Source organism: Pantherophis guttatus, chromosome 12 (assembly GCF_059756535.1).
Source record: "Pantherophis guttatus breed Tessera chromosome 12, ASM5975653v1, whole genome shotgun sequence".
NCBI lineage: Eukaryota > Metazoa > Chordata > Lepidosauria > Squamata > Colubridae > Pantherophis > Pantherophis guttatus.
In genome coordinates, this window is record NC_142074.1 from 21,195,008 (window position 1) to 21,317,032 (window position 122,025).

The 122,025-nt window shown below is 44.1% G+C and overlaps 6 protein-coding genes across 10 annotated transcripts; 4 read left to right on the forward strand and 2 right to left on the reverse strand.

Annotated features, from left to right (window-relative positions):
- The first annotated feature begins 4,571 nt into the window (after positions 1-4,571).
- Positions 4,572-10,281, forward strand: C1GALT1C1 (C1GALT1 specific chaperone 1). The gene is made up of 2 exons (XM_034425901.2): positions 4,572-4,670; positions 8,972-10,281. The coding sequence occupies exon 2, from the start codon at positions 8,977-8,979 to the stop codon at positions 9,925-9,927; it is 951 nt and encodes a 316-aa protein (XP_034281792.2). The 5' UTR covers positions 4,572-4,670; positions 8,972-8,976; the 3' UTR covers positions 9,928-10,281.
- Positions 10,282-10,460: 179 nt separating this feature from the next.
- Positions 10,461-18,507, reverse strand: MCTS1 (MCTS1 re-initiation and release factor). The gene is made up of 6 exons (XM_034425902.3): positions 18,154-18,507; positions 15,272-15,424; positions 14,773-14,870; positions 14,088-14,221; positions 12,959-13,026; positions 10,461-10,674 (listed from the first exon to the last, which is right to left on the reverse strand). Exons 1-6 carry the CDS (start codon positions 18,162-18,164, stop codon positions 10,593-10,595), a joined length of 546 nt encoding a protein of 181 aa, XP_034281793.1. The 5' UTR covers positions 18,165-18,507; the 3' UTR covers positions 10,461-10,592.
- Positions 18,508-22,718: 4,211 nt separating this feature from the next.
- Positions 22,719-48,007, forward strand: CUL4B (cullin 4B). Its single transcript, XM_060681649.2, has 21 exons — positions 22,719-23,053; positions 23,985-24,566; positions 26,890-27,005; positions 31,161-31,263; positions 31,615-31,685; positions 32,511-32,584; positions 34,102-34,264; positions 34,367-34,456; positions 35,396-35,478; positions 37,010-37,077; positions 37,931-38,049; positions 38,657-38,849; positions 40,205-40,309; positions 41,026-41,136; positions 42,544-42,629; positions 43,103-43,210; positions 43,955-44,068; positions 45,049-45,154; positions 45,273-45,445; positions 46,379-46,531; positions 47,801-48,007. Exons 1-21 carry the CDS (start codon positions 22,993-22,995, stop codon positions 47,894-47,896), a joined length of 2,775 nt encoding a protein of 924 aa, XP_060537632.2. The 5' UTR covers positions 22,719-22,992; the 3' UTR covers positions 47,897-48,007.
- Positions 48,008-53,394: 5,387 nt separating this feature from the next.
- Positions 53,395-77,220, forward strand: LAMP2 (lysosome associated membrane protein 2). Of its 3 annotated transcripts, none has more exons than XM_060681651.2 (9): positions 53,395-53,642; positions 58,810-58,925; positions 60,086-60,296; positions 61,865-62,026; positions 63,559-63,770; positions 65,963-66,082; positions 67,622-67,691; positions 68,734-68,901; positions 76,927-77,220. In XM_060681651.2, the coding sequence occupies exons 1-9, from the start codon at positions 53,468-53,470 to the stop codon at positions 77,064-77,066; spliced, it is 1,374 nt and encodes a 457-aa protein (XP_060537634.1). In that variant the 5' UTR covers positions 53,395-53,467; the 3' UTR covers positions 77,067-77,220. The 3 variants fall into 3 exon arrangements, with proteins under 3 accessions (XP_060537634.1, XP_060537635.1, XP_060537633.1); XM_060681652.2 differs by lacking the exon at positions 76,927-77,220 and adding an exon at positions 74,910-75,576; XM_060681650.2 differs by lacking the exon at positions 76,927-77,220 and adding an exon at positions 71,005-72,711.
- A 2,020-nt stretch (positions 77,221-79,240) lies between these two features.
- Positions 79,241-94,829, reverse strand: ATP1B4 (ATPase Na+/K+ transporting family member beta 4). Of its 3 annotated transcripts, XM_034425908.3 has the most exons (9): positions 94,424-94,550; positions 94,217-94,281; positions 90,901-91,063; positions 87,061-87,189; positions 85,721-85,828; positions 83,902-84,098; positions 83,362-83,418; positions 82,274-82,366; positions 79,241-80,706 (listed from the first exon to the last, which is right to left on the reverse strand). In XM_034425908.3, exons 2-9 carry the CDS (start codon positions 94,277-94,279, stop codon positions 80,545-80,547), a joined length of 972 nt encoding a protein of 323 aa, XP_034281799.1. In that variant the 5' UTR covers positions 94,280-94,281; positions 94,424-94,550; the 3' UTR covers positions 79,241-80,544. The 3 variants fall into 3 exon arrangements, with proteins under 3 accessions (XP_034281799.1, XP_087733808.1, XP_087733809.1); XM_087877682.1 differs by having other exon boundaries at positions 94,217-94,829; XM_087877683.1 differs by lacking the exon at positions 94,217-94,281 and having other exon boundaries at positions 94,424-94,804.
- A 3,730-nt stretch (positions 94,830-98,559) lies between these two features.
- Positions 98,560-116,250, forward strand: TMEM255A (transmembrane protein 255A). Its single transcript, XM_034425911.3, has 9 exons — positions 98,560-98,915; positions 102,588-102,730; positions 104,455-104,517; positions 109,460-109,549; positions 110,672-110,734; positions 111,684-111,772; positions 113,066-113,225; positions 113,722-113,862; positions 114,642-116,250. Exons 1-9 carry the CDS (start codon positions 98,858-98,860, stop codon positions 114,801-114,803), a joined length of 969 nt encoding a protein of 322 aa, XP_034281802.1. The 5' UTR covers positions 98,560-98,857; the 3' UTR covers positions 114,804-116,250.
- The last annotated feature ends 5,775 nt before the right edge of the window (positions 116,251-122,025 follow it).

The following is a 122,025-nucleotide window of genomic DNA, read 5'->3' on the forward strand; positions in this document are numbered from 1 at the left end:
AGGAGGAGGAGGAAAGCGCACAAGCACAAAGCCGAAGACACCAGCCTGAAGATGATGAGTGGGACTTTGTCGAAACATCGCCAAGATACTCTCAATCTTACACGGGAAAAAACCCGAATACACCAAAACTTGCATATATACATACATACATACATACATACATACATACATACATACATACATAGATATAGATATAGATATAGATATAGATATAGATATAGATATAGATATAGATATAGATATAGATATAGATATAGATATAGATATAGATATAGATATAGATATAGATATAAACATACATACATATAGGTAGATATAGATCTAGATAGATATATACATATTCTGGAGGAGGGAGGAGGTGGAAGAGGAGGAGGAAGAGGAAGAAGAGGAAGAGGAAGAAGAAGAGGAGGAGGAGGAAGAAGAAGTAGAAGAAGAGGAGGAGGAGGAGAAAGGAGGAGGAGGAGGAGGAAAGCGCACAAGCACGAAGCCGAAGACACCAGCCTGAAGATGACAAGTGGGACCTTGTCGAAACATTGCCAAGATACTCTCAATCTTACACGGGAAAAGACCCAAATACACCAAAACTTGCATGCATACATACATACATATATACATACATACATAGATATAGATATAGATATAGAGATAGAGATAGAGATAGAGATAGAGATAGAGATAGAGATAGAGATAGAGATAGAGATAGAGATAGAGATAGAGATAGAGATAGAGATAGAGATAGATAGAGATAGAGATAGAGATAGAGATAGAGATAGAGATAGAGATAGAGATAGAGATAGAGATAGAGATAGAGATAGGTAGATATAGATCTAGATAGATATATACATATTCTGGAGGAGGGAGGAGGTGGAAGAGGAGGAGGAAGAGGAGGAAGAGGAAGAAGAGGAGGAGGAGGAAGAAGAAGTAGAAGAAGAGGAGGAGGAGGAGGAAGGAGGAGGAGGAGGAGGAGGAAAGCGCACAAGCACAAAGCCGAAGACACCAGCCTGAAGAAGACAAGTGGGACCTTGTCGAAAGATCGCCAAGATATTCTCAATCTTACACGGGAAAAGACCCGAATACACAAAAACTTGCATGCATGCATGCATACATATATACATACATACATACATACATACATATATATATATATATATATATACACACACATACATATATATAGGTAGATATAGATCTAGATAGATATATACATATTCTGTATTTGTTTGGAAGAAAAAAAACAGGTTGAACAATAGACTCGGTTCTGAGTCAGCCAGGGTAGGATTTGCAAAAGTTCCTCTGTGATGTTTTTTTCAGAGAGGGTGTGTGTGGGGAGAGAGAGAGAGAGAGAGAATCTATTGGACTGACACGGAGAATCTGTTGCTGAATTTATCATTCTGTCAAGGGCACGGAGGCTGGTTTTGAGCACCGGCAGGAAAAACAATTTGCTGAAGCAGTAAGTTGCAATTCATCGGAAGCCCCGTTCCCAGCGTCCTGTTCCACACTCAACAGCTGCTGATGTGGAACTTGAAATATGGGATGTGGTGAGGCAGAGCGGGGGAAATGGATATAATGCACCCTTTCGGAGCTGACCCTGGTGCTAGCAGGATCGCATCCCTGCCCAATACTGGCAGCTCTTGGCAGCCATTTGTGGTATTTCGTGGGGGAAATGGTGTGCAGCCGGATGGGGCCACCCCTGCCCAAATGCATTGCAAAATAGCCAGCAGGCCCCCTCGCGTGCAAAGAAGCAGGAGCGTGAAGAGAAGTGGGCGCAGGAGTGCCGTTTCTCTTTTTTACAACTGAGGAGGGAGCCCAAGCAAAAAAAGCCTTCTGCTGCATGAAGCAGAAGTGAATTCAGACACACCACAGTGTTATGGAATGATGAGACCAAACAACATTCCTGGTCAGCCGGAGACAGTTTATTGCGCGGTTTCAGAATCAGATTTGTATCTGCAATTCTGAACCCAGAAGAGCTCTGATACAACTGCTTTTATACATATCCAAGACAAAGGATTTTGTGAGCACAGCAGTTTTCCATATATGGTTAACATACGTTTGTTACATGACAATTGATACTTTCTAAATTACTAAATTCCTACATTATTTTCTAGTTCATAAGATTATCTTAGCTAAACAACCTTCCTCAGTTCTGTGATTGCTGATGCGTAGATTCATGGTGCTTTGGAGAATAAGTAAATTTTATTTCATATGGATGTCCTTGCATTTTTGACAACTAGGCCCCTCAGAAGATATATATATTACCAAGAATGGAATTCAGCTGACTTAGTGTAATCCCTAAACAAGCACATTTCTTTCTTATAATAACGTGAATAAAGAGGGTCCTTCAGTGTTCATATAGCTGACCCTGTACTATTCCTACATCATTCACATTAACAGAACACCACAGTTGCTCAAGCTCTTCTTTGCAGTGAGGAAAATCCTGCAAGGTCTTTTCTCTCGCCCACCCGCCCTCCTCATTTAGTCCAAAGGCAATAAGGAAGGCCTGTTTTGGGGTTAGTCTGGAAAAAAAAAAAAACCCAGGGGAGGTGCAGCTGGTTTCGTTGCATTTTACTGATTTTCTTTGGTGTTTTATTTACCTTCCGAGTTTTGTTTTTTTTTTAATCTGTGTTTATCTTCCTTTTTAGTCTGCAAACTTAGAAGAAAGGTTTATTACATTTGTTGCAATGACCATATGATGGCTTTTGGGATGGGGATGGGGAGGAGGAGAGGGAGAAGAAGAAGAGGGGGAGGAGGAGGAGAGGAGGAAAAGAAGGAGAAGAAGAGGAGGAGGAGGAAGAGAGGAGGAAGGGGAGGAGGAGGAGAAGAAGGAGAGGAGGAAGAGGAGGAGGAGAAGGAGAGGAGAAAGAGGAGAAGAAGAAGGAGAGGACGAGGAAGAGGACGAGAAGAAGAAGAGGAGGAAGAGAGGAGGAGGAGGAGGGAGAGGAGGAGGAGAGGAGGGAGAGGAGAAGAAGGAGAGGAGGAGGAAGAGGAGGAGGAGAGGAGGAAGAGGAGAAGAAGGAGAGGAGGAGGAGAAGGAGGAGAGGAGGGGGAGAAACCATCCTTGCTTGAAATAACAGATTCAACACCAAAAAAATAATTAAATACATAAAACAGTAATCTTCCATTTCTTTTTCTTTTTTTGCCACAAGGTGGCAGCCTGTCATTTCTTCTTTCATCCATTCTTTTTTCTCTTCTGTTAAAAACTCAGTACACAACCTTCTTCAAATCTCCAGGTGTGCCAGACTACAACTCCCATCATCCCCACACAGCAAAAAAACCCAAAACGATTGCCGCCAGATGTCGACCTTAGTATCCTTAGAGAATACCAAACCAGGCAACATTTTCCTTGGAAACTTTGGAAAGAAACCGTTTTTACCGCCCTCCTGACTTATGACCGCAATGAGAAAGGCTCCATTACGGTCATATGATGAGGACTACCTGTATAAAACCTATTCTGCCCAAGATGTGTTTATAAAATCTTTTTTTAATCGGCCGCTGGGAAGGAAGGGGTGACAGAAAAGTCATGCTATGAGCAATTGGAAAGAATGGGGGGGGGGGGAACCTGGAACTTCAATTGCACCATCCTGTCTGCCATTCTCCTGCTTGGTGAGAACTTTAGACATGCTCAGAGATGCCCAACTTCATGCAAATTTAAATTTGGTTGGAAAGACTTCTGTACATGCTCAGAGATCCCCAGAAAGAGGTGAAGTTCTACTTAGGCAAAGATTATTCTGCGCTAAGTGAATGGTTTTTTAAAAAATCCATTGTTGAGGGTTTTTTAAGGCAATAGGAGAGAGAGAGACGGCGGGAGAGAGGGAGGGGGTGAGAGAGGGAGAGAGAGGGGGGTGGGGGAGAGAGAGAGGAAGAGGGAGGGAGAGGGAGGGAGAGGGAGGTGAGAGAGAGAGGGAGGAAGAGAGGGAGGGGGAGAGGGAGGGAGAGAGGGAGAGGGAGAGAGAGGGAGGGGAGAGAGGGAGAGGGAGGGGTGAGAGGGGGAGAGAGAAGGGGGTGGGGGAGAGAGAGGAAGAGGGAGGGAGAGAGAGAGGGAGGTGAAAGAGAGGGAGGGGAGAGGGAGGGAGGGGGAGAGAGAGGGAGGTGAAAGAGAGAGGGAGGGGGAGAGGGAGAGGGAGGGAGAGAGAGAGGGAGGGAGGGAGGGAGGGAGGGAGAGATGGACTGCATTACTCCTAAGAGGAAGCAAATCTAAATAATTGTCTATAGACACTTCCGATGATCAATGGAGTGCCATGGATGCAAGTGGAGAGGGAGGGGGAGGGAGGGGGAGAGGGAGAGGGAGGGGTGAGAGAGAGAGAGAGAGAGAGAGAGAGAGAGAGAGAGAGAGAGAGAGAGAGAGAGAGAGAGAGGTACTGCTGCGGTCGAGTGAGTGCCGGAGGTGTTAACTCCAGCTCCCTTGATTTTCCTCTTTGATTCCTAGAAGCTTCATCCTCTCCCTGCCCCGCCCTCAGGATGGAGGAGGCGTGGCCGGAGGAGACGCGGCGTTTCTGCCTCTTCTGCCCCGCCCGCCAGCGGGAGGCGTGGCCAAAAGCGACGCTTACGCTTCTGTCTCTCCCCTGCCCCGCCTTCCGGGAGGAGGCGTGTCCAAGAGGAGAGGGAGGTTCCGCCATAGAGAGCAAGGGGAGAGAGAGCGGAAGTAGATCCGGATTTCTCTTGCTGGCAGGCAGGTGAGTTGGTGGTGTTGTGGTTCGACTCCGGATTTGGGGGAGGTGGGAGTGAGGGGGGGCTGCTGCATCTCTTTGCCTCGACCTTTCCCCAGCTCTGCTGGTCTTAAGCAGCCCCGTCTCCCCTGAGCTTCCCCCCCCACACATCCTCGCCACCTCTGGGGTTCAGATAGACTGCCCTGGCAGCTGGAGGCTCTACTTCGATTTACACTGTAAAAAAGCTTTTTTTGAGGCCTTATGTGGGGGATTCCCTTCTGTGGTTCTCCATACCCGGGAGGAAAAGCTAGAGGTGGGATACCCTAAAAGAATACTCTGGGCTCATCCTTTCCAGTGCTGAATCACCTTTTGCAGTAACATAGTTGGGAAGGGACCTTGGAGGTCATCTAGTCCAACCCCCTGCTCGCGCAGGACACCTGTATTCGGGATTCGAACCGCCGAACTGCCAAATCTTTCTGATTGACGAGCTCAGTGTCTTAGCCATTGAGCCACCTAGCAGCTTGGGGAAGTAATTTTATTCAATTTGGTTCATTCAATAAATAACCAATCATTTGGTTTTGAAAACTGTCACAGGTAGCCCTCGACTTACAACAGTTCCACTTAGTGGCCGTTCAAAGTGACAGCGTGGGGGAGAAAGTGACTTACGGCCGTTTTTCAGACATACGACCGTTGCAGTGTCCGCGTGATCATGTGATCAATATTCAGACGCTGGGCAACTGGTTTATACTTACGACGGTTGTAGTGCCCCAGGGTCACGTAATCTCCTTTTGTGACCTCCCGACAAACAGAGTTGACAGGGAAGCCAGATTCACTTAACAACCAAGTTACTGACTTAACAACTGCAGGGGTTCACTTAACAACGGTGGCAAGAAAGGTCGTAAAATGGGGCGAAGCTCACTTAAGAAGTGTCTCACTTAATAGAAATTTGGGACTCAATTGTCGTAAGCCGAGCATTACTTGTATTTCTTAAATTAAGGACATAATGGGAGATAATAGATTCCCCAAAAAATATTCAAATTTCCCTGTTTTTAAAATTTCCCAGGCCTTTAAATCAGAGGCTGTTTTTATATAGAGAAGCTCTTTATAAAAGAGCTTTATAAAAGAGCTTTTAAAAGGCCTCATTTCCTGCTACGAATGCAAAAAAAGAAACACAATGTTTTTTCAACTTTAGCAACCTTTAAGATGTGTCAATTTCAATTCCCAGAATTCTCCATCCTGCATTGCTGGCTAGGGAATTCTGGGAGTTGAAGTTCACACTTCTTGAACTTACCTACTTTGACAAATAGTGGTCTATTAGTTGATAGCAGTTTAAATTGCCTTCTGGCTGATCGGTGGCAGGTGTACTTTCTGAAACAAGCCTAATTTTCAGGGCTTTGGTCAAATAAGCCACTCTAAAACCATGATTTATTTATTTTTTTGCAAAAGGGCTGCTTGTTTAAAACTTAGCTAACCACCGTTTGCTCTTTTTAGATTATATTAACAAGCTTGGCTTACTGGAAACAGAAATGATTTCATATTTCTTGTAGGTGTATTAGAGATGGGGGATAAAAAGCATGTCTAAGGAGTAGTGGTCTCCTAAGCTCCCTTTAAAAATTATTTTTCTCCCCCAGAGTTCTGCATTGAAAATGACATATTTTCTCCTGGACCCCTCATTCTATACTCCGTTGTTTAGTTCACATAATGTGTTAGATTTATATTTGCTTTTGGCCCAGTTTGTTTTGCGATTACAGTCATAGTGTGTTTTACACACCCAGTGCATTTCAGTTTAATCAAGGAAATATTTACTTTGTCCAGTTTTTTTACTTAGTTTTGCCTGGGAGTAATGCAAATCCTTCCCTTGATGTCTCTGCCATATACTGTAATATATTGCAAGAAGGACCTAAAGACCTGGGAATGGACATTAACAACTGGGAAACCTTGACCTCCGATCATTCAGCTTGGAGGCTAAAGACGCAGCATGGCCTTCTCCAATTCGAAGAGACACTTGTTTGGCAGGCTGAGGCAAAGAGGCAGTCCCAGAACCGAGAAGCGAAATCTGGGAGATGTATCTGCCCTCAGTGTGGAAGGGATTGCCACTCTCTAGTCACACTAGATACTAGAGCACGATACCATAGTCTCTTGAGACTGAAGGATGCCAATACTGTAATCCATAACTAAGAAATCCACAATGGCTGTTATTTGCAGAGTCCACTTTACCCACCACGGTGTTAACTGAACCATGATTTATGAAATTAATTCAACATTTTAGGCCTGGGTTTACAAAATTGTAGCTTTAGCATGTGAACCCAGATCATTGCTTACGGCCTTCAGAAATTATGCAGGTAGTTCTCCTCTTAAAAACAGTTTGTTTAGTAACCGAAGTCATAATTTTAGGCCTGGGTTTTACAAAATTATAGCTTAGTGTGCTGTGTAAATCAGAGGTGGGTTTCAGCAGGTTCTGACCGGTTCTGGAGAACCGGTAGCGGAAATTTTGAGTAGTTCGGAGAACCGGTAGTAAAAATTCTGACTGGCCTCGCCCCCATCTATTCTCTGTCTCCTAAGTCCCAGCTGATTGGGAAGAAATGGGGATTTTGCAGTGTCCTTCCCCTGGAGTGGGGTGGGAATGGAGATTTTACAGTATCCTTCCCCTGGAGTGAGGTGGGAATGGAGATTTTACAGTATCCTTCCCCTGGAGTGAGGTGGGAATGGAGATTTTGCAGTATCCTTCCCCTGGAGTGGGGTGGGAATGGAGATTTTACAGTATCCTTCTCCTGGAGTGGGGTGGGAATGGAGATTTTACAGTATCCTTCCCCTGGAGTGGGGTGGGAATGGAGATTTTACAGTATCCTTCTCCTGGAATTGGGTGGGAATGGAGATTTTACAGTATCCTTCCTCTGCCATGCCCACCAAGCCACGCCCACAGAACCAGTAGTACAAAAAATTTGAAACCCACCACTGGTGTAAACCCACACGACTGCTTGTGGCGTTGAGAAATTATACAGGCCATCCTTGACTTACAGTAGTTTGTTTAGCGACCGTTCGAAGGCTGCGTTGAAAAACGTGACTTATGATTATTCTACAGTTACGACTGTGGCAGCATCCCCCATCAAAATTCAGACACTTGGCAACTGACTCATATTTATGACAGTTGCAATGCCCCAGGGGTCATGCCATCACCATTTGTGACCACCTGACAAACGAAGTCAAGATCCACTTTAAACGACCGTGTTGGTAACTTAGTTGCCGTGATTCACTTAGCGATGGTGGCAAGAAAGGTCGTAAAATGGAGCAAAATGAATTTGTCTCGCTTGTCGACAAAAAAATTGAGCTCAGTTGTAGTCCTAAATTGATTTTTTAAATGTTATCTAATTCTGGGTTTTATTTAATTGACCAAACTAAGTAACAATTTTAATTAGCAATTTTATGATGTTTGTGTGTCTATATTTTTCTTGACTGTACACCGCCTTGAGTCCTACGGGAGAAAGGCGGTATAGAAATATAATAAATAATAAATAAATAAATAAATAAATAAATAAATAAATAAATAAATAAATAAATAAATAAATAAATAAATAATAAATTGAGGACGACTTGCAGTTTTTAGATTCTCAGTTCATCCAGGTCCTGTTTGTCCCAAAGATGTTTTTTTTCCAAGAGGAAACTCGACTTTCTGGGTTTTTTTCTTTGAAGGCGTTTCGCTTCTCATCTAAGAAGCTTCTTCAGCTCTGACTGGATGGTGGGGGAACGGAAGGATTTATACTCCTTGCAGGCAGCTGGTATTCCTCTGCATCAGGGATGAAATCCAGCAGGTTCTGACAGGTTCTGGAGGACCAGTAGCGGTAATTTTGAGCAGTTCAGAGAACCGGCAAATGCCACCTCTGGCTGGCCCCAGAAGTGGGGTGGGAATGGAGATTTTGCAGTATCCTTCCCCTGCCACGCCCACAAAGCCACACCCACAGAACCGGTAGTAAAAAAAAATGGGATTTCACCCCTGATTTGCATCCTTTGAGAGTCATTGAGGCCCCTTGGAGGTTTATCTGTGTCACCCGAGTACTGCAGATGGGTATGGGGTGGGCTCAACAACTCTCTAAAAGGATGCGAATGACCAAGCTGTCTACAAGGAGTATAAATCCCTTCCATTCCCCACCAGTCAGAGCTGAAGAAGCTTCTTGGATGAGAAGGGAAACGTCTTCAAAGAAAAACCCAAGAAACTCCAGTTGTCTCTTGAAAAAAAACAAACCTTTGAGATGCCCTCGGATGCGCAACCTGTTGAACCTTCATTCAATAATCCTGTATTTTTTTCCCCCCCTGCTCCGTATAATATCTAGAAATCATGTTTCCCGAAAGCGCCTCCTTCGTCAAGGGCATGTTGCTTGGAGGAATTTGCTGCGTCTTGGTGACCCTTCTGGGACACATTAAAACGGGCCACACTACGAAATCTCATGAGCACCGACACCTCCAAGCGCCCAGGAAAGAGGACATTCTCAACCTCTCCGAAGAGAAGCGCCTGGAGCTGGCCCAGAGCCTCCGTGTCTACTGCATCATCCTGGTCAAACCGAAAGATCTGGGACACTGGGCGGCGGTGAAGGAAACCTGGAGCAAACACTGCGACAAAGCCGAATTCTACAGCTCCGAGAACGTCAAAGTCTTCGACTCAGTCGTGCTGAACACGGACGACATGTGGACGATGATGCGCCAAGCGTACAAATACGCCTACGAGAATTACAGCGACGGGTACAACTGGTACTTCCTCGCCTACCCCACCACTTTCGCCATCGTGGAAAACCTCAAGTACTTCTTGTTGAAGCAAGACCCCACCCAGCCGTTCTACACAGGCCAGACCCAATCCTCGGGAGATCTACAGTACGTGAACGGCGCGGGCGGGATCGTCTTGAGCGTGGAATCCTTACGGCGACTCTACCGGGTTTTCCAAGATCCGGATAAGTGTCCCGAACACGGAGGCGTGATTTGGAAACTTTCCGAAGATAAACAGTTGGCCTTGTGCTTGAAGTACGGCGGGGTGCACGCCGAAAACGCCGAAGATTCGGAGAAAAAGGACATTTTCAACACCAAGTCGGTGGGCGCCCTCATTAAGGAGGCCATGGCCAATCACCCGCAGGAGGTGGTGGAAGGGTGCTGCTCAGATATGGCCATCACGTTCAGCGGCCTGTCGCCGAACCACATGCACGTCATGATGTATGGGGTCTACAGGCTCCGAGCCTACGGGCACGCTTTTGACGATGCCTTAACTTTCCTCCCTCCGCCAGACTCCGATAACGACTGAAAAGTGACCCACCACACATGTCGTCTTTTAACATGTGTGTGTGTGTCCCTCGGCAAGCAGCATGTATTGAGGGCAGCTCCAAATTTGAATTTGATTAGCAATTGGTGTTAGCTCTCTCTCTCTCTCTCTCTTTTTTTTTTTTTTTTGGCACAATCTGGTTTTGTAATCTTTGCAAAAGGGGAGGGGGAGGTCCCGTTTTTTAAACCGACAAGCCCTTTTTATACACCTGTGAATGTCACCTGGAGAGAAAGGGGAGGGGGAGAAAAGACACTTCCGAAGATTTCTTTTGTTGACAATTGCGTAGCGGGTATGTAAATATTTAAAATCTACTGTAAATTAAATCTATTTTTGCAACGGGGGGCGTCCTGCGCCTTTCTTTAGCGCGACGCTGGACACCGATGGCCATCACACCAGAGGGGAAAAAAAAGAGAAGAGACAAGCTTCCCTTCTCGGCTTTACAATCGCTAAAGCCGCCTTTCGCATTCTTAAAATCGGCCGCAATGTATATTTTATTTGACAAAGCGAACGGGGACTTCAGCATTCACTTGATTTATTTCGCATTAGCCACAGAACAAAATAAATTTGTACATTCAGGTGCACATTTAAAAACAGAATTACAGAGTAGTCCACGCTGGCAAGCAAGTCGCGTACTTCCAGCCGATTTTTCACTTGTAGGTCTTCATATGCCAAAGGCCGTCATTTAAATAGTGAATATTTTCAATGCCAATCCCTTTGTTGACTTTCTCTCTGGGGAAGGGAAGAGGTGGAAAAGACAAGGAAAGATCAGTTTTCCCGCTCTGGATAAAATGCAAAACGGGCAAATGCTACTCCCTCATAAGTAGTCCTGGGCTTCAATCCGTTTAGTGACCGAAGTCACAACGGCACTGAAAAAAAGGGACTTATCACCGTTTTTCACACTTACGACCGTTGTAGCAGCTCCACAAATCACGTGATTTACATTCGGATGCTTGTCAACTGACTCACAGTTATGACGGGGACAATGTCCCAGGGTCATGCGACCTTCTGACAAGCAAAGTCAAGAGGGAAGCCAGATTCACTTAACAAACCGGGTTACTAACCTAACAACTGCTGTGGTTCACTTCATGTGGCAAGAACAGTTGCATAATGGGGCAGAGCTCACTTCACAACTGCCTCGCCTTTCTCACTTAACAACGTAAATTTGGGGCTCGATTGTGGCCATACGTTGAGGACTACTAGTCTTTATAACCAAGCAGCTGAATGACTTTTGTGTCTTTTTTCAGTACATTTAATCAGCCTACTGATCTTGAAGTTACAAAAATCCTGGGCTTGTTTTCAGCCTTTTAAAAAATATATGCAAATACTGAAGAGAAGGAAAAAAAGGAAGAGGGAAGGTTTAATAGTGGCCTCCGGTCACATCTTATCTCTTGCCCTTTTAAAAGCTCACGTGGGCAGGAGAAAGGATCCAAAGGCTTCAAGACTACATATCTGTCACCAAGTTCAGAAAATTATTGGGAAAATGTCCCAAAGGTGCTTTTTTCAAGAGGCAACTGGACTTTCTGGGTTTTTTTCTTTGAAGACATTTCGCTTCTCATCCAAGAAGCTGCTTCAGTTTCCGATAGAGCTGGAGAAGCTTCTTGGATGAGAAGCGAAACGTCTTCAAAGAAAAAAACCAGAAAGTCCTGTTGCCTTTTGAAAAAGTACCTTTGGGACAATCATGCCCTAGATAGGGGGTCTCCAAACTTGGCAACTTTTAAGACTTGAGGACTTCAACTCCCAGAATTCTTTGCTGGCTGAGGAATTCTGGGAGTTGAAGTCCACAAGTCTTAAAAAGTTGCCAAGTTTGGAGACCCCTGTCCTAGATGATGGAGAATTTCCATAGACATTTAGTGACTGACTCATTTGTTCAGTCCATTGAATGCAGCAGGGTTAAATCCTGAATATACACAGGTGACATATAATGTAGTCGGTCCAGGGAGCAATTCTTTATAAATTATAGAGGAATTACTTTCTGAGCTTGGGTAGGTTTATGCCATTAAGGCTTTTTTAAAAAAAATAAATTATTAAACAAACATTAAAAGCATTGGACATAGTGTGACCATCCCGGTCTTATCATATCTATACATATTTTTAACATAACAAATATAATTACTATTTAACATACAGTACTCTTTTGCTCTTATATACATATCCCTTGTCCTCATTTACACATTTGCCTAAATATTATCCAGTATCCATTTTACAAACCCTAATTCTTTTTTGTTCCAACTCCTTTTCTCCTTTCCAACCATTGGTACACTTTGTTCCAAATTTTATAGTATCCTGTCTTGTCCTTGTTTTTGAGTTCTAGTGTCAGCTGGTCCATTAAGGCATTAATGGAATGAATTTTGCCGTGACCCTACACAGGTTTACGCTAAAGGAAGGTGTTTGAACAGAAATATCCCCATATGGGCTTTTAAGTCTTAAATTAATTCATCAGTTGACATTTAGTTCAACGTTCTCTCAGTTAACATGGTCCTAGGAGTCCCAAATGTGCTTTTTTTCAAGAGGCAACTGGATTTTCTGGTTTTTTCTTTGAAGACGTTTCACTTCTCATCCAAGAAGCTTCTTCAGCTTCTCTCAAGCTGCTTCTGCTCTCAGAGCTGAAGAAGCTTCTCAAGGGAGAAGCGAAATGTCTTCAAAAAAACAAACAAAGTTCAGTTGCCTCTTGAAAAAAGCACCTTTGGGACAACCATGACCTGGATGGCTGAGAATCTTCATAGACATATTGGGAGGATAAAATGAGTTGAAAGAAAACAGCTGTTTCCATACGTTCTTAAGAAGGAAGTTGGAATAAAAATAGAGCCATTCCTTATAGCAATAGACTCTTTTTTTTTTTACTGCAGGCCAACCTCGACGGATAGATCCTTCCTTATTACCTATTCGAACCGTTTGGAAAACATGCAGTCTGCAAAAACTGGCAGGCTCCATTTAGAAACCTTGCAGAGCTAACAGCCTAGGAGCACCCAGTTTAAGAAAGATAACGGTTTTCCTTTTAAAATGTAAGACTCACATATCGTCTGCTGCCATCTTCATGACCCCAACACATAGTGCATGTTGCTTTCCTTCCGCCATTATTGCCTGTTAAAAGTCTGCTAAGGAAAATGTCTTCTGGGTAGTCATTTAAAATCATTATCACGTCAGTAAGTAAAACTACCGAAGGAGCAGCCTTAAAAATGAAAATTGCTAGCGGGCTAAGCAAACCACGCTTGTATTTTATAAGAGCCGTGGTGGAGCAATGGTTAGAATCGGTAAAGAATGAAGGCTAACTCTGCTCAACGCTGCCAGCAGTTCGATTCCCTGGATCCTGACCAGCTCAAGGTTGATTCAGCCTTCCATCCTTCCGAGGTCATGAATGGAGGACCCAGATTGTTGGCCGCAATAGGCTGACTCTGTAAACCACTTAGAACAGGGGTGTCAAACTCAAGGCCCACAGACCAGATCTGGCCCGCGATGTGGTCGGATCTGGCCCATGAGGCCGTCCTGGTCTACCCAGTGTGAATAATAATAATAATAATTTTATTTCTATACTGCCCTTCTCCCGAAGGACTCAGGGCGGTGTACAGCCAATTTAAAAACACAAGACACAACAATGATTAAAAATTAAAATAATTAAATAGATTTGGCCGATTTAAAACCCCAAAAATTTAAAATACCCCAATTTAAAATTATTATGTTGATAGCCCGGCCTGGCGGAACAGGGAATAGGGTCTTCAATGCGCAGCGAAACACCCGGAGGTCGGAGATCTTACGTATTTCCGTGAAGAGGAAAGATCAGGCCAACATAGCTTCAGCCTGGTCTACCTAATGCAAAGAGCTTGGCCAGCAGCTTGGGGACTGGCGTCAAGCTGCCCATGCCCATCCAGTTGGCCACACCCACCTAATGGCCACACCCACCCAGCCCGCCGAGGTCAACCACAGCTCTGATGGGGCCCTCAATGAAATTGAGTTTGACACCTCTGGCCTTCCAATCACAGCGCCACCACAGCTCTAGGTGTTAAGTCTTGGTGGTGAGGTCTTGAATTAAGTCAAAGGTATTTAAAGGGGGAGAGGTCCGTGGTGAAGAAAAGGTTGGGAACCACCGTTCTATCACATTCTGAGAAAGCAATTGCGACCCCCAGACAGCGCTTACTCAAGGATACCACAATCGTATCAGCAGCAGCAGGATAAAGTTTGGCTCCTGGAGACGTCAGGCCAGGGCACATGATATTTGCTCCACTAAGTACAAATTTAATGGCTCCTTTGTCGACTTGTTGATGCGGTAGAATGAAGGGATCTGCGGAGTGGAAAAAAGGTTAACGGGGGAGATAAAACATCCGCGGGGTTGAATCGAGTATCAAGACATCTAAAACACTGTTCGCTTAGCCGAGACCAGCGGGAAAAGCCTTTCCAGAGATATGAGGTGGAAAAGAAAAATTATATCCCCCGACATGCTTTTCTCTCCAATTTTTCTCACAGGCTTTCAAAACACAAACTTACAAAACTTCCTTCTTGAATGGTGCTCTGATTAGGGTTAGATCAGGGGTCGGCAACCTTAAACACTCAAAAAGCCACAAAGGTCCTAACCGGAAGCCCCCCGTTCAATTCTGGAGCCGACCGGAAGTCCGGTTCCCCCACCATAGAGTCTCCTCCTAGCGCGGCGTCCCTTTTCCTCTACCTGTCCTAATTGAAAGCCCTATCAATTGTGGAGCCGACCAGCAACAGGGAGCCGCAGCATAGGAATGAAAGAGCCACATGCGGCTCCAGAGCCACAGGTTGCTGACCCCTAGGCTGGCTGGCTGGCTGGCTGGATAGATAACATAAGCCTTTTTCCTCCAAAATACTTACATTTATGTAGTAACCTCAGTGTGGGATAAAAGGGCCCTTCCCTTTGTCTGAAGAACAGCAGTTCACCATTTACGGTAAGTATTTCTATATGTTCATGACTGAAACATACAAAATTAACACGTGGGTTTTTGTTTTTTTTTTAAGAAACGGAAGTATTTCTAATAACCATTTAGAAATAATCACGAAAGATAAAAGTTTACATTTTTCAAATGGGGCACTGGATAATCTGTAAGCCGCCCCACCTCCCAGAGTTGCCTTATAGGGGAAATGGGCATAATAAAAATTTAATAAATAAAATAACTCTCCAAAATTAATGTTTCCCACTAAACACAAATATCCTGGTAGCCTCCAATTCAGAAAACATCGTGTAAATATTTGCACAGCATTTGTTTTCACTTTGACCGGTGCAATTTCAATCTAGCAATCTATTTCTCACACCTAAAAATTAACAATACAGAACAGAGCAACTTGTGGAAGGAGAAGAAAAGAACGAACTTACCATCGTACTATCTTAACGGGGTCTTTCTTTGGCATAATTTGGTTTAGCCATGGTTCAATACCCGGGAATTGATCTATCAGTTGGTTCTTAATGCCTTTAATCACTGAGGTTTTCAACTGGATGCAGTTTGATACGTTCTCTTTTTCATCAAATCTGACCAACGAATAAAATAATGTTAGAAACAACCTTTGGTCCTTACGTCTTCATCCACTGACATTGCGGTTATGCATATATTTCTTTGCCAACAAAACTGCAGTGGCTAATCCAGATAAAGAAGCAACACAGATTTGAAAGCATTAAAAAAAAAAACCAAAAAACATATGCAGAAGTTCTATTTTTCTCACATTTTACTTCAGATCATCGGTTCAGGATTCCTTCTCAAAGACCGTGTTTATGAATACTAACGTGTATTATTAATATTGATAATAGCAGTCCATTTTAAATGTTTTATCTTGTTTTTAATTGATTCTAATCGCCTAGAATCCCCTCTTGACAAGATGGGAGGCATATCACTTTTACAGATAAATATATTAAAGTAAGGTATGCTGGATCTCGCCAAGTTTAGTATTTTTAATTGATTGTAATCTCCTAGAATCCCCTCTAGACTGGAGGCATATCACTTTTACAGATAAATATATTAAAGTAAGGTATGCTGTATCTCGCCCAGTTTAGTACCACTATAATGCCCAACATCTCCAAAATATTCATTTGAACCCAACCTATCTGGGAAGACAAACTGAAGAGGTGGTAGCTTGTATTCAGAGTGGATAAAAATCTATGATTTTTTTTAAAAAAAAATCAAAAAAATCTGATTTTTTTTTTTTTTATCAAATTTATTTTAATGAAATGCTTTTGGAGTAAAAATCTACCCATAGATCGTTTTCTATTTAAGATACATTAATAATTTAGTTTATTCAGCATGAAACGGAGCTTAGCTATGTAGCATGAGGCTATATATTCTGCAATATTGGGACTGTCGATGAGTCAACAGCGGGTTGGAGGAGGAGCCGCTGCAGGACAGAGATGACAGTTGCTTGTTAAAAATTGTTTTTACTAGTGATTTAAATTGTGTAAAATTAGCCTTTTTACTAGTTTCCTTACGTTGGATTACAAATCCACCCTGCCTGTATTACAGTGAACGCCCTAGAAAGGGGGACGGTCAGAAGTTCTGCCAATGAAACGGATAGTTTATGTTCTGTATGGATGTGGGATTTCCCCCCCACCCTTTAACCAGCCAGGTAATCAGGTGTTATGTAAATATTTAATATATTAATATATCAATACTTGAAGGGCTGTCGCAGCTTGCCTCCTGAAGTTGTAGGTGCTCTAACACTGGAGGTTTTTTAAGAAGAGATCGGACAACCATTTGTCCGGGATGGTATAAGGTCTCCTGCCTTGGGCAAAGCGGTTGGATTAGATTCTAGAAGACCTCCAAGGTCCCTCCCAGCCTTGTGATCCTACTTCTATTCCGAATGCACTGATACTGCATCTCGGTATGGATCTGGGAGCTGGGATGACATTTAGTGGTAGCGGATGGTGTTTTGGGGCAGGGGGCTGGACTAGATGACCTCCAAGGTCCCTTCCATCCCTCTGATTTTACTTCTATACTAACTGCACCCATATTGTCTCTCAGTATGAATCTGAAAGTTAGGGTGAAATTTAGTGGGGGTGACGGTGGGGGGGGGGGTCCCTTGGGCAGGAGGAGGGCTGGACTAGAGGACCTCCCAGGTCCCTCCCAGCCTCGTGATCCTATTCCGATTTGCACTGATATTGAATCTCACTTATGAATCTGAGAGTGGGTGTGCCATTTGATGATAGTGGGGGGTGGGGGTGGGGGTAATTTGGGGGAAGGGGGCTGGACTAGATGGCCTCCAAGTTCCCTCCCAGCCTTGCGATCCCTATTCCGATTTGCATTGATATTGAATCTCACTTATGAATCTGGGAGTCAGGGTGCCAGTTGATGAGTGGGGGGTGGGGGGGGTAATTTGGCGGCAGGGGGCTGGACTAGATGGCCTCCAAGTTCCCTCCCAGCCTCGTGATCCCTATTCCGATTTGCACTGATATTGAATCTCACTTATGAATCTGAGAGTGGGTGTGCCATTTGATGAGAGTGGGGGGTGGGGGTGGGGGTAATTTGGGGGAAGGGGGCTGGACTAGATGGCCTCCAAGTTCCCTCCCAGCCTTGTGATCCCTATTCCGATTTGCATTGATATTGAATCTCACTTATGAATCTGAGAGTCAGAATGCCAGTTGATGAGAGGGGTGGGTGGGGGTGGGGGTAATTTGGGGGCAGGAGGAGGGCTGGACTAGATGGCCTCCAAGTTCCCTCCCAGCCTCGTGATCCCTATTCCGATTTGCATTGATATTGAATCTCGCTTATGAATCTGAGAGCTGAGATGACATTTAATGGTAGCGGAGGCTGTTTTGGGGGCAGGGGGCTGGACTAGATGACCTCAAAGGTCCCTTCCACCCTTCTGATCTTACTTCTAATACTAACTGCACCCATATTGTCTCTCAGTATGAATCGGAGAGTTAGGGTGAAATTTAGTGGGGGTGACGGTGTGGGGGGGGGTTTCCCTTGGGCAGGAGGAGGGGCTGGACTAGAGGACCTCCAAGGGCCCCTTCCCACCCAGAGATTGCCTTTGTTCTCGCAATCAGGCAGAGGATTTCGGCTGGATTTGGCATTTCTGAACCCCCCCCACCCCACCCCCCACCCCCCCAACCCCCCCCCTTATCGCAGTGTTGTTTCACGAAGCCACTTAAGGGGGGGTGGGGGGGATTGGGCCTACTCCTCTCCTCCCAGCCAGGCGGGCAGGCCCCGGATGATGGGAGTTGTAGTCCCTCCCGTCTTCCCCCCCCCCACCCACCCTTGCCCCACTCACTTCTTGAACATCCTGGGGCGACGGGGCGCCGCTCCTCGCGAGGCCGGGCGGAGCGAGGGCTGGGGCGGGGGGAGGACTGGCAACCCCCGGGGGCTCCCGCGTCGTCCCTCCTCGCACGCTCACGCAAGGCCTCTCCGGCCCTCGCTGCTCGTCTGCCCTCCTCGCCGGAAAGGAAACCGCGCGGGCGGGCGGGGGAGGACGACGCGCTTTACGGCCGCCGTCGCAAAACCGCTGGCGCCGAGCGGAGGAAAAAGGCAGCGCCCCGGCCTCCCGAAAGACACGAGAGAGAGTGAGGGAGATCCCCGGGGTTGGCCTCGAAACTACCGTTCCCGGCAGGCTGCGCGCGCCGCGGAGGGGAGGGGGGGGCCGAGCAGGCGCCTTGAGCCCGAGCGGCCGTTACTATGGAGACGCATCCGAGTCGGGCCTAGGCGGCCCGGCTCTAGTTTTTAAAGGGGCCGAGAGAGGTAGTTAGGTAGATAGGTAGGTAGGTATATATATATAGAGAGAGATCTATAGATATATTTAGATTAGGAGATACAGAGAGAGATACAGAGAGAGAGAGGATGGATAGATGATATAATGGATGGATAGATAACAGTAGATTAGGAGAGAGAGAGAGATACAGAGATAGAGACAGGATGGATAGATAGTGGATGGAGAGATAGATGATACAGTAGATTAGGATAAAGAGAGAGAGAGAGAGATAGATACAGAGAGAGAGAGGATAGATGATAGTGGATGGATAGATACAGTAGATTAGATAGATAAATATAGATAGATGATAGATAGATAGATAGATAGATAGATAGATAGATAGATAGATAGATGATAGTGGATGGATAGATAAATGATACAGTAGATTAGGAGAGAGAGAGATACAGAGATACAGAGATGGATAGAGAGAGAGGATGGATAGATGATAGATAGTGGATGGATAGATAGATGATACAGTAGATTAGGGGAGAGAGAGAGATACAGAGATGGAGAGAGAGAGGATGGATAGATGATAGATAGTGGATGGATAGATAGATGATACAGTAGATTAGGGGAGAGAGAGAGATACAGAGATGGAGAGAGAGGATGGATAGATGATAGATAGTGGATGGATAGATAGATGATACAGTAGATTAGATAGATAGATAAATACAGAGATAGATACAGAGATAGGTAGAGAGAGAGAGAGAGATCTATAGAGATATACTTAATAGAGAGAGATACAGAGGTAGGTAGGTAGAGATAAAAGACAGAGAGATAGATATATTTAGATTAGATATATAGAGAGAGGGAGGGAGGGAGAGAGAGGGAGGGAGAGAGAGAGAGAGAATAGATGGGGCTTGGGGCTTTAAATATCACCGGCATGATTTCATGACCTATGGATCTATACTACCCTTTCACTGGGTCCCATTGTTCCTTTTAACAGGGGCGTCCGATGTAAAGTTCATCCAGTGGAATCTAAGCCCAATAGCAGCTTTTATTATTGGTGTTTCTCGACCTTAGCATCTCCTTGAAATTTATTTATGTATTCTGTCAAGGATCTTAGCAACTGCAAGATTTGTGGACTTCCAAGTCTCAGAATTTCCCACTCAGCATGTTTATTCGGGGATCTTTCGTTAAAACCATGGCTTAATGCACTGCGATATTAGTTGGCATCGATGGTACTAGGTAGCAATAGCAATAGCGCTTATATCTACCGCTTCATAGTGCTTTACAGCCCTCTCCTAAGCGGTTTAGAGTCAGCCTCTTTGCCCCCAAAAATCTGGGTCCTCATTTTACCCACCTCGGAAGGATGAATGGTCAAGAGTCAACCTTGAGCCTGGTGAGATTCTAGTTGCCATTTGCTTCCAATCACAAACATTTTCATGTCTAAATAGGTTGGGGCCTAGGGACAGGAAGCAGTGACATTAGCTCTGGAATCAGCCAGAAAGATCTTTATTTCTCATCCCACTAAGTTAATAGAGAATGCAAAGTTGGTTAACCTTAGAAGCTGATTTTATATCCCACTTTTCTTACTTCGATAAACAATTCAAGATGGTGGACATATTAAGACTCTTTCCCTTTATTTTACCCACAATAAACTTATGAGGTGGATTGGACTGTGAGACAGGGACTGTCCCAAAGTCATCAGCCAGCTTTCATGCCTAAGGCAGGACTAGAACTCACTATCTCCTGGTTCTAGCCTGCTGCCTTAAACAGAATTGTCTTTAAGCATGTTATTACATTATTAAAATGCAATATAATTCCTTTTTAAACGGGAAATGTGTTAAGTGGTAACAAAAATCTAGTCTGAAGTTAAGATTATCACTGTTGCATGAGATCATTGGGTTTTTTTCTATCTTAAGAAAAAGGTATTGCCAATGGATAAGTCAATATTTATGAATTAAAAATATTCAAAGTTGAATCTGCAGTTTTTATTTTTAAAGTAATGCATTGGATACACGGGTTCCAGAAACTTCAAAACCAACACAATGAAAATATATTAGCTACCTTTAAGAAAATAAAATTAGAAAGAAATAAGGAAAACCGAAATCAAAATAAATATTTTAATATATGAAGAACATCAAATACAGAGATTACATGACAAAGGCATTCATTCCAAGCCATTGGACCAAGGGGTTAATATAATTAATAGACATGACAGTCCAAAGACAAAATGTAGTTTTTGATAGTACATATTCACTCTTTTCCAAGCTACTTTCATAGTAAAATTGGATAAATCAGAATATAAACAACAAAACTTCAGTACACAGAAGAACTTGAAAAGTGGACATTTTTTTTAATTTATATCCCCATTTCTGTTCTAGTGAACACACAGAACACCAAGAAAAACCCAGGTTAAACATTCACTTTATTAAAAAGATGAAAGAACAAAAAGTCTCCTACAATATCTTGAAATTGATGTCTGTGTGAAAACTGAAACCATATTTTTTTACCTAAAACCAGATCAAGGAGTAGTCAAAAAGGCCACCCTTCAAGAACCCTAAAAATTAATCATTAGTCATTAATATTAAACTGCCCTTTAAAAAAAACAGGAAGTACCCATGGGTGCATTTTAGATGTGAATTTAAAACAAATCAGGAATTATTCTCCTCCATCTCGGTTAATTCCTGGCATCAAGAAGCACCATCTTTATTATAATAATATTATTATATTATTATTATTTTTTATTCATTAAACATGAAACTCAGTCAACTGAACATTTAAAAATGTGTCACAAATACCATTGATTGATGATACGGGTTGCTGCCAGCGTCTTAGGTATCAACCAAGTACCTTCTTAAAATATATGATGTTCCAAGTAGCGGAGTTTTTTGCAGTTCTGCTGGAGTTATTGCAGGAAGCAATAACTGCAACTGAGTTTCATGTTTAATGAATAAAGTATATAATAACCATGTCCAAGAATTTTGCATACCGTGCCCAAGAAGTTTGCAAAATACATCAAGAAGTTGCAGCTTCTTGCTGTAGCACCAGTGGAGGTGCAAAAGGCTGCGCTACTTGGAACAACATACATTTTTAAGAAGATACTTGGTTGATGCCTAGGATGCTGGCAGCAACCCGTATCAGCCATTAGCACCAGTCAATGGTATTTGTGATGCATTTTTGAATGTTCAGTTGACTGAGTTTCATGTTTAATGAATAAATAATAATAATAATAATAATACTTGGTTGATACCTAGGATGCTGGCAGCAACCTGTATCAACCATCAGAGCCAGTCAATATTTGTGATACATTTTTAAATATATTATTATTATTATTATTATTATTACTATTATTATTATTATTATTCATTAAACATGAAACTCAGTCAACTGAACATTCAAAAATGCATCACAAATACCATTGACTGGTGCTAATGGTTGATACGGGTTGCTGCCAGCGTCCTAGGGATCAACCAAGTACCTTCTTAAGATGTACGATGTTCCTGAATAGCGCAGTTTTTTGCAGTTCCGCTGGTGTTATTGCAGGAAGCTGCAATTTGTTGATGTATCTTATAAAATTCTTAGACATGGTACCAAGTGCCCCGATGACAATGGGTATCACTGTGACATGTTTCATCCATAGCCCGTGTAGATGAAACCTGTAACAGTGATACCCATTGTCATTATTATTATTATTATTATTATTATTATTATTATTATTATTATTATTATTATTAATTTCCTGTTCTTCCAAATGGAGTTTGCTCGAGCAGTTATGACTTTCCACCAGGTATAACTGGGGAAGCAATGCATCCAGTTGCGGCAGCCCCTCGAAGCCCGGCTACCGATTTCACCGCCAGCCCACGGAGGCTTCCGAAAGGCAGTTAACATGGGCCAAGGCAAAGGCGTCCGGCGTCCCCTGGAAGGAAGGGAAGAAAAAGAAAAGCGCGGGCGACCCCGACGGGCAAAACCCAGGAGAGCCTGGAGGCGGAGACCAAAGCCTTCCCCACCCCGTTTCCTCAGTCCCTTCCCGGCTGGGGAAGAAAAGGGCGGCGGACCCGCCTCTCTCCATCCTCGCCGCAAGGAGGGAAGGAAGGGGTAGCCGCTTTCCCACTCCGCTTCCGCTCTTCGTCACGTGAGAGGCCCCCAGCTACGGAAGCCGACGAGGCTCAAACCCGAAGGGGTTCGATTTCGCCCCCCTTCCTCCCTCCCGGCATCTAGATTACGCCGAGGGAAAAGAAGGCGAGAAAGCGCAGCTACGGGTGCCGGCGAGGCCCTCGGGGTCTCTCTCTCTCTCTCTTTCTTCCTCCCCCCCCACCTTCTCCCGCCGAGCGAGAACGCGGCCGCCCCGCCTCCTCTCGGCATCCAAGAGGCAACCCGGCCGCCCCCCCTCCCCCCCTCGCGAGCGCGGCTCGGCGCGCCATGGCCGGCCGCTCGAGGGACCCGCCGCTTCAGCAGCCGCCCGGCGACACAATCACTTCCGGTAGGGCAGAGGGCAGAGGGGAAGTGGGTGCCAGGGAGCGGGGTGAGGCGAGTGGGGGGGGGGAGGAAACCCCGGGCGGGCCGGAGGGGGAGGGGCGGGGGAAAAAAAAGGGAAGGCGCGGCAAACCGGTTCCTCGTCGGCTTCTCTTTCCCCCCCCTCCCTTCCCCCTCTTCCCGAGTGCGTCGCGAGCGTTGGCGGCGTCGCCGTCTTTCCCCTGCCTGCCGGTGGCGGCGGCGGCGCTTCCGGTCGGGCCGCCTCCCGGCATGCCGCGCGGCCGGAAGTGCCGCCATCTTTAGGCCCCTTGCCTTTATTTTTACCTTTTTTTTTTCCCTCCCTTGCTTCCTTTCCCCTTCTCCCAGTACTGACAATAACAAGCGGAGCTCCTCGCCCGGCGGCCCTCCTTCCCCCTCTGCGGGCCGCGAAAGAGGCGGGGAAGGGGGAAGCGGAGCCTACGACCTCCCTGCTCCCGGAGGCCGGGCGTGAGAGACAGAGAGAGAAGGGGGGCGGCCCCCGGGCGGGAGAGACCGAGAGGACCCTCTCTCCCCCCCCGCTCCCCCCTCTGCCCGTTTGAGGAAAAGGGGGGCAGAGTTAGCGGGGTAGGGAAAAGAAGGCGACTAGGCCCGTCGACACAAGCCAGCGCCAGAGGGGAAACTTCCCCCCCTCCCCGAAAGGCGAAGGGGAGAGACGGCCGGTGGGCTTCTCTCCCAGAAGAGGAGGAGATAAAAAAGGGGGGGCGAGGAAGAGGAGGAGGAGAAGGCCTCGCCCGTCGTCGTCCCTTTGGGCTTCATCCCCCCCTCCCCCCCACCTCCAGCCAGCGGCGACCTTCCGTGACACCAAGCTCTGCTCCCGCCCCTCTCTGCGTGCCTGTCACACCAGGAGGATTTGATGCCCTTCAGCCTGCTCACCTCTGTGGTGTTCATGTTTCCCACAGGTTTCTCTTCCCCCAACCCCCCAGCAGCAGCAGCAGCAGCGGCGGCGGCGGCTCAGGAGGTCAGATCTGCCACGGATGGTAGCAGCAGCAGCAGCTCTTCCTCCTCCACCACCACCAAGAAGAGAAAGCTGAACAGCAATAGCAACAGCGGCGAAAGAGAAGACGTCGTCGACTCCATCTCCTCCTGTGCCTCCCTCCTGTCGCGCAACAGCGGCTCCTCCTTGCCCGCTCTCATTATCACCGCCTCCACGGCCTCCTGTTCTTCCTCCTCCTCCTCTTCCTCAGGGCTCGCTTCTTCTTCCAACCACCACCTGCAGAAGAAGCTGCGTTTCGAGGACTCCTTGGATTTTATCGGACTGGATGTAAAGATGGCCGAGGAGTCGTCCTCTTCGTCGTCGTCCTCGTCGCCGGCTGCGTCTTCGCAGCAGCACCAGCAGCTCAAAAACAAAAGCCTCTTAATCTCCTCAGTAGCGGTGGGACACCATGCCAACGGCCTGACCAAAGCTGCCTCCTCCACTGTCTCCAGTTTTGCAAACAGTAAACCTGGGTCAGCCAAGAAGTTAGTGATCAAGAACTTTAAAGGTAAAACCGGCTGCTGTCACACATAATCTCTTTAACGTCTAATATCTGGAGGGGAAACCGCAGCTTAAGGCACATTTTTCACCGTAGCTCCTGCCACAGGATTTATTCCTCTACTACAGCTTTATTATTCCCAAGGGTAGCTGGTTTTCTGCCTACATGCAAAAACCCAACTAGCTTTCTTTTAAAAGAAAGGAAGACATCTTCAGAGGTTATACTTAATCATTGTTTGAGGAAAGGTGCTTTCTTACCTGTATTGTAGCCTTTTTTGTTGAACCCTCATGACTTTGTTTGAGACCATGCGAACCATAGGAAGGAACTATAGCCTCCCTTCATTTGTACACCCTTGGATAGGAATTCTATCTTTTTTTTTCTGCAGTTGGAAAGTATGGCAAAATATTGAGGTTTTTTTTACAGGAGACAGATGGGTATATGTATTTTAAATATAAATAGATATTAATGGCAACTTGAAGAAAGTGCTTACTTAGGTGGACACAAATGTTTCTATAGGCAAATGGAAACTGTCCTGCATGCTTTGCCGAATCTGTGCAGTAGAGTTTTAGTTTGTATTAGAGCAGAATGGTACAAAATGAGATGCTACTTAACTGGGTTTTCCCTTTCTACAATAAGTTTGGGTCTCTTATAGGAGTTAATCAGGCAGATGTTCAAACTGGATGTGGCATTTTTGTCTACCTGTCAAGCCCTTCCTAAGGACCTGGGATAAGCAGGTGTGGTTTAATAATACTAAAGGTATCCTGATAGGATGTAAGCTGTGTTCTGAATAAAGCTGCCTTTTGCAATTGACTGGTGGTGATTTTGTCAATGCTGCGGTTCAAGTGGTGCTCCAGTTGTTTTGCGATTAGTTTAGTTTAGTTCAGTTTAGTTTAGGATGATTTGCCATTGCTTACTTCCTAGGGCTGAGAAGTGAGTGACTGGCCCAGGGTCATCCAGTTGGTTTTGTGCCTAAGCAGTCATCCAAACCAGTGGAAGGGGGTGGGGGGAAGCAGGGGATTCTTTAAATGTCCTTCCGCAACAATTTGCCCCAACCAAACAGAAAAATCTTCTGGAATTGATAGGGAGTGGAGAGGATTTGATGTTCCTTTTAAGTCTAGTTGAAACTAGATTATCCTGGCATAATTTTGAAATAATGGATAAAATAACACGTGGATATTCTGGTCCTCTAAGGTTGAAACAAATAAACACCTTTAAATTCTTTGATAATTTTGGGGGGCTGTGAAACTTGAAGAGAAAAGAGTTAGGGTACTTAACTATGCATAATCTAGGAGAAACTCATCCATTTCTAAGAGATTTAAACATGCTTTTCTTAATCAAAAAACACTATATTGTACATTATGTATAATAAACTGACATTTTAAATGTTTCTCGTACATTGTATTACTTCCTGCTTATATAGTTTTTGGTTCTTAAGAATTAAAGCTGTGTTTGTTTTGTAATTCTGTTTCAGGGTATAAATGCATCATATACTATACTGGCTGTCTCTGTTAAATAGCATTTGTATATTAACAAATTACTCAGACATGCCTTAGTTTTAGCCAAAGAAATACAATGAACTTTTTTTATCTGAAAACTTCAACATTAAGTTGTATAGATCAATTTCTGCCTTTGTAGACAATTTGTAAATTTCCTTGTTTTCACTTGATAAGGATAATTTTAATTTCATTTCATATACTAACTAGATCAATATTATGTTGACTGTTCGCTTGTTTCTTTTTTGGCTTATGTAATCTAAATTAAAATTATACATCATGTACAGTGTGTCATTCAAAGCCAAGGTGATCAGCTGTCCCTAGTTGATTTTCTTTATTTTAAGCTGGTACAAAATAACAGTCAAGAAAAACTTGTGATTTTAAAGCTGAACAGATTAGGTACATAAGAAGGCATTCTGAAATGGATCTGACAGATTGTGACAAGACATAAGGAAGAAATATCCAAATAGATAAGCATTCCTCTTCAGTTTGCATTAAAAAAAAAAAAACTTGAATCAAAATCAGTATTTTGTACTAATATACTGATGCATCCTAAGAAACCTTACTGACTTGTTCATTGGTTTGAAACATTTGAGCTTTTACCAAGGGCCAAATCACCAAAATTACCACTTCTCCTTACAGAGCAAAAATTGGTATTCTCTTTTTTTTTTTTTTTTTTTGATCTCTATAAAAATTATTTCTTTCTGGATTATGAGGTTGTCCTCTTAAAAAAAAAAAATTGAAGTTACTGTTGGGAAGCACAAGCGTTATACCAAATCAGTTTTCTGTGATTTTAAATGGCAATAACATTTGCTGTAAAGAATTCTGTCTTCTTCCAGATAAACCTAAACTGCCTGAAAACTATACAGATGAAACCTGGCAAAAACTGAAAGAAGCTGTAGAAGCGATTCAGAACAGTACTTCAATTAAGTACAACTTAGAAGAGCTTTACCAGGTAAGCCTTCATGGATCCACGAGTAGACTTTGCAACAATTCCAAAGATTTTTCTCCACTTTCTAAGGTGTGGTTGAGATCCCATAGTCACGTTCTAGCTGAGATGCCATCTCAGTTTAGACAGATGAGAAAATTAACAAGAACATCTTCAGCATTCATGATGAGCTGATCTTCATGCTTTCCCACTGTAGAAAGTGTCCAATATCAATTTGTTCTTGTGAAGTGTCTCCTTTGATTGTCCGCACGCCAGCCACATTTTTGGGATGGAGTGCTGACCTGGGCCACAATTGCCTTGATAGACACAGAACACAATTCTCTATTTGGGGGATGATTGAAGCCCCCTTTGGTTTAGTTATTTTCCAGTTTGTGCCATTTTTTTTTTGTTCTTTGTTTTTTATCATGATATTCTTTCGTTCGGTGTGTGTTTATCTGTGAAGCATCCAGACCTTTGGGGAATTGGGTGGTGTGACATTTTTTTTATTTTAATAAATAAAATCCACCAGTAAAAGTTCCACTATCAACTAGTTCCAAACCGAATAGTATCCAAATCGAATACGTGCATTCGTTTTATTGAAAAAGGCAAAGAAAGAAAGGACACTAGGCTCTCCAAAGGGAAGCTTTCCTAGGAAAATTCAGCCTCTTTGACTATCTATTTGAAAAATCAGAGAACAACATTACAATATTTCAGGCTCTGCCCTTAGTGTACACATCTGGTATCTTATTAGCTTTGTTAAGTACAAGAACCAAAACAAATTGATTTTATTATAAAAGGTACTGGTTTATTATATAAATATTTTAAATACAGTTAAAATATTAAGACATGGATATGTAGCTTCCTATCATAACATTTAAGTTTACAGTAATATTTTACTGCCTGAAAAATTATGGCAATCCTCTATTTTAAAAACTGTTTAAGTATTAAATTATACATACATTTCATGGATATTTAATAGGTTCATTCTCTGTTCTTCATGGTTTAATTATCACTTCTTTTTTTTCCCATGTGTTGATTTTACTGATTGTCATTGTCATTAAAGTTCTGTACTAGTATTATGAAAAAAAACAATGGTAGATAATTTTAGTTTAGATCTACTAGTTACACTGAGAATTAAATACAGCATTTAACTGAAGACTTGGTAAATCAGTGGGATTTAGTAGGTGTATGGCAAGCCTTATTGGTATATCCCGAAGAATCTCTTTGCAGTCGGTTTAACATACTTAGAAAACCCACTAAGACTTTGCTTAAGTCTTCATAATATGATTATGCATGCTTCTATAAATTGCCCTCAATCTTGTTCTGTTTATATCTTCCCTTTTAGTTTTACCTTCCAAGAATATCAGGTGCAGATTTTTGGTGTTAAAAGGTTTATTTGACAGGACGTTAACAGTGCGTTCCCAACCCACCAGGATCATTGTGTAACTGTGTGGGATTTTAGACCTTGAAAACTACTGTTTACTTCAAACAGATGCATTATTTCCTTGGGCCAGAAAACTCTTGATTTTTATTTTTATTTTTTATATGAAGCACTATTTTTTTAAAAAAAGGATTGCATTGGAGGATTTTTTTACGTTGAATATGTTAGAATTTTTTTTAAAAGGGATTGAAATTTTATAAGAACATCAAATGGTATGAATCTTGTGTTCACTGTTGTGTGATCTAAATGCAAGAAAGTATAGCTTGTTAATATCCACCTTGTGAACCTCACAGCAATCCCCAGAGCGTGTTGAACCAAATTTGGACCAGTTTGTGGTTTATGGATTAAAATGTGGACTTTGCAGATAGGGAAGGCATCTTTTTCGTAGCTGAGTCTTGTTACAGAAAGCCAGTTTACATACCAGTTTTGAAAGTGCCAGCTTTGACAAGCCATATGATGCTGGGATAGTCTTTGAGACACTAGTCCTATTAAGGGAGGCATTCAGTTTATCAGGAAAAGCATCTTAACTCTTAAAACAGTCTTTTAGCATTTTATCTAACTGAGGTGACCTAATGTGTTTGAAGGAAGTGTGGTAAATTATATTTGCTCTGTCTCTGTTTTGTTCAGGTTCTCTCCGTGTGTGTGTTAGTGTGCACCATTACACACACACACACAGAGACAAAATTCTGTCAAGGCCTTAGCAGACCCCTCTGATTTAGTATGTATTCAGAGTTAAATTTTGGAAGGCAAAGCAGCTGCATTTTCTGTCCATTTGTCTAGGTCTATTTTTAATGCCTTGAGTTAAAAATAGTCATTTGGTTGCTGGTAACTAACAACTAAAATAAAACCATTCACCCTAAGACCAGCAGAACTGGTAAATGGATCTGCCTCTAGCTATGCTTTTTTTAAATACCATTATCTAAATCATGGCAGGGTTTAGGTCCCTCCCTCCCTCTCTCCCTCTCTCCCTCCCTCCCTCTCTCTCTCATATCAAAGAATTGAGACATACTTCAATTCTTGACACATTGCTTCCTCTGCTGGCAAAATAAATAAATAAATGTAAAATTAAGATCTTTGCAGCCAATCCTGCTATGGGGATTATACGTAAAGTGGTAGAACTTTGGTCTGAAATAATTATTATTATTATAATTATATAATATAATTATTATATATATTATAATTATATAATAATAATAGGTGGCTCAGTGGCCAAAACGCTGAGCTTGTCGATCAAAAGGTCGGCAGTTCAGCGGTTCGAATCCCTAGCGCCGCGTAACGGGGTGAGCTCCTGATACTTATCCCCGCTTCTGCCAACCTAGCATTTCGAAAGCACATACAAAATGCAAGTAGAAAAACAGGGACCATCTTTGGTGGGAAGGTAACAGCATTCCGTGCGCCTTTGGCATTAAGTCATGCCGGCCACATGACCACGGAGACGTCTTCGGACAGCGCTGGCTCTTTGGCTTTGAAACGGAGTTGAGCACCGCCCCCTAGAGTCAGGAACGACTAGCACATATGTGCAAGGGGAACCTTTACCTTTACGTCTAGTGTGCTGATCCCTCTTTCCTTTCCATTTCTTTGTTCTTGAAGTTAGTGCTCTGTGTCTTAAGACAGTAGAACAATCATTTTATGGACTGTCTCCTAAATCTTGGTATTTGAGAATTTAAAGCTTTTGTTTGTTTGTTTATTCAATTTCTATAGCCGCCCATCTCAGTCAATGACTCTGGGTAGCTTTCAATTAAAAAAACAAAAAATTACAAGTATATTACAAACTTTTGCTGATTCCGTCAAGCAGTTTTCAAGTGATTGGAACCAGACCTGTTGCTAAAGAGCAACCCGGACACTTTCTGAGGATCACATTTGTAAAAACATTTGCAGGTAGCCGTTGACTTAACAACCATAATTGAGCCTGGCATGGTCATAAGTCGTGGTAGTTGTTAAGCAGGTCACCAGATGACTTCATCCGATTTTATGACCTCTTTTGCAGTGGTCATTAATCAGCCACCACGGTGGTTAAGTAAATCCATTTTATCAATGAAACTGGCAACAAAAAAAAAACCATTGGAAAATCACAGTCACATGAGTCATGCCTCAGGCAGCCTTAAATGCCAGCCAATTGCCAAGGGCCCAAAATTCAGTCACTTGGGGGATGGGGTGCTGCCAGTGGGATTTTGAAATCAGGTTTGTAAGTATCCTTGGGGAGAGTTCACTGTAATTTCGAACAGTCACTAAATGACTGGTCTACCTGGATGGTCGTGGTGAGAGCTATGATGGCGCCAGGGGTTAGAATGCAGTATTGGAGGCTAATTCTGCTGACTGCCAGCAGTTCGATCCTGACCGGCTCAAGGTCGACTCAGCCTTCCATCCTTCCGAGGTGGGTAAAATGAGGACCCAGATTGTTGGGGGCAAGAGGCTGACTCTGTAAACCACTTAGAGAGGGCTATAAAGCACTGTAAAGCGGTATATAAGTCTAAGTGCTATTGCTATGATAACAACGGAATATATTGGAAAACAGCCTCATTGCTCTCGATGTGTCTGTTGGCAACACAGACTCCCTTGTAACATGCTGTTTTTTTAGGAAGCCTGCATTCATTAGATTTGTGTTTATTTTGGCTTTTACACCACTCGTATACAGGACATAACAAACAGAAATTACATTTTCCGTTGCTAATGTCTTAGGCAAAAGAAGGAGGAGAGTGATGTATGTAATTCTTGTGTTTTCTTTCTTTCTTTCTTTTTAGGCTGTTGAAAACCTTTGCTCCTACAAAATTTCTGCAAATTTGTACAAGCAATTAAGGCAGATTTGTGAAGATCATATCAAAGCACAGATCCATCAGTTCAGAGAATATCCTTTTATAATAAATATTTCACATAAACGGAAAGCATGTCGGGGCCTTGTTAACCGTTTTAGCAATTCTCGTGGATTAAGAAATGTGGCACTTGTAGATTCTTTTGGCAGCTACAAAATACCTTAAAAATATTTCAGCCGAAGAGAAATGTATGTTACCTGCCAACTAATCGGTTTAATCATTAAACTGAATATAAGCACATTCTTACTGGAACTTGCCATTTGTACGTGGGTACTCACATTTAAACATTTGGGAGCGAAATATTAAACTACTAAGTAAACTTCCACTAAAGCGGTATCGATGATGCGTCAACCGTTTTTAAAAAATATTCTTAACTGCTTCCTCAAGGATTCGTTGGACAGTGTTCTTTTTCTTAAGAAAATAGACAAATGTTGGCAAGACCATTGCAGACAGATGGTAAGTCTCTTTTGTTTTCTAAATGTTTCTAAAAGCTTGGAACTAAAGATGGGTATCTTCTATGCCATTTGAAAACTTTTTTCCTGGAAGAAACTGAGACTGCACTGAAGGGATAGATTAGGGTGTCTTACCTTGGCAACTTTAAAAGTTGTGGACTTCAACTCCCAGAATGACTTGACTAGGGAATTCTGAGAGTTGAAAGTCCACAACTCTTAAAAGTTGCCAAGGTTGGACACCCCTGGATTAGATGGTTCCTCAGGAGAAGAGAACTGTACATTCCTAGACAGTTTAACTAATCTTTTTGTATTGTTAACTATCTAGGAAAAAAAGATTCCAGTAATTTGTATTTAGGAACAATTTGGTGGGGGTCATATTGAGGGAAATTTAAGAATTAGATTCAGGTTTATCTCCACCGTATCAGTTCTTTCTGTTGAAAGTTAGCCAAAAGCAGGAAGCTTTTAGAAGTTTTGTTTTTTTTTCCAGGGACAGGAAATGGGAGAATACCTGTGAAGAATACCTTTCACTCTCCTGAAATATTTATCTATGGGCCATTAAAAAAATCTGTGCCACCCACCATAAAGAATGATAAGAAATGAGAGCAGTTTCTAAATGCTTTGTGAAGTGTTTGACTTTTCACAGTGGCAGTCAGTAAGCATGGATATCTGGAAGTAAATTCCCTTAAATTAAGTGGCTCTCCCTTCCAAATTAATATACCTAGATGAAGGCAGTTGAATGATCTTACGTTCTATTCATCTGATAAATATTATCCTTCAAATCGGTCAACATGTGACGCTTTGTTTTTCTTTCTCTCGTTCTTTCTTTCAGATAATGATTAGAAGTATCTTTTTGTTCCTGGATCGAACTTACGTTCTCCAAAATTCAATGCTGCCATCAATTTGGTGAGGGCGGAAAAATAGGAGTATTGATTTCTCGCTTCCGAACGCTTTGTCGAGCTATTGATTTGTCATTTTTCTCCCCTTCTATCCTGATGGAGCGATGGCCCGTCCACAGTCGATAGAGAACCTTGAACAAAACCAAGAAAATGTGTACTCTTTCCTTCGTATCTGTTTCCTCCTGCTCAGATCTGTATTAAAATGCATGAGGTTTGGGTTGTATTCAAAAGCCAGTTCAAATAAATAGCAAACTCTTTGAAAATATGTCATGATGAATGTGAGAACGATATGATGGCTAGAATGTTACTTGGGTCTAACCCAGGGGTCAGCAACCTGTGGCTCTGGAGCCGCATTTGGCCCTCTGCTGCGGCTTCCTGTCACTCAAAATACGCAGCGCAACCATCAATGTGCGACACCCGTCAGCACACGATTTATTGAGCCTTTTCAACCCCCTGTTGGCCAACCATGGATAAATCCAAGAAAAGAAAAGTTTCAGAAGAAAACAAAATGTTTAATTCAATTACATATGCTAGTTTTGTGGCCGCTCAAGAAATAGTCAGGCACGGGAAGGGTTTTGTGGCTCCCGGTGTTTTCTTTTCTGTGGGAAACGGGTTCAAATGGCTCTTTGAGTGTTTAAGGTTGCAGACCCCTAGTCTAACCTGTAATGTCTGAGTTGGCTTACTGGCTTCCCTAAGTTACAAACCTTTGTGGTTTACAAGCCACATTTTATAAATCAGAACATTCTGCCAACCCAGCTAATTCTTCATTAGAGATAGTCCTCAACTTACGACCACAATTGAGCCCCAAACCTCTTTCACTAAGCGAGATTATTTGTTAAGTGGGTTTTGCCCCATTTTATGACTTTTCTTGCCATAGCGGTTAAGTGAATTACTGCTATTGTTGAGTTAGGATCATGGTTGTTAAGTGAATCTGGCTTACCCACTGATTTTGCTTGCCAGAAGGGGGAATCACATGACCCCAGGACACTTTAACCGTCATAAATACGAATCGGTTGCCAAGCATCTAAAAATTTCGATCATGTGAAACGGGGAGATGCTGCAGCGGTCATGAGCGTGAAAAAATGGTTCTGAGTCGCTTTTTTTCAGGACCGTTGTGATTTCAAACGGTCACTAAACAAAAGGTCGTAATTTGAGGACTACCTGTAATTGATTAAGTCATGTCTATGGAGATTCTCAGTCTTCTAGGTCACGGTTGTCCGAAAGGTGCTTTTTTTTCAAGAGGCAACTGGACTTTCTGGTTTTTTTTTTTCTTTGAAGACATTTCGCTTCTCATCTAAGAAGCTTCTTCAGTTCTGAAGAAGTTGAAGAAGCTTCTGAGAGAAGCTGAAGAAGCTTCTCGGATGAGAAGCGAAACCTCTTCAAAAAAAAATAACCCAGAAAGCCCAGTTGCCTCTTGAAAAAAAGCACCTTTGGGATTAAATCTTGATTTACTGAAACCAGCAAACGCAACAACCGATTCTTATGTTCTTCCTTTTCTTCTTTTTTTCCCTTCCACCCTTTCAGGGATATGGGGCTGGAATTGTTTAGGACTCATATAATTAGCGATCAGAAAGTCCAGAACAAAACCATTGATGGCATTCTTCTCTTGATCGAAAGGGAAAGAAACGGAGAGGCTATTGACCGGAGTCTGCTCCGCAGCCTCCTAAGCATGCTTTCGGATTTGCAAGTAAGAGCCGTCCATCGTGGTAAAATCTGCCTTTAAAAAATGAATTGAGACTTGAGCTGTCAGAGCATTCTGAAAGTAATGATCTATTTCTCTTCCCTTCAGATTTATCAGGATTCTTTCGAGCACAGATTCTTGGAAGAAACAAACCGTCTCTATGCTGCAGAAGGGCAGCGCCTTATGCAAGAAAGAGAGGTATTTTCTTGAGAACTCCGAAGCACCAGTTCTCTTTAATTCCTTCTTTTTTTTTGTGAGCAGATCGATGTCTTTCCCTGTTATCCACCTTTCCAAAGAAACCTCTGTTATTTATGTATTATTTCATCAAGCATGTATTAGATAACAGATATAAGTATAGACACAATTATGAATACATGAGATGAATACAAATAAATGGGGACAGTAGGACAGGGACGGTAGGCGCGTTGATGCACTTATGCACTCCCCTTACAGACCTCTTAGGATTGGGGTGAGGACAACAGTAGACAGTCTAAGGTTAAAGTTTTTGGGGTTTGGGGAAGAAACCACAGAGTCAGGTAGTGCATTCCAGGCATTGACCACTCTGTTGCTGAAGTCGTATTTTCTGCAGTCGAGTTTGGAGCGGTTCACTTTAAGTTTGTATCTATTGTGTGCTCGTGTATTGTTGTGGTTGAAGCTGAAGTAGTCATTGACAGGTAGAACGTTGTAGCAGATAATTTTATGTACTACGCTTAGGTCAGACCGAAGGCAGCGTAGTTCTAAATTGTCTAAGCTCAAAATTTCAAGCCTGGTGGCATAAGGTATTTTGTTGCGAGCAGAGGAGTGGAGGACTCTTCTTGTGAAATATCTCTGGACTCACTCGATTGTATTAATGTCTGATATGCAGTGCGGGTTCCAGACAGATGAGCTGTATTCAAGAATTGGTGTAGCAAATGTTTTGTATGCCCTAGTTAGTAGTACAATATTACCAGAGAAGAAGCTACTACACAAGATTAGGTTAACAACTCTTAATGCCTTTTTGGCAATGCTGTTTCAGTGGGCTCTGGTGCTTAGTTCATTTGAGATGAGTACTCTGAGGTCCTTGACAGAGTGAGAGCCGTCTACGAGGTCGTATCCATTACCTTTATGATTTTTTCCATAACTTACTCAATCTTCCAGGTCCCAGAATATCTTCACCATGTCAATAAACGCTTGGAAGAAGAGGCAGACAGGATTATAACATACCTGGATCAAAGCACTCAGTAAGTTTTCGGCCTCTCTTGACCTGCTGCCTAAAAGCCTGGCAAGTGTGAGTTTCTCCGTGAGTCGTTGCTTTTGGCTAGCGTGAAATTATTAGGTTGGGGGGTTTTTTTGTCTTTACATGTCTTCCCTTATGGAATCTCTTTTAAATTCCAGGAGGCAAAACCCTATGTCAATTTTTTTCCCCTCATCTTACCTGAGTCTTTACGCCGCCCGGTTTCGGGTTGACATTTGGGGTTCATGACCCCGGACAGCACCCCGGTATTTGGGGAGCTGCTTGGATTTTAAAGCAGATTCAGGTTAATGTCAGGGTTCCAAGTAACAGCCGCAATGAAAGAAAACTCCGAGGCAAGAAGTTCCTCAAAGTTACATTTTATTAGAGATGTCATATTGGCACATCTGGGAAAACCCAAATCTGAAAGCTTCCAGCTTTTCCCCACCCAAAGGAAAGTCCAAGTCCCTGCCCAACACCCACAAGTCCATCACATGGTCTAGTCAAAGCACCATCCCAACTGGAGATGCCTCCCAGTTCCAGCCATCCAGGTGCAGGGCAAGATGACCTTGACTTTCTGAGAAAGGAATGTTGTTATGACTACATATCACCCTGGCTCCATACAATCCCCCCTCCCAGTTTCCCACAGTAGTAATTGTGGCAGGTCTGAAGGCCCAACGAAAAATATGGCTTCCAGGCCTGACCCCCTATTTATTTTTGCTTTTCTTCCCAACCCTACAGCACCCTGTACAGATAGTCCTCGACTTAACAACAGTTTGTTTAGTGACCGTTCAAAGTTACAGTGACCCTTAAAAAAAGTGATTTATGATCGTTTTTCACACTTACGACCGTTGCAGTACCTCCCCCCCCATGGTCACGTGATCAGAATTCAGACGCTTGGCAACTTGTCTCGTACTTACGACGGTTCCAGTGACCCAGGGGTCACGTGATCATGTTTTGTGACATTTCTGACAAGCAAAGTCAAGGGGGAAATCGGGTTCGCTTACCAACCCCATTGCTAACTTAACAACTGCATGGATTTGCTTAACAATTGTGGCACCAAAGTTCGTAAAACGGGACTAAACTACTTAAGTAACAAATGTTACACTTGACAAGAGAAACTTTGGACTCCATTGTGGTCGTAAGTCGAAGGACAACCTGTATATCAGTGGTATTAATAATCAGGGATACCTTTGCATACCTGGAAAATCGTGTTTGAAATTGACTTCTTCTTATTAATTCAGTTTATAAGAAATTATATCCATCCGCTTGCAAAGAAAGCGAATAACGGTATATCCATTCAGTGGCTTTTTGCTTCAGGTCATTTTCTGCCTACTTAAAAGAAGGCGAGGAAGATTTTAAAAAAGAACCTAAAATAGCTTTTTTTAAAAGAAAAATAAAATAGGCGAGACCACAGTAATGTTGTTGGAGAATGCTGATGCTTAAACTGTGACAATTCTTGGTGTTCTGCTTAGATGAATAATTTGAACGGTTAAAGAGTGAGCCAAAAGGATTGTAATTCTAAACGCTTTCTCCTGTAGGAAACCACTAATCGCCACTGTAGAAAAACAATTGCTAGGAGAACATTTAACATCCATCCTACAGAAAGGTAAACCCATCTATCTCTATAGAAATCTTTTGTTTACTGCTTCTTTGGGGCTTTTTGGTTCCCTGGGCTGGGTGGAAATGACCCAATCGGGTGCTGATTCTGACACACACACACACCCTTGTCTCTGTACACCATAACATTATATTCCAGAGGGGCCTGGAGGTCACATTCTCCTTCTGGGAGGAAAGGAACCACAGGAATGCCATCGGTTTCATTTTGCAATACCAACTTGTGCTAAGAATAGCCATGGGGAGAAAGAATAGAATAGAATAGAATAGAATAGAATAGAATAGAATAGAATAGAATAGAATAGAATAGAATAGAATAGAATAGAATAGAATAGAATAGAATAGAATAGAATAGAATAGAATAGAATAGAATAGAATAGAATAATAGAATTCTTTATTGGCCAAGTGTGTTTGGGCACATAAGGAATTTGTCTTGGTGCATACGCTCTTGGTGTACATAAAAGATACATCCGTCGAGAATCATAAGGTACAACACTTATCATTTAGTCATAGGGTACAAATAAATATTTAAATATTTATTTACTTTAAATATTCTTCCTCCAAGAAAGTCCAAGAAGCATAGTTATTTCCCTCTCAGAGTATTATTTTCTCCATTTTATTCTATTTTATTAGAATTGCAATCACCTTTTTAAAAAAAAAAAAAAAACATGTCTTGGGCTTTTTGTAAAGCAAAATAAATTGTTTTAGTTGACAAATGCTCTGATTCCAAAACGGCTTTGGGGGAAAAATTGTTTTCTTGTTCTCGCGTTTCAAACTTAATTTCGAAATGTTTTGTCTCCATCAGCCTGCTTTTAACTTAGCATCGTGATGCCTTCATTTTGCAGGTTTAAATCATCTCCTGGATGAAAATCGAATTCAAGATTTGTCACTACTCTATCAGTTGTTTAGTCGGGTCAAAAATGGAGTGCAGGCTCTTTTGCAACAGTGGATTGAATACATAAAGGTAATTGTGCCCGGCTAATTTTCTTAAATTAAGTTTCAGGAATAAATTTAAAATCTGTTAAAAGCGAAGAAAAATACTTGCATAGTAATAATTGTAGATGTTAAAGAAAATTGCATATATATATTTTTTTATCTTGCATAGCATGGAACATGCATAAACCATGGAATTTTGAAGTTTACAGTTTAACAAAGTTGGAAGGGACCTTGTAGAGCATCTAATCCAAACCCCTCCCCCCCCCAAAAGCAGGAGACTCTACACCATTTCTGACAGATGCCAGTGCCGTCTCTTCTATAATCTAGCTTGTATTGATTCCTCCAAGAAATTTTGAAACCTTTGAATGGGAAGCTTTGATCTTTGTTAAATCATTTGGATTTTGCTCCCAAGTGGAACATTTTTGTTGCTTGTGTTTTTCAGAAAATCTTGTTGCGTTTGGGAAGCATTTCTACCCAAGTGCAAAGGGCTTTTCTAAACAGCATGAGGATGCTAGGCTGTATAAACAGGAGTCGTTACTTGATTTTCTAATTTTCCTTGCTGGGTTTTTATTAAACTTGCCATCGATTATATTAAGGAACGAATACCCTGTGATGTGTTTCGTGCTCCTTTTTAGGCATTTGGTAGCACCATTGTCATTAACCCCGAAAAGGACAAAACCATGGTACAGGAGCTGCTAGATTTCAAGGATAAAGTGGATCACATCATCGACATCTGCTTCTTGAAAAACGAGAAGTTTGTCAACGCCATGAAAGAAGCTTTTGAAACGTTCATCAACAAAAGACCCAATAAACCAGCTGAACTCATAGGTACAGCATCATTCCTTCAGGAGCTGCCAAAATAGGACTTTAAAATGGATTTATAAGTCAAAATCCCTGAGGGTGTTTTTCAGGGGTAGAGAATTTCCCAGCTTCGGCATTCTTCATGCCCTTTTCTTCAAAAAAAGAGATGTAAAAAAATATGAGCCTAAATACAGGTTGCCTTCGATTTACAGCCACAATTGAACCCCAGATTTCTGTTGCTAAGGGAGACATTGTTAGGTGAATTTTGGCCCGTTTTAGCATCTTTCGTGCCGCAGTTTTTAAGTGAATCCCTGCAGTTCTTAAGTTAGTAACACAGGTTGTTAAGTGAATCTGGTGTCCCCGTTGACGTTGCTTGTCAGAAGGTCGCAAAAAGGGAATCACTTCAACCGTCATAAATATGAGTCAGTTGCCAAGCATCTGAATTTTGACCCCACCTGACCATGGGGATGCTGTAACAGTCGTAAGTCATAGCGGTCCTAATTCCCTTTTTTTTTCCCCATGCCGTTGTAATTTTGAACTGTCATAAGTCGAGGACTTCCTGTAAGGAATTTCACTTAACCTTTGGGGAGGAGGGCAAAGGCTTTTGTGAACACTGAAGTGATATGATATGAGTAGGGGTGTCTCTGGTGCAAAACTGAAGGCCAGTTTTCTCTGGTTTGGGAGAGAAAAAGACACTGGAGGTGACGTTTAGTCAATTAAAACTTTTCGAGCACTGCCGTTGTTATAATAATGTCAGGAAACTGATGGTGTTCAGCAGTTATAGTTGGAGAGAACTTTAGGAGCAGAAAAGAAAGATATTGCAGGCTGCAGGCTGCACTCCCTGCTTCACCCACCCACCCACCCATCCCTGGCCTAAGCTTAAAAGAATTGGGCTTAAGTAGGTCAAATGATTGGGACGTGGTGGCTCAGTAGCTAAGACGCTGAACTTGTCGATCAGAAGGTCGGCAGTTCAGTGGTTCGAATCCCCAGTGCCGCGTAACGGAGTGAGCTCCCGTTACTTGTCCCAGCTTCAGCCAACCTAGCAGTTTGAAAGCAGGTAAAAAATGCAAGTAGAAAAATAGGGGCCATCTTTGGTGGGAAGGTAACAGCGTTCCATGCCGGCCACATGACCACGGAGACGTCTTCAGACAGCGCTGGCTCTTCAGCTTTGAAATGGAGATGAGCTCCGCCCCCTAGAGTCGGGAACGACTAGCACGCATGTGCGGGGGAACCTTTACCTAGGGTAAATGATTGTCGGTTAGATGGACGAGAGACTGTTCCTTGGCTAAGATTAGTTCCCTATCTCTGATCTTGAATAAATATTTGGATCCATTATTCAAATCTGTACTATTATTGTTTTTTTCCCTCTTCTTCCTCCTCAGCTAAATACGTGGATTCAAAACTTCGTGCGGGGAACAAAGAGGCAACTGATGAAGAGCTTGAAAAAATGCTGGATAAAATAATGATCATATTTAGATTCATCTATGGTAAGAGCTGGGCTTTGTTTTTACCAGATTGTAGGTATTGCATACAAAATTATACATACTAATGTCTTACCTGTAAATGACTTTTTTTTTTTAGTTTTAACCATAACGTAACGCCTGCAGACAACCGCTTTAATCTTAACATAAACCGCTTTAAACTTGATTGTAAAAACTTTGACTTTTGTAACAAAGTTGTCAAAGTCTGGAATATCCTGCCTGATTCTGTTGTCTCAGCTATTAACTTTCACCGCTTTAATTCCAACTCAACTTCTGTGGACCTCAACCCATTAAATTAAAGAGGCTGCTAAGGGGACGTGCGTAAGTGCGCTAACATGCCTATTGTCCTCGGCACGTTTTAATTTTTCTCATTTTGTGATTTTCGTTTGACAAATTGAAAAAAAATGAAAACTGTTAAGCCCACCCTTACCCATTTCTCAAAGCAAATTGGGTTGGGGTGAAGGCAAATTGGCTTTCCATGGTGATGTCCAGAAAAAAAATCCAAAACCAACAAGTTGCTGATGCCTAGAGGTCTATAAGAGGATTGCTTTAGAACAGGGATGCCCAGCATTGGTGACTTTTAAGACCTGTGGACTTCAATCCCCAGAATTCCCAAGCCAGCACGGCTGAATTCTGGGAGTTGAAGTCCAGAAATCTTAAAGAGTTGGCTAAAATTGGACATCTCTGCTTTATGTGTCAAAACCAACTTTCCGTTTCTACAGGAAAAGATGTATTTGAGGCCTTTTACAAAAAAGATCTCGCCAAGCGACTCTTGGTAGGCAAAAGTGCATCTGTAGATGCTGAAAAATCCATGCTGTCAAAACTCAAACATGGTAAGGTATTATTCTTTTTTTATGCACCTTCCACAAATGTTGCTCGTATCACTTGTAACCTGACAATTTACCCATTTTAATACTGTGTCTTTTCCGACATAAAGTTAAACCTGTGTAAAAAAAAAAACAACAACAACAATCCAGAATTGAAGAAGCATTTCTGCTTGCAAAATGGGTGCAGGTATTCATAAATTCTGTTTCTTTTCTGAGGGATTCATGCCTGATCCCAGTCAAGGCATTCTGATTGTCACATTCTGCCTCCTAAAAATCTAAGATTGAATCTTCTGAAGCTATTTTGTAACCTTCCATCCGATTCCTGTGCAATTAGTTTTCCTAGCTTCTAACCAAAGCACAGAATGAGTGAAATGCTTAGAAATATATTGCATTTTGTTTCATAAAACTATTTACAGCCTTTGCCCACCGTACCTCGTAACATAATAAATATGTCAGTCTTGTAAAACAAAGGTAGGAATTCGTTTCCCCCTTGGGAGTTTGAGAGAATTGTTTATAATGGTAATTGAGCGGTTAACGCTTCAGGTTTTTATAATGCTTTCTGCCTCAGAATAGAGGGAACTTTGCCACAAATTTTCAGCCATCATGTCAAAGGATGCCCGGCACATCTGATGCCACAGGTGGACAGTCTCTCTTTCCCCATCTCTCTTTTAGGATGCTTACAAGATGCTATCCTATACTTTTTTTTAAAATTTGATTTATATGCCGCCCTTCTCCGGAGACTTAGGGAGGCTTACAATGTGCTAAGCAATAGCCTTCATCCTTTTGTTTATTTATACAAAGTCAGCTTATTGCCCCCACAACTGGGTCCTCAATTTACCTACCTTAGAAAGGATGGAAGGCTGAGTCAACCTTGAGCCTGGCGAGATTCGAACCTGCAGTAATTGCAGGCAGCTGGTCTTAATAACAGGGTGCTTTAGACCACTGTATTACCAAGGCAGTTTGGTCTACTACAGCTAGTCCTCAATGTATGACCACAATTGAGCCCAAAATGTATACTGCTCCAGAAGGCTCTGGAGCCTGGAGAGAGAAAAAAACAGGCCTACTGGGCCCATCGAGCCATCGCATGCCAGGAGCGGGGGGTCGCGCGTGGTTGTGGGGCGCATAGAATTATGGGTGTGGGCACACATGTGTGCGACCCCCCGCCCCACTCCTGGCACATGATGGCAAAAAGCACTGTTAGCGTCATTCTGATGGCGATTATATTATATAGGTTAGTGATGGCTAACCTTTTTGTCCTCGTGGCCATAGTCTTCAGCTGTTCCAAAGCAGAATACTTCTAAAAAAGCATCCGCTTGCAGGAGGATTTTTAAAGCATGGCATTAAGCAGGTGACAAATAATGGAAGACGAAATGCTTTTTAATAGTGCTTTTAATCTAAACTGCTCTCTTGCAGAATGTGGTGCTGCTTTCACCAGCAAACTTGAAGGAATGTTTAAAGACATGGAGCTCTCTAAAGATATTATGATACAGTTTAAGCAAGTAAGGAAGCAAAGTCTGCCATCGTAGTTTGTTTTTTTTCCCTTTGGCAAGCCTCTCCTCTGTAGACCTCTTCTTTCTGTTTTTCCTACTATCTTCATTTTTTTTTTTTTTTTTGTAATGCCCTTCCTATATTACTATAGAATTACTATGGGGAAGTCATGCCTAAAAGAACTGAGTCACTGATTCATTACGTAATTCTCTAGTGACCTTGCCAGTTTCCCGGCACCCTTAAAAATGCTGCAAGAATAAAATAGGAAAAAACTAAAGAATTCCTTTCTAAATCATCCTCCTTCTCTTTTAATAACCCAATAATCCCTTGCAGGGTGGAGTCTGGGCAACTGAATCAAGGGAGTGTTTACTGGCCAGGTGCCCTTCCTTTTGCCAATTCCTTTCTAAGTAGTTTGGAGAAAACAATGCAAATGTTTTCTTGTAGTTCTGAACAGTCATCCTTTGTGTCTTTGATTCTGTCGTAGTATATGCAAAATCAGAATGTACCTGGTAACATTGAACTCACCGTGAATATCTTGACCATGGGCTACTGGCCTACATACGTGCCTATGGAGGTCCATTTACCATCAGAGGTAAGAAAATTGTATAGTAGCTTTGAAACGGAAGAAATCTGTAGCTGTCCTTCAAAGATCAGATAAGGAGAGTAATGCCATGGTTAATAATTAAAATATATCAGGAAGGTTATAATGAAGGGACGCAGTGGCTCAGTGGCTAAGACGCTGAGCTTGTCGATAGAAAAGTCGGCAGTTCAGCAGTTCGAATCCCTACCGCCATGTAATGGGGTGAATTCCCATTACTTATCCCAGCTTCTGCCAACCTAGCAGTTCGAAAGCACGTAAAAAATGCAAGTAGAAAAATAGGGACCACCTTTGGTGGGAAGGTAACAGCGTTCCGTGCGCCTTTGGCGTTTAGTCATGCCGGCCACATGACCACGGAGACGTCTTCGGACAGCGCTGGCTCTTCAGCTTTGAAATGGAAATGAGCACCGCTCCCTAGAGTCGGAAATGACTAGCACATATGTGCAAGGGGAACCTTTCCCTTTCCCTCTAACGTGGGTGCCTTAATATTTAATTCATCGATCAAGAGTAAATATGCCCTGGTGAAACTAATAATCCCGAACTGAAGGTGACCACGTAAATCTCATCTGTTTTTGTTATATAAAATGCCGGCATGAAAGTCATTTTAGCTAAGTCAGCACTTGATTTAAAAAGTGCAATTATAGGTTCATCTTGAGTCAGGAGTCAAGAAAGAAAGAAGAGAAGGGGAAAAAAATAGGTTTATTTTATCTTTAAAATCTGTGTTTCTATTCTGTTCAGATGGTGAAGCTGCAGGAAATATTTAAGACTTTTTATCTGGGAAAACACAGTGGCAGGAAACTTCAGTGGCAATCAACATTGGGACACTGTGTACTGAAAGCTGAATTTAAAGAGGTAAGGTTTGCTTTGGAGTATTTTTTTCCCCCCCATAGTTGGAAATCGTTTTGCAGATTTGAAGATGTCCCAGAATCTTTGAAGCAACTCTTGTATCCCTAAACTTGTGTTCAGCTGTCCTGAGCTTTAAATGCTTTACAGGTAGTCCTCCACTTATGACCTGTAATTATAATCCCGTAATTGGGATTAGAATTTGTATTGCTAAGCAAGGCAGCTGCAGTGGTCATAAGTGCGAGGACCGGATGTAAGTCACTTTTTCAGCACCAATGTAACTGTCATGGTCGGCTGGAGAATTCTAGGAGTTGAAGTCCACACATCTTCAAGCTACCAAGGTTGAGAAATGCCGATGTAGATCATAAGACCGTTGTTGTTGTTAGTTGCAAGTCGTGTCCGACCCAACGCAACCCCATGGACAACGTTCCTCCAGGCTTTCTTGTCCTCCACCATCCTCTGGAGTCCATTTAAGCTCATGCCGACTGCTTCAATGACTCCATCCAACCACTTCATTCTCTGCCGTCCCCTTCTCCTTTTGCCCTCCATCGTTCCCAGAATTAGGCTCTTCTCCAATGACTCCTTCCTTCTCACTAGGTGGCCAAAGTATTTGAGTTTCCTCTTCAGGATCTGGCCTTCTAAAGAACAGTCAGGGTTGATCTCCTCTAGGACTGACCGGTTGGATCGCCTTGCAGTCCAAGGGACTCGCAGGAGTCTTCTCCAGCACCAGAGTTCAAAGGCCTCCATTCTTTGGCGCTCAGCCTTCCTTATGGTCCAACTTTCACAGCCATCCATTGCAACTTGCCTTGACTATACGCACTTTTGTTGGCAAGGTGATGTCATAAGACCTTTAGTGTCGTGATAACAGTGATAATTACAGATGTTATTTCTTCAAATGCTCTACGACGGATAACCTTAAAGTAAGCATTTCACCATGATGTTTTCACCCATTCGGCTTTGTTCAATTCGTTTTTTTTCTTTTCCGGCAGGGCAAGAAAGAGCTCCAGGTGTCTTTGTTCCAGACTTTAGTGCTACTTATGTTTAACGAAGGCGAAGAATTCAGTTTAGAAGAAATAAAACAAGCCACCGGAATAGGTTAGTATTTGAGGGCTGCTCGTAACGTCCGAGCGTGCACAGTTCAGATGCTGAAGCGTGCATTTCTCTCCCTCCCTCTTTGTGTGTTTGTCTTCTCTCTTTCTCTTCTCTGCCACAGAGGATGGAGAGCTAAGGAGAACCCTCCAGTCGTTAGCCTGCGGCAAGGCCCGAGTGCTGGCCAAAAGTCCCAAAGGCAAAGATGTAGAAGATGGAGACAAATTCACTTGCAATGACGACTTCAGGCATAAACTCTTCCGGATAAAGATCAACCAGATCCAGATGAAAGAAACGGTAATTTTTTTCGCTTTCAGACTTTCTTCAGAAATACCCTGGACATCGGTCTAAAACGAGGGGTCTCCAACCCTAGCACTTGTGGACTTTATGACTTGTGGACTACAACTCCCAGAATTCCTCACCTCAGCCATGCTGGCTGAGGAATTCTGGGAGTTGAAGTCCACAGGTCATAAAATTGCCAAGATTGGAGAGCCCTGGTTTAAAAGAAATAGGTAACCTTAAAACCCAAACACTGATACTTTTGAACATCCCAAACGTAGCAATAGCAATACCACTTACTTATATACTGCTTTACAGCCCTCTCTAAGCGGTTTAGAGAGTCAGCCTCTTGCCCCCAACAATCTGGATCCTCATTTTACCCACCTCGGAAGGATGGAAGGCTGAGTCAACCTTGAGCCTGGTGAGATTCGAACTCCTGGCAGAGGGCAAAATTAGCCTGCAATCCTGCCTTTTAACCACTGCGCCACCATGGCTCCTAATTCAACATCCAATCAGCTATAGCAATAGTAATAGCACTTAGATTTATATACCACTTTACACTGCTTTTCCAGTCCTCTCTAAGCGGTTTACAGAGTCAGCCTCTTGCCCCCAACAATCTGGATCCTCATTTTACCCACCTCGGAAGGATGGAAGGCTGAGTCAACCATGAGCCTGGCGAGGTTCGAACTGCCAAATTGCAGGCAGTCAGCAGAAGCAGCCTGCAGTACTGCACTCCAACCCCTGCGCCACCGTGGCTCATAAACGAACCATAAGTTAAATTAATTTATAAATGAATTATAATTTAAATTAATCCTGACACCTTGTAGGATTTTTTTAATTACACCTCTTGGTGCCCGGCTGGGAAAGCCTGAATTAATGGATTAATCTCCTGTTCGCTTTTCAGAGGCCAAACTTTTTTTTTTGTTTGTTTGTTTTGTTTTACTTCCACAGGTAGAAGAACAAGCGAGCACTACAGAGAGAGTCTTTCAGGATCGTCAGTACCAAATTGACGCGGCAATTGTGAGAATCATGAAAATGCGCAAGACACTTACCCACAATCTGCTTGTCTCTGAAGTATACAACCAGCTGAAATTCCCAGTAAAGGTCGGTCCCAGGGTTACTTCTGAAGTAGAGTGTATGTTTAAGATAGAACTCTTCATAATTTTGGCTTGTTGTTCCCAGTGTTTGTTTTTATCCCGACTTCGTTATTTTTATAAATGGCTCAAGGCAGTGGAAGATGTCTAATATTCCTTCCTCTTCCCATTTATCTACAACAACAACCTCTGACTATGAGATGGAACTGGCCCAAAATCACCCAGCCGGCTTTCATGGCTAAAGTAGGACTAGAACTCTCCATCTCCTGGTGATTGCCCCAAAGTCACCCAGCTGGCTTTCATGCCTAAGGCAGGACTAGAACTCTCCATCTCCTGGTGATTGCCCCAAAGTCACCCAGCTGGCTTTCATGGCTAAAGCAGGACTAGAACTCTCCATCTCCTGGTGATTGCCCCAAAGTCACCCAGCTGGCTTTCATGGCTAAAGCAGGACTAGAACTCTCCATCTCCTGGTGATTGGCCCTAAGTGACCCAGCTGTCTTTTATGCATAAGGCAGGACTAGAACTCACCGTCTCCCACTTTCTCACCTGGTTCTATTATACCCATTAGCTTCTCTTTATAAGCGATGAAACAAAAATGACCCTGTCTTTCATTCAAGCAAGGAACTTTTGAGTTGTTGTTCTCAAGGCAGACATTTTTGGCCTCCGTGCATCCCGTTTTCGGCCCGTTCCAGGTGGTGGCGGCAATACCCACAGCCTGGAACAGCTGATAGGTGGTATTCCGGGAGGCAGCTCCACCCGCCAATCAGTTGCTCGTGCTAAATCAGGCTGTGCTGAAACGGACCAGGCTGTTCGCTCTTTGCTGCAAGGAGGCAAATTGGCTGGGAGGCAGAGCCAGATTTTTTTTTTTCTTGTTTTCCTCCCCAAAAGCTAAGTGCGTCTTTTGCTTTTTTTTTTTTTTTTAATTTGATTTATATGCCGCCCTTCTCCGGAGACTCAGGGCGGCTTACAATGCGTTAAGCAATAGCCTTCATACTTTTGTATATTTATACAAAGTCAGCTTATTGCCCCCACAATCCGGGTCCTCATTTTACCTACCTTAGAAAGGATGGAAGGCTGAGTCAACCTTGAGCCTGGTGAGATTTGAACTTGCAGTAATTGCAGGCAGCAGATGTTAATAACAGTGCTTTAGTCCACTGTGCTACCAAGGCTCTTATAGTTCGGAGCGTCTTACAGTCCGAAAAACGGTACTTCATTGGTTCTTTCTTTTTTTTTTCTCCTTACGCAGACAATGTTTCTGATTTCTCCTATTGCTTTTCAGCCCGCTGACCTTAAGAAGAGAATAGAATCGTTAATTGACAGAGACTACATGGAAAGAGACAAGGAGAATCCCAATCAGTACAACTACATTGCATAAACACAAAATGAGCCTTTTTTTTTTTTTTTTCCTTTTCTGCACACTGATGTTCTTGGTTACTGGTGGATAAACGAGCCTGTTGATCCCATTAAATTAACCTTTTTTCTACTACCAATGACTGAATGAAAGCAACCTCTAATGGGATTGTGGGCAGGGGGGGGAAAGAAATATAGTCGAGTGGTCTTTTTTTTTTCAGTGGCTTTACATGCCCATTTAAAAGAGTAGTATTTACATTTTTACGAAGAATGCTGTTGAACTCTTTGCATGATATTTGGTATGAACTGCGGAAGATTGCAAGGAAGTATCCAGTCTCTGTAATTCTACCTTTTTCCTTAAGGGCTAGAGGGACAATCTCTCTCTAGCAACTTTGCTGTCATCCCATTTTGGGGAAAAAACAAAACTTAAACTGTGTGGCGTTTTTTATTAAGAAAACAAAAACCCCGAGTTACAACCTTTTTTTTTTTTTAATTAAAAAAAAAAGACGCTTAAACTGCATGCAAATTTCTAACTGCTATAATGAAATTATTGGGTTTGTTTATTGGACAACAAAGCCTGTGTGGATTGGCAGTCTTCAGAATGGAAAAGCCGCTCTCGTTTTCCTAAACATAACAAAATTCTTCTGTAGGTGTTAGAAAGAAAAGCACGCCACTGGATTTTTCCCCCAAGGTTGAGGAAAAAAAGGACCTGCCATAAAATGCTTGGATTTGTGGTGCAAATATTACTGTGAAAAAGCTTAAGGGAATTAGGCTGCTGCTTACTTCCTTCGTCCTCAAGTGTAAGTACTTTTTTTAAAAAAAAATAAAACAATTCATGATAACAAGAGTTAATTGTGAAGAGGGGGGGGAAATTTAGAGGCTCATTAATTCAGAGACTCTGAATTAATGAACGTCAGGATGTAATGTGATAGCTGCACTGGGTGTTTATTTTTCCCCCTCCCCTCCCATGCAAAGTTAGAGGTTTTATACTTCTTCTGAATTGCACATGTTTTATTATTAGACCAAGAATTTATAAAACAGGTATTTATGAAACGGCGCCTTCCATCCCCGTCCAGCCTCAGCCAAGAGGAGAGTTGTAGCTTCAATCAGTGTTTCTCAAACTTGTCAGCTTTAAGATGTGTAGACTTTGCTGGCTTTGGGAGTTCTGGAAGTCGAAATCCACACGTCTTAAAAGTTGCCAAGTTTAAAAAAAAAAAAAAACACTAGCCTAAATAATACCTCTGCTTTCTCTTCATTGAGTCATGCTGGATTCGGGGTGGGGAACGGGGGACCATTTCTGGACAGGCTGAATTTGCTGAACATGGTTCCCATCGTAATGGTACCCTTTCCTCACCTGGTCCTGTTAGTATGGGGGCTATAAATCCCAGACTTCCCCAGTCAGCTAGCATGGAAAGCCTTAAGAGAGCTGCTTATCAGCTCTTCCAGTGTCTATAGTGCTCTTCAGGAGGTACAATTCTAAGAGAGCATCAGGATGGTATTAAAAGACCATCCAAGCCTACCTTCATTGCTTTTAATTTATTACACCAAATATGTGGATAGCCTGAGTTGCTTTTTCCATCAGAAGGTCCTGCACTGTTACCCCGAATGCATGCATCCCATCCAAAATCCTGTTTTTAATCCGTGTTCAGTTGTCATCTCCTCTCTGAACAGCTGAATCCAGCGCTAATCATAATTGTGCAAAGCCTGAACTAGCAGAGTTTTTCTTCCATAACTTGTCCAATCCAGAAAATCTCTGGATTGAAACTTTATTCAGACGTTAAGCCACCTTCTCCCTTCCTGGCACAGACCTCCAGTGGAAATATTTAGCCATCCATGGCCTCCCTAACCCGGTCATCTTGAAAATGAATATTTCCTGCCTAAGAGTGACATTTAAGTACGAGCGTCTGTCTACCTTTCATGTAAGCTAGTTTAGCAAGCCATCTTGCTGGTACATCTGTGCCTGGGAACTCAGGGAGACAAGCATTCCTCACAGAAATTGGGTTTTTTTTAAAAAAAAACCTTTTCTCCAATCATCAAGTGATGCTGGGTTTTTTTTTTCCTCCCTTAAAGAGACTCTGTAAAAAGGAGAAATGTTCATAGTCAGTCCACCGAATCGTTTTCCCTAAGTGATGCTGAATAATACCTATTTTTTTCAGCCATATCGGCCAGCAACTTTTCTTTCTGCTGGCATCATGTGCCTGCTTTATGGAGCCATAAAAATATTTATAATAGATATGTATATAAAAATCAACATTTCCCCCCGCCCCCAACTAGGGGCTAAAGCAGAGACCCACAGCTTGTATGGACATAAATTTTTAAAATCTTTTTTTTTTTCCTGTTGCATGCAGTTTATAGCAGCCTCCTTTGTATGAAATCGGAATTTCTGTTGATTTTAGTTTGAAGGTTTTTTAACAACAAAAAACTTTATAGCCAACAAAATGATTGTTTTTTTTGCTGATTTACATTTAAGTGACCACATGGTTTCAAAATTAATGGCAAAGGTGTTGTACAAAATTATTTGTTCTATAGTATACACAAAGGTGCCAAAGTACGCAATAGTTAATTTAAAGAAAATAGACAATTGTTAACGTTACTTTAGCTGTGGTTTTATTTACCTTTATTCATCATTCAGATGCTCATTTTATCCGTCTAATGTGTGCCCCATTTCTGTGTGTTTAAACGTGTGCTCCTGTCTTCGATTTCTCCAAAACGCAAAACATTTTGTCTTTCTAATTTTCTTCAAAATAAAATGTAGTTTTGTTTGGGGGGGGGGGGTGTCTCTTTTTTTTTTGGTTTTGTGCATTGGAAAAATACCACTTTTACTTTTAGTGACTTCATATATATATATATATATATATATATATATATATATATATATATGTATATATATATATATATATATATATATATATATATATATATATATATATATATATATATATATATATATATTCAAAAGAACATCTCCTCCACCTCCCTAAATGTTTAAAACTCTAAAAGAGTCCAGCAGCATTCAAAAATGTAATATACTTTTTTGTATAAACACATTCTTTGGAAAGAATAATCTTTGCAACGGGTGGAGGGAGGGAACAGACAGCAGTGGGAGGGGAAAAAGAAAATAATCCTGTTTCTTTGAAGAAGCCACTTCAGTAGGCTATTTAAGATTGTGCTTGTTTATTGCATAGAAGTGTTCTATTTACACAGGTCTGCAAAGAGGACATGTCCGCATTAATTCCTTCAATGCAAATAAAATACCAAAACCTGAAACAATTTTCAAAATGCTTCATAAGTAAAAGTGGATGGGGTACAGAGAGTCTCTTTGGTAAATAATGTAAATACATGTCCTTTAAAAAGAGTGAGTCTGTTATCTAGGTATTTTGTGTCATTTAATAAATAATAAACAGTTTTGTGTTGCTAAAGTCTTCCTCAGTCGTGTGTGGGATGGAAAGAGCTTATGACGATGATGCGTCTCTGGTTGACATCGAGTTACTTCCTCTCCTTAAAACAAAAAAAAACTCACGATAGGCTTACGACCGCAACTGAGCTCAAAACGTAAGTTGCTAAGTCAGGCCTCTGTCAAGTGAGCTTTGTCCCATTTTACGACTTTTCTTGCCACAGTTGTTGAGTTAGCAATCCGGTTGTTAAGTGAATCTGTCTTCCCCGTTGACTTCGCTTGTCGGAAGCTCAGAATTGAATGGTTAGAATAACCGAGTCGGAAGGGCCCTTGGAGGTCTTCTAGTCCAACCCCCCTCTCAAGCAGGAAACCCTATCCCATTTCGGACAGATGGTTGTCCAATCTCTTCATTAAAAACTTCCAGTGTTGGGAGTCGCAAAAAGGAGATCACGTGACCCCAGGACCCTACAACCGTCATAAATATGTGTTTCAATTTTTGATCACGTTGTTTTGACCTAGGCTTCCCCAACAGCACGAAGCTGAGTCCTCGTTCCCGATAAATCCCTTTTATTTAATTTACGGTGAATTCCTTTCCAGCAGTCTTTCCCAAAGTTTTTCAAGATAGTTTACAATTACCAAGTGGCCAGGCCGATATCTTTCAGACGAGGCAATACTTGGCAAGAATGCAGTAATGAACTAACTTGTCTCCTTCAAACTCCACTCCCCTGTAGCTCCTCTTTTATTCCCTCTGGGAGGGGCCATTCGTCGTCCACCTGTGGCCTTACTCCCAAGTCGACTTTTGTTCTTTAGCTGTTCCCTTCGTCTGGCAACTCTGCGCATGCGCACACCGGGAACAGGCTCCAGCTGTTCGTCTGCCTCCCTGATGTCTGACTCCAAAAGCAGCTGATAACTGGCCCCCTCTCTGCCTCCATGTTCCTCCTCAACCTCCTCACTGTCCGAATCTGCTGCCGGATCCGCTGGCGGGCCACAACAAACGTAAGCATGGGGACGTGGCAACGGTCCTAAGTGTGAAAAACAATCACAAGTCACTTGATCAGTGTCGTCGTAACTTTGAATGGTCACTAAAGCAAACTGTTGCAAGTCAAGAACTATTAGGCTGGTTAAGTGCTTTAGGAAGTTGGAATTTTGCCTTTCACTAACTGGGAAGGAAGTTGTGTTTTTTGGCACAAACGAAAAGACACAGGCAGTTTTTCCTTATGGCCTAATTTTCACCCCTTCTTCAATTGCATCATGTGGTTTTTAACTTGGGTATAGGGTCCACCTGGAAAAAGAACATGGTGGCTCAGTGGATACGACGCTGAGCTTGTCAATCGAATGATCGGCAGTTCAGCGGTTCGAATCCCTAGTGCCACGTGATGGGGTGAGCTCCCGTTACTTGTCCCAGCTTCTGCCAACCTAGCAGTTTGAAAGCATGGCATTGGTTGAGTTGCCATCTCAGCCTATGCAGAGCAATGCTGCCTGGCAAGGTTGCAAATAGGAGCCCTGGTAGTGCAGCAGACTAAAGCACTGTTATTAACACCAGCTGCCTGCAATTACTGCAAGTTCAAATCCCGCCAGGCTCAAGGTTGACTCAGCCTTCCATCCTTTCTAAGGTAGGTAAAATGAGGACCCAGATTGTGGGGGCAATAAGCTGACTTTGTATAAATATATACAAAAGTATGAAGGCTATTGCTTAACGCACTGTAAGCCGTCCTGAGTCTTCGGAGAAGGGTGGCATATAAATCAAATTAAAAAAAAAAATAGCGAAGTCTCGTCATTAGCATCGTCTTGCAAATGGCCCTTCCTTGATCTCACGCAATGGGAAACTCTCTGCAACTTGTAAATGCTGAAGGCTATTCCCGAGAAGAAGAAAAAAAACACCTGGCTCATTTAATAACTTTGATGCTTTGTTTTTGGCTGTGTTTTTTTTTTTTTGTTTGTTTGTTTTTGACGTCTTGTTTTTGCAAGCGGGGCGAATTTAGGAGAAAGAAAACAACACAAATAAAAAGTTGACGGCTCCCCCACACCCTTCTTTTGTGATGAAAGCCTCACCGCCCCGCCCGCCTCTTATTACGGCAGAAAGCCCGGCCGTGAACCGCAAGGTCCACGCAAGGCGGAGCCGCGCCGCGATTGGTCGGCGCCGGCCGAGAGGCTCCTCCTTTATCTCCCGCGGGGCCACGCCCCCCCCCCTGCCTTTGCCATATGACCGGCTTGGGCGGCTGGGTGAGTTTCTCGGCTCGTCTCGCTGCCTCGATCCGTTCCGTGGCTGCTGCTGCTGGTTCCCTTCGCCGCTTCGGCATGGAACCGCCTCGGCTTCGCTTCCGACCGCCCTTCTACGGCTGTCTTCTCCTCCTGCCCCTGCTGCTCGACGGCCTGGGTGAGAGCCTGGGGGGGGGAAGGTTTTTTTTGGGGGGTGGGCTGCCCTGGGAATACAATAAGAGGGGTGACACCCCCCCAAAAGGTGGAAGGAGCATTCGGGGAGGGGGGTATCCAATGGGGAAGGGGGGAGGTGCCCGAGGGTCTCTTGGAAGGAGTTTTTTTGGGGGGTGGGCTGCCCTGGGAATATGATAAGAGGGGTGACACCCCCCCCAAAAGGTGGAGGGAGCATTCGGGGAGGGGGGTATCCAATGGGGAAGGGGGGAGGTGCCCGAGGGTCTCTTGGAAGGAGTTTTTTTGGGGGGTGGGCTGCCCTGGGAATATGATAAGAGGGGTGACACCCCCCCCAAAAGGTGGAGGGAGCATTCGGGGAGGGGGGTATCCAATGGGGAAGGGGGGAGGTGCCCGAGGGTCTCTTGGAAGGAGTTTTTTTGGGGGGTGGGCTGCCCTGGGAATATGATAAGAGGGGTGACACCCCCCCCAAAAGGTGGAGGGAGCATTCGGGGAGGGGGGTATCCAATGGGGAAGGGGGGAGGTGCCCGAGGGTCTCTTGGAAGGAGTTTTTTTGGGGGGTGGGCTGCCCTGGGAATATGATAAGAGGGGTGACACCCCCCCCAAAAGGTGGAGGGAGCATTCGGGGAGGGGGGTATCCAATGGGGAAGGGGGGAGGTGTCCGAGGGTCTCTTGGAAGGAGTTTTTTGGGGGGCTGGACTGCCCTGGGAATAAGATAAGGGGGTGACACCCCCCCCAAAAGGTGGAGGGAGCATTCGGGGAGGGGGGTATCCAATGGGGAAGGGGTGGAAGCAGCCCGAGGGTCTCTTGGAAGCAATTTTTGGGTGGTTGGGCTGCCCTAGGAATGCGATAAGTGGGTAACACCCCCCCCAAAGGTGGAGGGAGCATTCATGGAGGGGGAGGTCTCCCATGAGAGGGAGGGTGGAAGTGGCTGAGGGTCTCTTGGAAGCACCCCCCAAAATAGGGGACCTGCTTGGGGGTACCCCAAAGGTGGAGAAAGGTTGCTTGGAAGGGGGGAAGGGAGATGGAGAATTCAGGCATCCCCCCAAAAAGATTTGAGGATGGAAACAGAGAGCAAAGGAGGAGGGAGTCCCTTAAAAATGGGGGAGCTGAAGTTGCCAACAGGAGTAGGCACACTTTAAAAGTGGGGGTGAAGCTTTAAAAGGGATGGTGAAAGACCCCCCAAATTTGGTGGGTCGATGCGTGGAATGGGCGGTGGAGGCCCCCTCAAATTTGGGGGTGGTGGTAGAAGGGAATGGAGGAGGGCTCTCCTGAAAGTGGGTTGGCACACTCTAAAAGTGGAGGGTGCCGGGGAGCCCCCCAAATGTAGTGAGTGGATGCAACTGGAATAGGGCTGTAGAGGATTCATGGGTGCCCCTTTCCCTGAATTTGAGGTGGAGAAGTCAGAGGGCAACGCCTAGAAGAAAAGTCTAGTAAAATGCAACTTAGACACCCCAAAAGTTGAGGTTGTTTGGACTTCATCTTCCAGATGAGTTGATGGTTGGAAGTGAAGAGAATGGAGGCTTCGGTGGTGCGTCCTTAAAAGTTCAGGAGAAGGGGAGGGGAGATCCCATGAAAAGCAGGGAAGCTTCTAAGATGCCTTCATAGCGAAAAGATTGGATGAAGTTGCATCTGAAGTGGGATGTTAGCAATTGCATTGACCCCCTCACAAAGGAGGAGTTGAACAATGGATGTTAGAGGAGAAACCCCTCCAAAAAGCTTGGAAGAGAAGATTAAGAAGATCAAGGACACACAATATTCTTGGCCACAAGATGTTACAGAACGATAGTTTTCTTCTTTTGAATGGTTGGTTCCACTTCCAAGCTCCATTGAAGCCCTGGAATTTCTTATCTCCTTTCTAAACTCCAAACCTGGTCCAACCTTGGGTAGTTTTTGGGGGATTAGCCAAGAGAAGTCAGGTGCTCTTACTCATCTGAATTATTACAAGCTCAGGGAAATTATACTGTACATACTAAGGCAGCCTTACTCAATCTGGCATCCTCCACTTAGGCTGAAAAGCAAGTATAGCTGCCAGCGAATGAAGAAGAAGATAAAGGTAGATTTCTGCTGACTTGCTCTTGTCTTCTTCTGGCTGATATTTTTCAGCTCCCCAGTTGAGCAGAGACTTTTCTTGTGGTCTCCCAGATCCAAATGTTGACTTGGTTGACTTTGCTAAGAGGTCTGCCCAGTAAATTGAGTATGTCAAACTTTGGTGGTCTTCAAAAATCACAAGTAGGGAGAAAGCTGGAATGAGCCTTGTTAAAAAAGAGAAAAGAGGTATTTCTAGATTACTTCTCAGAGGTTGGAGAAGAAAAAAGGCAAAACTCTGGCTTGGATGGGAGTAAAGAGGCTCTTCTGTATCCAGCAGGGGTCAACTTTTGTGACTTGTGTAAACAGGGCTGTTGTTTGTGACTAGCTGTGACATCATCAACAATTAAAATCCCTCAGTAGCTTACAATCTCTCCATGTTGTAGAAACTCAGCCTTTGATTTTTATTGGATTCTGGATCCTGCAGCCATTTATGATCCAGTTGTCAACCAGAAATCCAGAGAGGATTCCCTGTCCTCAAAGTGGGATCTGATCCATCCTTGGATGAGTTCTCACAAAGCTATTAAAACACGGAGGTTCCTGAGACTCATCCAGATCTTTTGAAGTTTTAAGGGCATGGGAACCACAATTCTTCAGCCAGTGTTAGTGGGACGTGTTTCTGGGATTTCACCTCCCAACAGATTTTGAGCAGGCTAGATTAATGTAGGCGGAAATCAGTTTTCTGGGCTTGTGGGTTCATGTATGACAATCATGGTGACATAATAAATGTGTTGCGTAGGGCTTGAAAGGCACTTGGTACAGTGATGGAGGCACCAGGCCACAGATGGAGATATCATAAATTTGAGTCCACTTTAGGCACAACACCAGCTGGGCAACCTTGGGCCTGTCCTTTTCTCTCAGCCCTTGGAAGGAGGCAATGGCACAAACCACTTCTGAAAAACTTTGGCAAGAAAATTGTAGGGATTTGTCCTGGCAATCTCCAAGAATCAGAGATGAACGAAAGAGAGAGAGAGAGAGAGAGAGAGAGAAGGAAAGGAAAATGAATGAATGAATGAAAGAATGAATGAATGAAATAATAAATGAATGAAATAATAAATGGCTGATCTTTACATATAGAATAACTGTCTTGCTTGCGGTTTAGGGAAAGGGGTATCGTGCCAGTTACATTTTTTGTTGTTGAGTTTTGTAGTAGAATTGGAAAGAATTTGGTCTCTGCATGAGTTCCTGTTCTGGCCTAGTTGTTTTGCCATTCAAACTCTGGCATCTTCATCCGTTTCTTGCAATTTCAGTGCTTCTAGCCTTCCGCACAGATACAGCTGTCATTTCTGTCTCAAACAAGCTTTTTTTTTTTAAGTTGCTCTTATTATATTTGTGTGTTAGATGGGGAAATGTAATTTGCAAACTGCACATCACATCCAATTTGAAAAGGGGGGGGGACCGCATCATTAAAAGATGAGTTTAATTAGGAGGGAAGGACATTCGGTTGCAGAGGTTTAACTGCTGTTAAACCAGCATTTAAACCTGTTTGTTCAGCATCGTGTCATGAGTTTTCTCTGGGAAAGACAAGCTGGGACACGTCTTATGTGTTGCAATTACACCAAAAATTTACTACCATACTGGAGTGACATCCAGTTAATATTAAGTATTGGGTGGCAGAAATAAAATGGGTTTGGGAGACTTCTAAAGTATGCACGTGCCCTTGGATTTTCCATCCCACCCTCCAAGAAATGGTGAGAATGCATATATTTGTTTCTATAATAGCATCTTCATCAGCAGTGTTTTTTTCATAGTTAATGAAGCGTGGGTGTTTTATTCATCAGTCTAGATAAAAATCAGTTTTAAACCAGAATGACTGAAAAATAATTAAGGATGTGGAATTTTCTTTCTGAAGTTTTTTTTTTTTTCATTAACAAGCGGCTAGTTTTACTCCTGTGTTCAAACATAATTATAATCTGAATACTAAGAGAAATGAATTTTACGAAGAAAGATGATCACGACTCTGTAAAAACTCGGCTTTTATTCTTTCTTGCAATTCATACATAATCATGTAACACCTATATTTAAATGTAAATTAAAACATTCAGATTTTTTTCCTCCCCACCACCAGAAATATCCTCAAAGACCGACTCTGATCTCAGATTTAAAATATCTGAGGAATAGATTGGGTCTATGTTGTAAAATTTGCTTTTTGCACAATTAATCTCTGAGAAGCAGAAAAGCCCAGAAATTGTTTTCCTCTATAAATTCTGAGCTGTTTGTTGAATGTGAATCTTCTATGGGAATAAATAAAAATTGAATAATTGCTAAATATAAAAATGATCTGAATGAACAACAGAACAACAGAGTTGAAAGGGACCTCGGAGGTCTTCCAGTCCAACCCCCTGCTCAAGTAGGAGACCCTATACCCGTGATGGCACGTGTGCCACAGGTGGCATGTGGAGCCATTTCTGCGGGCACGCGAGCTGTTGCCATACCTCAGCTCCAGCCCGCATGCGCGTGCCGGCCAACTGATTTTCAGCTGGCCCCACTCACGCTGCACCTTCCCTCCCAGGAGTTTCCACACGGCCCGTTTTGGATGCCAGGGCTCATGTGGAGGCTCTGGGAGGCCGTTTGTGGCCTCCAGGGGGGCAGGGAAGGCCGTTTTTGCCCTCCCCAGGCTCCAGGAAAGCCTCTGGAGCCTGGGGAGGCTGAAAAACGGGCCTACCGGAAAGTCTGGAAACGGGCCGTTTCTGGCCTCCGGAGGCTTCCTGGTGGCCTGCTAGGCCCAAAACAGGATACTGGGGGCGGTGTCATGCACACATGTGCAGGGGAGTGTGGGGGACACGCATGTGCAGGGTGACGGGGTGCGGGGGGGCATTGAATTATGGGTGTGGGCACGCGCGTTATCACACGCGCATGATTTCGGCACCCGAGGGAAAAAAGGTTCGCCATCGCTGCCCTATAGCATTCTCTTCTTAAAAGCCTTCAGGTGATGGAGCAACCACAATTTCTGAAGGCAAACCGTTCTACTGCTTAATTGTTCTCAAGTGAAATCGATTAAACTGCAGGGTGGCGGGACGTTCTGTCACGAATTGTATCACTGGCTTACTGGGCGAACCATATTCTAGTTGTTTTCCAGACCTACGCGGTAGATTTGGAGGTGAAAGATGACTCTAACGTGTCTTGCCTGTTTGCGAAATGGATGGTGAAATTCTCGATAACCTACGAAGGAACCGATGAATCTGTAAGCATGCCTGGTTTATTTATCTGTTTGTTTCCCGGTATTTAAGCTAGCGGTGGGCAATATGGAGGAACCTCTGCATCCTGAAAACACAAGCATCTCCAACAAATCCTGTCTGAAATTTGTTTAAATAACCGAGAAGACCTTTGGATTTAATTCCAAAAGGCCTCTGGGGGAGAGAGCAGGTGTGCGACAGCACCTGCCAGGATGGCAGTCCTTTAAACAGCCGTATCTTCTTCTGGGTCTCTGTGCTTAAAAAGCAACAGCTGCTTTAAAGGGCTTCTAAGAAGTGCTCCCCGCGTGCTTGCAAAACACCTTTTCACTCGTCCTTAAAAACCCACTGAGTAAGGAAAGGTTTGACTTTAAAATTCATGCCATATTTTTTTGTCATATTAACAAAATGACAAGAGTTGGAAGGGACCCTTAGTGGTCTTCTAGTCCAACCCCCTGCTCAAGCAGGAGACCCCCATACCATGTCAGACAAATGGTTGTCTTCTTAAAAGCCTCCAGTGATGGAGCAGTCACAATTTCAGAAGGCAAAGCTATTCCACTAGTTTGTTGTTCCAACTGTCAAGAAATTTCTCCTGAGTTCTAGTTCACTTCTCTCCTTGGTTAGTTTCCACCCGTTGCTTCTTGTCCTGCCTTCTGGACCCTCAAATATTAGAAGACGGCTATCATCTCATGTCACCGCTTAAGAGAGGGGGTGGTCGGTGGCTAAGATGCTGAGCTTGTCGATCGAAAGGTCGACAGTTCAGCGGTTCGAATCCCTAATGCAGCATAACGGGGTGAGCTCCCGTTCCTTGTCCCGGTTTCTGTCAACCTAGCAGTTCGAAAGCACGTAAAAAAATGCAAGTAGAAAAATAGGGACCACCTTTGGTGGGAAGGTAACAGCGTTCCATGCGCCTTTGGTGTTGAGTCATGCCGGCCACATGACCACGGAGATGTCTTCGGACAGCGCTGGCTCTTTGGCTTTGAAACGGAGATGAGCACCGCCCTCTAGAGTCGGGAACGACTAGTACGCATGTGTGAGGGGAACCTTTATTTTTATCATTTCGTCACTCAACACAATGTTTGAACGTGGATGCTTTCCAGCGAGAGTTCATCGGTGGTCTCGCGCACATTCGGCTTAAAAAACTCCTGCTTGGTTTGAAATCTTTTTTCAGAAAACAGCTACGTTTATGCTCCCGGAAAACCTGAGCTACATCGGAACCTCTTGTGGGAATGAGACCTCGGGCCCTGTCCTTTCTATTGAGTTTGGGGACGGGAATTCTTGGACCATCCGTTTTACAAAGACCAAAGACACTTATCAAGGAGTCATCACCTTTGTCTATAACACCGGAGACTCGACGTTCTTTCCGGATGCTAAAAGGAAAGGTAGGTGTGGGGGGACTTCAGGTTGCTTCGGTTCAGGGGTGGGCTGCTGGGGGTTCACAGGGATTTGGGAGAACCTAAGATTCTGTGCAGTTTGGAGAACCCCCAAATCACATTCCTGTCTGGTCCCATCTACCCTGCCCCTCCCAGGAGTCTCCACGTGGCCTGTTTTGGATACAGGTAAGTGCAGGGCACGTGCGGATACCCAGAGCCTCCGTGATGACATCTGGGTGAGTGGGAGGAGCCTCCTGCCACTGCTGCTACCAGCTCGCTCAAACTGGTAGAAACCCACTACTGATTACTGAGGATTATGGACTGTCCCATAACAATCCCGAAAGGGGAGAATTGGGTGTCTTAATGTAGCACAAAGCGCTCAGTTTATGAGGAAGAGGTTTTGTCATGAGGGGAAAAAAAAACAGGTGGTTGCATTTCCGCCCTCTTGAGCTTATTGCAAAAACCCGAACATGGCAAGATTCTCTTGCAAAACCCCCACGTCTTACTCTTCGACTTCCAGGTTGTTTTACTTATTGCTGTGGTTTGCCTCTCCCTGCAAATTTAAACTGGCCTGGCCTGAAAGAGAATTTTCTCATTTTATATGCCATGAAGAGGGCAGAGCTCAGTTGAGCAAGACTGAGTGGGCACTTAATTCTTCTTGATCCTCATTTTATACATAAGACGCCACTTTGGCTGTTTCTCCCGAGTGAGCTAAAAGCGCTTTCCTCCTTCCTTCCCTTAACAGCTCTTTGCCACGGATCTGGATAGAAAGTCATTTCCTCTGTCTGGATTGATCTTGTCACATTAATTGGAGTCTGATGACTGGATTGCAAGCCCTGATTGCTAGCTTGCTTCAAATGGGTGCCATTGTCTTTCTCAGCCTCCGGGTATCCTGCAAGGAATTTTATCCGAAAGGGACACGGTGGCTCAGTGGCTAAGGCGCTGAGCTTGTCGATCAGAAGGTCGGCAGTTCAGCAGTTCAAATCTCTAGTGCCGCATAATGGGGCGAGCTCCCGTAACTTGTCCCAGCTTCTGCCAACCTAGCAGTTCGAAAGCACATAAAAAATGCAAGTAGAAAAATAGGGACCACCTTTGGTGGGAAGGTAACAGCGTTCCGTGCACCTTTGGCATTTAGTCATGCCGGCCACATGACCATGGAGACGTCTTGGGGGAGCATTGGCTGGCTCTTCGGCTTTGAAACGGAGATGAGCATCGCCCCCTAGAGTCAGGAACGACTAGCACGCATGTGCAAGGGGAACCTTTATCCATACCTTAAACCAAAGGTGCTTTTCCAAAAGGCAACTGGACTTTCTTGGGGGGAGGGGTTTCCTGGAAAACGTTTCGCTTCTCAATGAAGAAGTTGCTTCAGTTCAGAAGAAGTTCACTGAAGTTTATTGGAGAAACTTCTTGGATGAGAAGCGAAACATTTTCAGAGGGGAAAAAAACAAGAAAACCCAATTGCCTTTTGGAAAAGTGCTTTTGGGGCAACCACGAGCTGGATGGTTGAGAATCTCCGTAGACATTTAAGGTTTCTATATTTGCAAGTTTTGGACCCAAACCTGTTGATTTCTTTACAGAACGAATAACCATTGTGGCCAATTTTCCTGCCAACCCAATTCCGCTAAACACGGCGTTTAGTTGTGGCACTGAGGACACGGTGAAAAGTGGTGATGTCACCCAGACGTTCCAGAGTGTAACTCTGCAAGCTTTCCTTCAAGATGGACGCTTGAGTAGCCAGAGTGAGTAGCTCAAGAGTACTCGACGGTTTTGCAAACTGGCCAGCGCCCACGTTTGAAAAAGTAAACAGTTCCTGTCCTGAGAATCAAGACTTTTGAGTTGGACACTCCTGAATAGGTGGTACTTTCTAGCCAGAGACGTGTTACCATAAAGCAGGGGTGGGGAACGATGGCCCTTTTATGACTTGTGGGCTTCAACTCCCAGAATTCCTGAGCCCAGCTATTCTGGCTTAGGAATTCTGGGAGTTGAAGTCCACAAGTCATAAAGGAGCCATCATTCCCCACTCTGCTTTAAAGGCTGCATTTATGGGACTGATATCAGTGACATGGGTTGGCCCCACCATGAGCTACCTGAGACAGTCACCTCGAGCAGAAGAAGAGAGGAGATAGCAGCAAGGTGTCAGAGAAGAGAGCCACCTGCGACAAGACCTGTTTCTTCTAAGATAGGTTGTGATTTTGAGATACACGGAAGTTCCATTGATGTTACTAAAGAAATATTCAACTGTCATCCTCTAGGGTGGCATGCAGAAGGGTCAACACCTTCTCACCCTAGAGATCTTGGATTGGCCATGTCTATGGTGTTGGCTCCTGGGATGATATTTTCATAATCCTTTTTTAGATGACTCGCCTGGTCTAGAGACAGGGGTGGGCTGCTGGGGGTTCGTAGAGGTTCGGGAGAACCTCTAGCTAAGATTCTGTGCAGTTCCGAGAACCCCCACATCCCACTCCTGGCTGGCCCTGCCCACCCTGCCCCACCCCTCCCAGGAGTCCCCACGCGGCCCGTTTTGGATGCAGGTAAATGCAGAGCGTGTGAAGAGGCTCAGGGAGGGTGAAAAACGGGCCTACCAGAAGCTTAGGAAGGCCGGAAACGGGTCCTGGGGAGGCCGTTTTTGCCCTCCCGGAGGCTCAAACAAAACCTCCAGACCCCGGGGAGGGCAAAAACACCGCCCCCGCCACCATTGTGCAGGAGTCCAACTAGGCCACGCCTACCCAGCAACCTGGCAGAGAACCCCTTGCTAAAATTTTTGAAGCCCACCCCTGTTTGTAGACACCCATGAAAACGTTGCAATATAATTCAACATCCAGAATTTGTAACTTTCCTGAACGTTTGACTTCAGTTCCCATAATCCCCAGCAGGTTTTTCCAAAGTTTGTAGAAACTACAGTAGGTTCAGGGCCTCCAATGGGAAAAATGCTGGGTTTGGTAGTATACAAGTAGGCCTCATCTTACAACTATTTGTTTAGTGACCACTCGAAGCTGTAATGGCAGTGAAAAAAGTGACCTACGACCAGATTCACTTAGCACCCGTATTGTTAATAAAATTGTAGTCATTCACTTAACAACTGTGGTAAGAAAAGGCCGTCACACGGGAGCGAAACTCGCTTAGCAGCTGTCTCACATAAGAACAGATATTTCGAGCTCAGTTGTGGTCGTAAGTTGAAGATTACCTGTACTGTGCCGGATACAAATTTAAGGGTTTTCCAGAACTGGCTCCTGTTTCAAATTACTCTGTTTTCCCTCTCTCTCCCACCCAGAAACTCTGTGTGATAATGACATGACAGCTACTATTCCTGGGGCCAGCAAATCCGGCAACACTGGCACCGCAGAGTTAAATGCCACAGAAACGCCATCTTCTCCCACCATCCAACCAGAGGAGAAACCTGCCTCAGGAAGCTACACGGTCAAAACTGGCCCGGTTACCTGCATTTTGGCAAACATGGGTTTGCAGCTGAACGTCACCCAACAGGTTTAACAGATAATACTGTCTTGGTTATTCCTTCGCCGTTGTGAAGTGTTGTGTCTCACAGCTGTTTTGACCCGGCTCCCCAAACACGACAAGCCCTCTGATGTGAACTCAAAAGATTCCTTTAATTAGAAGCAACCCCGGCAAAAAGTTTCTCTCACAGGCTAACAAGTCCATCCAGCCGGAAGATGAATAGTTCTCTGCTACATCTATTCGTCTCCGGCCCCTGCCTTTTATCCTGAGAGTTAGGATGGGGCCTCGTTAGCAGCAGTGGCTCTTCCTTCCCAAGGATCAGCCCATAGATTTCCACTCTTCTCCTCTCCTCTGCCTTCTGCGTAGCTGTGGGTCAGGCACTGGACCCAGCTGTTCCTCCTCCTCTCCATCAGCCACCTCCAGACCTGGGGGCTGTTGACTCTCCATCTGAGGGCTGACGGATGGCCCAGGCTCCGCCTCTCTCTCTCTCTCTCTCTCTCTCTCTCTCTCTCTCTCTCTCTCTCTCTCTCTCTCTCTCTCTCTCTCTCTCTCTTTCCCTCTCCCTCTCCCTTCCTCCCTCCCCCCCCCCCCCTCTCTCTCTCTCTCTCTCAGCTCCATTCCTTCTTTCCCCCCCTCGGAACTCCCAGGTTGCCCTGATGCTGTCCCTGACTCGCACACCTCCTTTTCTGATATGGCTGCTGGAGAGGGTGGCAGCCAACAGGCCACAACAACAGTGTTGATGCTAATGGTGTCTACCACAAGGAGACACAGAAGCTGGTAATGTCTGGGCTGATTTTAATTTTCATGAGGATGTGGCTGAAGTTGGGTGGTAAAAATGCTGAATATTGCTTTAGGGGCGTGTGGGCTTTTCTCCTTTTTATGCTAAAGTTAGAGAGAAAAGTTAGAAAAGGAATATGGAAAACTTTAGTTCTATGCCTAGGAAGCAACTCAAAAACTCATTTTAACCTAGCCTTGGATATCTGCACTAAAAGAAGACTTAAATGATAAAAACTTAGCATTCTCAGTTGCCAAGAGAATCCTTGCTCTGACTTGACCCTTAAGAGAAGAGATATAGATATGTAAAAACTACTAAAAAATGGATTTTTCAACCCTTTTTTCCTTCCGCTTACCATCCCTGCTTGGTTAAAAGACGATCAGGCCAGAGCAGGGAGTTAACTCGTAAAGGATTGCTAATGAATTCCCTTTTGTTTTAAATTACGCGTTTACCGATTGGTTTTGCTTATTGCACACAAGCCAGAGTTGCAGTTCAGGTTAAGCATGTAAAGTTATTAAACGCACAAATAAAAAGAGCTTTGGTTTTTTTTTGGCTGTCCAGCTCTCCAGTAGAGGGAGCATAGATTCCCCAAATCTTGTCTGGAATGGCGGTAAATCCTGATTCCTTGAGACTATAAGGCGCCTTGCTGATTAATTATGGATTAATTATAGAAGAATAAATTTCTTTTAGATCAGTAAGCAAAAACAGCAGCGGCTTTGAGGAACACCCTCCTTTTAAAGATGACTTCTATATTTTTTTTCTCCAGGAAAAAGATTCTTTTTTTTTTTCCCCTCAGCTAAATTTGAGTTCATTTTTTTAAAAAGTTGGCCGGGTTGATATTTTAATGAATCTTTATGTTGACGTGCTTCGTTTCTTGGTTCTGATATTGTTCCTAACCATCGTTGCACCTTTTTAAATAAAGATGGGATGTGAGTTTTGGAAGAGATTTTGAGTTCCCCAGATGTCTGTGGAGATTCTCAGTCATACAAGATCATGGTTGTCCCAAAGGTGGTTTTTTTTTTCCAAGAGGCAACTGGACTTTCTGGTTTTTGTTTGAGATGTTTCGCTTGTCATCCAAGAAGCTGAGTTCCCCAGAGCAAGGGTCTCCAACCTTGGCAACCTTAAGACTTATGGACTTCAACTCCCAGAATTCCTTTCCTGGGAGGAAAGCTGGCTGAAGAATTCTGGGAGTTGAAGTCCACAAGTCTTAAAGTTGTTAAGGTTGGGACCCCTGTCCTAGAGGCCAAATATTTTTGGTGGGGCTTCCCACCTGTGAGAGGTGTGTGCAGTGTGAGACACAATCATCCCGCTTCTGTTTGTCAACCAGGTTGAAGATAATTTTGTGAGCTTCAAAGCGTGAAGATATTTGTGGGTAGGGATAAAAGACGCAGAAGAAACTCAGCTTTGAAAGGGCGCTGAAATGCTTCTGGGTTTTTTTCCCCCCCAGATTCCCACGATAATCAACTTCAATCCAAACAGCACAGTGGCCTCTGGTAATTGTGGCAAGACAACTGCCGTGCTTCGGTTGAGTGACGGTAACACTAAGGTTGATTTCCTCTTTGCTGTGGTAAGTAGCAATAGCACTTGGACTTATATCCCGCTTCACAGTGCTTTACAGCCCTCTCTAAGCGGTTTACAGAGTCAGCCTATTGCCCCCAACAATCTGGGTCCTCATTTTACCCACCTCGGAAGGATGGAAGGCTGAGTCAACCTTGAACTGGTCAGGATCGAACTCCTGGCAGTGGGTAGAGTTAGTCTGCAATACTGCATTCTAACAAGGAAGGGAAGGGAAGGGAAGGGAAGGGAAGGGAAGGGAAGGAAAGGAAAGGAAAGGAAAGGAAAGGAAAGGAAAGGAAAGGAAAGGAAAGGAAAGGAAAGGAAAGGAAAGGAAAGGAAAGGAAAGGAAAGAAGGAAAGGAAAGGAAAGGAAAGGAAAGGAAAGGAAAGGAAAGGAAAGGAAAGGAAAATAGCCATAGCCCTTCAACTTATATACTGCTTTACAGTGCTTTACAGCCCTCTCTAATATTGCCCCCAACAATTTGGGTCCTCATTTTACCCACCTCGGAAGGATAGAAGGGTGAGTCAAGCTTGACTCTGGTGAGATTCGAACTGCCAAATTGCAGGGAGCCGGCAGTCAGCAGAAGTAGTCTGCAGTACTGCACTCTGACCACTGTGCCACCGGGGATCACCACCGGGGCATGTACCAATTGATGTGCCGACTTTATTTATTTAGTTGGTATTTCCCCCTGCGAGTTGATTCACCTTTTCCTGATAGAACAAGAAATCTCTGCAAGAGAAAGTAGGGAAACCTTTTCGGTTGTGTTGGGGGAAGCAAAGAGGTTCCAACCGGCTTCTTCCAGAATTATTGCTCCAGCCTTAAATGCAGCCACTGCGGGTTCATTTTACAGTCAGAAAAAGGGCCCGTCTCTCAAAATTGGATCGCTTTCATTAAGTCATGAATTAACAGCCTGTTGCAGTATCAGATTACACCCAGAAGGACGGAGATATCCAATGGGGACTTCAGTCTGTTAGGCATTCATTACATGCTACTTCCATGCTAAAAGGCCCTTGAGTGAGTGACACCAAACTGTCATTTTTTCATGGAACAAAAGGGAGGAAAAATGATTTGGTGCATTCATTAAATTGCACTGAAACAAACATGCAATTGATTTTTTTTTCCCCTGCTCTGCTGATACTTCCCAGAGATTTAAGGTTGCCATGATCCTCCCTCTCCCCCAGATTAAATAAAATAAAATTGTACGGTATGTTTGTGCTGTTAGGAGTGGTGCGGTGGTATAGAGGTGGAGCTCTCGCCTCACAATCAGGAGGCTGTGAGTTCGATCCTAGGTAGAGGCAGATATTTCTCTCTCTGGGCACCATGAGAATTTATCTGCTGAACAAAACTCCGCATCGGCGACAGGAATAGCATCCGGCCAGTAAACGCTCTGCTAACTCCATTCCGTTGCCCAGACTCCACCCCGCAAGGGATTATGGGGTCGTTAAATGGGGATGGTGATATTCGTGCTGTTAGGTTTCCCCTGAAAAGTATTCTCGGTAAAATTATGTCCGTTGTATATGTGTTAACCGGGTTTCATTTTGTGAAACAGAAAAATTCTACCTCTTCGGAAAAATTCTATCTGAAAGGAGTGGATATCAGTATGACGGAATCGCTAAACGGTAAGTGAGGTGTCCTCAACTTACAACCGTTCATTCGGTGACCGAAGTTACAGCAGCATTGGAAAAAAGAAGGGACTTATGACCGTTTTTCACACTTATGACTGCTGCAGCATCTCCATGGTCGTGGGATCAAAATTCGGGCATTTGGCAAATGACTCTATTTATGATGGTCACCTGATCCCCTTTTAGGCGACCTTCTGACCAGCAGTGTCAACGGGGAAGTCAGATTCACTTAACAACCAGGTTCCTAACTTAACAACTACAACGGTTCACTTAATAAACCAGAAATGCATAATCCTTCTCTTGCAAAACAGGGTATGGTAAAATATAGCTTCCGCTATTGTATAAAGAAAGCAGGTGGTTAAATTAGATATATAGAGAGCCACTTTGATCTAGAAGTTAAGGTACCAAGCTAGAGAGCCAGAGACTGTGAATTCTAGTCTCGCCTTAGACATGAAAGCCAGCTGGGTGACTTTGAGCCAATCACCAGGAGACAGTGAATTCTAGTCTCGCCTTAGACATGAAAGCTGGCTGGGTGAGTTTGGGATCAATCCAGGGGTGAAATCCAGCAGCTTCTGACAGGTTCTGGAGAACCGGTAGCAGAAATTTTGAGCAGTTCGGAGAACCGGTAGTGAAAATTTGGAGTGGTTCAGTGAACTGGCTGGCCCCAGAGTGGGGTGGGAATGGAGATTTTGCAGTATCCTTGCCCCAGAAGTGGGGAGGGAATGGGGATTTTGCAGTTTCCTTCCCCAGGAGTGGGGAGGGAATGGAGATTTTGCAGTATCCTTCCTTTGCCATGCCCACCAAGCCACGCCCACAGAACCGGTAGTAAAAAAAAATTTGGATTTCACCACTGGACCAATCCTCTCTCAGTCCAGCTCACCTGACAGGGTGGTTATGGTGGGGAAAATAGGAGGAAGGAGTATTTGATTTGATTTTTCTGCCTTTTAATTGTTTATTTAAAAAAAGACGGGATATAATTTTTAAAATAAATAAAAATAAACTGTCATCCAAGCTCACCTACCATCTTGTTCCTCTTCAGCTACCTTTTTGGCCTCAAATCACACCCTCAACAACTGGGAAACCACCATGGGGAACTCATACCTGTGCCGAAAAGAAGAATCGATCTTTGTGAGCCCTGGCTATAAAGTCAACATCTTCGATTTAAAGATCCAGCCATTTGAAGTGGAAGAAGGGCAATTTTCAGCAGGTAAGAGAGAAAAGCCAAGGGAGATTTAGGACTCTTCCATCTAAAGATTCAAGAGACAAATGTCTATGGAGATTCTCAAGTCATCCAATGTCATGGTGGTTCTAAAGGTCCTTTTTTTTTTTTTTTCTTCAAGAGGCAACTGGATTTTCTGGTTTTTTCTTTAAAGATGTTTCTCTTTCTCATCCAAGAAGCTTCTTGAGCTCTGGCCGGATGGTGAGGAATGGAAGGATTTATATTCCTTGCAAACAGCTGGTCATTTGCATTCTTTTATCAAATCGTTGAGGCCACTTGGAGGTTTATCTGTGTCCTCAGGGTCAACCTCAGTGGTGCAAATGGGTACGGAGCCTTCTTGCAATGGCTGAAAGGACTGTGTTGTAGAGTGGAGATAGATAATGCGGTATCCTTCCCCCTCTGTTGAGAGAGGGGCTGTTCAATTTTGACCTAGATGGCCTCTTTGACCCCTCTTTCAAGCCAGCAGTCCTCTCTATCCAAAAGAGCGGCCTTTGTCTTTTAAACGCAGAATCTTGTCCGGATAGTTGTTTGTTTGTTTGTTCTCCTCTGTTGTGCCATGCGTTTATTTCATTCTCCACCATCCGGTCAGAGCTGAAGAAGCTTCTTGGATGAGAAGCGAAATGTCTTCAAAGAAAGACTAAAAAGTCCAATTGCCTCTTGAAAAAAGCACCTTTGGAACATCGAAGGGACAATCAATTAAATGTGGAAACACCTAGTCCTCAGCTTACAACCAAAACTGGAGCCAGAATTTCTCTTGCTAAAGGAGGTTGTTAAAGAGAGTCATGTCCGAGAGTCATGTCCGACTGACTTTGCTTGTCAGAAGCCTCCTCAGAAGGCCGCAAGTGGCCCTCACAAGACCCCAGGACACTGCAACCCTCATAAATACGTGGCGGTTGCCAAGCCCCCATATTTTGATCACATTCTGGGGATTCTGTGACAATCATAAGTGCAGTTCTAAGCCACTATTTTCCAAAGCGCAGTTGTAACTTCAAAATGGCTGCTGAAATAATGGCTGTAAATTCAGGATAGCCTCCAATCCCTGAACTGCATGACCCAGAATGCTAGAGAATAGATAAAAATCTAATGATAACAATAAGAGCTTATGCTGACAACAGCTTTGGAATATATCGAAAGAGGAGTGGATTCCGTAAAAGGGGAGAGAAACTGATATATCTCATTAAAACCGAAGCCGGTTCCTTTAAAAATCAAGATTTCTGCTGCGAAAAATACTTGGGTCTATTTGCAAAGAACTTTCAAGCTGATAGATACACTTATGTCCCACTTCTCAAAACAATGTTGAATATCTTTTTTAAAAAAAAAAACACTTAAGAACTTCTGACTCTTGAGCCTCTTAAAACAAATTTATCTTAAGATAAATATACTTTGTAAACGCTATAAAAGTAGCTTTGTGTTGAATTAAGTTTATTCTGTGTGTTTCATAATCATCTTTTTTGGAGCCAAAATTTTTCAGGTGATGAACAGGACTGAGAGAAGATTGACCTGAAGCCTGGATTGACCTCTTAATCTAAATTTTTGATATATATATATATATATCAATATACATATATATATATATATATATATATTAGTTGCATCACTTTTAAGCATTTATGTTAATTTTTAATCTAAAAGCTGGTAAATTGGCACGCAAGAAAGCCAGAATATTCCCAAGATACTTGTGGAAGCAACCCCGTAACTTAGAAAATGATGTCAGATTTCACGAGGTTTTGATGTCCTCATGATAAGAGCTTATAAAACTTCTAGCCAGAATGCCAACGTCTTAAGGGAGAAACCATGGTATTAAAACAAAATTTAATGAAGAATTCTGGTGGAATTTTAGCCATTTTGAGATTCTGGCCAGATTTCATTTCAGCCATTGGCAAAAGGCCATCTTGGCATCAAATTGGCCAGATGTTCTTTTTTTTTTTTTCTCAATTTCCACAGAAAATATTATGAAAGCATCTCTTAAGCTGGATTCGCTAACTTAGGTTTGTAACGTCTGCGTGAAGACTGACACTCTAGATTTCTCTTTTCAGCCAACGTCTTTTGATTTTTATTCTTTCTTTTTGTCACCCCATTTTTCATTTACAGCGGGAGAATGTTCGCTGGATGATGACACTGTTCTAATCCCAATTGTAGTTGGAGCTGCCCTTGCAGGCTTGGTTGTCATAATAGTAACCACTTATTTAATTGGCCGGAGGAAAACGTACGCCGGCTATCAAACCCTGTAGAGTCCAGCGTGACTGTTCTTCAATCTTAAAAGCCCGTTTACCACGTAGAAGCCAACTGTAAAATTTGGGACTCTATTTAAAAATGGGGGACTCCTCCTCCCCTGAAACACAGCCAACAATTGATCTCTAATTGTAATAAGGACTTTGCAAACTGCGTCGCAGTGCTTAGGAATGGCCAAACTCGACTCTGAAAAGAAACTTCAGCTTGAAATAGGGTTATGTCGAGCTGCACCCAGTCAGTCAATAAGTAATTTTTGAGAAGTGGGGTTGGTTTTAACCAGGCTCAATTTTAGGATGTTAAAGCAATAAGGGTGCAAAATCAAAGCATTTGCTAATGCTGTGTTGTGTGCAAACCAATGGTTAACCTGGGTGCTATAACGACTGTAACCTGGAAATCTAGGCCTACCTGCAAAGTTGTTTTCTTTCAGCTTATGATGCCAAACAAATCTGTTGGGTTAACTACTTCAGCCTGAGTAAGCTTAATTAATGCATTCTTTTTTTTTTCTCTCTCCACCAATTTGGTAGCAGTTTACTAATTCCAAAACTCCTCTTGGCTCTTTGAGACTTAAAATAACACAACAGCAACATTGGAGGAGTGGGTATATTCCTCTCTTTTGTGAACCAGGCGAAAAGAGTTCATTGCTCTCTTTTTAAACCAAACCATACAAAAATAGAACAAGAACATTGTTGTTTTAGGTAGCCTTAGTTTGTTTAGCAGATGTCCAAGGATTTTAATTCCTCTTTAGCTGAAGGTCTTACTTATGAGCTGGGTGCAAATAGAAGACAGGCGTTGTTAAAAATCCAGATTTTGCACTTTTTGCATTTGCAGCCATGTGTAAATGGAGTTGAGGATCTTAGTCTCAGAAAGTTCCTCCTTGAAGTGCCTGTAAAATTTTAGCGCGTAAATCCCCATTGTAAGCCTTCTTAACCAAAACAATGTGCAAACGGCTACTGTTTAAAGTTTTATTTTTGCCCCGGTAATAATGCAAAGTCCATGAAAGATTGCTAAGCCAATGTCATAGCAGTGAGCTTCTCTGCCACTTAAAACAATTCCAGAACTGGATCTTAAGGCACTTTTAGTCTACTAAAACTCCCGAGTTTACAAACAATTAAGTGAGCAGTAGCCCTATAAGGATGCATATTCTAAAAAAACATAGTCCTGTCCTTCCTTCATTTAATATCTTGCTTTTCTCCTCAATGTGCAACCGTAAGTAAGGTTGCACTTAAATCGCTCTTGTATTACTCTTTTTGTGGATTCAACAGCTTTTTGTGTATTATTATTATACCAGTTAGTATATTTGTGAAATCATTATTTATATGCTACCGTAGATATTTAAAAAAACCGAACCAAGCGTGTAGTTTCACTTGAAAATATATCAATGCCTCTGTTGGATTTGCACCCAACTAAAAGTATGAACAATAGAGTAACCGGCCTGTGTCAATTTTGATAAATGTCTGCTTTTAACTGTTGGAGCAACTATGGTCTTTACTATGTTTGTATTTCTGTGTAGGAATTTGACTGTTTACACATAGTTCTCTAATAAAAACTCTTCTGTTCATGAGGAAATTTGGTGATGCTTAATTGAAAACCTTTCTCCAGAAATGTAGTCTTTTGCCCGGGTTTCAACTGGAATCTGAAGCAAACTCCCAATCTTTTAGCGCTCTGCATCATAAAATTGTTTATTATTATTATTATTTATTCTTATCTGTCGTGAGCTTCAGTTTAGCTAAGGCATCTTTTAATGTAAACCATTGGGTTTTTTTTTTCATACTTGGCAACTTTAAGAAGTGTGGACTTCAACTCCCAGAATCCTCCAGCCAACGTTCAGAAATTCTGGAAGTTGAAGTACATCTTAAAGAATTCTGGGAGTTGAAGTCCACACATCTTAAAGGTTGCCCTGGTTGAGATATACCTGTATAGGGAGTTAGTTCTTGTCACCTTCTTAACAAATTACACACAAATCTTCAACCAAGCACTGCCTCCTAATCAGGGAAGCCGCCAATACTGAAATTTAAACCATTGACAAGTCTGACTTCGTTAGAATTTCTGCTCCGTGATTGTAAGGTTGGAATTCACTAAACATCTGGCCTCCTCATCACCCAGGTGGCCAGGAGGAGGCCTTGTTGCAGATGTGGATGTGAGCCAGCTGCCAGGTCATTCCTATCATTTTGGACAGTAGGGGGCAGATGTGTATCAGCTGATCTCCACTATTGATAGAACGAGATTAGATCCTAGGAAGCCTGCCTTTAAAAGTTGTGGTGTTTTGTTGTGATCAATTTGAGCAAAGACAGAAGCTAGCTTTAAGCCTTTCTCAAGATAGACATATTAATACAAGGAAATGCTTTTCCTCCTCCTTGGTTTGTTCTGGTCTGGACCCCAGTCATAGATTTATAAGCAAGCACTCATTGGATAGTAGATAGATCAATAGTAAGGGACACAGTGGCTAAGACACTGAGCTTGTCGATCGAAAGGTCGGCAGTTCAACGGTTCGAATCCCTAGCGCCGCATAATGGGGTAAGTTCCCGTTACTTGTCCCAGCTTCTGCCAACCTAGCAGTTTGAAAGCAGGTAAAAAAATGCAAGTAGAAAAATAGGGACCACCTTTGGTGGGAAGGGAACAGCGTTCCATGTGCCTTTGGTGTTTAGTCATGCCGGCCACATGACCACGGAGACGTCTTCGGACAGCGCTGGCTCTTCGGCTTTGAAACGGAGGTGAGCACCGCCCCTAGAGTCAGGAACGACTAGCACATATGTGTGAGGAGAACCTTTACCTTTATTCATTGGCTATGAAAGGCCTGTGTTGTTGCACCCCCAATGAATTTTCAAACTCAATAAATTAAGATGTCTGGACTTCAGTTACCAGAATTTAGAATATACAGTTAATTTGGAGGTAAAAAAATATCTTTGCTCCAATGAAACTTACATTAACCAAGTAGAGATGGTGCTTCCATGCAGTGAGTCATATGGTCAGTTTAGTTGTAACTTAGTCTGTTGGGTGAAGCCAATAATTGGAGCTTAGTCTGCTCCTCATGATGAGAGCCACAAGCTAGAATTTGTTACCAAAGCAAATGGTGCTGGTTATTCGCCTAAATGGCTAAATAAATGGAAATTAAATTAGCCAAAGAGGAGGAAGATGGATTCATCGGGATGTCTAGAGATTTCCTGGAGATTTTGCTTTATCGGTTATGCTGCACAACGATTTCTTGAAGAAACCGCAGTGGCCCAGTTTATTATTAAAGCCATGATTTGGTTTCCCAACCACTATGGCTGGAGAGTTCCTGCTGGTGGAGGCCCTTGGGGAAGAAATATTGCTTCCTGGTTCTGATTTCCAGGTCCCCAGGAACATTTGGAGCAATGCGGTGGACAAGAGAAGTTGGCCTTTCCTTACTGAGTCTTGACAACAGCTCTTCCCAATGTGGACATCCTCCAAATTATGGCTCTTGAGGACCCATAATTCCAATCAGAAGTCATATTGGCTGGGAATTGAGTTTTATGTCTCTGGAGAGCATCTAGTTACCTTAACATGTTCCATAAACTTGGACTTTTGTTGAGGTCCCTAGGTTCTACAAGAAGCTCTCTCGGCCAAAGTGTCTCTGGGGGCTTTGCAAAGAGGGGAAGTCTGCTTTGCTTTGTTGTGTATGTTGTCAAAGCAACATGGGTGAGCTGCCTTTGGCATCTGCAGTTGGGCCAGAGGCCAGGATGATGTTCTCTTCCAACAAGTCAACTCACCTGCTTAACTCTCTTTATCACCCTTTCTCCATCCAGCTGAAGATTGCATCCCAGCGGTCGACAACATCTTTGTGCCACTCCTGCTGGCAATAGCCTTGGTAGGCTTAGTTTGGCTGGTGGTGATGGCATATTGTACCAAAATTCGGCATCGTGCTGGCTATAGACAGATCTAGAGGCGGAAAAACCGATGCAGGGTGAAGCCTTTTCAAACTGCCAAGGAGGAAGCATTTGTGGCCTGAAAGGTGTCATTTCTCACACGTGTTTGTTCTTTTCAAAAAAAAAAAAAATTGCACAAAAGAGCTGTTCTACTGACAGAAAGACGTTGAGGTTGACGGTTGTTGGATTGGCATCTTATTATGATAAGCTTAGAAGAGACGTCTTCTGAATTTGGATTTAAGCCAATAGAAGCGTAGAAAAGGACCTGCTCATTTTAAGGGGTGATTTAAATGTGGCCAACGCTGTATAACCTTAACATGTTCATAGCATCATTTTTTGTCGGGCTCCAAAAGGAAGAGAAAGAAGAATTACACTCAAGAAAAAAGAGATGCAGGGGGCATGCTTCTGAAATCTATTTTTTTTTTTTCGTTCTGTATACTGGTGCTTTGCCACCCTTGTGAAAAAGCATGTTGTTGAAACGGGGAGTTTTGTAAAATGCTGTTGTTCTCGCTTCTCTACAACTAAAGCATTTTTGAGGGTGTTGAAATACTGTATCCTGCATTTGTTTTCTCCGCTGCTTCAGTTCAGCCACCTCGCAAAGAAGCCAAACCAGAATTATATATATATATATATATATATATATATATCAGTGGTGGGTTACTACCGGTTCAACCCGGATCCGACGAACCGGTGGCGGCGGCAGGAGGCTCGGCCCGGACGCCTCTGTGCAAGCACAGAAGCATCGCGCATGCACAACTGCGAGTGAACCAGTAGCAACTGAAATTGAAACCCACTACTGATGTGTGTGTGTGTGTGTGTGTGTGTGTGTGTGTGTGTGTGTGTGTGTGTGTGTGTGTGTGGTGGGGGAGAGATGTTGACGGCTGGAACCAGAAAAGCATTGGCATTCCTAAATCAAGATCTTGACTCGGTGTAGACTTTGCCTGAAAAATCCGAACCCGATTTTTGAATCCAGCAGCTGGCTTCCCATGTGCGAAGCCACGGTTTATTGAAAAAGGCTACATGGTCATCGTCATCATCATAAACCAGCAACTTGGTTTAGCCACGTAGATCAGGCTGGGATGGGTGATTACCGATTCTGGACCTTGTCTTATCTATCTATCTTCCCACGAGGTCAGCTACCAAGAACTGCCAATTAGGAATTATGCAGGTTAAGAGCCTTGGTAGTACAGGGGTTTAAGGCACCCTGTTATTAAGCTGGTTATTAAGACCAGCTGCCTGCAATTACTGCAGGTTCGAATCTCGCCAAGGCTCAAGGTTGACTCAGCCTTCCATCCTTTCTAAGGTAGGTAAATTGAGGACCCAGTTGTGAGGGCAATAAGATGACTTTGTATAAATATACAAAAGGATGAAGGCTATTGCTTAATGCACTGTAAGCCGGCCTGAGTCTTCGGAGAAGGGCGGCATATAAATCAAATAAAAAAAAAAGAGAGAAGACTCCTCTAAATTAGTCCCGCCTGATAAGTTTTCATTTGGGAAATTCTGCAAACCAGGAAGAAAACTTAAGAGCCAAGTGGTTAAGAGCAGCCCACCGTAAATTAAATTTAAGAATATTACTACCGTGTTTCCCCCAAAATAAGACTGGGTCTTATAATAATTTTTTGCTCCAAAAGACGCACTATGGCTTATTTTCCTGCTAGGTCTTATTTTGGGGGGAAATACAGTACTAAACACCTCCGTCTGGTTGACGATCTTAACTGTGGCTTATATTTTGGGTAGGGCTTATATTAGGAGCATCCTGAAAAATCATGCTAGGCCTTATTTTCCGGTTGGGTCTTATTTTCAGGGAAACAGGGTATTTGCACTTTACCTGCCAATAGTTGCTTTGGTCACTAACTAACCCTCTGTCTCTTGTTTTCTCCCATCTTTATCTCTGCAGCTGAAGAATGTAAAAGCTCTGACATTCTCTATGTCATCCCTATTGTGCTGGGTGTGCTAACTGGTGTCTTGGCTATTCTTGGCTTTATCTTTTTCATGATTTCCAAACGCAAGCGTCAAGGGGATTATAATCCTGTGTAAATCTCCCTTCCCTTTTTCCCTTTTTCCCCTTCCCTTCCCTTCCCTTCCCCTCCTTCCTCCTCAGTCCATTTTCTTCCTTTTATTTCTCCCTCCGCATTTATGTGATACTCAGATGTTGTTTTTTTGAAAATTAAAAAAACCAAAAAAAAAACCTGTCCATGTTTCTGAGAGTATTTTGCACTTTGTGCTGTGGGATGAGCTACACAGGGTGTATCTATATATCTATATCTAGCTAGCTAGCTAGCTAGCTAGCTATCTCGCATTGACACCTAAGGAAACATTTCATTTGCGGTGGCGCCCGTAAATGAGAGCCACCCACCACCTCAGTGTACTTTTTGTGAGTCTTTCTCATGAGTTGGGAACTCTGATCCTACCACATCCAGAAGATCTAGATGTCAACTTGCAAAGCATCTCTGGCCTGCACTCTAGTTGCCATAGGTGAGGGGGATGGGAAACTGATGAAACAGCCCAGCAGCCAAAGACAGATGCACATTCCAGACTTATCTCTCTCAAGGCTGTCTCCCAGGGTTACCCACAGCGGGCCGGAGGGGAGTGATCTCTACCACCCGTGAAATTGTTCTGTTGGCGAATGTGATTGATGACACACTCTGGGGGGAGGGGGGAAACAGGGTCATGATTGGGGCGTAAATTACATGGGGTCAGAGTTGGCTCCACTTGGGAACATGCCAACATGAAGCTTCTAATAACTGGATTTCTTTTGAAGCTTGGCTCGAGGCTCCTGATTTAATTAGGGCATCCGTCAGAACCCTGACACTGGGTTGAGAAAGCCCACTTTGAACAGATTGAATGTTAAATAGGAAGAGGAGATCACCTTGATAGCCTCCACAACCTCAGGTAGCTGTGAACTGGGGAAACTAGTCTTAGGAAGGCATCGCCGTTTTTTTTTACCAAGAGTGGAAACTCCTGTATTGCTGCATTTTGTAATTCTGTTATCTTAGGTGGGTGGGAATCTCAAATCTTTACTGAAAGTGGACTCCAAAATGTTGATCATATCTGGACGAAGTTGTGCTAACTCTCCCATGAAGAGATCTGGGGAAAACTCTGAAAGCTTGTTGAAGGATTAAGTAAAGTTTTAAAAAAGCAGGAGTTCAAAAGAAACTTCCTAGTCCCTTGGATTTCCAAGATGGGAATCCTAATCTTGGTATGACCCAAGAGCCAGTTTGGTCTAGTGGTTAAGACATCGGGCTAGAAACCAGGAGATGATGAGTTCTAGTCCTTTAGCCATTAAAGCGAGTGACTTTGGCCCAATCGGCAGGAGACAATGAGTTCTAGTCCCACCTTAGGCCTCAAAGCTACTGGAGGACTTTGGGCGAATCACCAGGAGACTTAGAACTTAGAACTTAGTCCTTAATTCTAGTCCTGCTTAGGCATAAAAAGCCAATAGGGTGTCTTTGGGACTATCATTCTCTTTCGGCCCATCTCACCCCCTAGGATGGTGGTTGTGGGGAAGATGAGGAATTTTTATTGTGTGTGTTCACCATCTTCAGTTATTGATAAAAATAAAAGTGGGGAATGTATAAATAAATAAAATGGAGAAGGGGCCCAACAGACCTCAAAAGAGCTTCTAGGTACCTTGGGTTCCAGGCCAAGGTGGAATCCTAACCTTGGTTGATTGTTTGCCCCAAGTCCTAAGACAGCCCATGGTACAATCGGGTGGGATTCAGCCAGTTAGGGAAAAGTCGATGTTAATTTTAATCTGGTTCGCCGAACCGGTAGTTGCAAGGACTGACTGACCCCGCCCATCCGGCCCCCTCCCCTCCTAGGAGTCTCCATGCAGCCCATTTTGAATGCCAGGTAAGTGCAGGGCTTTGGGAGGGCAAAAAATGGGCCTACTGGAAGTCCGGAAACAGGCCCATTTCCAGCCTCCGGAGGGCCTCCAAAGCCTGGGGGAGGCTGTTTTCACCCTCCTGGAGGCTCAAGGAAAGCATCGAGCCTGGGAAGGGCGAAAACACCCACCCCCCTCCGTGGTGCAGGAAGCCAACTATGCCATGCCCCCATGGCCATGCCCACCCAGCAACCGAGCAGAGAACGGATTGCTAAAATTTTTCAATCCCACCCCTGGGTACAATCCATCAAAGGCATTTAAGACCTCCCCCCCTCAACTGCCATCCTTCAAGCCTTTGTGAGCCCGCAGGCAGTATACAGAAAGAGGCTTTGTTAGGCTGTAAGTCAGTCCTTTTATTTCAGGGTACAAGCATCTGAGACCCCCCACCTCTCCACCGCCTTCCCCAGCCATTTCCATCCCTCCAGTCTAAAATGGCACCTCAGGAACGTTGGGAGGCAAACGAGAAAGCAGTCCGTACACTCTCCCAATGCTGGTTCTCCTCGTTCACGCGGACGTCTTACCACCCTGTTCCAAGGACACGAGATCGGGTTGAAGTACGCGACTCACGAAAGTCCCAATTCTGATGTCACAACTGTGGGGTGGCGGGCCTTCCGTGGAGGTCCTTGTTCCCCGTGGGATTTAAAACGGTGCGGAGGGTGAAGGCTTTCCAAGCAAACATCTTGAGATGATCAAGGCGGAAGAACACGAGGCCCCTCCCTAGACATCCCTCTTGCCTTATCTTTGCAAACCTGATTTAAGGCATTCAAGGCTGGTGAACATGAAAAAAACCCCACATTTTCCTCTCTATTTAAGGGAATATCTTATCTTGATTGAGAAGGCCTACGCTGCCTAGGAGGACATCACTGTCGCTAAATGGAGCCAGAAAAGCTATAGGACAAAAATAACTAGGGGGCAATGTTTGAAGGGGGCAGGAGGTGGGTCAAAGATTACGCTTAAGGCCAACTAACGATTTGTTGGGTGTTGTAAATCCTACGGTGGTTAAATCACAGGTTTTAGAAGGCTCTTCTAAAAGGAATATCCATTGCAAAAATAGTCAGAAAAAAAGCTGCCTCCTCCTTCAATACCTATCCCATACTGGCCCATGAAATTAAATACAGAAATCGACTTCCGTATTGACAGTGAAGGGATCTTTCACCAAAGGGAAATTAAAAAATAATTTAAAAAAAAAACCCAACAAACAATAAAACCAATTATTTCTGATATTATGGCAAAACTCTGCATCTGACGCTAAATGCCATCCCTTCCGATACACCTGGGGCAAAGATCTAAAATGTTTTTTTTTTTAATTTAAAATGCTTTTTTTAAAAAAAAAAATTGTTGGGCTGATGGGTTTACTCGCAGGATGAATGTTTCGAGTGCTTGAACGTTGACTTCTGTGGTCTTATCTTGGGAGCTATCTTTATTTTTATTTTTATTTGTTTATTCTTTTTTTTTTTTCCAGAGAAAATCAAAAACGATCCCTCAGAATAGGAGTTGGGAGTTTCCTGGTGCTGCTACGTCAATGGCCAATTGGATATTTTTTTTCTTTTTTTCCCCCCCCCTCCTCCCCGCGGCGAGGAAAAACGTTTGATTGCCATAAAAGGGTGATCACAAACGGAGAGAGATCTGGCCTTAGCTGTTGACGGTTAGTGTGAAAATGATCCGTCCCAGAAACCGATCGTTGTTAACGGTGTTGATAATCCCTTTCCCGTTCAGTTGGCATTGGAGGTCCAGGGTCTGGTTTCTTGTCATTCCTGTGAACTGAATGGCTACCAACGGTTGTGTGTAGTTGACCTGGAAAAAGGGGATCAAATCAATCGAGACCTTTTTATTTCAGACTCGGAACGGCAATAAAACGGAAAGCAATGAAAAACAACGTAAGCGATCACCTTTACAGGTGGGCTGTAAGGAATAGGTCCGTGATGGCGAACCTATGGCACGCATGCCACAGGTGGCACGTGTAGCCATATCGGTGGGCACACGAGCTCAGATGATTTTCGGGCCTTCTGGGCCCACCAAAAATAGGGAAACAGTTGTTTCCTGCCTCCGGAGGACCTCGGGGGATGGTGAGGAAGGCCCATTTTTTCTCTCTCCCTAGCCTCCAGAGCCTTTCTAGGAGTCTGGGGAGGGCAAAAACGGCCTCCTCCCCCCTACCCCCCCCCCGGAGGCCCTCCGGAGGCCGATGGGCTGTTTCTGGCCTCCAGAGAGCCTCCGGGGAGGGGGTGGAGGCCGTTTTTGCCCTCCCCAGACTCCTAGAAAGGCTCTGGAGCCTGGGGAGAAGAAAATATGGACCTACTGTGCCATCGCGTGCCAAGAGTGGGGGGAGCAGGGGTTGTCACTCGCACATACATGGGGGCAGGGTGCATAGAATTATGGGTGTGGGCACACGCGCGCACAACACACACACACACACACACTCCTGGCACATGATGGCAAAAAGGTTAGCCATCACTGGAATAGGGTAACCCTTCCAGTACTAACAATTGTTAAAACAGAGAAAGCATTGACGTAAAATGCAGGACGGTAGTCCTCTACTTATGACAACACTTGGGACTGGAACTTCCATCAGCTAAGCCTCGTTATGTGAGTCACACCCTTTACGAATGGTTAGTAAGTGAACCACCAGAGGTGTTGAGCTTCCCCCATGGACTTTGTTTATCAGAAGCTCCTCGGTAAGATCACAAATAGTCACCACGTGATCCTGGGATGCTACAAATGCCATAAATACATGCCCAAGCACCCCAAATTTGATCCCAGGACTACGGACACTGCAGTGGGTCATTAAGTGCAAGGAAGAGTCGCAAGTCTGTTTTTCAGGGCCATCATAACTGAATGGACGTTCAACTAAGGTTTACATGTATTGAGGAAACAACTGTCTGAATGAGTACCTGTATTGGACAAACATCTGTCTGAAGGAGTACTGTATTGGACAAACATCTGCCTGAAGGACTACCTGTGTTGGGCAAATATCTGTCTGAAGGACTAACAATTGGACAAACATCTGTCTAAAGGAGTACTGTATTGGACAAACACCTGTCTGAAATGGTATGAGTCTCCTGCTTGAGCAGGAGGTTGAAGGCCTCCAAAGTCCCTTCCAAAGTATCCAAAATACGTTATTCTCTATGTGAGCTGATATTAGGTCATTCAAAACACAATTGTAACTTAGATACAAAATTGTAAAATAATTTTTCGAGCCCCAGTAGAGCAGGATAAGTGCTGGCAGAATTGTATAGACTGTATCTCCAGGAGTTCAAAACATCTGGAGATTGTCAATGTGGACTTAAACTCTCCAGAAAGCTCCTAAATATACCACAGGGGTTATTCACACAAACATTAATCCAACCGTTAAATTTCTACTTACATGCGTAAGTTTGCCGTAATAAGGGAAATACATGGGTTCAAATGTCTCACTTGGGAAGTAGTCTACTGACTGGAGGTGACTTTGATCGCCTCTCTGCAATTCAAAACAGAATAATTATGCCAACATACGCAACAAATCGACAACAGGCGACTCCGTTGATAGAAACCGGCTAGCCACTGTACCCAGGTATAAAGATTGTCCTTCCCTTCTCCAAATTTTGGATTACAAGCAGTCCTTCACTTAACGACCACAATTGTGGCCAACAGTTCTGTTGCTCAGACATTTCTTAAGCTGAGTTTTGCCTCATTTTACGACCTTTCTTCCACAGTTGCTAAGTGAATCACTCTGAGAGACTCTGTGCCAAGTTTTGTCTTGTACTGCAGTTGGAAGCAAGTTACGTGGCAGCTTGCCAAACAAGATAAGGTGTGTTGAGGAATATTCCTTTGAAATACTGTTTGGACAAAACTTGCTGACTGTGAATGAACGTAATTCACAGTCGTGTAAATAAAAGAGGTTTTGCCGGGATCAGTTCCTGCCTCCTGCTTGTTAAGGGAGCCTAGGTCAAAACAGACCTGTAGACCTCCAAGGATGTCTCAGCTAAACCAGAGCTGTTCTTCAGTTCATTTACAGAGTCCCCAAACTGGTAAAATCTGATTTAAATGGTAACCACCTCTTACTGCTCACAGTATTATGTCAAAATTGGTACCTTGGTAGTACAGTGGTCTAAAGCACCCTGTTATTAAGAACAGCTGCCTGCAATTACTGCAGATTCGAATCTTGCCAAGGCTCAAGGTTGACTCAGCCTTCCATCCTTTCTAAGGTAGGTAAATTGAGGACCCAGTTGTGGGGGCAATAAGCTGACTTTGTATAAATATACAAAAAGGATGAAGGCTATTGCTTAACACATTGTAAGCCGCCCTGAGTCTCCGGAGAAGGGCGGCATATAAATCAAATTTTTTAAAAAAAATTGTGTCTCGTTAAAAAGAAAAAAAAGTAGGGAGGTTGGATAGGTTTGCCTCAAGAGTTTGGCTGCCAAGAATATCTGGTGCAAATTTGCAAATGGAACCAATAAAATCAAAATAATTTACCTGGATTTTGCAACTCACAGTAATTGGAGTGCCATAGCCAGGCTGATACCCGATAATCTGCAAAAAAAAAAAAAAAAAACAAGAGCTTTTTAATTCCCTTTAAAAACACGTTGATCTTCCAAACTCCATTTTGGCTGCAGGTAAAATGAAAAAAACAAGAGATCAGAAACTACAAGCACTTCGAACTTCCTATTTGCTTTGTTTTCGAGGGCCACAGAACCACGGAGAAATTTCTTGACAGTTGGAACAATTAACCAGTGGAATGACTTCCCTCCAGAAGTCTGGAGGCTTTTAAGAAGAGATTGGACAGCCATTTGTCTGGAACAGTATGGGGTCTCCTGGTTGAGTAGGACTAGAAAACCTCCAAGGTCCCTTCCAACTTTGTTATTCTGTAAAGCCACTGTTTCTTCTCCCTTGCTTCGTGTCCACCTACGTGCTTGACTTGACCCACTGCAACCATCAGAGCTGCCAGAACTCAAACCTCTAAAATACACCCACCCCCCCACCCAAGAGGATGTAAGCAAGTATAAAATGACCTACACGATTCATCTTTAGCAATATGCAAGGTTGGCCCTGTGAATATCCAAAGGTTTGATCCTGAACTCCGGAACACTTCATCAATTGGGACCTCTTGAATTGGCAAGCTTTCTTCACCACAGTTTCGTCGCTGTCTTGCACGAAATATGAGCCCGGGGTGCACGGGATGTTTCTGGCTTCTTGAACCTTGTCGTCATACTCTAAAGAAAAACAGAGAAACCTTGAGGCACTATAATGTATATCTTACTGTTTCAACGGGTTTCAACGCTGGGCTTTTGTTCTGACCCAGCTCCCCAAACACGACAAACCCTCTGAAGTTAACTCAAAAATTCCTTTATTAGGAGCGCCAGCAGCCCCAGCAAAAAGTTCCTCTCTCACCGCAGGCTAATAAGTCCATCCGGCAGGGAGATGAATAGTTGTCTGCCACATCTATTCATCTCCGCCCCCTGCCTTTTATCCCCAGAGCTAGGTTTCTCTAGCAGCAGTGGCTCTTCTGTCCCAAGGACCGGCCCACAGATTTCCACTGCTCTCCTCTCCTCTGCCTTCTGCCCATCTGCACGTCAGGCACTGGACCCAGCTGTTCCTCCTCTTCCTCATCAGCCACCTCCAGACCTGGGGGCTGTTGACTCTCCATTTGAGGGCTGACGGATGGCCCAGGCTCTGCCTCTGTCTCTCTCTCTCTGCCAGCTCCATTCCCTCTTCCCCCTCGGAGCTCTCAGGTTGCCTTGATGCTGATCCAGACTCCCATGCTGCCGTCTCCTCTGCGGGTCTGACGGCCGATAGGCCACAACAGCTTTTCAGGACAAAAAAAGCTCCTTCTCTTTTCAGAATCAGGCCCTTTGGTAGGGAAGATGTCCCTTGTGGATTTGGTTCTAAGACTTTCATATTTCTATGAGAGTAGTGGACTATTCCAGAGAACCAGTCTGGCCTAGTCGTTAAGGCACCCAGCTAGAAATTAAGAGACCGGGAGTTCTAGATTCCCCCTTATGCATGAAAGCTGGATGGATAGCTTTGGACCAATTACACAGCTTACGCATACACTGTTTTTAAAACTACATATTTCTTTGTGGAAGAGGACAGCTTTTGCTTTTCTTAAAGGCAGTCCCTTTATCCTTCGTCTGGAGCCCCAACCCAAATATCATTCAAAAGAGCAAATTATACACATGTTTTTGGAGCTCTTAATAGTGGAAGATGTCAATCAAATTCAGGGGTGAAATCTACTTACCTTCCCTACCGGTTCGGAAGTGCATGCGTCACGCGAAGACCCTCTGTGCATGCACAAACTAGGGGTGAAATGCTCCCGGATCGGACTGGATTATCTGATCCAGAAGCGATCTTGGCCAGTGGTTCAGCGATCCAGTAGCGATGGCGAAGCATAGCTCCGCCCACCCGGCCGGGTGTCATTACTTCCTGGTTTCGGCACGTGCGCTTCCGAACCAGTAAGGAAGGTAAGTAGATTTCACCCCTGGCACAAACCCTTCTGCGTATGTGCAGAGGGTAAAAAGCAGGTTACTTCCTGGTTAAAACCAGGAAGTAACAATGATCAGGTGGATGGATGAAGCCTTGCGCTGCTGTCGCTACCGGTTCTCCGAACCACCCACTGCCATCGCTACCGGTTCAGTCAAACCGGTCCGAACCGATAGCATTTCACCCCTGGTCAAATTGGCTTTTCTTTAAGTATGGAATTTTGGGGTTTGAAATCAAAACAGGAATGGAGAAGGAAGGAAATGATGCTGCAACTTTTTGGAGGCAAAGAAAAAAAATATAAACCACCAGACAATGAATAGATAAAGAGTTACACAAAGAAAGAAAGGAAAGTCACCTTTTAAGAACTGTTCCAGGTTTTCCACATAAGGCTGCCATGAACTAGGCTGGGAAACTCTGAAGGCAATGTTGTAGGCTTGCTTTATGTATGGCCTAATCGTAACTCCTGCAAAAATAAATTTAAAAAGGTAAAAAAAAACAAAAAAAACCCCCCAAAATAGGACTGACTTTTTAGATCTTAGACGTTAAGACTTGTGGACTTCAACCCCCAGAATTCCTCAGCTAGCAAAGCTGGCTGAGGAATTCTGGGAGTTGAAGTCCACAAGTCTTAACGTTGCCAAGTTTGGAGACCCCTGTCTTAGATCAACATCCCCAAAGCATCCTTTCCGATGATACTGGCCAACTCTTCCCCCAAAACATGGCAGATGCAAGGACGATGAATCCTACCCAATTGGTAAACCGATTATTTCATATCCACATCATAGTTGCCCCTAATTTTAGCCAGCATAGCCATAGCAATAATACTTAGACTTACATACTGCTTTATAGCAGGGGTGAAATCTACTTACCTTCCTTACTGGTTCAGAAGCGCACGCGCCCTATGTGCAAAACCTTCTGCGCATGTGCAGAAGGTGAAAAAAAACATTACTTCCTGGTTAAAACCAGGAAGTAATGACACCCGGGCAGCAATCACTACCGGATCGCCAAACCACAGGGAAAAATCACTACCGGATTGGGCAATCCGGTACAATCCGGGAGCATTTCACCCCTGCTTCGTAGCACTTTACAAGCCTCTCTGAGTGGATTAAAGAATCAGCAACGTGCGCCTCCCCAAATAATCTGGGTCCTCATTGGACTGACCTCGGAAGGATGGAAAAGGCTGCGTCAAGCTTGAACTGCTCAGGATCGAACTCCTGGTGGTGGGCAAAGCTAGCAATAGCAATAGCACTTATATACCACTTTACAGCCCTCTCTGAGCAGTTTACATCTTGCCCCTCAACAATCTGGGTCCTCATTTGACTGACCTCGGAAGGATGGAAGGCTGAGTCAACTTGAATTGGTCAGGATCAAACTCCTGGCAGTGGGCAGACTTACCAATAGCACTTAGACTTATATATCTCTTCACAATGCTTTACAGCACTCTCTAAGCAATTTACAGAGTCAGCATCTTCTCCCCCCCCAACAATCTGCGTCCTCATTTGACTGACCTCGGAAGGATGGAAGCCTGAGTCAACCTTGAGCCAGTGTGAATCGAACTGCTGGCAATGGGCAGAGTTAGCCTGCAATGCTGCATTCTAATCGCTGCGCCACCACGTATCCCCTCTGCTCTAAGTCCCTGCACACCCTTGAGGTCCTCCCCTCAAATGGACCCCTTACAGACCTCACTGGAGCACTTACCTGGTGGGGCCACCCTGTCCCTGTACCTCGGCGTGTAGGGACTCAGCGTGATCAAGACTACGTACATACAGAATATGAACATGCCAGCCAGGAACGTGTACAGGGCAATGTAAAAAAGGAGTATCAGACCTGAGAAAAGGAGAAGAGCTGTTAACTGATGGCCTTGTGATGGGTGCTCCATTGCTGGAGTTTTTCAACAAGACACTGGACAGCCATTAGTCTGCAATAATGTTTGTTTGTTTGTTTGTTTGTTTGTTTGTTTGTTTGTTTGTTTATATTCGATTTATGTAGCGGTCCATCTTAGTTTTGTTGTTGTGGTTAGTTGCAAAGTCATGTCCGACCGATCGTAACCCCATGGACAACGTTCCTCCAGGCCAGGAGTCAGCAATCCATGGCTCTGGAGCCACATGTGGTTCTTTCATCCCTCTGCTGCGGCTCCCTGTCGCCAATCAGCTCCACAATTGATAGGGCTTTCAGTTAGGACAGGTAGAGGAAAAAGGATGCCGCGCTAGGAAGAGACTCTATGGTGGGGGAACCAGACTTCCGGTCGGCTCCAGAATTGAACGGGGGGGGGCTTCCGGTTAGGACCTTTGTGGCTCTATGAGTGTTTAAGGTTGCCGATCCCTGCTCCAGGCCTTCCTGTCCTCTACCATCCTCTGGAGTCCATTTTAAGCTCATCCAGCATCATATCTTTTTGGTTCTTGTCCATGGGGTTTTCATGGCAAAGATACTGGAGTGGGTTGCCATTCCTTCCTCCAATGGATCACATTTTGTCAGAACTCTCTGCTATGACCTGTCCATCTTGGGTGGCCCTGCACAGCATAGCTTCATTGAGCTACGCAAGCCCCCTCGCCACGACAAGGCAGTAATCCATGAAGGGGTAATCCATCTCAGCTACAGAGATCAAATATATTATAAATATTTGGGCGGCTCATATAGAATCTCCAGCTCAAGCAGGGGTTGGTCTAGAAGACCTCCCAAGGTCCCTTGTAACGTTCTTATTCTATGTTCCAGTTGGGCAGAGAATGGCCTGCTTCCTCCCTGTCTCCTGCACCAGAAGACAAGACAAGCAACGGATGGGAACTAACCAAGGAGAGAAGCAACCTAGAACTAAGGAGAAATTTCCTAACAGTGAGAACAACTGAAATTCACCAGTGGAACAACTGGCCTCCAGAAGTTGTGAATGCTCCATCACTGGAGATTTTTAAGAAGCGATTGTCTGGAATGGTATAAGATCTTCTGCTTGAGGAGAAGGTTGGACTAGAAGACCTCCAAGGTCCCTTCCAACTCTGTTATTCTGTTGTTCCGTTAAAGGCTTCGTCTCGGGAGAATAAAAGCCTTTTTTCTTTAAAAATAATACTAATACTAATAATAATGCATGAAAGTAAATCCTGCGGAGGGTTCTTGGCGTGTTTTAATTTCCCAGCGGGGACCCAAATGCATTTTCCAGGACAGGCTTTGAGCGCAGCTGTGACTTCTGGCCTCTGCGTTCCTGAGGTGTTTACGTTATGGGGGAATTTGGAGTTCTGGGAACAAACCGGCCGGCCCTGGGCACAGGACATGGGGGGGGGAGGGAGGAGCTGCTGAGAGGGGGGAGGGAAAGAAACAAAACTTAATTTGGACCCGCGAGCTTCTTTGGCGTGGGGTCAAGAAGGGCCGGGAGGGAGCCGCTCTTTGAACGCAGCAAGGCAGAACCGGCATGGCAGGAGGAGCAGCGGGGATGCTGCTAGCAAGACATGGAACGGCTCACACGGGCCCGTTGAATTGGGACACGGGGAGTCCCCGACTTACGACCACAACTGAGCCCCCCCCGATTTCTGTCGCTAACTGAAACATTTCTGGTGAATTTTGCTTCGTTTTACAAAACTTTCCTGCTACGGTGCTTTGGTAAATCCCTGCCGTTGTGAATGCAGGCAATCCTCGTCTTACGACCACAACTGTGTCCCAAACGTCTGTCGAATTCTGTGAATTCCCTCCCCCCTGCCATTTTACCACAGTTCACATGTGAACCCCTGCAGTTGTGAATGCAGGCGATCCCCGTCTTACGACCACAACCGAGTCCCAAATGTCTGTCGATAAGCGAGACATTCGTTCTGTGAATTTTTTTTCCTCTCCGTTTTACCACAGTTCACAAGTGAACCCATGCAGTTGTGAATGCAGGCAATCCTTGTCTTATGACCACAACTGAGTCCCAGACATCTGTCGCTAAACGAGACATTCAATTCCGGGAATCCCCCCCCCCCCATTTTACCAGAGTTCACAAGTGAACCCCTGCGTTTGGGAACTTATTCACAAGGTTATGAAGGGAATCTGGTTCCCCTTCCCCCATTTGGTTAGTCAACAGGTCGCAAAAGGGGAACACCTGACCCGGGACGCCGCACAACCGTCATAAATGCGAGACGCTTGCCAGGCATCTGAATTTTGATCCCGCGACCATGGGGAAGCTGCGATGGTCGTAAGAGTGAAAAATGGTCACGAGGGATTTTTTTTGTTGTTGTAACTTCAAATGGCCACTCAATGAAGGGATGTAAGTCTTCTTCCTGTAATTCTTTTTCCATCTCTGCTAACGGCTCCGACTTGTAGCAAAAGGCAGGGGTGGCTTAAAGACTCTGAATCAAATCCAAAATATTTGGAATACAAATTTTCATCCTTCTATTAATTTCACGGGAAGGAAAATGATTGGCGTATAGATAAATCCTCAACTTACAACTGTTACAATGGCGTTTTTAATGACCGGTTCGGTAGAACGGTTCAGTTCAGAAATACCGGCAGTCCTCGACTTTTGACGGAAAGTCACAAAGGCACTGAGAAAAAAGGGAGTTCTAAGTGAGCTGAAGAAGCTTCTTGAATGAGAAGCGAAACGTCTTCAAAGAAAAACCAGTCCAGTTGCCTCGAAAAAAGCACCTTTGAGACAGCCATGATCTGGATGACTGAGAATCTCCATAGCCACCTTAGTTTCTATCCTGATGCACTAAACTGTGCTTTTATTATATACATTTTAAGCTATATTTGGCTGCATTTTTACAGCACACTAGTAACAGAACAGAATAACGAAGGGACCTTGGAGGTCTTCTAGTCCAACCCCCTATTCAAGCAGGAAACCTTATACCATTTCGGACAAATGAGTGTCCAATCTCTTCTTTAAAACTTCCAGTGTTGAAGCATTCACAACTTCTGGAGGAAAGTTGTTCCACTGATTAATTGTTCCCACTGTCAGGAAATTTCTCCTTAGTTCTAAGTTGCTTCTCTCCTTGATTAGTTTCCACCCGTTGCTTCTTGTCCTGCCTTCAGGTGCTTTGGAGAATAGCTTGACTCCCTCTTCTTTGTGGCAGCCCCTGAGATATTGGAAGACTGCTCTCATGTCTCCCCTAGTCCTTCTTTTCATCATACCCAGTTCCAGCAACTGTTCTTTATATGTTTTAGCCTCCAGTCCGTGAATCGTCTTTGTTGCTTAAGCTATAAATGAAGGCTAGCATTGGCACTCAGTCTTAAACCAAAGTTGCAACCTACGAATGATGCTTTTAAAACCGTCTTTCAGCTCAGTATGTGGACACGCTCACTTCATTAAGACAGATGAAGCAGACCAAAAAGATTGACCATAATAGATGTGTTGGCCTATGCTGGTTTAGCAGGAATGAATTAATAATATCTTCGTACCCAAAATAAATGCAAATTTCGCTCCATATTTATTCCTCCCCCGGTGTTAAACTGTAAATGTTAGGTTTCTCATCCACTTTATTTAAAAATAAAATAAAAATCATGCACACGGATGCAATATTGATACAACTTTCATCCTTATCTCAAGAGGAAATTAAATGACGAGTGATCAATTTCACTTACTCCAGCTCCGAGCGGTCCGGCCCAAACATTCCCTGGTATCTGGATTCCAAATGAAAGTTTTAAATTCTTTAATCCTTTCGCCTCGCGTTTTCTTGCCCATCGCTCGTTCTTTCTTTTGTTCCTCTTCTGCATCCAGCTGATGTCTCTCTTCATCCTTATTTTCCTGGAATGATGACAAAGCAAACCCCCCACACACACACCATGAGTGAAATGTTCTGGCCTATTTTGCTTGTTGTTTTCATTTCTTCCTCCCTCCCCCCTCCCCTCCATCATTCCTTCCCACTAAAATAATCCCATTTGTCAGAAATAAGCACCGGAGTCGGTGGAAAGTTTCCATTGTGTCATAATTGCTCCTTATCAAATCTTTTCAAAGTGGGAAGAAGGAATAGGATAGGATAGGATAGGATAGGATAGGATAGGATAGGATAGGATAGGATAGGATAGGATAGGATAGGATAGAACAGAATAAGAATAAGAATAAGAATAAGAATAAGAATAAGAATAAGAATAAGAATAAGGAAAGAATTAGAATAGAATAGAATAGAATAGAATAGAATAGAATAGAATAGAATAGAATAGAATAGAATAGAATAGAATAGAATAGAATAGGGAATGGTGATAGGATAGGATAGGATAGGATAGGATAGGATAGGATAGGATAGGATAGAATAGAATAGAATAGAATAGAATAGAATAGAATAGAATAGAATAGAATAGGGAATGGTGATAGGATAGGATAGGATAGGATAGGATAGGATAGGATAGGATAGAATAGAATAGAATAGAATAGAATAGAATAGAATAGAATAGAATAGAATAGGGAATGGTGATAGGATAGGATAGGATAGAATAGAATAGAATAGAATAGAATAGAATAGAATAGAATAGAATAGAATAGAATAGAATAGAATAGGGAATGGTGATAGGATAGGATAGGATAGGATAGGATAGGATAGGATAGGATAGGATAGGATAGGATAGAATAGAATAGAATAGAATAGAATAGAATAGAATAGAATAGAATAGAATAGAATAGAATAGAATAACAGAGTTGGAAGGGACCTTGGAGATCTTCTAGTCCAACCCACTGCCTAAGCAGGAAACCCTACACCACTTCAGACAAATGGTTATCCAACATCTTCTTAAAAGCTTCCAGTGTTGGAGCATTTACAAATTCTGGAGGCAAGTTGTTACACTGGTGAATTGTCCTCACTGTCAGGAAATTTCTCCTTAGTTCTAAGTTGCTTCTCTCCTTGATTAGTTTCCACCCGTTGCTTCTTGTCTTGCCTTCAGGTGCTTTGGAGAATAGCTTGAACCCCCCCCCCTCTCCGTGGCAGCCCCTCAAATATGGGAAGACTGCTCTCCTGTCTCCCCTGGTCCTTCTCTTCACTAGACTAGCCATGCCCAGTTCCTGCAACCGTTCATCCTATGTTTTAGCCTCCAGTCCCCTAATCATCCTGGTTGCTCTTCTCTGCACTCTTTCTAGAATCTTCACGTCTTTTTTACATCGTGGTGACCAGAACTGGATGCAGGATTCTAGGTGTGGTCTTACCAAAGAGAGAGAGAGAGAAAGAGTGAAAAGATTTGGGCAACTCAGGAGTTGCTGAATTACCCAAATAAATGAGGGCAGATGGACCTACCTAAAAGTTTGGGGTCAGATAATTGGATCCTTGAACCAAAGAATCCAACGGAGCAACATTTTTTTTTTCATTCTTTGGTTTTGTTATTTCCAGCACTACTCAACCAGAAAAATAGTCTCTGAAAGGGGAGGGAGAGGAAGAAGAAGAGGAGGAGAAAGACTCTGGGGTTCTTAGTGCTCTCTGAGGATTTTTGATTATTTGCCTGCAGAGCTTTTATTGCTCAACAAGGGAACACCGTCAAGGCTGAATGGTGATGGTGGCTAGCACCGATGAGACGATGTAGTAGGGTAATGAAACGTCTGCAAGCAAATAACTTGCATAAGTTATAAGAGCCTTGGTGGTGCAGCAGACTAAAGTGCTGTTAAGTAGCACCAGCTGCCTGCAATTACTGCAAGTTCAAATCTCACCAGGCTCAAGGTTGACTCAGCCTTCCATCCTTTCGAGGTAGGTAAAATGAGGACCCGGATTGTGGGGGCAATAAGCTGACTTTGTATAAAAAAAGAACACCGCTTAGGGGGGGCCGAAAGCCCTACTAAGCAGGTATATACAAAAGTATGAAGGCTATTGCTTAACGCATTGTAAGCCGCCCTGAGTCTCCGGAGAAAGGGTGGCATATAAATCGAACCAATAAATAAATAAATAAATAAACAAACCAAGTTCAGAGAGCACCAAGGAGCCCACCTTCCTCCTCCTCCTCCTCCTCCTCCTCCTCCTCCTCCTCCTCCTCCTCCCTGCAAACCCCATTTCTTTCTGTCACTGATGATACCTCATCCAATAATGAAATATCTGCAAGCAAAGAACCAAGCTCAAAAAACACAGAGGATTGCACGTTTTTCCTCCTTCATTTCTCCTCCTCCTCCTCCTCTTCCTCCTCCTCCCCCCTCCCCCCACAAACCTCATTCCCTTCTAGCATTGATGATGTTAACTAGTTGGGTAATGAAACATCTGCAAGAAAACAAGCAAACTCAGCGAGCACCAAGGATCCTATAGTCCTCCTCCTCCTCCTCCTCCTCCTCCTCCTCCTCCTCCTCCTCTCCGCAAACTCCCTTCCAGCACTTCAATTAAATGTCCTTAAAATCTCTAAATGTGGCCCAGGGAGGGAAGGGTTAGTTTTAGCCACTTTGGTTTGCAAACCATGGTTTATGTCTTAACATGCTATGCACAGCCCGGCAAACCATGTTTTATTCAATCATATGGTTAAACAAACTCCAGTTTAATGTGATGCATGAATCTAGCGAATGGGAGAGTCATTTGAGGTTCGTCGAAACAAGCCGGTAGTGCCAAAAAATACTTGGATGGCACATACCCTTCCAGGCAAGAATGCTTGAGTCAAAGCCATGTTCAAATCGTCTTCTTAAGTCCACGAAGGCCCAGTTTATTATATACCTCAATGAAATTGGCCATATTTTGGACGCTGATTTCATTATTCCCCGTTGAAAACAACCTCAATCAACCACAGCTTTTCTATTCCTCAATAAACAACGATTCCATCTGCCTAATTACGCCCAACCATTCGTATTTTTCTTTTTCTCTTTCGAAATATTCGAAACCAGGGGCATCTGCTAAGCCCAGATAAAGCTAGTTAGTGCAATTTGGGCACAGGTCTCCCATCTATTAAGTTTAGCAATGTGGAGACCCTGGAAGAAAATCAACAACACCCAGTAAGGTTAACTTACCGGTGTTTGAAGTTGGTTCATGTGATGATCTGTGGAAGCTCCAGAGGTGTCTTTGGTAGCCATTGCTTTGTAAAAAAGCGAAAACAAAACGAAAAACGCAAAACGGGGAATAGAATTAATATGAGAAGCCGGCTCTGGAATGAAAGCCACTTCTACTGGCTCCGCAAAGTTCAACCGAACCTCTTTAGGAAAACCATCCAGACTCACGTATAGAAAGCAGATTCGCCTCGTCTGCTGGGAATGTGGGGAGAATAACCCCAAAAACTGACGGTTGAAAACTCGGGGACTTCTTTGCTGCCAATCCCAGGTGACGACTGTTGCTCTTTCAATGTTGCCCAAGGCAGGGGAGAAATGCAGTTGGACAGCCGTCAAGATGGGGATTGCTTTCCTCTGGCAAGTGACGTCATGCAATTCAAGGCTAAATAAGAGTTCGGGGGCCTGTCCATCGAAGACCATTGAGGTACACTAAGGAGTTTGCTGGAGAAGAACTTTTCTAAGAGAGCAGAGACCCATCCTGATTCGGTCTAGGCAAGCCTGGGATCAGTTTTTAGACTGCTTGTGACACCGTCGGACTTGAATGGAGAGCAGAGACTGTACGAGCAAAGGTGTTCCTGTCAGTCACGGTTGGGTGGATGGGATCATGGAGACTTGATTTGATTGCTCTCAAAAGTTCAGGGAATCAGATTTGGCTATATTTATCCCTCTGTGCTCATTCAGGCTGAGCGGATGGGATTCTGCGGGGTCAGCTTCCCAGCTGTCTAAGGTTCCGCGAATCATCTGAAGAACCTCAGAGGCCTCGTGGCACAATGCCGAGGTTGGGTGTTCCCTGGAATGGGCGGGGTGAGCATCAAGCAGGTGGGTGGGGCAAGCATCGGGCAGGCGGGGCGAGTGAGCGGCGACCGGGCGACCAGGGCAGGGGCGTGGCCAGCCAGATGTCGTTACCAGTTCAGCAAACCAGGTCAAATTTTCCCTACCGGTTCGCCTGAACCGGTGCGAACCAGCTGAATACCACCTCTGGTGCTCTGGATGGGTTCCTGGTGGCATGAAATGTGCCCTCATCTTCTCCCAGTTTGGGGGTATCCAATGCTAAGGTATGCATCTTGGTATCTCCCCTTGCTTTGGCTTTTTGGACAATAGCTTAACTAACAGCCGTTCTCCGAGCCAAGCTTTAGACCAGGGATGTCCAACCTTGGCAACTTTTAATACCTATGGACTTTTAACTCCCAGAATTTGTCTGCCAACCATGCTTGCTTCATTTTTCATGTTTCGTTTTTAGATCACAAATCCCTAGGGACTGAAACATCCATTTATCCACCCATCCTTTCTGAAACATCCTGAACATAGCCAACTGCTATGAAAATTAGAAACGCACCTGTTGTTTCAAAGGTTCTCTAATGTTATCTTATGGTTAATGTAATTTAAATTAATACCAGTTCAGTTGTTCTCACCCCACCCATGGCTGTCTGTCATGGTACACATTTTGTCCCTTGACCTCTGAAGTCATTGGTATTAGAATTAAACTAGAATAACAGACTTGGAAGAGATCTTTGAGGTCTTCTAGTCCAACCCCCTGCTTAGGCAGGAAAGAGGAAACCCTCAAATGTTTGTCCAATCTCTTCTTAAAAACTTCCAATGTTGGAGCATTCACAACTTCTGGAGGCAAGTTGTTGCACTGGTTAATTGTTCTGACTGTCAGGAAATTTCTTAGTTCTAGGTTGCTTCTCTCCTTGATGAGTTTCCACCCATTGCTTCTTGTCTTGTCCTCAGGTGCTTTGGAGAATAGCTTGATTCCCTCTTCTTTTTGACAGTCCCTGAGATAATGGAAGACTGCTATCATGTCTCCCCTGGTCCTTCTTTTCATTAAACTAGACATACCCAGTTCCTGCAACCGTTCTTCATATGTTTTAGCCTCCAGTCCCCTAATCCTCTTGGTTGCTCTTCTCTGCACTCTTTCTAGAGTCTCCACATCTTTTTTACATCGTGGCGACCAAAATTAGATGCAGCATTCCAAGAGTGGTCCCTACTCCCCCAATTTGACCTGTTGTACTTAATCTGCATCATGGATCTTTTCAATCTGCTTCCTGGCAACCCCCAGGGAAAAGGGTGAACTGCTCTTAGCCTGAAAGAAAATTGTTCACTCTCCATCAATAGCCGCTAACTATGAGCCAAGAACGAGCAGAGTTTTCCCAGACTGCTCTACATAGTAGGCATTTCTCCAGAGCGGTGTCTCTTAATCTCTGCACCTTGAAGATTGTGTGGGCTTCAATTCCCAGAATTCCCCAGTCCGCACATCTTCAAAGTCCAGAGGATGCAATGCTCCAGAGCATTCTGGGAAGTTTAAGCTGGTCATAAGGCTCAGAGAGTTTGAGTGGTGCGGTGGCCTAGAGGTGGAGCTCTCGCCTCACAATCAGGAGGCTGTTGAGTTCGATCCTAGGTAGAGACAGATATTTCTTTCTCTGGGCACAATGAGAATATATCTGCTGAAAAAAAACTCCGCATTGGCAATAGGAAGGGCATCCGGTCAGTAAACACTCAGCTCCATTCAGTTGCCTAAGCTCCACCCCGCAAGGGATTATGGGGTCATTAAAAGAAGATGATAAGGCTCAGAGAGTTGAGTCGTTCTTTTTAACCAATTAAATCACCAGTTAAATGAGTGGAAATTGGCTAACTAATGACGCTATAGGGGGAAATGATTTATCACTTGTATTTTTAATGTACACTGAGAGCTTATGCACCGGAGACAAATTCCTTGCGTGTCCAATCACACTTGGCCAATAAAGAATTCTATTCTATTCTAAAACAACAACAACAATAACAACAACCTAAGTCCATTGAAATCCAGATCTGAGATTTGGCAAAACGATCCAAATTATTTCGCTGACTTCCAGCTGGAACCTCCAGCCATCCAGCCACTCTCTCTTTCTCCCATGTCTCCTGCAAATATGATTTATCTATTTTTCCCATCACTCCACCCCGACTCCACTCCGCCTTACATTCTACAGATCATCTCAAATGAATTGTGCACCCCCACCCGCCCTACAGAAAGAGGCCACACTGAAAAGAGGAATAACACTCTCTACATAGCCAGATAGATGTGTTTTCCAAAGCTGCTTCTATTTTTGGCTCTGGGATGATCAGGTTACACCGACTAGATAGATGTCTGGTGTTTTCCCCTCTTTTTAAATTATCTTCTGCCCCCTCCTGGCTATGTCTGACCCTCAAGGAAAGGATTTAATCCTGAGAGAGATTCAACTTCACACAACTGACTTTTTTTATTTTGAAAGGTTCCTTGAGCCTTCAAATAGGGCCGAGAAATCTCCTCCAGGAAATAGACACCCTGAATTTTAAAATTCTGAGCCCACAATCTTTTCGATCTCAATTCTGTATTCACGAGGAAGAATTCATATCAAAGGAACTTAAGGGACAAGCTATACTTTCAAATCTGCTTATTTTCAGACTTTATCAAGACAGTTTTCAACCAATACAGCTGCTTTATGAAAAAAAATTGCTGGTTTTTTTTTCCTTATTGGAAAATATTGGAATCTGTATTGGAAAATTGGATATTCTTATCCCATTGAAGGCCTTTTTCCAACTACAACTACTGCAATACCTTTCCTTTGGCCTTACATGATGTCACTTTTTCCTTGTTTATGAAGAATTTTGTGTATTCCTTTAAAAAGATATTCCTTTTGCAAAGACCTGCAGCCTTGTGCATTCCTAATTGATTCCTCCTCTTCAAATTATTTGAGAAGTAGTTTCGGCTGGACCTTGAACATCAAAATCCATCAGTCATGTGGTCAAAAACGAAGTGCTTTTTTTTTTTTTAAAATCCTCTTTACATTAAACCTGCTCAATTATCCGAAAATACGCCAGAAGGACCATTTATTGCAAACCCCAAACCCTTTTTTAAAAAAAAGATTAAAAGACAGCGAGGTAAATCTGTTTTTAAGATATTCCCTAGCGGAGGAAGCAGCCAAAATAGACGATCATCATCATCATCAATATGTTCTTAATGAAAGATTGGCCTGTCCCCTCTGCAAGGCCGGCGAATAAAGCAGATTGAAGGATCTTCTCAGAGCCGACCATCCTGGCTGAACGGAGAGTTTCAATCCAGGAAACGTGGCCACTGATGCATCATCTCAGAGACCATTTTCAATCGCCGGAGCCAAGATCTATTATGATCGTTGCCTTTTTGGGAATTGGGGCTTTTACGCCTGCAGTTTGCGTTCCAGGCGCAATTCTGGCTCTTGGGAAGGTTCCCCCACCCGCTTGGCTTTGCATCTCCCACCGCTGCAGAATCCAAAAGGACCTGTTCCCCCCTTTCCGAGCCCCCCACCCCACCCCACCCTGGATCGAGGGAGGCGCAAGGCTCTTCCAGGCTGGGAATCCGGCGCATCTCAACCCCGCGGCCGCGAATCGGCGCAACAGCTGGGAAACCCCACCACCACCACCACCCCTCGCCTCTGGACGCGCAGCTGCCTCCGTCAGGCTCTCTCTTCCCCGCCTCGCGCAAGCGCCACAAGCCGCCGGTTCCGACCGGGGAGCGCTGCTGGGAGGATGCTCCGCGCCCGGTAAAGCTGTGCGCCTTGCGGCTCTCCCCCCCACCGGGGCCGGGGGCGCAGGAGGCGCGCCGCCACCGCCATGCGCCAAGCTTTGGCTCCGCCGCGCTCCAGTGCGATCCCGCTCTCCACCTCGGTCGGTGAGTAGCTTGGCAGGGCGGTCAGAGGCAAGAAGGACTGCCGGGCAGGAGGACGGGGCGAGCCCCGCGGGGCCTTTCCAAGCGAGCAAGAGCGCGCCCGGGCGCCGTGCGTAATTGGAGAGGTGCCGGCAGGGCGCAGCAGCCTTGGGGTCCCCCCAACCCCGGTCAGCTGGAGAGGTGGGGTGATGGCTGCAGGGCGAGGGGGGCCCCCCGGTTCAGCCTCTCTCCTTTCCCTTCCTTCCTTCCCCCCCCTCCCCCAATTTCCAAGAGACCTGCTTCCCTCCCCTCCTCCTCACTCCAAATAGGGAGAGGATTTGGAGCAGCCAGCCTGAACTTTGAAGGGGTTTCCTGGAGTAAGCGTGGGGCAATGGACCTCTTGCACAGTGGGGTGGGTGGGGGAGAGAAAATGATGGGGGGCAAGCCCCCTCTCCGCCCCTTGGAGCTTTCCTAGGAAATTCAGGATGGTACCAAACAAGATAAGCATTTCAAAGAAAGGGGGAGGAAGCTGGCCAGCCAAATTGAAAGCACCCGGATGAAAGGTGACTACCCCCCCCCCATCCTTCAGAAACAGGGTTCTTCTTTCCTTTCCTCCCAGTTAGGATCCAGTTACTTCCAATGATCTCTCCTTCCTTGTTTTCCTTTTGGGATGGTAAAAGAAGAAGAGACCCTCCCCCCCCTAGTTGGCCATTGCTTTTGGGTTCAGAGAGAATTCATGAGTTGGTCGTCTGGTCCCTTCGCTTTCTCACGCCCCTGTTCTGCGGTTTCTCCAGGGGATGAACCAGTGGTGGGATTCAAATAATTTAACAACTGGTTCTCTGCCCTAATGGCCAGATGGGTAGGCGTGGCTCGGTGGTCATGTGACCGTGTGGGCGGGACCAACTCAACGTCACTCAGGTCGGTGGGTGCTTCGCCTTAGCTGTTACAATGTAATAAGGGTTAACCAGAGAGGCAGTTTCTATAAGCAGGGCAATGAAGATTAGGCTAGAAATACCGCCAGAATGTTCCCTTCCTGCCTTCCTTACAGGATTAGCCCTGTATAAAGTGGAAAAAAACAAAATAAGATTTCTTCCGACAACCGGTTCTCCGAACTGCTTAGAAAGTTAACAACCGGTTCTCCCAAATAGGTGCGAACTGGCTGAATCCCACCACTAGGATGAACCTAACCCGGTTGGCCACCTTGTGGGTCGGTGACCTACAGTATGTGGCCACCATTCACCTTCTAGAGCTGTGATGGCAAACCTATCGCACACGTGCCAGAGGCGGCACACAGAGCCCTCTCTGTGGGCGCACAAGCCATCCCCAGCTGCTCTTCTGGTTTCTGGCGTGCGCATGCCAGCTGGTCTTTGCACGCGCAGGAGCGCCAGAAACCCACAAACCAACTGGCCGGCGCACATATGCCTGTTGTTTGGGTTTCTGGTGCACACATGCGCCCACTTGCTACCTGGTCTTCAGATCTCCGGCGCACGTCCGCGCTCGCACATGCGTTCCAGTTTGGGCACTCAGTGCCGAAAAGGTTCGCCATCACTGTTCTAGAGAAAGTCATCTCAAGCTCACAGCCCCTGCTTTGTAGGTGTGTGAATGAAGATTCGGTTCTCCAAACCTTCTGAGAACCACAATCTTCATTTTGGGGTAACATAAGTGGATTTTTTTCACCTACAAGTGGTGCAGTGGCCTAGAGGTGGAGCTCTCGCCTCATAATCAGGGGGCTGTGAGTTCGATCCTAGGTAGAGGCAGATATTTCTCTCTCTCGGGCCCGTTGAGAATATATCTGCTGAAACAAAACTCCGCATTGGCGACAGGAAGGGCATCCGGCTAGTAAACACTCTGCTAGCTCCATTCAGTTGCCCAGACTCCACCCTGCAAGGGATTATGGGGTCGTTAAAAGGAGATGATGATGATGATGATGATGATGATGATGATGATGATGATGATGATGATGGATTTTCCTATGTCTACTCCAACTTTTTTGTTAAGAAAGTGACAAACTGGAATGCTGACAGTGTCAGATAGAAGCTTGGTGTGTGGCATGCAGTGTGTACTCATTTGCAATAATAGTCTGGAGCAGGGGCCCCCAATCCCCGGTCTGTGGACCAGAACTGGACCGTTGCATGGTAGTAACCAGGCCGTGCAAACAAGCGAAGCCCCCTCCCCGGGATGCAGGCAGCATGCAAAACCACGCCCTCTCCAGTCCATGGAAAAACCTTTCTCCATGGAACCGGACCGTGGTGCCAAAAACGTTGGGGGCTGTTGGTCTGGAGAATTCCAGGTAACGGTTGCAACTAACCGACCAGGTTGAATATAAAAATTCAAATTCAGGTGGTTTTAAGGTGCATCTGAAAATGGGAAGAAAGCCAGGATGCCAGCACAGATCTGAATTGAAGAAGCTGGAGATGTACCTACTGTACTCTGTGATTTAATATTTACCGTAGATGTTCTGTCCTTCATTAAACTTATTTATTAGATCGATGGCCAGCCTTTCCTTCAGGAGCTCAAGGTGACCTATATAGTTCCACAACCTACTCTTGTTTTTCCCCCATACCAACAACCTTGTGAGTTAAATTGGATGGAGAGAGAAGGTCTGGCCCAGAATCATCCAAAGAGCTTCCTCAAGCTTGAAGATAGATTTGAACTTTGATCTCCTTGGATCTGACAACTAAACCATCACATGGTATAAAACAAGGATTCCTTCTGATCACCTCTAGGCTGTCCTTTTCAAAGAGGGGAAAAGAATAAAAGCATAAAAAGCACCTTTTATTGGTAGAACATTGATTTTGGATGTCGAAGGTCTTTTGTTGGTAGAACATTGATTTTGGATGTTGAAGGTCTTTTGTTGGTAGAACATTGATTTTGGATGTTGAAGGTCTTTTGTTGGTAGAACATTGATTTTGGATGTCGAAGGTCTTTTGTTGGTAGAACATTGATTTTGGATGTTGAAGGTCTTTTGTTGGTAGAACATTGATTTTTGATGTTGAAGGTCTTCCTTGTAATCCAGGTAAAAAATAGCAGGTGAAAGTAAACTTCTCTCTCTGACCCAAGATCTGGAGATGATCCTACTAACGAGAGTGGAGAACACTGGAAATCATTAATTGGATGTTAACATTGTGTACGAACATGTAATATGTTCAGAAGTCTTCCTTTATGACTCAGTTCCATGGCCTGGAACTGGTTGACCATCTCAGCCCGCTGAGCCTCCAGGCGCCAGTACCTGGCCTTGCATTCCCACAGGTCTTACCTCTGCTTGGAAAGCCTATGCTCGTAGTCCTCAGTGAGGTGCTTCTGCTGAGCCTCCTTTTCAGTCAGATCCAATTTGAACTGAGTCAGCTATTTTGCCAACTCTTTTTCATGGTGGCTGCTTAGCTCCAGCAACTGCTTCCTGTTGAGGGCCTAAGGAGCCCAGGCAGGGAGGCGAGGATTGGGTGGGAGGGGAGGGGCAAGTAGAGGCTGGCGAGGCACCCCTCTACGTGAGTGACATCAAGTTAGCCATGCCCACCCAGTCACATGACCACCTAGCCATGCCCACCCAGCCAGTCGTTAAGGAGTTCATATTAGTGGTCCGTGGGATTTAAAATTATGAATTTAGTGGTCCCTGAGGTCCGAAAGGTTGGGGACCCCTGGACTAGTTGACAGAACAGGCCCGTCCTTTTATTGTTATCCCTCTGTGTCTCTTTCTAGGGTCTTTCAACAGAAGGAAGCGAAATTCCGTCTATGTCACTGTGAGCCTCCTCATCGTCTCGCTCCTAATTCTCACCGTAGGCCTCGCGGCGACCACACGAACTCAAAACGTGACCGTTGGGGGTTACTACCCGGGAGCTATTGTAAGTATAGAATTCCTGGACGGGAGGGGAAAAAACCCGGAGTCTTTCTTTGAAACACTTACGAGCCATTAACGATGGTAACACAGTGGTGTAAGGGACGCGGTGGCTCAGTGGCTAAGACGCTGAGCTTGTTGATCGAAAGGACAGCAGTTCAGCGGTTCGAATCCCTAGCGCCGCGTAACGGGGTGAGCTCCCGTGACTTGTCCCAGCTTCTGCCAACCTAGCAGTTCGAAAGCATGTAAAAAATGCAAGTAGAAAAAAATAGGGACCACTTTGGTGGGAAGGAAACAGCGTTCCGTGCGCCTTTGGCGTTGAGTCATGCCAGCCACATGATCACGGAGACGTCTTGGGGAAGCGTTGGCTCTTCGGCTTTGAAACGGAGATGAGCACCGCCCCCTAGAGTCGGGAATGACTAGCACATACTGTATGTGCAAGGGGAACTGTTACTGTTACCGTTAACACAGTGGTGGGTTTCACATTATGTTATTACCAGTTCACACATGCATGCTCGCTTTGTGCACATCCGTGGCTGGTTTGCGTCACACGTCTGCCTTCCGTACATGCACTCGGCCTTTTGTGCATGTGCTTTGCTCGCACGCGTGCCCCTTCCGTGCATTTGATTTAGGCATCAAAAACATGCCTAAATAGGATGGCATAGAGCCGGAGTGGGTGGGTTTCTGCTTTCCCGATTTCCGCTACCGGTTCGGGCGAACCAGTCTGAACCGGCTGAATACCACCTCTGAAGTAACATGATGCCCAGAATAGCAACGTTTCTTTCAGGCAGAGAAAATGGCTGTGTTAATAGGACATCTGCTAATAGGACATTTCCTCCATTCTTTTGTAAGGATGAGCCATCTTCAACGTAAAATCAGGAAGGGAATGATTGAAGTTTTGGAACAGCCAAAGGACAAAGAAATTGGGATCATGGGAAGAGATTTACTATCAATTCTAATGCAGCTAGTCCTGGCCCTACGAGCCCAAAATTCATGTCGCTAAGTGAGACTATTCTTAAGCAAACTCTTCCCATGTTATGACCTTTCTTGCCACTGTTGTTAAGCGAATTCCTGCCGGTGTTCAATGAGTAACACGGTTGTAAAATGAAACTGGCTTCCCCATTGGGCGGAGGGGAAGGGTTGGACTAGATGACTGACAAGGTTCCTTCCCACTCTGTTATTCTGCATTCGATTAGCGTCGCTTGTCAAAAGGTCGCAAAATGACCCCAGGGCACTGTAACCGTCATAAATGTAAGTCAGTTGTCGAGCGTCTGAATTTGGATCACGTGACCACGGGGATGCTGCAATGGTCGTAAGTGTGAAAAACGGTCGTAAGTCAGTGTTTTCAGTGCCGTTGTAACTTCAAACAGTCACTAAATGAACTTGTAAATTGAGGACTACCTGTATACATATTTAGCTCTTTGATTCCCCATAATTGTTAATCGGTCCCCATTTTTTTCCCCCTAAGACTGACTCAACTGGCTGAGTCTTAGCTGACCAGGAGAAAACTAGTAAGGTCAAATATTTATAATTATATATTGTATATTGCCTGATCTCTCTATGTTCCTGTAGATGTTGGCATAAAGGTATAGAAATATTTTGTTTGCGTGAGTTTATGCTCCTCCTTCCTACTCTTGTTTCCAAATTTGACTATGCAGGAGGGGGGGGGGAAGCCATTGACTTCCAGGCCAGAATGTAAAAAAAAATTTAAAGATCTTTTTCCCTTTTCAGCTGGGCTTTGGATCGTTTCTTGGCATTATCGGATCCAATTTGATAGAAAATAAAAGACAAATGGTAAGTCGCACCGCTGGTGAAATTATTTCTCTCTGTTCATGTAATAGAAATTTTTAAACAGAATTTTCTTTCGCTTCCCTCGCTCTCGAAGTTGACAATTCTGTCTGGTTGTTCTTTCTTTCTTTTTAATCGCTTAATTTGACGAGCAGGAAGTTCAGTAGTGTGGAGAGAAGCTTTTTTTTTTTCCCCTTCCACTTAATCAAAGGAATTTATAATTCAGCGGTAGACATCTGTCACAAGCCAGGATTACAACTTAATCCGCTTGAAAATTAGAATCGTGACCTGCCTGACCATCTCAAAACTGAATTATGTGTGTTGAGGGAAGGTCCTGAACTAATCCAGCCTTCACTGGAGACTAAAACATACAATGAATGGTTGCAGGAACTGGGTATGTCTAGTCTAGTGAAGAGAAGGACCAGGGGAGACATGATAGCAGTCTTCCAATATTTGAGGGGCTGCTACAGAGAGGAGTGGGGGGTCAAGCTATTTTCCAAAACACCCAAAGGCCAGACAAGGAATAAGGGATGGAAATTGACCAAGGAGAGAATCAACCTAGAAATAAGGAGAAATTTCCTGACAGTGAGAACCATCAACCGATGGAACAGAAGTTGCCTTCGGACGTTGTGGGAGCTTCATCACTGGAGGCTTTCAACAGGAGATTGGACTGCCATTTGTCGGGGATGGTGGGGTTGGACTAGATGACCTGCAAGGTCCCTTCCAACTCTTTTCATCTATGAATCACGTGAACCGCAACGCACCTAGTGTGGCCCAAGATTTCAGCCACAGCTCAGTGTTTGCCCCTGTTCTTGCAGAACCCAGAAGCTGGCTTGAGGCAGGAGCAAGGAAGTTAAGCAGTTAAGTTAAGCAGGAAGTAAGATTGGGTTACAACCCCTCCTTGTTCCATCAGAGTGCTCATCTCAGTTGACCAGTGAGTTCAGAATGACCCCTTCTCTGTCCTTTTTTTTTTAAAAGTCAAAACAGAGATTGAGACGTTAGCCCAATTAAGCCACCATGCATTAATATACACCCGTGGATTAAAACTGTATTTTTTAACAAACTGGAAGCTAATGAGGGTTGTTGAACTAGTTAATTAACTGGCATTCGTGACTTCTTCCAACTATTTTTGATTTCTCCTCTATAAACGGAAGGTGGCCCTTCTTGGCTGAGATCAACCATGGCCAGATATTTCAAACCGTGCCTAGCGAAGCCTATTTTTGAAAGGATGTTCTTATGAAGAATGCCACTTGATTCCTGATAGAGGAGGGGATGAGTCAGAGAGTTAACCCTAAGTCTTCAGAGAACTTTTCGGCTTAATTGTCTTCGCTGGGAATTGAAGGGGAAGTCAAACTCAGACCTCCTGGAGAAAGGATTGTGTAGGGCAGGGGTCTGCAACCTTAAACACTCAAAGAGCCATTTGGACCCGTTTCCCACAGAAAAGAAAACACCGGGAGCCACAAAAACCCTTCCCGTGCCTGGCTATTTCTTGAGCGGCCACAAAACTAGCATATGTAGTTGAATTAAATATTTTGTTTCCTTCTGAAACTTTTCTTGGATTTATCCATGGTTGGCCTACCGGGGTTGAAAAGCTCAATAAATCGCGTGCCGGCGGGTTTCGCACATTGGCGGTTGTGACGCATATTTTGAGTGATAGGGAGCCGCAGCAGAGGGGTGAAAGAGCCACATGCGGCTCCAGAACCACAGATTGGTGTAGGGTATGGAAAGATACGCGTGGAGGGTGAAATAGTTGGGTCCTTGGTCTGATCCAGCCACCAGACTTTTTTGTCCCAATTTTACTTGGAGATAGGTTGCATTCAGAATATTTTTGCATGCGGCAGTGCCGGAAACTGGAAGAACTGGTCTTATGTTTTCCTATGTGAGCATGTGCGCCTGCCAGCTGATCGTTATGTGCGCATGCACCCCAGAAACCCGGAAAAGTAGCTGGCTGAAACCGGAAGTTCAGTAGCTGAAACCGGAAGTTCGTTTTCGGGCGCGCGCATGCATCCTGGGCAGCTCCTCTTCCGGGTTGTGGCCCAGATGTGCGTGCATGCTCCCTTTTTGGCACTTGGGGCCAAAACAGTTCGCCATCATTGCCCCATACTATTATAGACAAATGTTTGTCCAATTCTTTCTTAAAAGCCTCCAGTGTGGAGCATCCACAACTTCTGGAGGCAACTTGTTCCACTGGTTAATTGTTCTGTCAGATAGTATAACCTCTGTCATTAAGTCTTGTAGTAGAGAGCTTAAGAAGTGTCTTATCTACTAAATCAGAGCATTAGTACATCTGACTTGGTACCTGTTAACTCAGGTGGGCAACAGCTTTCTGGTCTCTTAAACCGAGATCTTTCTACCACTTGATTGACTCAACTGGAAGACGAGGAAGTTGGATCTGGCTCTTGTGCCATGTACAGTACTTCCATTATTTATTTGATTTTTATTTATTAAATTTATTAGCCACCCATCTTACCACAGGATAACGCTGTGCTTCTTCCTAGCCTCTTTAAAATTTCCTCCCCAAAAACTAAGGTGCGTCTTATACTCCGGTGCGTCTTATACTCCGAAAAATACGGTAGATGTAGAGGCAGATGAAACACTTAGATCCGTGATGGTGAATCTATGGCATGCGTGCCGGAAGTGGCATGCAGAGTCATCTCTCCAGGCACGCGAGCCGTCACCCGTTGCTTTTCCGGGTTCCAGTGCGCCAGCCAGCTGGTTTTCCGGTTACTGGCATACATGCGCGCATACGCAAAGACCAGCTGACAGGTGTGTATCTGCGCGCTGGAAACTGGAAAATCATCCCCTCACATGTGCACTGGTTTCCGGCACGCGTGCACTCCTGTTTTGGCACTCGGTGCCGAAAAGGTTCGCCAACATTGACTTAGATTAAACATGAGTGATGTAAAAGGACGTAAGGTTCCAGCCAGGGGAAGAGCAGGTGAGATTTGCTAAAAGGTCAGTAAGAGTTGAAATACTAAAAAGGGCAAGAGATGATGGATAGATTAACAGAATACTTTTTTAATATGGGACTTGTTTTATTCATGATTAGAAAATAGAGATAGAAATTAGAAATCGGGAAAATATTACTGAGCATACTGATATAATACATTTTTAATAATAAATATATGTAAACATTAGAAATTGATTATTATTATTATTATTATTATGCATGTGCAAATAGTATTATTAGTATCTTTATTATGTGTAAAATAATTTGACCCGGACAATACTTTGTTCACTAAGCACTTATGGATGTTATAGAAAAAAGTATTTTAAAAAATTAAGAAAAGAAAAGAAATCTATGGGCCAGAGAAGTTCATCCAGATGATCAGTGAGGAACTGGATGTTATGTCTTCTCTGGGGGTTGGGAGTAGATTTCTTCATCTGAAGAAGGGAAATTCTGGCATCCCACATCTTGAGCTCAATTGTATCTGAAGTCTGCATCTCTTGGCTGGAACCATTTAGGCCATTTCCCATGGCTACTCTCCCTGGTGCAGTTTAGGGAGGAAGGCGGTGCAGGTAGGATCTTTATCTATTGGTTCATCAACTCAAGAGTTGCTTCTGTGGGTTGACCTCTTTTTAATCAGCCGAGTCCTCAATCTACCCATTGACACCCCATCCCCCCACCGGAAGGAAGAACCTAGAATCTGAATTATGTCATCAACTGCCGTGAACGTAGAGAAGACGGCCTGTAGTTTTTACCCTGAGAGAAAAAAAGAAAGCAGATCCATCTAACCTAGATAGGCTCCATCTTTGGGCTTCATTCGAATGGCCAAAGCTACTTTGAGGGGGGGCCTCCCCCTTGAGCTGAAAAACGGAGCGCCAGGAGGAGTCAACCCCAAACAATTACATGGCTTTCTTTTGCCCTCTCTGGACTGTCTCAAGACAGTACTATGGGATAAAATACCACAATATCTAATAAACCACCATGAAACAACAAACCCACTTCAACAGCTTTCACTTTCTCCCTCTCTTCTCTCTTTCTGAACGCGATTCTAAGACGTCGTTTAAACCATGTTTCATCACGGAAAAAGGGGAAATATAAAAATGGAAACAGAAGTACCTTGGGTTGGACCATCAGGGTGGTAGTAAGACAGGTGGAACAGCAATAGTCCAGGAGGCCAATGAGGTGTGGCCAGGCAGCTGGATTCCCTAAGTGACCAGTTGACCAGGAAGTGATGTTGGGATGAACAAATCTCTATTGTTCCGTTCCGTGTTGCATTCTCAGCTGTTCTTCCAGCGTTCTACTCCTTTGTGTTCTGTCTCCATGTCTCAGAACAGGTTGGTAGTACCTGGTAAATACAAGGATAGTAGGAACCATGGTAGCAGGAACTAACGAAGTGGTGAGGCTCTTCGAATTGTTAGTCGATACTTCCTTGCGGTAAACTAATTGCCTTTTCACCCAAATGATAGAGACCGTAGGCAAGCAAGACACGAAGTCCCCAAAGCTTGACAATTCCAGAAGATAGGTAGGATGAGAAAAAGCCAACAAAAGATGAGACAAGAACTTTTCATAGAAAGCCATGCCTAAGGTATTTAAGGTATTAAATAAATAAAGCCAGGCCTAAGCTGGCTGGCTGGAGAATTCTGGGAGTTGAAGTCCACAAGTCTTAAAGCTGCCAAGTTTGAAGACCTCTGCAGTAGATGCTGGGATAAAAGTTATTGAAATATTTGTTGACGTGAGTTTATGCTCAGTGGCTTTGTCGCTCTGAATGGTCGCTAAATGAACTGTTGTAAGTCTAGGCTGACCTACGTATGTGTTACCCTCGATGTGTGTAAACAGAGCGGCTTTCCAAATATCTCGCTGGCGTCCTGCCGAAGGGAATGCTGGTGGGTGCTTAAAATAGCTCTCGGGGTGTTGCCAGGAGGCAGAAGAAGGGCTGCCCGCTTGAAATGACGCACCAGCCAGCCCCTTTGGAATTGACCACTTTCTCCTTGTCCTCCCCAGCTGGTCGCCTCCATCGTCTTCATCAGTTTCGGGGTCATCGCTGCCTTCTGCTGCGCGATTGTGGACGGCGTCTTTGCTGCCAGGCATATTGTGAGTACTAGGGATCCAGAGGGCGGGAAGTTGGCAAACGCCCAGCCTTGCCTGCACGGAGTCGGGCGCGGGGAGTCCTCGGCTTCACGATGGCCGGTTTTCGCAGTGTTCCTCCCCCCCTCCCCCCAAGGTCTCGTGATCCGAATTCGGGTGCTCGGGCACCGGCACGGATTGATGGATGATGGTTGCATTGTCCCAGGGTTACTTCAGAGGTGGGCTGCTGGGGGTTCGCAGGGGTTCGGGAGAACTTCTAGCTAAGATTCAGTTCGGAGAACCCCCAAATCCCACTTCTGGCTGGCCCCACCCACTCTGCCCCTCCCAGGAGTCCCCACGCGGTCTGTTTTGGATGCAGGTAAGTGCAGGGCACACACGGAGGCTGAGGGAGGGCGAAAAACGGGCCTACTGGAAGTTTGGGAAGGCCTCTGGAGCCTGGAGAGGCCATTTTTGCCCTCCCGGAGGCTTGAGGAAAGCCTCCGGAGCCCGGGGAGGGCAAAAACACTCCTCCCGCCATGGTGCAGGAGGCCGACTAGGCCACGCCCACCAGGGCCACACCCACCCAGCAACCAGACAGAGAACCTCTTGCTAAAGTTTTTGAAGTCCACCCCGTTACTTGATCGCCATTTCTGACCTCCTGACAAGTAAAGTTAATGGTGGGGAGGGGGGAGCCAGACTCACTTAACAAATGTGTGATTCACCAGCCCAAAATTTCTGTTGCTAAGCAAGGCAGTTTTCTTTACGGCCTTTCTTGCAACGGTTGTTAAGTGAATCACTGCCGTTCTTAGTCGCAAGGTCGTTAAGTGAATTGTGACTTCCCCGTTGACTTTGCTTGTCAGAAGGTCGCGAAAGGGAATAGCGTGACCCCAGGATACTGCAACTGTCGTAAGTACATGCCAGTTTCCAAGCGCCCAAATTTTAACCACGTGACCATGGGGGTACCGCAATGGTCGCTAAGTGTGAAAACTGGTCGTAAGTCACTCTTTTCACTGCCGCTGTAACTTTGAACGGTCGCTAAATGAATTGTTGTAAATCAAGGACGACCTGTATTGGTTACTACTTTTAATTTTACACTATGGCCATTTGAACTGTTTTAAAAAGCGGGGGGTTAAACTTTTCTTTTTACAGGACTTGAGGCCACTTTATGCAGGACGTTGTCACTACTATGCCAAAAGTACCACCCAGCCCAAAGTAAGTCAGACTGATTTCTTTTCCCTTCCAGAGCCAAATCTTCCTCTCCCTTTAGAAATGTAGCTGTGATTTTATTTTATTTTATTTTATTTTATTTTATTTTATTTTATTTTATTATTCTATTCTATTCTATTCTATTCTATTCTATTCTATTCTATTCTATTCTATTCTATTCTATTCTATTCTATTCTATTCTATTCTTTTATTTTATTCCATTCCATTCCATTCCATTCCATTCCATTCCAAACTCATCAAGGAGAGAAGCAACCTAGAACTAAGGAGAAATTTCCTGACAGGGAGAACAATTAACCAGTGGAACATCTCCAGAAGTTGTGGATGCTCCATCATTAAAGGTTTTCAAGAAAAATTGGTCTGAAATGGTATAGTGTCCCCTGCTTTGAGCAGAGTGTTGGAATAGAAATCTCCAAAGTCTCTTCCAACTCTGTTATTTTATAATCCTATCCTTATAATATTATCTTAGAAAGAGTGCAGAGAAGAAGAACAAAGACGATTAGAGGACTGGAGGCTAAAATAGTATATGAAGAACAGTTGCAGGAACTGGGTATGTCTAGTTTAATGAAAAGAAGGACTAGGGGAGACATGATAGCAATATTCCAATATCTCAGGGGCTTCCACAAAGAAGAGGGAGTCAACCTATTCTCCAAAGCACCTGAGGGCAGGACAAGAAGCAATGGGTGGAAACTCATCAAGGAGAGAAGCAGCCTAGAACTAAGGAGAAATTTCCTGACAGGGAGAACAATTAACCAGTGGAACATCTCCAGAAGTTGTGGGTGCTCCATCACTGGAGGTTTTTAAGAAGAGACTAGACAGCCACTTGTCTGAAATGGTAGAGGATCTCCTGCTAGAAGGGAGTCCAATGTCTCTTCCAACTCTTGTTATTCTGCATGCCCCAAGAAGGGCCTCTTCACTGCTTCTGTCTTTCCCGCAGACCGTTTGCCACCCGCAGCCTCGGAGTTCCTGCGTTCCAAAAATCAGAACCAACACCTGCTTTTGTTGCGACTTGTACCACTGCGGAAGGTGAGTGGCGCAGACGGCTCTGTAACATCACCAATAACTTGTCATGGCGGCTCTCAAGCTGAGACAGTTTTGTAGTCTCTCAAGGAGAGAAAGGCCATTTCTGATTGGGTTTCATGCTGGAAAATCAGGGACTGTATCTTCCACTGCATGTCTCTCTCTTGTCCTTTCAGATCTGGTTTTGATAGCCAAAGTGTTTTGACCGAGCTCCCCAAACACGACAAAACCTCTGTAGTTGAAGCAATGATTCCTTTATTAGGAGCGCTGGCAGCCCCGGCAAAAAGTTTATCTCATTGCAGGCTAATAAGTCCATCTGGCGGGAAGATGAATAGTTGTCTGCCACATCTATTCATCTCCGCCCCCTGCCTTTTATCCCCGGAGCTAGGAGTGGGGTTTTGCTAGCAGTGGTGGCTCTTCCAACACAAGGACCAGCCCATAGATTTCCAGTGCTCTCCTCTCCTCTGCCTTCTGCACATCCGTGTGTGTCAGGCACTGGACCCAGCTGTTCCTCCTCTTCCTCATCAGCCACCTCCAGACCTGGGAGCTGTTGATTCTCCATCTGAGGGCTGATGGACAGTCCAGGCTCCGCCTCTGTCTCTCCCTCTCTGCCAGCTCCACTCCCTCTTCCCCCTCGGAGCTCTCAGGTTGCCTTGATGCTGACCCAGACTCCCACGCCTCCTCCACCTCCTCCGATTCGGCTGCTGGAGGGGCTGGCAGCCAACAGGCCACAACCAAATCAAAATGCCAGGTCCTCCTCCACAAGCAAACTTGGTTAGCTGATGCCCCCAAAATGGTCATTTGGGCCCTCTTGAAGTCTTATTCTTTTTCTTTTTTTTTAATTTGATTTATATGCCGCCCTTCTCCGGGGACTCAGGGCGGCTTACAATGCGTTAAACAATAGCCTTCATACTTTTGTATATTTTATACAAAGTCAGCTTATTGCCCCCACAAACCGGGTCCTCAATTTACCTACCTTAGAAAGGATGGAAGGCTGAGTCAACCTTGAGCCTTGGCGAGATTCGAATTTACTAATTGCAGACAGCTGGAGTTAAATTACAATGCATTAGTCTGCTGAGCTATCCAGGCTCCTAGATATTCATCTAGATTCCCAATCTTACACATTATCGTTCTCGAGTTACGACCGTGATGGGGCCTTCCCCTCACAGTTGTAAATCAAGTCACCCATGTCGCTGCCTCGATTTTATAATCTTTTCTGTCATCGTTTTTTTAAATCTAGGAGGCTGGGAGGTTTAGCTTTGATACCGTTGAGAACATTTGCTTCTTTCTGTCCAACAGGAAGGAGATTTCCGGCGGCTATTATGAATTCATCGATGTCAACAGTTGCCAAGATATCGTCCACCTCTATCATTTGTTGTGGTCGGCAACAGTGTTGAATATCTTGGGTTTGGTTTTAGGCATCATCACGGCGGCCGTCCTGGGTGGTTTTAAAGATATGGTAAGTCCGAATGCTGGTAAGGTGGACAGGTGGTCCTCGACTTATGATCACAATTTAGTCCAACATTTCTGTTGCTAAGGAAGGCAGTTGTTAAGTGAGCTGTGCCTCATTTTATAACCTTTTTTGGCCAGCGTTGTTAAGCCAATTGTTGCAGTTTTGAAGGGAATCATGCAGTTAAGGGGGGGAGGGTGACCAGTCTTTAGGATCTGGAGGACTTACTCCGAGCATAAACCCCAATGAAATGAAGTAAGGAGTGATGGAAAGAAAGGACATGTGGACTTCAACTCCCAGAATTCCCCAGCCAGCATAATTCTCAAGCATGAACCCGAAGACAAGCCATCAAACGAGGAAGGAAGTGATGGAAAGGAAGCAAAACTCAAATACGAAGTAGGAGATGTAGGAAGCAGATCAAGGCTCTGCCATAATATGGCTGGGGAATTCTGGCCTTCCAATCTTCCGATCAGATCATAATAGTTTTCTCCGCTCTTGTTTTCAGATTCCCGCTCATCCGACTCTTACCTGCACGGTTGAAAACACCCGGCCCGCTGTGTCCTATTACTCACGACCCCAAGTGACCTCGTACAACACCTATCACAGCACGCCTCACCTGCCGCCGTATTCAGCGTACGACTTCCAGGTACGGTACCCCGGGCAACCTTGGTCTTCAGCCCCATCCATCAGGGAGCAGATTCTCTTCCAGTGAAAGCTCTTGGAAAAGGTGACTGCTGGCCGTTGTTGACTTTGTTGCAACATCCCCATGGTCGCGTGATCAACATTCAGAAGTTTGGCAACTGGCATGTACTTATGACAGTTGCAATAGCCCGGGGCGGTGGTGTCACATGATTCCGATTCGGACGAGCAAAGTCAGTGGGGAAGACAGATTCACTTAACATTATATTGTTTTTTATTCCAATAGAAATAGAAATAGAAATAATAGAAATAGAACAGAACAGAACAGAACAGGAGCAGGACAGAGCAGAGCACAGCAGAACAGAGCAGAGCAGGACAGGAGCAGAGCAAAGGAGGACCAAACAGAACTGAACAGAACCACAGCAGAACAGAACAGACAGAACCAGAGCAGTACAGAACAGGAGCAGAGCAGAACAGAACAGAACAGGAGCAGGGAAGAGAAGAACCAAACCAAACCAGAGCAGAACAGAACAGAACCAGAGCAGAGAAGAACAGGAGCAGAGCAGAGAAGAACCAGAGCAGAGCAGAGCAGAGCAGAGAACATGATTCTTTATTGACCAAGTATGATTGGACAAACAAGGAATTGTCTCCGGTGCATAAGCTCTCAGTGTACATATAAATGGTATGAGGTTTCTTGCTTGAGCAGGGGGTTGGACTAGAAAACTTCCAAGGTCCTTTCTATCTGTTATTTAATTTTTTTCTCTCTCTCTTCTGTTCCCCTTGTAGCATTCCAGCCTCTTTGCAACCTCCAGCCCATCCGGTCTGCCGGAGGATCTACTCTCGTTACCGCCCTCGCCGAGCTTGGTCTGGTCCCCAACTGGTGCCCCACCTCGTTACTCCCCACCGTATTTTCCACCTTCCGAAAAGCCGCCCCCTTATTCACCGTGAAGACCGAGAAGGGGGAAGAGGATGCAGCCACCTTGAACTACCCACAAATCTTTGGAAGAAGCAAACCGGCACGCCGGACCTTTCCTCAGTTTCCCTTCTGTACCGGGAGCCTTGCATCCATCACTCTTGAGCTGGGGGGGGGCTCAAAGTTTGACCACTTTTAAAACAGGTGGACTTCCGACGCCCATGGCTGACTGGGGCATTCTGGGAGTTGAAGTCCACACGTCTTAAAAGTTGTTGCCGAGTTTGGAGAGATCCCTGCTGAAGGGTGATCAAAAGTGCCCTGGATCCTCGCTTGTTTTTAAAATGACGGTGGGAGATTTAACCGTGGCCTATTTTTTTTAAAGAAGAATTAGCTTTCTTCTCGTGCTCTCTTTGAGCGAATTGCTTGTTAAAAATAGCCTTTTGGTGATCTGGGAATTAACTTCAGCTCCTCAAAAATTGGACGCCTTGGTCAAACTGTCGGATGGACGGCGCCGTGCATTTCCCAAACCGGCAAATTTATTTATTTGACCCAAATGACTCTGCGAATTGGAATCCCTGCGGGTTTACGATAAGACTCCTACAAAGCCCATCATTGTTCACCGCTAGAGATGATGGGAAGTTCAGCCCTGTAGCCGAAGGGGCAAAATTTCTCTGCTGTTCGTTTTGAGAAAGTCGGAGTACATGAAATTAATTCTTTAAAACAGAGTGTGGAGAACGGAGAGACACCCAAACGACAAATCTGCAAAATGGCCAAGAATGAATGCAGGGTGGTTTATGGATTTCAGTCCTGCTGATTGAAGAGGCAGCCCTATCCTGACACCCAGTGGTAGATTCATCGGAGTTGTGCTGGGAAATTAAAAAAAAAAACAGATTTCTTTTCTTTGAAATAAGAGAAAAGCTATCCCGGTGTTATTCAACCTTAGCACCTTTAAGATTTGTAGATTTCAACTCCCAAGAACTCCCCAGCCATTGGGAGAACTATATGCTACTGAAACTCTTATTGTGGTGGTCTTTAACTGGATGAAACAGTGCCTCATAGGGTACCTGTTTTTGAACCAAGGTACCTCAAATGGACTAATTTACAGAAATGTGTCCAAAATCCAGGTCCTATCACTTCTTTAGGGAATGAAATTTGGAGAGATTGTGACTGCTTCGGTTTTATCAATTGCTGCGGTCCTGCAGGGATGCTGCTGCGGTAATGAGATCTTCCTTTTCAATGTTCCGTGACAGTTTCCCAGGCAGTCTAGCAATCCCTTGCTGCCTCCTCCACCTAACAGCAGCCTGGTACGGGGAGGAAAAAAAAAAGAATTGGTCCCATCAACAGCTATAGCCATTACATCTAAATTTGAGGTTTCTTTAAAAAAAAGAAAGAAAAAAGACTTGGAACAGGTGCCTCTTTTATACGTGTGTGAGTGTGCATGTGCACACCTGGAAACTTTGCATGAATAAATGAATATTTCTACCGCTTTGCACGTTCGGTTTACTTGCTTCACACCCAAGAGGTGCTTTGTTGAAAATTTGGAAGTACAAATTGTGACGTCGGGACGAAAAGATCGTGCACCTCAAAAACAGGGTGTTTTTTTTACTTGTAGCATTTCTGGATTAAACGCTCTCGCCCAACATGCGTTAAAGGCATTGGGGCTGACAGGAGCCATGGCTCAATCTAGAGAGTGGGCAAGCGCAGATACGTGTATGATTAATGCCACGATACAATGCTATAAATAAACGACCCTTTTTGTTATAAGACCACACATGGTAAGTTTCATGAGCGTGCCACTTTCCAAACTTCTCATCTTAAAGCTGTGTTGGCGAACATTTTCGGCACCAACTGCTGAAACGGGAGCGCGTGTGCGTGCGCCCACACATGCCAGAAAATGGAAGAGCTACCCAGTGCGCATGCGTGCACCGGGAAGATTATCGTCTAGTTTCCGATACACGTATGCACACCGACCACCTGGTCTTCCAGTTTCTAGCACGCATGCGCACACAAAGAGCCTTGGCAGTACAGTGGTCTAAGGCACCCTGTTATTAAAGCTGGTTATTAAGACCAGCTGCCTGCAATTACTGCAGGTTCGAATCTCGCCAAGGCTCAAGGTTGACTCAGCTTTCCATCCTTTCAAAGGTAGGTAAAATGAGGACCCAGATTGTGGGGGCAATAAGCTGACTTTGTATAAATATACAAAAGGATGAAGGCTATTGCTTAACGCATTGTAAGCCACCCTGAGTCTCCGGAGAAGGGCGGCATATAAAGCAAATTAAAAAAAAAAAAAGACCAGCTGGCCAGCACGCCGGAACCCGGAAGACCAACGGGCGACGGCTTGCGTGGCCGGAGAGATGGTTCTGCGTGCCACTTTCAGCACGCGTCCCATAGGTTCGCCATCACGGTCTTAACGACTTTGAAAACCGAGCTGTATAATTTTAACTGATGTGCCCCAAAATCGGTAAACGTAAATGGGTTCCAGAATCTTTGGGGGCATCACCTCAAGTTGATGCTTTGATATCATTGCAAACTCAAAAAGTATGCGTCATCCTTGGCCTGTGACCGTTAACATTGCTCGTCCGTTGTGGATATATATATATTGTAACAGCTGTAAAACGGATGGGATGTTAAGCAAATTTGCAGTCGCGAATTTAAACCTCGCAGTCATCAAACCAACCGGTGATTTTCTCTGGGTGCAGTTTTGCTGAAAACAACAGTGCCAGTTTTGGGCCAAAGCATCGTGAAACATGATCGCGTGACTATGGAATCCTGAAAACGGCTTTACAATGCACCCGTGTTGCTGCAGGGGACCCAAAATTAGGTCACGTGACTGCAGAGGGAGCCTGAGTGTTGTAACTTCAAATCTGGTCATAAGTCCCTTTTGTAGAATAGAATAGAGCTGGAAGGGACCTTGGAGGTCTTCTAGTCCACCCCCCTGCTGAAGCAGGAGAATCGATACCATTTCAGATAAGTGACTGTCTAGCCTCTTCTTAAAAACCTCCAATGAAGGAGCGCCCACGATTTCTGGTGGCAAGCAGTTCCACTGGTTAATTGTCCTCACTGTTAGGAAGTTTCTCCTTCATTCCAGGTTGCTTCTCTCTTGGATTAGTTTCCAACCATTGCTTCTTGTCCTGCCTTCAGGTGCTTTGTAGAATAATTTGACCCCCTCTTCTTTGAGGCAGCCCCTCAAATACTGGAATACGCTTTATCATGTTGCCCCTAATTCTTATCTTTAGACTAGCCAGACCTGCAGTCGTTTTTATTGGATTGTTTGCAACTTCGGTGGCTAAGCAACACAGTTGTTAAGTCGAGGACTACCTGGTACAGGCAATCCTCGACGTACGGCCACAATCGAGCCCAAAATTCCATGTTGCTAAAGCGAGACAGTTAATTGAGTTTCGCCGCATTTTACAACTTTTCTTGCCACAGTTAAGTGAATTTTGCTTAGCCAGGTCGCAAAAGGGGATCGTGTGCCTCCTCAGGACACTGCAACCGTCATAAAGAGGAGCCAAGGGTGTGAATTTTGATCACGAGACCGTGGGGACGTTGCAACAGTCATAAGTGTGAAAAGCAGTCATAAGTCAAACTGTTTTCAGTGCCGTTGCTACCGTGTTTTCCCAAAAATAAGACTTATATTAATTTTTGCTCCAAAAGATGCATTAGGGCTTATTTTCTGATTAGGTCTTATTTTGGGGGAAATACGGTACCAAATGCATCCATCTGGCTCACAATCTTATCTGGGGCTTATTTTGGGAGTAGGGCTTATATTACGAGCATCCTGCAAAATCATGCTAGGACTTATTTTCCGGTTAGGTCTTATTTTCGGGAAAACAGGTTATTTGAACTAAATGAACCATTATAAGTCAAGGACTAGCTGTATACATAAAGCCACCAGTGAGCAGACTGGATAGGGATCCTGAATCACGTATCCCGACCAGCACAGTCGACTTAAAGCAACGATGCCTTTCATTTTAGCCCGCAGGTCTGTGCAAAAGGACAAGAGATTTGATTCCAAATTACAGGGATGTAGAAAATAGAATAACGAAGAGTTGGGAAGGGACCTTGGAGGTTTTCTAGCCCAACCCCTTGCTTAGGCAGGAAATCTTGTTGTAAAAAGAAAAATAAGAAACGTTTGCACCTCCGCAGAATTGAAAGGGTTTTATTTATTTATTTATTTATTTTGCCATACAAAGCTCTAAGGACTAAAAGTCAAGTATTGGTTAATGAAAAGCAGAACAACAAATTCCCAGAAAAAGGTATGTTAAGGAAAAAAGCTGTACAACTATATACATTACAGTACTGTATTGATAAAATAATAAAAAATAATAATAATACCGCTCTGTAAAAACTGCCGTTGAAATAAAACCACTGCCCCCTTTTCTTTTCTTTTCTTTCTTTTCTTTTTTTTTTTTTTTTGCATATTTTGTTTTGCTAATAAGTGATAACGCTTCGGTAGGAAATAAATTAAACCAACTACTGATTTTTTTTTTCCTTATTAATCTCGTCATATACAGAAACGCACAAACGCATATTCGGCGCAAAGCCACTCTCGAAGGGGAGTCGAGCTCTCTCTTGCTCTCTCCTGCCCCCAATATAAACAAATTCCTAACTCAGAAATATCTGCGCAAAAAACCCCCCCCCAAAGTGGTAAAATATTGGATTTATACAAACTTCAGGCAGACACAGCCACATCTGAATTCTGTCAGATGCCCTCAAAATATCTTCTCTGCAACGATTCAGCAAATGCTGAATTTTTTCATCCTGTTATACGGCATGCAACAGTTTTTGAAACGAGGGGGAAAACCTAAAAGAAATTTAAAAAATTAGGGGTTCTTGCAGTTGTGTCTCTGTTTAGGATGGGGAAATGTATAACATTGGTACAGCTGAACTCAAGCGGAACTATTGAAATCAAGCATTGTTGCTCCAAGAAAGAACATACTTAGAATGATTTCACCTGCTGTGATCATTTTTGCTTTAGATTTTGAGGCTGTACTTCACATTAATCTCTTTAGTAAATGTGATTTTTGGGAGGTGGGGAGGAAGCAAGGGGAATCTTTCTCATTTAGTAAATGTCATTTAGATGTGTTCTTTCCAGAGCTGATGCTGTGACCCTTTTTTACAAAATGGAAAACAGAGAAACTGAAAAAAGGAGGTGGTCTATTTCTTAAATTGGTAACCGCCAGATGGTGTGTTTTTTTTTTTAAACTATAGATAGCGTCAATCAAAAAGGAAACCAGCATTCTTCCAACGCCCCGTAAAGCAAAAAAAAAGACTTTACGGCAACGTAATAAAGATCTCTTTAACTTTGGATATTGAAACTTTCCTTCCTAGGAAAACCAAAATACATGTATTTGGAAAACCAAAGAGACAGCGTGTCTTCCTAACAAGATAAACAGCTTTGAAACTTCGTCTTTTCAGTTTGGAAATTAAAAAAAAAAACCAGACACTTTCAACAGGCACTGATTTAATTACTGGTTATCAGGATTTTTTGGGAGGGGGAAATAGCACGGTCAAGATGGAAGTTTGATTGATCTACAGCAACACGGTGGGTTTAATTTAGGAAACAACGTAACATCCTTTGCTATGGGCAGCTGAATGAAGTTAAGTTTCAGTTTATAAAATGCTACGGACACCGGTGTCTCCGGAAGAGGACAAATATACCGGAGATCGACTAAATTATTTATTTAAATAAAGTCCCACAAATTATTTCATTTAAGTACGCAACGCCAATTTTAAAAGATCGCTTCCATTTATAAAAAAAACAAAAAAACCCCAACCTCCTAGCCATAATCAAACACCATCTCAACTCTACAGAAAAAAACATCATACAGAGTCACTTCGCTTTCTTCCCGTTATTAGAAACACGAGCTGCTCTTTTTCGGCGTGATTTCCGTACATGATTTTTTTCTCTCTCTTTTACTCCACCGCAGAATTTCATTCACTTTCCTGGCTGAAAACACAACGTTAAAGAAAAAAAGAAACAAACAAACAAAAACGACACAAAATTAAGGACTAGGAATGACTACTCCGAATACAAAATAGAGACTTCAGAAAAGGGGGAAAAGAAGAAGAAGAAAAAATAGTTAAAAAGTGATGAGGACAGTAGATTTTCATGACAAAGCACCAATCGCTAACTAGTTTTTATTCATCATGGTCCTTTTCGACCTTCTATAACACCCACTCCAAATATTGTAATTTACAAAAAAAGGGCAAGAGATTATTTGACAAAAAAAAAAAATACCCCAAAGCTACATGGCTCTTGACCACTTCTGTTATTTGCTCAAATCGAGATCCTGCTTATCGCCCAACAATGGAAAAGGATATTCCCAATTTGCAACGAAAGGGAAAGCATGACCACAAAAGGAAACCTCAAGACTAGCACATCTGCTCCCCCACCTCCCCCCAAAAAAGCCAAACCCCTTTTTCCGTGTGGCTGCTGTTAAAAAAAAAACCACGAACTAACTAGTAGTCTCTCTTTTAAAAGTTACCAACTCAGTTACAGAGCAAAAAAACAACATCATCATTTGCCAAAGCTGCTTTGGTAGGAAGCTTCTGAACTGTTCAGGGCAAAAATCTACAAAATTAGATTTCTATTTTTTTTTTCCTCCTCCCAGGGAATAAGACGGGGGGGGGGGGGAGAGAAAATTAAGGTTCATTACATTACATTAACCTGCTTCTCCTGTAGAAAAAAAAAAATCCTGATCTTATATTGTCTTCCATCTACCCTACCGAGTCAAAAAATAATAATAATAATTGTGAAATACAATGGTCCAGCCACTGAGTTAAGCTTAATCCCCGGGATAATAAGAACGAGTGTTAACGTTTTCCTTGGAGAAACCTTCTCTTTAAGGACGGCCCACGTGCATTACCAACAATGTATAATTGTTTATTTCAAAAAGCCAATGAGAAATGGCTATGCCTCTTTCGCATGGTTTCGTGCAGAGGTGGTATTCAGCCGGTTCGGATCGGTTCGCCCGTACTGGTAGCAGAAATCGCGGGTGGCCCCGGCTCTATGCCATCCTATTTAGCCACATTTTTGAGGCCTGGTGCATGCGCGGAAGGCATGGGCACCAGCATAGCGGATACGCGGAAGGCCCCGCGCGCCAGCATAGCGCATACACGGAAGACCCCGCGCGCGCATTCACCTTTGCAAACCGATAGGGAAAGTAACTGAATACCATCCATTTTTCGTGAGAGCAAGCATGATTTGGACCCTTATAACGTTCAGTTGCAGGAACGCACTGATTTCAATTTAAA

Excerpts from the sequence above, each read along its gene's own strand:
- C1GALT1C1 (XM_034425901.2), top strand. The coding sequence starts at position 8,977 with ATGTTTCCCGAAAGCGCCTCCTTCGTCAAGGGCATGTTGCTTGGAGGA.
- MCTS1 (XM_034425902.3), bottom strand. Across the intron at positions 14,871-15,271 it reads CCCGTTAAGATAGTACGATG|TCATGAACATATAGAAATAC; the intron begins GTAAGTTCGTTC and ends TGTATGTTTCAG. Across the intron at positions 13,027-14,087 it reads CTGCTGCTGATACGATTGTG|GCAATAATGGCGGAAGGAAA; the intron begins GTATCCTTGAGT and ends GACTTTTAACAG.
- CUL4B (XM_060681649.2), top strand. The coding sequence starts at position 22,993 with ATGGCCGGCCGCTCGAGGGACCCGCCGCTTCAGCAGCCGCCCGGCGAC. Across the intron at positions 34,265-34,366 it reads GCATGCTTTCGGATTTGCAA|ATTTATCAGGATTCTTTCGA; the intron begins GTAAGAGCCGTC and ends TCTTCCCTTCAG. Across the intron at positions 45,155-45,272 it reads AAAACAAGCCACCGGAATAG|AGGATGGAGAGCTAAGGAGA; the intron begins GTTAGTATTTGA and ends TCTCTGCCACAG.
- LAMP2 (XM_060681651.2), top strand. The coding sequence starts at position 53,468 with ATGACCGGCTTGGGCGGCTGGGTGAGTTTCTCGGCTCGTCTCGCTGCC. Across the intron at positions 63,771-65,962 it reads AGCTGAACGTCACCCAACAG|ATTCCCACGATAATCAACTT; the intron begins GTTTAACAGATA and ends TTTCCCCCCCAG. Across the intron at positions 66,083-67,621 it reads TTGATTTCCTCTTTGCTGTG|AAAAATTCTACCTCTTCGGA; the intron begins GTAAGTAGCAAT and ends TTTGTGAAACAG.
- ATP1B4 (XM_087877682.1), bottom strand. The coding sequence starts at position 94,672 with ATGGTCTTCGATGGACAGGCCCCCGAACTCTTATTTAGCCTTGAATTG. Across the intron at positions 87,190-90,900 it reads CCGGACCGCTCGGAGCTGGA|GTCTGATACTCCTTTTTTAC; the intron begins GTAAGTGAAATT and ends TCCTTTTCTCAG. Across the intron at positions 83,419-83,901 it reads TATTGCTAAAGATGAATCGT|ATTATCGGGTATCAGCCTGG; the intron begins GTAGGTCATTTT and ends TTTTTTTTGCAG.
- TMEM255A (XM_034425911.3), top strand. The coding sequence starts at position 98,858 with ATGCGCCAAGCTTTGGCTCCGCCGCGCTCCAGTGCGATCCCGCTCTCC. Across the intron at positions 104,518-109,459 it reads TAGAAAATAAAAGACAAATG|CTGGTCGCCTCCATCGTCTT; the intron begins GTAAGTCGCACC and ends TGTCCTCCCCAG. Across the intron at positions 109,550-110,671 it reads TCTTTGCTGCCAGGCATATT|GACTTGAGGCCACTTTATGC; the intron begins GTGAGTACTAGG and ends TTCTTTTTACAG.